This window comes from Neophocaena asiaeorientalis, unplaced genomic scaffold (genome assembly GCF_003031525.2).
Source record: "Neophocaena asiaeorientalis asiaeorientalis breed wild unplaced genomic scaffold, Neophocaena_asiaeorientalis_V1.1 scaffold191, whole genome shotgun sequence".
NCBI lineage: Eukaryota > Metazoa > Chordata > Mammalia > Artiodactyla > Phocoenidae > Neophocaena > Neophocaena asiaeorientalis.
The window spans coordinates 6,062,776-6,206,954 of record NW_020175105.1 but is presented as its reverse complement, the minus strand read 5'-3'; the positions used below and the strand labels follow the sequence as shown (position 1 = coordinate 6,206,954).

General features: G+C 44.0%; 2 protein-coding genes and 1 pseudogene across 5 annotated transcripts in view; 1 reads left to right on the top strand and 2 right to left on the bottom strand.

Moving 5' to 3' along the window:
• VOPP1 (VOPP1 WW domain binding protein) overlaps window positions 1-57,372 on the top strand; it is a 109,021-nt gene extending 51,649 nt beyond the window's left edge. Inside the window, exons 2-5 of one of the 3 annotated variants that reach the window (XM_024764366.1) lie at window positions 12,764-12,830; window positions 25,787-25,864; window positions 30,760-30,896; window positions 54,647-57,372. In XM_024764366.1, the coding sequence (XP_024620134.1) occupies window positions 12,811-12,830; window positions 25,787-25,864; window positions 30,760-30,896; window positions 54,647-54,837 (426 nt within the window). In that variant the 5' untranslated portion in view covers window positions 12,764-12,810 and the 3' untranslated portion in view covers window positions 54,838-57,372. Of the gene's footprint in view, window positions 1-2,791; window positions 2,829-12,763; window positions 12,831-25,786; window positions 25,865-30,759; window positions 30,897-54,646 lie in introns of those variants that run through there. The other 2 variants (XM_024764367.1, XM_024764365.1) reach the window with 2 other exon arrangements.
• A 12,489-nt stretch (window positions 57,373-69,861) lies between these two features.
• On the bottom strand, window positions 69,862-126,302 carry LANCL2 (LanC like glutathione S-transferase 2). 2 transcript variants are annotated; one of them, XM_024764347.1, is made up of 10 exons: window positions 126,084-126,217; window positions 116,700-116,749; window positions 108,396-108,513; window positions 90,507-90,714; window positions 89,481-89,628; window positions 87,990-88,136; window positions 84,915-85,097; window positions 75,589-75,765; window positions 72,526-72,598; window positions 69,862-70,179 (listed from the first exon to the last, which is right to left on the bottom strand). In XM_024764347.1, the coding sequence occupies exons 3-10, from the start codon at window positions 108,454-108,456 to the stop codon at window positions 70,064-70,066; spliced, it is 1,113 nt and encodes a 370-aa protein (XP_024620115.1). In that variant the 5' UTR covers window positions 108,457-108,513; window positions 116,700-116,749; window positions 126,084-126,217; the 3' UTR covers window positions 69,862-70,063. The 2 variants fall into 2 exon arrangements, with proteins under 2 accessions (XP_024620115.1, XP_024620114.1); XM_024764346.1 differs by lacking the exon at window positions 116,700-116,749 and having other exon boundaries at window positions 126,084-126,302.
• Window positions 126,303-143,796: 17,494 nt separating this feature from the next.
• LOC112412712 (mitochondrial intermembrane space import and assembly protein 40 pseudogene) lies at window positions 143,797-144,159 on the bottom strand (annotated as a pseudogene).
• Window positions 144,160-144,179: the final 20 nt, after the last annotated feature.

Below are 144,179 nucleotides of genomic sequence, written 5' to 3'. Positions count from 1 at the left end.
GCTTTTGGTGTCATGTCCAAAGTCATTGCCAAGACCAGTGTTGAGGAGTTTCAGTTTCTTCCCTACAGTTTCTTCTAGGAGTTTTAGATCCATTTCAAGTTAATTTTTGTGAGTGGTATAAGATAGGGGTTCAATTTCATTTTTCTGCATGTGTTTCTTCAGTTTTCCCAGAGCTATTTGTTAAAGAGACTATCTTTCCCCATTGGATACTTTTTGTGTTAAATATTAGCTGACCTTTTATGGTAGGGTTTATTTCTGGGCTTTTTATTCTGTTCCATTGGTTAGTGTGTCTATATTCATGTCAGTACCAAACTGTTTTATTACTGTAGCTTTGTTGTATAATCTGAAGTCAGGGAGTGTGATACCTCCAGCTTAGTTCTTTTCAGGGTTGCTTTGGCTATTCAAGGTCTTTTGTGATTCCATACAAATTTTAGGATTGTTTTTTCTATTTCTGTAAAAATGCCATTGGAATTTTGATAGGAATTCCAGTGATGCTCTAGATGACTTTATAATGGATCTCCTTTCATTCTCTTCTCCCATCAAGTTCTCACTTCTTTCTAAATTACTGAAAATTTTGTGTCACTCTCCTACTTAAAAACATCAGGAACAAAGTTCAAATCCTTAGCCAACTGTAAACAGGTTTCCATGATACTTGGCTGGTTTTATCTTCTTTATTGTGAGTCCCATGAAGGCAAGGCCCACAGCTTTATTTAAAAATTTTTCTTATTTGTCTTTTTTTTTAATTGATGTAAAGTTTATTTACAATGTTGTGTTAGTTTCAGGTGTACAGCAAAGTGACTCAGTTATATATATATATATATATATATAAAGAATATATATTCTTATCAGATTCTTTTCCATTATAGGTTATTACAAGGTATTGAATATAGTTCCCTGTACAACAGTAGGTCCTTGCTGTTTATCTATTTTATCTAGTAGTTGTGCCTGTTAATCCCAAACTTCTAATTTATCCTTCCCCCCTTCCCCCTTTGGTAGCCATAAGTTTGTTCTCTATGTCTGTGAGTATATTTCTGTTTTGTATTAATGAACTTATGTAAGTTCATTTGTATCATTTTTTAGATTCCACATATAAGTGATGTCATGTGATATATGTCTTTCTCTGTCTGGTTAACTTCAGCTTAGTATGATAATCTCTAGGTCCACCCATGTTGCTGCAAATGGCATTATTTCATTCTTTTAAAAAAATTTTTGTTGAAGTATAGTTGATTTACAATGTTGTGTTAATTTCTGCTATACAGCAAAGTGATTCAGTTATACATATATATATTCCTTTTCATATTCTTTTCCATTATGGTTTATCACAAGATATTGAATGTAGTTCCCTGTGCTATATGGTAGGACCTTGTTGTTTACCTATCCTGTATATTATAGCATGTGCTAATCCCAAACTCCCAACCCTTCCCTCCCCCACCCCTCCCCTTGGCAACCACAAGTCTGTTCTCTATGTCTGTTTCTGTTTTGTAGATATGCTCATTTGTGTTGTGTTTTAGATTCCACACATAAATGATATATGGTATTTGTCTTTCTCTTTCTGACTTATTTTGCTTAGTATGATAATCTCTAGGTCCATTCATGTTGCTGCAAATGGCATTATTTCATTCTTTTTTATGGCTGAGTAATAATTCATTGTATATATGTACCACATCTTCCTTATCCATTCATCTGGTGAGAGACATTTAGGTTGCTTCCATGTCTTAGCTACTGTACATACTGCTGCATTGAACACTGGGGTGCATGTTTGAATTAGAGCTTTTGTCTTTTCCAGATATATGCCCAGGAGTGAAATTGCAGGATCATATGGTAGCTCTATTTTTAGATTTTTAAGGAACCTCCACACTGTTCTCCATAGTGGCTGCACCAGTTTACATTTCCACCAACAGTGGAGGAGGGTTCCCTTTTCTCCACAACCTCTCCAGCATTTATTGTTTGTACACTTTCTGATGATGGCCATCTTGACTGGTGTGAGTTGGCACTTCATTGTAGTTTTAATTTGCATTTCTCTAATAATTAGCAATATTGAGCTTCTTTTCATGTCCCTATTAGGGCCCACAACTTTTAAATGAACTCTCAATGCCTAGGACAGTGCCTGGCACACAGGGGACATCCCTGAATGTTAAGTGGATTTGAGTGGATGCTTTTCCATCCAGTCACCACCACTGGTCAGCATTGGCTCTGCTGGTTCCTCTCAGGCATTTCCTTGTTCTCTGCTGGGCAGGGTCCTAAGTTCCTCCTTCCTAGTTGGCGCTGATATAGCATCTTAGAGAGTTTTCACACAGTGTTGTGTGTCCATTGAGGGCTTCTGAGATTGGGCCTTGATGTGTGCATCTGTTTGGCCTCAGTGTGTGGCATAGTACATGGCACAGTGCATGGCACTCGATGCTTGTCTTCACGTTTGCAGTTTGTTAACTACCAGCTTGTTTTGCCCTGATTTCATTTCCCATATTCTGGAACCTTGTACTTAAATAGATTTTTAAGTTTTCTGGGGTCCAGAAGATCAGGGGTCAAATATTTGCTCTATTACTTTTTTATGAAACTTACCACAAAAAAAGAAAATTACAGGCCAATATCACTGATGAAGGTAGGTGCAAAAATCCTTGACAAAATACAAGCATACTTAATCCAACAGTACATTCAAAGGATCATACACTGGGTTCAAGATGGCGGAGTAAAAGGACGTGCTCTCACTCCCTCTTGTAGCAACACCAGAATTACAACTAACTGCTGAACAGTCATCGACAGGAAGACACTGGAACTCAGCAAAAAGGATACCCCGCATCCAAAGACAAAGGAGTAGCCACAATGAGAAGGTAGGAGGGGCACAATCGCAGTAAAATCAAATCCCATAACTGCTGGGTGGGTGACTCACAGACTGGAGAACAATTACACCACAGAAGTCCACCCACTGGAGTGAAGGTTCTGAGCCCCACATCAGGCTTCCCAACCTGGGGGTCAGGCAATGGGAGGAGGAATTCCTAGAGAATCAGACTTTGAAGGCTAGTGGGATTTGATTGCAAGATTTCGACAGGACTGGGGGAAACAGATACTCCACACTTGGAGGGCACACACAAAGTAGTGTGTGCCTCGGGACCCAGGGGAAGGAGCATAGTCCTAGCCACAGCAATCAGAGAAGAAAAAGAAATAAAAGGAATCCAAATTGGAAAAGAAGAAGTAAAACTGTCACTGTTTGCAGATGACATGATACTATACATAGAGAGTCCTAAAGATGCCACCAGAAAATTACTAGAGCTAATCAATGAATTTGGTAAAGTTGCAGGATACAAAATTTATGCACAGAAATCTTTTGCATTCCTAAACACTAATGATGAAAAATCTAAAAGAGAAATTAAGGAAACACTCCCATTTACCATTGCAACAAAAAGAATAAAATACCTAGGAATAAACCTACCTAGGAAGACAAAAGACCTGTATGCAGAAAACTGTAAGACACTGTTGAAAGAAATTAAAGATGATACCAACAGATGGAGAGATATTCCATGTTCTTGGATTGGAAGAATCAACATTGTTAAAATGACTCTACTACCCAAAGCAATCTACAGATTCAATGCAATCCCTATCAAATTACCAATGGCATTTTTTTTTTATAGAACTAGAACAAAAAAATCTTAAAATTTGTATGGAGACGCAAAAGACCCCGAATAGCCAAATCAGTCTTGAGGGGAAAAAATGGAGTTGGAGGAATCAGACTCCCTGACTTCAGACTATACTACAAAGCTACAGCAATCAAGACAATATGGTACGGGCACAAAAACAGAAATATAGATCAATGGAACAGGATAGAAAGCCCAGAGATAAACCCACACACCTATGGTCAACTAATCTATACAAAGGAGGCAAGGATATACAATGGAGAAAAGACAGTCTCTTCAATAAGTGGTGCTGGGAAAACTGGACAGCTACGTGTAAAAGAATGAAATTAGAATACTCCCCAACACCATTCACAAAAATAAACTCAAAATGGATTAGAGACCTAAATGTAAGACCGGACACTATGAAACTCTTAGAGGAAAACATAGGAAGAACACTCTTTGACATAAATCATAGCAGGATCTTTTTTGATCCACCTCCTAGAGTAATGGAAATAAAAACAAAAATAAACAAATGGGACCTAATGAAACTTTAAAAGCTTTTGCAAAGCAAAGGAAACTACAAGGAAGACGAAAAGATAACCCTCAGAATGGGAAAAAATATTTGCAAATAAATCAGCGGACAAAGGATTAATCTCCAAAATATATAAACAGCTCATGGTGCTCAATATTAAAGAAACAAACAACCTAATCAAAACATGGGCAGAAGACCTAAATAGGCATTTCTCCAAAGAGGACATACAGATGGCCAAGAAGCACATGAAAAGCTGCTCAACATCACTAATTATTAGAGAAATGCAAATCAAAACTACAATGAAGTATCACCTCACACCAGTTAGAATGGGCATCATCAGAAAATCTACAAACAAGAAATGCTGGAGAGGGTGTGGAGAAAAGGGAACCCTCCTGCACTGTTGCTGATAATGTAAATTGGTGCAGCCACTGTGGAGAACAGCATGGAGGTTCTTTAAAAACTAAAAATAAAACTACAACATTATCCTGCAATCCTACGTCTGGGCATATACCCAGAAAAGATGACAACTCTAATTTAAAAGATACATGCACCGCAATGTTCGTTGCAGCGTTACTTACAATAGCTAAGACATGGAACCAACCTAAATGACCATCAACGGAAGAATGGATAAAGGAGATGTGGTATATATATATATATATATACACACGCCACATATATAATGCAATATTACTCAGCCATAAAAAAGAATGAAATTATGCCATTTGTGGCAACATGGATGGACCTGGAGATTATCATACTAAGTGAAGTAAGCCAGACAGAGAAAGACAGCTATCATGTGATTATCACTTATATGTGGAATCTAAAAAAAAGATACACATGAACTTATATACAAAACAGAAATAGACCCACAGACTTAGAAAACAAACTTATGGTTACCAAAGGGGGAAGGTAGGGGGAGGGATAAGTTAGGAGTTTGGGACTATCATACACACACTGCTATATATAAACTAGATAAACAACAGGGACCTACTTTATAGCACAGGCAACTCTACTCAATACTTTACAATAACCTATAAGGGAAAAGAATCTGAAAAAGAATATATTTATATATGTGTGTATATATATATGTGTGTGTGTGTGTGTGTGTGTGTGTATATATACACACACATATATGCATAACAATTACTTTGCTGTCCACCTGAAACACAACATTGTAAATCAACTATACTTCAATTAAAAAAAAAATACAGGTGAAATTTACATCACAGAATTAACCATTTTGAAGTGAACAGCGCGGTGGCATACAGTATAGTCAGAGTGTTGTGAGGTCACTACCTTTGTCCAGTTCCGGACGTTTCCATCACTGCTCCATCATTTCCTAGCCCCTTGACCTTCCTCAGTTAGCTTCTTCGTGAACTGTGAACATGAGTGTTGACCTTCTGGGTTGTAGTTCAGGGCCTGTGCATGGCCAGCACGGAAATCATACGCAGATGTATACACACCCAAGCGTAGCCTGCATCTGTGCTGTGTATGCACACAAGGTTGGTTCTTACACAAACCGACCTTGCCACTTGCCTCCACCCTTGAGGCGTGTTGGTGTCCTGACACACCCACGGGCTCAGTGTGCTGCTGGCAGAAGAGCTGCTTTTTACCGTCCGCTCCATTTAGCATGTGAAAACTCATCTCCCTGCTTTCCGTCAAGCTGGGGCAACGGAGTGCTTATATCCAAGGGGAGTCAGGAGCAGTGACTTAGATGTATTCTACTCTGTCCCAGCTTTCGTTGCTCAAGGATCGATTTGCTGCAGGCTAGATACCAGCCGCAGACCGATCACAACCTAGGCTAGAAGCACTTGCGCCTGTGTGTCGTTCCCGGAAGCCAACCCCATCGTGGTTTCTGTGGACATGGCACAGATGGTGGTGCAGGTAAAGGAGACTCGCTTACAGCCCAAGCTTGCCCTTGCTGGGGGCCCGGGCATCAAGGTCCAGCACTGTGGTTTGCATGGCACACCAGACCTGCCTCTGGACACACGTCCGGTGCCATGTGCTTACTGCTCGAGGAGCCGGATGCTACACCTCCCTCATTCACTCCCCCAATGCCTGTTGAGTGTCTGCCACATGCCGGCTGTTGGGGTCCGGTGGTGCAGGTCAGGGGTGGTGCTGTGCCCCAGGGAGCTGGGACACAATAATGTGTGACCAACCAGTTAATATTTTGAAGCACCTTTAACATTAAATTGAAAAATCATGAGTTATGACAGATCTCATTTAACAAATATATTCCTGGTATATTCTACCTTCCATTTCTTCTGGGCAAAGTGCTTTGTGTAAGATTCTCCTAGATAGATAATTCCTGAAAGATATGTTGACTCAAGATGGTATTTTTATTCTGTTTGAGGGTTTCCCCCTGTGGAAAAACATGTTACAAACAACACCTCTGTTTTGTGCTTATAACTTACCATGGAGCACACTGGGGAGAGAACGTGCAGGTCACACACTTGTTTGACAGATTTTACTCTTGCTTTTGAAATCTAATTTCATTTGACTCACCAAAAGTCCCAGAAGTAGACACTCCTTCTGCTTCCTTTGTCTGTCTTCATGTTCCTGAATTTCATTCTAGCATTGTAGTCATCAAGCTACTAGAGGCTAATTTTTTTAAAAGATAATTAGGTTTCCACTGTAGCTACCTGGACGTGTAAAATGACTCTCCCCTGATTGGTTTGTTGATCCAAACTGTATCTCTGTCTGCCCTCTCCCTTCATCAAGGTTTTTGATTTCTTTAATTTGTTCATTTATGGAATATGTATATGTACAAGCAAAATGTATTTTCATTTTTGAAGAAAAAGTCCCTTTGGAATCTGAACAGAGAAGCAACACATATTTCAACCCTCTTTCCTATGATTTTTTTCTTTCCATCTGTCCTTCACTACCTTTCTTTCCTATCTACAGGCTGAGCTTTCTGAACCCGTGTCCCCTGCATCGGCAGGCGGACTCTCAACCACTGCGCCACCAAGGAAGCCCTCAAAAGCTTTTAATTAAAATGTACCTTTTTTTGGTTTTTGGCTGTGTTGGGTCTTCATTGCTGTGCACGGGCTTTCTCTAGTTGCGGCGAGTGGGGGCTACTCTTCCTTGCGGTGCGTGGGCTTCTCATTGCAGTGGCTTCTCTTGTTGCAGAGCACAGGCTCTAGGCGTGCAGGCTTCAGTAGTTGCAGCATGGGGGCTCAGTAATTTTGGCTTACGGGCTCAGTAGTTGTGGTTCGCGGGCTGTAGAGTGCAGGCTTCAGTAGTTGTGGCTCGTGGGCTCAGTAGTTGTGGCTCATGGGTTCTAGAGTGCAGGCTTCAGTAGCTGTGGCTTGCAGGCTGTAGAGTGCAGGCTTCAGTAGTTGTGGCTCGTGGACTCAGTAGTTGCGGCTTGTGGGCTCAGTAGTTGCGGCTCATGGGCTCTAGAGCACAGGCTCAGTAATTGTGGCGCACAGGCTTAGTTGTTCCGCAGCATGTGGGATCTTCCCGGACCAGGGCTCAAACCCGTGTCCCCTGCATTGGCAGGCAGATTCCCTGCACCACCAGGGAAGTCCTAAAATGTACGTTTTTTGTGCTTTCGTTCTGGGCTTACTGGATACGTCCTCTTAGCAACGGTGTGATTTAAAAATAGCAGGGGGGTCACGTGGCCTCACCAGTCCCGTCCCTTTGCTTTCATTCTCGACTTGAGTTGTTCTTGGGCCAAGGACTTGCTCATTCAGCCCCTCTGTCTGCTGCAGGGGCGGGCGAGGTGAGCAGATGGGGACGGGCCTGCTGAGGAGTCCTTGCCGCTGGCCGTGCAGGGCTACACACGTCTGTAGGGCCTGGCTTCCTTCCTGTGTGTTCAGAGTCCAGAGGGCACTGCAGACCAAGGTGGCAGTTGTCAGGGAAGAGTCCCAGTGCAGTGTCACATCCTGGAGCACTTCGATGCCCTGGTGGCTGGCGGGAGCGCCTGTCCTGCTGGGAGGTGCACCCAGGGCTCCGCTCCTGCATGTGCAGGAGGGCAGGCACGGGGCACGGGGCTGGCTGTGCTTCAGCTGCTCTCGCCAGCAGACCCCTTGGCCTCTACGCCTTGGTTCTTGGGATCCCGTGGCTGTGGTCATGGTCACTGCCACATTCAGTTTCTGAGAGGGTAGATACTGCCCTGCGCGTCCCTAGCGTCTATAATCATCACTGATCTTTGCAGTTTCCTGGTGGCTTGGAGAGGGTCAGTGGGTCTGTGTCCAGAGGTGACCAGATGGGACCCCTGACTTTAGATATGGGCACTGCTGCCCCAGAGAGAGGCAGGAGGGCTGGGCGAACCCGTTTCACTGTGGGGTACGCTCCTGGTGATTCTGGGAGGGCCCTTCCGCTTGTCTCCAGTGTCCAGAGGGGCCCTGGTGGACCACCACGGCCACAGTCAACCCCCTTGTGGGCAGAGGGGGCCTCTCAGACCAGGAGCGGTGTCTCTCTGTCGATGAGAAATGTCACACTTTCTGCTGAGATCTGTAGCCCCGAGGCTCGCTTGCCCACAGCCGCCGTCCACGGAAGGATGTGAGTGTCCAAGGGCAGAGGTGGGAGGCAGAACCAGGTGGAAGGCGGAGGCTGCTGAGTCTGTGTCGGCCGCTTGGACTCGTGTGAGTCTCCAAGTATGGGGCCCAGGGACCTCAGGGCCTTCTCCGAAGTTCACGGTGGTGGAAGGACGTCAGTGCCCTGGCACACCCGCCAGCACTCACTGGGAGCCACCCATGCTTCCGTGTCTCCCTCAGACCAAGACAGAGCAGAGCGTGTCCCTGAGTTTTCCCAGACTGTAGCTGAGGTGGAGCCCTCCACGGCGGCGAGGAAATTGTCCAGGAATTAATCGTAATACAAAGACTAAGAATAATAACAGCTGACATTCATTGAGTGCTTACGGCACGCAGTGGACTTTTCTGAGCACGCTACGTGTATACTCTTCCGAGAGCTTTTGAGGGTGGCCCCTCTCTCCTCCCCTCCCTTCTTTTCCCTCCGTTTCAGCTGAGGGACCTGTGTCCTTCTCGTCCTTTGGTACCACGCTCCATCCTCGGACTTACTGTTGCTGAAATAAAACATCCATTGTTTCCTCCCTAGACTGGGGGTTCGTTGAGGGCACGAGTTCTATCTTCTGTGCTGACACACTGTCAGGCACATGGAAAGCACTCGGTACTCATTTAGTAACTCACACGTGGTGGCCTGGAGCAGGGTTGGGGAAGGAAAGAGTGACTCACTGTCATTCTTCAGTGATGGAAATTGTTTTAGGGACCTAATGTCAAGAGACCTCTAGCCCTGCTCTGCCATTAGGTTGCTCTGTGATCTCGATCAAATCTCCTAACCTTTCTGGGCCCCAACTTCCTGGGCTATATAATCTCCAAGGTCTTATACTGCTTAATTCTATGACACCCTCTGGCTGGCTGTGCGGAATAACTTAGAGCATAGAGAACAAACAGTGAACGACCAAGCAGGCTTGTGTGTTGTAGCAGAGACAAGGGTACAGATAAGAGATGGATTTTAGCGCATTAAGGGTCCAACCTTGCTTGCCAAGTACAAAGCAATCACCTAACATTTCCTTTCTAAGCAGTGAGTCATCTTTCTTCTGCAGGTCTTAGTATTGACACAACAGTGGGGAGGAGATGTTAATCACGCAGTCAGATGGTGGAATGGATCTGGGAGCCTGTGACCACTCCCTGCTCCAGACTGTGAGGTTCCTGAGACGTCTTATTAGGTGCTGAACTGGGCCTTCGTGGCAGTCAGGTACATGGATGCTTACTTAAACCGTGACTGTTTTCATTTGATTTTAAACAAGCCAGAGAAAGCTGGTGATTTAGATGTGCCTGTTTCCTGTTCTTTATGAATAGAATTGGATCTGGTAATTCCTTCCAGAAAATTGAGGGTAAGTTAGAAATGGGTTGGGTCTTCTTAACTAGACACCAGTGATTTAAAAACAAGATGAACCAGTGGCGCTCTGTAGAGCTGGCCAGTGGGAAAGGACCCAAAGTGGGTCCTTGATTTACCTATATTCTCCTGGAATACTAAGGAAACCTTAAGACCCTCCCTACCTAGTTTTACAAATGAGGTAATTGACCGCAGGAGATGCTAAGCACCCACCTGGGCCCACAGTGTCATCAGGGGTCTTATTGTCTGACTGGGTCACACCTCTGGCCGCCACGTGGATGGAACAGAGCTGCAGGGCATTTGGGTCCTGGGTGTTGTGTTTGCACACTTATTCTAGTTTCTGGTTCATCTCTAAGTACCACTGAAGGAGAGAATGTGGGGACGCTTGTCTTAATCATCTCCACTGAGGCTTGAGGGAATCCCCAACTGCCCAGCTCAAGGGAGAGAGTGAAAGGGAACAGATGGTTGGAAAGCACTTTGGTCAGACATATAAAAGGAAGATAGGATGCCTGAAACAGTGAGGACACACATCAGGGTCATGCACTGATGACCCTGGTGTGTGCTTTGTCGAGTACCTGTTACGTGCACACCACCGCTACGGGGGAGGGAGTGAGTGTGTACCAACCCTGGGAGTAGAGACACAGAGGCAGGCCTCAGGCCCACCTGCAGCTCTAGGAAGGGCGGTTCCTTCCAGCACTGCCCTCCCCTGGCTATCGATTTCGACCAGGCCATTCTCAGGCCCTGTGCCCAAGTTTCCCATTGCAGTGTTGAAGCTTCTTTCAAAGTACTCCCATTACCCTGGTTTATCGTGTCTTTCTTTCTGGGTTCATTTCTCGGCTGTGAATAATTAATGGTGTGAATGGGTGAAGTGTTTGCAGGTGTCAGATCAAGATCCCAGATTCAGGCTTTGCAGAGCCCGCACCCAGCTAGGAGGTTGGTGCCAAGGTCAGTTCAGGGGCCCTGCGACACAAGGTCGCCCCGAGCCGTAGCAGGCTGTGTTGTGACCTGGGCCCGGTGCCCTGCGCCCTCTGTGCCCAGCTCCCCAGCAGCTTGGGGAGCCTGAGGTGTGTGCAGGGTGGGGCAGGGGAGGGGAGGCTTCAGCTGGTGAAGCAGCTGAGCACAGCCTTTGGAAGCAGCCTGGGGAGGGGGAGGTGTCTGGTCTGGGGACAGATACTCTAAAGAAGAATTTTTCTCCTCCCTCACTCCTTGTGTCGGGCTTCTCACTGAAGACTGCTGGTGTAAGTTGGGGGCATTTTCGTGTCCTTAGAACAGAGAGAAAGGTTTCGCCGTCATCCCCCTTTCGGATCGCTAGACTCCTGTTGTGGTCTGAATATTTGTGTCCCCCCAAAATTCACATGTGGAGTCCTAACCCCCAAAGGTGGTAGTATTAGGAAGTAAGGACTTTGGGAGGAGCTGAGGTCCTGAGGGTGGAGCCTTTGTAAATGGGATTCGTGCTCTTGTAAAAGAGCCTCCAGAGGGCTCCCTTGCGCCATCCACCACGTGAGGACACAGACTGTGAACCAGAAGGGGGCCCTCACCAAAACACGACCGTGAGCTTGATCTTGGACCTCCCAGCCCCCAGAACTGTGAGAAGTAAATTTATGTTGTTTGTAAGCCGGTGGTATTTTGTTACAGCAGCCGGAACAGACTAAGACAGCCTCTAAAATGTCATGTTTCTCTATATATTCTGTAACTGGATTTTTTCCCCTTAACTATAGATTATAAATCTGCTTCTAAATCAGTATACACAGCCACCTCATTGCTTTTCTTAATGACAGAGTGTTCCCTGGGGAGGTACCATAGTTCATTTACACATTCCGTTATAATCATTGTACATTCAGGTAGTGCCACTTTTGTTTTGTTTTTACCACTGAAGGTCTGCATATCCTTACCTGTTGTTCCAGAATTTGAGACAGTGATCATAAACAAATTTTTTAATAATTGGTAGGAATGGATTTGGACAACACGAGGCTTTTAAAATTCTTTTTAGAATTCCATTTAGTAGGATGTGCTAAAACACATATTAACGTTTGTGTTTGAGGCATATTAACGTTTTCAGGAGTTTATCTGAGGAGACATCAATTCACATTGGGCAGTGACGAGCATTCCACCGCCAGAAGCCAGGGGCGAGGTGTTTATAGAGAATCAAACAAGGAAGTGATTTGATTGGCTACAGTTTAAGAGATTGCCTAGTCTGGGAAAGTCCTGTTGGCTGTTGGTCATTGGTTTCCTTCCCAATGTGAGGCATTCACACTCCACTCTGCCTTAGGTTTCAGTTTGCTTCCAAAGGCAACGCACCTGTCAGAGCCCCCTCAGGCTAACGGCCTTCTTGTTTGAGAACTTTAACAGATGTTTTGTGTATTTCAGTGCAGATTTCTGCTGGTAATGTTATATAGCACGTGGTTACATATCTTATACTTCACGAGTCCAGACAGTTCTCAGTCTCCACATATCTGGTCCCCGGAGCTTGGAGAAAGGATTCTGATACGTCCCCGTACTCGCTAAACATCTTCCTACACGTACTAGAACTCATTTTGTTGTGAGATGGATTTGCAGAAATAGAATTGCTGAAGCAAAGGTTATGCTTGTCTCGTATTTTAATAAATGCTGTTAGTTTCCCAAACGTTGTCATGATATAATCGGCCATCAGGGTGTGAGAGCGGCTGCTTTCGACCGTCCTCAGCACCACCGCGTGTAACACCGTAATCAGAGGACGCTTTGTACTCTGGGTTCTTGTTAGTTATGTGTTGTCTCATCCTAGGGAGTCTCTTCCTGCTGCGACATCACTTCCGCTGAAGGCAAACACATATGATGTGCCGGGAACCACGGTAGGCACCTGGGCTATACATAGAGGAATGAGATAGGATTGCTCTTGAGCTCATGGTCTGGTGGCGGATCTATAGATGCCTTTAACAGTGAACAAATATTGTACGTGGTCAGAGCTGGAGACCCAGCAAAGGGAGGATCCTGGCCTGGCGGGGAGGACGAGGGGATGGTGCTGAGAAAGACCTCACAGAGCTGATCTTTGACGGCTGACGAGCAGTTTCAGAGGCTCTAGTGAGAGTGTATTTGGGGCAGCACAAGGCTGGAGTGTAGGCTGCCCTGCCTACGGCAGGGGCTGAGATGAATAAGGACGGGGAGGGGCCTTGAATGTCCTTCTGAGCAGCTGAGACTTCCTTCTGCACAAAGCAAGGTGACAGCGCCAGCTTGGCCTCTCAGAAGGCTGCTGGCACAGCACTGGGCTGGGAGGTGGAGACTGGAGCTAAGGAGGTTGCTGTGTAGTAAGGGCACAGTGTGGAGGGTCTCTTTCAGTGAAGATGGGCTGAGAGACCAGTCAGTGGGCTCCAGTGTCTCTCAGAAGCATCAGTGTGGGGCTGAAGAGTGGTCTCTGCTTGGCAGACAGTGAGAGAGGGTGCAGAGAACGGGTTCAGCGAGGGGTTTCGCAGAAGGGGGAGAGGGGGGCGGTGAGTTGAAGTTCTTGCAGAGCATCCAGGCAGTGGGGCTTTGCTTCTGCAGCTCAGGAGGGTCCACGGACAGAATGTAGATTTGAGAGTTCTGAGCAGGTAAGGAAAGTTAAACCAACTCAAGTAAAAGTCAAGCTGAGAAAGTCAGCCGGGTGTCAGCCTGAATCCAGGTTTCTAGATTTTTGAGCTAACGGGGACTGGAATCTGTCTGCTTTCCAGAGCTCATGGCCACACTCATCATGCCATTTATGTTTGCCTTACTTGTGTTATTTCACTGAAATGAAACCTAGTGTCAGGTTTCAATTCTATAAGACCACAGGAGGACTTCTGTTTTTCATGTTCAGTATTACCTCACTGACCAGCGTTTATTTTTTAACCTAAGGCTTAATCAACCCAAGCTATAGAAGGATAAGTTTCTTGTTTTCCAGGTTAGAGTTGAATAGAACTGATATTAAATGATCATCAATTTACTGAAAGGAGGAAGAGGAGAAACCTCTACCCCAGAAACACAAGGGCAGGGTTTCAAAATCTGGAGCCAGCCAAGGTCAGCAGTCATGGGAAAGTGTCTAGGCCATCTTTCCTCGTCCGCTCACTCAGCTCCGGGGGCAGCTGGACTTGGAGGCAGCAGCTTTTCAAGGGTTAAAATGGCAAGGAAATGAGCACTTTCTAACCCATTTGGTCTTTTAATTTTAGGGCTTATAGTAACCACTTATAATACTTTCTCCGTGGAAGAAGTAGAGTGGAATTTCCCTATGTAAATCCCATAAGTACAAGCAATTTAGGTTTATTCCAGTTTGAGATGTTTTCTGGTAAAAGATGTGTCTCTGGAGGAATGACTCCCAGGGCACCTGTCCTCCCAACCCCCAAAGGCTCAAGGTCAGTTCTCATCAGAGCCACTGTGGTCCCCTCTTTAGAGCCCATAGATGTGTGACTTTGCCATGAAGTGTTAAAAGGTCATCAAACTCTATCTGTTTCCACAGACGGGCACATCCCCGCCTGTCAGGGAAATCAGGTCAGACTGGAAGGAAAATATTCTGACATAAGAATTGTCAGCTGAGGTTGACAGAAAGAACCGTCAATTCATCCTCAGATCTGTGAAGTTTTTGACTTGACAGCCAGACACGTATAAGGTCTAAAAACCTGTGATTGGAGAGATGAAAGTTCTTTTTTTAAAAAAATTTTATTTATTTAATATATTTATTTTTGGCTGCGTTGGGTCTTTGTGGCTGCGCGCCGGCTTTCTCTAGTTGCGGTGAGTGGGGGCTACTCTTCGTTGTGGTGCGTGGGCTTCTCATTGCAGTGGCTTCTCTTGCTGTGGAGCACGGGCTCTAGGTGCATGGGCTTCAGTAGTTGTGGCACGTGGGCTCAGTAGTTGTGGCTCACGGGCTCTAGAGCACAGGCTCGGTAGTTGTGGCGTATGGGCTTAGTTGCTCCGCGGCATGTGGGATCTTCCTGGGCCAGGGCTCGAACCCGTGTCCCCTGCACTGGCAGGCGGATTCTTAACCACTGTGCCACCAGGGAAGCCCGAAAGTTCTTTTGAAATGACTTTTTCTCACAGATATTCAATATTGAAACTTATGAGAATATGTCTATTACCTCTTGTGTGATGATGGTGTCACGGGTTTGTGTGTGTCCAAACTCGACATACTGTACCTATTAAATACGTACAGTTCTTTGTATATCGATTATACATCAGTAGAACTGTTTTTTAAAAAAAACGATCAGGAAAGCCAAAACAGCGTCTCCTCCCCTGCTATGTTCCTGCCGGGTGCCCCGAGAGGAAACACCGACAGGCGGGTGGTTCTCCGTCCCGGCTGTGTCCTAGACTCACCTGAGGAGCGATTACCAACCCACAGGCAGAGGCGTGTCTTAAAGCTGCCCAGTAATTGGGATGTGAGCCAGGGTCGAGAACCACTGCTTTCCAGAGTGCTCGTCACAGAGTGACCACCTGAAGCTGCAGGGGTTCCTCCCGGGCTGCCTCCTTTCCTGTTATACGCCCACAGGTGGAGGGTTCTGCTACTTCGTTCAAACGGAGAACTTTCCCATGGCAGGTTTGGGCCCTTAAGGAAAGGCTGGAGAGATGGTCTGCCATGTTAGGCCGTAATAAGGCTAAAAATAAATAAATACTGAAACATTAAATAATATTTTAAAAGCTTGTTATAGGAAGGTAGAATTGGTGGTGAGTAGTATATTTTAGGACGATAGACTCAATATTGGGAAAGAGGTGGCTGTGGCACATTGATATCCATCTGAACGGGAAGAGTGCTTCGGGGAATTAGTGGGAAACCCGAAATGTCATGAAGATCACAGAGACCTAGTTTAAGGAGGGAAGAGGCGGGAATTCCCAGGATGTCAGTACGCTAAGGAAGCAAGCAGCCTACTGGGGTGAGATTTTAACAGCGCACGTGCGAAAGATGAAAAGCGGGCTCATCACCCAGCGCAGAGTGGTAGGGAACCTCCGTGAAGGCTTCGGGAGAATCATCTAAAAGAGATTAGTAAAGGGGCCTTTTGTGATCATTTGGAACTAATTTGGGTTTGCCTGTTAATGTCCTGTGAGGTTGGGCTCATGTTTTCGATGGGACCGTGAGACGGGGAGATCTGTGGCTTGACAGTGTGCCCGAGGTGCATGAAGACATTTAATAGCAACTCACTCCGTATTTCAGCTGATAAGATAGAAAGTCTGGTCTAAACAAACAGGCCAGTTAGGTAGATTTGTGGCTAGTGTAATAGCCGTACCTATAAAAGTACAATTAGTAAAATACCACCATGGAAGGAAGGTCTTTAATGGAATTGACCATTGGCTTCATCATCACTATTTTATAATTGATTTGAATGAAAATGTGGAAGGCATGCTGTAGCAGTCACATTCTCAGGTTGTAGAGAGAGGGGTATCGCATCCAGCTCTTTCTTTTTCAAAGTTTTTTAAAAATTTTATTTATTTTGTTTATTTATTTTCGGCTGCATTGGGTCTTCGTTGCTGTGCACGGGCTCTCTCTAGTTGTGGCGAGCGGGGGCTGCTCTTCATTGCGGTGCGTGGCTTCTCTTGTGGCGGAGCACGGGCTCCAGGTGCGCAGGCTCTAGAGCGCAGGTTCAGTAGTTGTGGCGCGTGGGCTTAGTTGCTCCGCGGCATGTGGGATCTTCCTGGACCAGGGCTCGAACCTGTGTCCCCTGAATTGGCAGACAGATTCGTAACCACTGCGCCACCAGAGAAGCCCTCCATCTCTTTTCTTTTTCTTTACCTTTCCTTTCCTTCTTTCTCCCTCTCCCTCCCTCCTTTCCTTCCTTCCTCATTTTTTTTTTTTTTTTTTTTGCGGTATGCGGGCCTCTCACTGTTGTGGCCTCTCCCGTTGCGGAGCACAGGCTCCGGACGCGCAGGCTCAGCGGCCATGGCTCACGGGCCCAGCCACTCTGCGGCATGTGGGATCTTCCCGGACCAGGGCACGAACCCGCGTCCCCTGCGTCGACAGGCGGACTCTCAACCACTGTGCCACCAGGGAAGCCCCTTCCTTCCTCTTTTAAAATTAATATATAATTCAAATACCATAAGATTCACTTCTGCTTTCTTTATATCCAGGCAGTGAACTGATCTGTCCGAGACAGCTGATCAGAGGGCACCTGGTGGTGTTTGGGCCACGTGCCTGGGTGCATGTCCCCCCTCTCCTGCTGCAGGGCCCTCCCTTTCTGCCTACACTGCTGGCTGTCTCCTCTCTGACTTGCCATGCAGCTAGGCCAGGACTCTCTATGTGGAGTGACCTCTCATTCTCTTCCGTTGATTTGCTTACTCCAGGCAGCCTGTCAGACTTTGGGAAGATCTCGGATTCCGGATTATGGTTCAGGATGTGAAAAGATTCCACTTTCTGTTCAGGCCCAAGCCTTGTTCTGCACCTGACCTTACCGTGGGGCTGTCTGTGGACACTGCCGTGCTAAGTCATCACCATGTGATCATTGCAGAGAGGAGGAGTAGAATTGGCTGGATGTGTTCGGCACTCCTGGGTCCCAACAAAGCTTGATTCTTCATTTAAGTGACAGAAAGCTAGGAGTGCCTTGAGTGACAGAATGAGGATCCCATTCTGACTGGCTAAAATAATGAGCCAGATTCCACACGTTTAAATGTTGTAATGGATAACTGTAAGATCCTCTGTTTAGATCCCTAAGCCCTGTACCAGTCCAGGATGGGAAGATAAAACTTACTGACTCAGAAAAGCTTGGAAGTTTAGTTGACAGAAAGTTCCTTCTGACTCAGCTGTGTTATGGTTGCTAAAAATGTTAATACTGTCTAAGGCTGCAGTCGTGAGAGTGAATGGGCATTTTTCCTGAGCATGGGGAACCAAGATTTTACCCGAACTGGGCATGCTTTCCTGGAGGAGAGAAGGTTCCAGAAACATGAGAACCACTTCTGATGTTGAAGGACTGGCTCTTGCTGGAACGGCCATGGGAGGTGTGGGCAGCCTCTGGTGGGGTGGTCAAGAGGGAAGGTGAGTCAAGGATGTGCTGGGGGTGAGTTCCTCCCTACAAGGCAGGAGGGACAGAGCTCTTCAGGCTCTTAGGGGACACCTGCCAAGGGTGTCGTATGGCTGAGGGACTGGCCAACCTCGGCGCTGCCCCTGAATTTCACTTCCCTTTTGGAATTTTCTCTGACCTTGTGGGGCTGTGTTTAGTTTTTTCAAGGAGCCCAGTTTCTCACAGATTAATTGGAAATCTCTGATAACCTTGAATATACTTCCTGATTCTAACTCAGGAAGCCTTCTTTAAGCACCTGCCTTGGAAAAGGCAGATGACAATAAAAGCAGCGTAAGAAGCAGGTCCAGGTATCAAGATCCATACGGTATATAATTGAGGAGACCAGACCAACCATCAAGCTAAGAAACTGGGGATTGGACAGGAAAAAAAAAATGTCCTGGCTGATACATAGAAGGGAGAGCATGGTCCGCTGAGACTTAACCCAGAAGGTGCAGGAAGGATTGGCCTCGTGCATGAGATGGGGTTGATGGGAATTTACTTAGAACCCTGAAGTTTTCTGTTTCAGCCATGTCCCGTTCTTTAACACCAAAAAAAAAAAAAAAAAAAAAAAATCCATCCCCCATAAACTCCATCTCTAGGCTTCCACCCTGAAGACTCGACTCATAGTTTAGTTGCTCTACTAGATGCTGAGTTGATTTTCCATGAATCGGTTTAAATATAAGTGACCATTTTATGCCACATGAAAAACTCTACTTAGCAACAGTTGGCCATTTTTTTTAAGAGAGTTTGTAACTTTATTAACATTGGACACTCCCTGACTTGATGCGCTGTCTTTCTCTATTCCTGAGACTTATGTGACTCGAAGGCTAAGAATGGATGTGTGTGGTGGGCAGACCGCTCCCCTCCTGGGCAGTGCCGAGACGGCATGTGCTTACTTCTTAGGCTCCGCAAACTGCCAAAGGGGCCATCCTGTTATATTTGCATTTAATCTTAACTTGTGGCAGATATACTTCTAGACACAAGCATCGTCAGAACCACATCACCTTTCATATCCTGGGGGGGAAAGGCTACACACCCTGATTTTACCTGTGTGATGTACCCAATTACAAATTCACACCTGCTCAGAGTGGACCGTTCGTTTTCTTACCTTATCAGAAGTGTGTGTTTGGATCCTGGGATACGGTGGAGAATACTTGCTTGATAGGAAGCAACTCCAGGGACCCATTTCTGCTAATGTACATGCTCTTTTCACTCTTCTAAAGCAGGCGTGTGTGTTTCAGACTCCTAGACCTATAATTAGATATGTCCGGGAGTAGATTTAGTAGTTAAAAGCAATGTCCTTTCTACTGCAAGTTTGAGGGTCTGGCACACAGAGTAGAACGAGAAGGAAAATTCAGTTCTGTTGTCTCCATCCTGATTTGTTCTGCATGCAGCACAGTGAAGGTCACGGGCTTAGTCAGTCTTCAGCCATCCTTTGGAACACCAGTGCCATCTCAAGGCTTGGGCACTGGGAGCAATAGACCTGGTGTGTTGGATGATGACTTATTTAGTAGCTAGACTGCCTGCTAATGTTGGCTACTTTTAACATTCTTTTCAGAATTACAGCTGTTTGGAATGTCAGCAGGTGTGTGCTTAGGGCCCCAATTTACCAACAGGTTCATTGGAAGAAAGCAGCAGAGAGAAGGGGGGTGACAGTGTCACCCCACGGGTAACTGCGTGCCCCTTCGAGTGGTTGGCACTGCCCAGCATCCACATCGGGCGCCAGGCCAGGACTGCACATGGGCCACAAGTGTGCTTGGGGTGCATGGGTCTTCAGCTAAACAAGAGAGCGTAAAGGACACTCTGTTTTGAGAAAAGAAAGCGGATAACCAGTTGACAATGCACGTTTCTGCTGGTGTTCCAAATTTGGATCCAGAAAAGTGAGAGGTAGAGCACTTAGATATTGAATCTTGCCTGCGGGAAGTAATTTGAATTAGGAACTCAAAATCGATATACTTTCTTAAAAAATGTTTTTATTTTTTTCATTTTTTTATTGAAGTGTAGTTGACTTACAATGTGTCAGTTTCAGCAAAGTGATTCAGTTATACATATACATATTCTTTTTCATATTCTTTTCCATTGTGGTTTATTACAGGATATTGAATATAGTTCCCTGTGCTGTATGGTAGGACCTTGTTGTTTACATTTTGTACATAGTAGTTTGTATCTGCTAGTTTGTGTCCCTCCCTCACCCCCTTTCCCCTTCGGTAACCGTAAGTTTGTCTTCTATGTCTGTGAGTCTGTTTCTGTTTCATAAGTAAGTTCATCTGTGTCATATTTTAGATTCCACATATAAGTGATATCATATGATTTTTGTCTTTCTTTGTCTGACTTACTTCACTTAGTATCATCATCTCTAGGTCCTTCCGTGTCGCTGCAAATGGCATTGTTTCATTCTTTCTTATGGCTGAGTGTATTCCATTGTATAAAAATCAGCATACTTATAATCTTCATTCTTAGGCTGAGGTGCGTGTGTGTGTGTGTGTGTGTGTGTGTGTGTAATTCGAGACAGGAGGCTCTACATACGTTTAAAAGCTTGTGGAGATCCTTGTGTTGTGTGCTTCTTCTAACATGGGAACACTGTAGTATGCTGCAGGGGCTTAGGTTTCAAAGCAGCAAATGTTTCCTTATGAATATAACTCTGAAGGGACGTGTTTTAACAAATTAGGGTCCCACCCTTATGGCCTCATTTAGCCTTATTTACCTCTTTAAAGGTCCCATCTTTAGATACAGTCACACTGAGGGTAAGGGCTTCAACATGGGCATTTTGAGGAGACACAGTTCAGTCATGAAAACATCCCTCTGCATCACCAGTGTCTCCCATCACCTCCCAAAGCTTCTGAGCGTGGTCTCCAGAGTTTCCCACATACAAAAAAGAAAAGAGAAAAAAAAAAAAGAAAAGAAAAGAAAAGAAAACCTCACTAAATGTTTATCCCTGTATCTGCTTTCCTGTTTTATACCAAGTTCACAGTTGCCAGGCTGGAATGGACTCCAGGTGCCCTTCAGCCCTCACTGTACCCAGAGCTGGGCAGCTCTAATCATAGTCAGGGCCAAGCTACTCTCTGGGAAACATCTTGGTAGTAAAAGTGGTACAACAATGGGAGAGAAATTGTTCTGAGTTGGGAAGATCACAGTCTCTCTGCTCCTAAGCTGCAGATGTCTGCCATCCGCGTTCTCCATCCCCTGCAGCCACCTCCCGCCCTCATTGAGAGCTGTTGATAGTAGGCAGATGAGTGGGGGCATTCCCACCGGAGAGGGAACGAGAGTTGCATCTTCTAGAATTTGATCACTGCAGGTCATCTAGTAGAATTAGGAGCAAAAATGCAACAGCCGTCTGACCCAGTGTCACCCAGGCAGAAGTCATGGGGGACCAGAAAGAACCCTTAGCCCAGCACCACTGACAGCAGGAAGTGATCTGCTAGTCAGGGGACTTGGACCTGCAGCTGCCCAGAACCTACCAGGAGGATGAAAGAAGCCCATCTAGATACAACAGAAATTTGAGCCTGTCCGCTTTTGACCTGGGGCCTCCACAACAGTAGCTTTGAAGGAATACGTATATCTGTGTGGCTGTATGTGTGACCAAAACGTACGTTTCACAGAACACTTCTTTTGTGGGATTGCCCTCTGATTTTTAAAAAAAGATCTTTACCTTTGTAAAATACGTGTCACAACCCAATAACTTGATTTCATAATCATATCGTGACTAGTGGGTCACGATAGTTGAAAACACTGTTCTGTTGTATAATATTGTGGGAACTTTGGTAGTGCTTCCCAAATCAACACCATACTTTTACCCGATGTCACATCTTACTAAGCTAGTTCTGTCTTCATGCTTACGTTATCGTCTACTAATTGTAGAGCGTTCTTGGCATGGAATGGTGTAGGCGATTTGGCCAATATGCAGTTCCAAGTTAAAGGAAGAACCCCTTCAGGCATTATTAAAGCGTGGTTGCTGGGGCTTCCCTGGTGGTGCAGTGGTTGAGAGTCCGCCTGCCGATGCGGGGGACACGGGTTCGTGCCCCGGTCCGGGAAGATCCCATGTGCCGCGGAGCGGCTGGGCCCGTGAGCCATGGCCGGAGCCTGTGCTCCACAACGGGAGAGGCCACAACAGTGAGAGGCCTGCGTACCGCAAAAAAAAAAGTTGCTGAATTTCTGTCTGTGGCTCCATCCCAAGGACCTCCTGCCATTTACCCAAGGATTCTATGCTTCCTTCACATTGTCTGTTACCATGGTCTTGCTGAATTCCCATCTTTCCCTCCTGTTTCTTCTGGGCTTGGTTTGCTTTCTGGGAAACTTTAAATTCTGCCACATTAAACATCACCTTCCCCTCTACACCTTCTCACCCCCTTTCACTTTCGTAGGCATCCCTCCACTGCCCTTCTTAGTCCTCTCCAGTTGGTTTATTCGCATGAGCTAAATGGTTGTGGAGTCTTACACGGTCACCGTTCATGAGCACAGTCACGACACACCCTCGTGCTGATGTCCACAGCAGCTTGTTAAGCAGAGCCCTGGAAGAATAGGAATATCAAGTGGGATCTGAGAAAGTGGCCCTTTGGCGACAGAAGACTCAGTGTCACTGAAGAGGCAGTGTCTATGCAAAATGCCTTCCTGAAATACTGACCAAATCCTTTCTTGGCTTCAGCAGACAGTGACCTGGGCTGAGAGGAGGCGTGACATCCCTAGCGCCTTGTTTTCTGAGCTTATTTCAAACATGGGGTTGATAATGTTTACCTTGTGTGTTAAATGAGACAATTGTGAAGCACTGACCTGCCATCTAGAATGTAGGATGTGACCAAAGCCTATAACCTTCGTTCTCATTTGTATGAGTTCTCCATTGCTGAGTAATAAATCACTACAGACTAAGCAGATTGAAGCCACATGTATTTATTATCTTACAAGTCCTATAGATAACAAGTCTGGCACAGCACCGTTGGGTCCCTTGCTCCAGGTATCACAAAGCTGAAACCAAGAGGTGGCTGGGTTGTGCCCTCTTTTGGAGCTTAGGGTCCTCTTGTAAATTCGTTCAGGTTGATGGCAGAATTCCTGTCCTTGAGGTTGTAGGACTGAAGTCCCAGTTTCCTTGCTGACTGGCTGGGGGTTGCACCCAACTCTTGGAGATCACCCTTAGTCCTAGCTCTCTTCTTCAAGCCAGCAGGAGAGCCCCCGGTCTGCTACAGCCGTCTTACACAACATACCACCTTATGTAATGTTCCATAATCATGGGAGTGGCCATCCCATCATATTCACAGGACCCTCCACATTTAAGGGCAGGAGATCATGCAGGCCATGTACTCTGGGGGGGGCAGGAATCTGGGGGCCCTCTTTGAATTCTCTCTACCACATTATCACATTTATCATGAATCTAACATAGTTGCTAAGGACGCTTGTCTTTGCAAGTTCATGATCGGAAACAGTCCCATCTCTTTTTGTTTACAATTAATTGTCCGAACTCCACATAAGCTAAAAGGGAGAAGTCCACATCTCCCTTGAGCGCTCCCCCACTCCCTCTACACACATGCACACACACCCGCACACACCAAGGAGTTCCTGTGGACGGTGCTGTACGTGGTGTTAGCAGATGATGCGGTTCATGCACTGCTGGTCCAGCCCTGGCCTAGACGCCCTGACTGCCCTACGCCGGGCATTTCATTTTGTCTTCCACTCTGTACCTAGCCTTCCTCTCCACAATGCAGCTGGAGGGCCAGCGGACCAGCCACCCTGGAGCCAGCGCTCCTCTCCCCGCACTGAGGCCCTTGTGCTGGCCCACATCATAGCCAGGCTGGATCTCTGAGTGGTCATATGTCACCCTCTCAGTGAATCATCCCTGACACCTGGTCTTAAACTGTATCATCCACCACTCCCTCCCCCGAGCTATTGATCCGCCGGCTTCTGCTTTATTTTTCACCGCGGTGGGACTTACTGCCATCTAACCCAGTTCATGTTTTTCTTGCTTGTCGTTTGTCTCCCTCTTCTAGAAAGAAAGCTCCTCCATGGCAGGGACTTCTGTTTGGGTTTTCATTGCTCCACCCCCAGGACCCAGCACAGACCGAGTTCAGAGTGGCACTTCAGTGACTTTTTGTTAGATGCATGGGTTGTGGGAACCAGTAGTGTTTTGAAGCGCACACTTCAGTGCTCTGCTAGATCTTGGTTGGTTAAGTCAAGTTAAGCAGATTAGCTTGTGTCACCAGCTTATTGGAGCATCTCTTCAAAATCATGAGATATTCATAGACTGTGGGAGGAATGGGCGGGAAACGTCTGATCACGTGGAGAAGCGTGTGTGTGTGTGTGTGTGTGTGTGTGTGTGTGTGTGTGTGTGATGGCAGTGGTTCAGTGGGGGTCTCTCAGCTCAGTTTGTCCTTGAAAGGATAGAGGATTTAGCAGTGATTGGGTGCTGGGTGTTTAAAGACCTAGAGGTAAAGCCCTAGGAGCCAAAGAAGGAAAAGCAGCGCTGGAGCTCAGGTGTGCCGAGTTCCATTGTAACTCATAACTCTCCATCTTAACTAATGTTTTTGTTTGTTCGTTTGTTTGTTTTGTTTTGTTTTTGTTTTGCGGTACGTGGGCCTCTCACGGTTGTGGCCTCTCCCATTGCGGAGCACAGGCTCCGGACGCGCAGGCTCAGCGGCCACAGCTCACGGGCCCAGCCGCTCTGCGGCATGTGGGGTCTTCCCAGACCGGGGCACGAACCCGCGTCCCCTGCGTCAGCAGGCGGACTCTCAACCACTGCGCCACCAGGGAAACCCTTAACTAATGTTTTATAGGGAGTTATTTTCTACATATTTTTCTACATAAAACAAGTCAATTTGTACTGGAATTACCTGCAAATTGTGTCCAAGGTCTTGGATCAAATTGTGCATTTCTCCCAACTACTTCGTTTTTAAAAGAAAAAAATTGCCGGGAACCTAGATCACAATTCTGTGATCATTTAATATGATTGAGAAACAGGCTTGCCCACCCTCGCACACACCCAGTCCACTGCCACTTGGATTGAAATTGCTTTAGTGAAAGTGTCTCTGTGAAAACCAAAGTGCAGATGTTTTCACAGCTCCTCTCTTTTCATAAAGAAGGCGGGGCTGGAGAGGAGTGGGAATATTGAAGGAGGCCAAAATAACCACTTGGAGCCTGGCCCCTGGCTGCTCTGGACCTGCCCTCGGAGGGCGAGGGCCTTTCTCAGGGATCTTCTGGGGGAGGGAAGGTGCTGAGTGCTGTGAGTGTCAGCATCGCGGGGGCAGGACAGGTGTGAGGAGCCCTGGCCCTTGTCAGCAGTTCACACGAGGACGCTGGCCTTCAGACTTAAAACAACGCTGTAAGGAGCTCCTGCCCACCCACCCCTTTTGCTTATGGGGAAACTGAGGTTCACAGAGGTTTAATAACTTGCTAGAAGTCCTGCAGCTGGTAAGTGGCAAGACCAGGACTAAACCACCTGACTTGTCTAACTTCGTAACCTCTGCCCTCGACCTCGCTGGCCTTGTCGTTACAGATTCCCATCTTCTGACGGGGGTCAGCGCTGAGCAGGGTCTACAGCGCTCTGACGCTCCCCTCTGGTTTCATGCAGGTGTTTGGTCATCCAGTTACAGGGCTTCCCCGGAAGGAAACCACTGTGATTCTGCCCACAGGATATGTAGCAGACAGGTGCTTTGCATGACACTGTCCCTCTCAGCGCCTTCCGTTTGGGCCACCCGTTTGGACTACCACAGCTCCGCTAGTTTCCTAAAATGCAGTGGTGGCAGTTCTGTCCTTTGCACTGAAGTCTGCCTGGACCTCCCGACTGCTCTGGCCCTTCTTCCGCAGGATGCTGACGGCCTGTGCCCTCTCTCCCGCAGATGCCGCCCTTACGAGGACTGCTGTGGCTCCAGGTGCTGTGTGCGTGCCCTCTCCATACAGAGGCTCTGGTATTTTTGGTAGGTCACGACTCTTCCTGGTCTCATCTGCTCCCCCTGCCCTCCCCCAGGGCTCTGCCCGGTCAGTTTGTCGCAGCCAAGGTGACATCACCTCCCCCTGAGGCACCGTGGTCTCTGGGTGGCCTCAAGAAAGCAGGTACGTTGGGGCTGGCTTCATGTCAAGCACTTCTGCTCACGGAGTTTGGAGAAACTCGTCCCCATTTCCACAGACTTGTGGCTCGGAAAGAAGACTTACTCTTTTGGAAGCTGGACTGTACAGAAGCCTGGTCCTTCAGCGGCTCCTCCACCGATTTCTGAAACGGAGCTGAGGCCAGTTGTGTTAATCAGAGAATCAGCCCATCTCGTTATAAAGTTTCCACTGCCTGGAAATCTTCCGTATTCGCATTGTGTCAGCTGAGTCCTGACTTTCCAGACAGACAGCCCGCATCCTTGCCCATCTTCCAGCTCTACTGGGGGAAGTTGGAAAAGCTGTCTGGAGTCTGTAAGATTGGACCTTGGGAGAGAATGAGGGAGTAAAGCTGACAGAGTCCTAAAAGGATAGGATGCAGAGTTTCCACTAAGGAGAGGAACCTCCCGTGAGTGGCCAACCTCAGAGGAGGCCTGTTTGGAGGTTTGTCTGAAGATTCATTTGACTCTGTAGATAAGAGATAGGCTTCAGATGACAGAGATGGCAGAGTACGTGTGGGAAAGGATTTGCCTAAAACCAAAAGGGCATTTCCTGTGCCTGCCGCGCTCTCCTCTGCACCACTGCAGAGGTACAGTCTTCGAGGCAAACCCCGTGAGGGATTAGGACCCAGCTTTAAGGTTTAAGCTTCTTCATGGGTTTCAGGTTCTGACATTCCTGACGTCTAAAGACTTTAAGGCCTTTCCAGAGCGTGTGGTGGCAGACACTTGCATTTTTGGTGAGATTTTTGCCTTTGCCTCCTGACAGCTGTTCCTAATGTTTGATTAGGGAAGTCAGCAGGAAGTGGGTACTCCACCTGCCACGTTTTCTTTAATAGGAGACCCTCTTTTCGTTCTCACCATCACCACCTCCTTGATGGGGCTTTGGCCATTTGGGGGCTGGACTCACCTGTCACATCGGGCCCTGAACAGTGCCACCCTGGTGTTGGCTTCTCCCCACCTCCTAGTTGCTAGTGCCTCAAACTCTGTAATAGAAGGAGAACTTTTTTACCCTGAGATTTTCCACATGTTAACCCCTCTGTGTACCTATCAAGGTGGAAGGGACTGGTACCAAAGCTGGGGTGAGGAGGGCCGGGGGAGGGGGCATTTCAGAGCTTTGCCTGGCTTTACACACGCGCCCCCTCAGAACTTGCCTCTCCGGGGCCTTGTGGTCGAGGGTCCCGAAAGGGATCAGCCGTGCTTCAGGTTGGCTTGAAACACCAGACGAATGATGATGAGATTGTGGAAATGCTCCTTAAAAATAAGAAAACGTGTCAAAGTTTAGACATCACATGATTAGAAAGAAGGAAAAATGGAAAGTCCAGGAGAGCTCTGAGGGCCTGGCTGCTAGAGCAGCTTCTGTCGACCTTCCCTGGAAGCGTTCGTTCCCTGAGCTGGTAGCCGGTGCTTCTGAGCTGTTGGCCAGCGTCACTTGTCAGGGTCAGGGCACCTCAGCGAGCCAGTGGGTCCCTACACAGAGGCATCTCATGAGAGCCGTGGAAGGAGGGCAGGTCTCCAAGGTCGGGGTGCCAGATACCAGAAGGTTTGGTTGAGTTCTTTGAGTTGAGATTCTGATACCAGATAGCAGCTTCTAAACTGGGGATACAGCCAGAGAGCACCTTGAGATGCAAGTCTGAGGTGCCCCAGCTGAAGTCAGAGGACACAGGGTTTCCACTCCATGGGTTCCTTCTCTCAGTTATGTGTCTGGTATGGAGAAGGCCCCACGGCAGCCGGGCTCCTGAAACAGACAGATGTCTAGACACGTGGAGAGTTTTAGACCAGTGTTCTGGAAACAAAGCGTGCAGCCTCTGATGCCACAGACGTTGGGGAGAGAGCTGCACAGCTTCTGACCGGGCCTCAGAGAGGGCCTTCCCTGCGAAGGGCCCAGCACATTGCAGGGCAGGGACGTAGGCATGCCCCTGGTGAGGGGGTGATGGGGAGCTGGTGTGGGGGCAGCTTTGCAGGGCAGGCAGGAGGTTGGCAGGATGGAGCTGGGCATCGCACGTAAGGAGGGCGGCTCTCCAAGCTGGTCCCACTTGACTCTGGAGGAATTTGGGCTCCTTACCATAACACAAGAGGTTTTGGAGGAGAATGCTTTCAGAAGTCCCTGCCAGCTCTAAAATCTTAAGTAATCTTTAACCAGGATAGTCTAATGAAATCCCCAGGATCAGAAAAGGTGTAGAGTTGGAGAGCACACTGCAACAGAGTGCAGCCTGGCAGGTGAGTGCAGCCCTGCTGCCAGGGCTCCCGCGGGGCTGGGGGCTGGGGCAGGTCGGCCCTGGATCTGCAGGGGCTCTGCTGCTGCCTGGGGCCTGCATTGGGAGCTGAGAACTGCTGTTCCAAGTGCTGCGGGGCGGAGGCAGGAAGGGACTGGAAAAACGAATTGAAGAAACCGGATTACTTTTGATGACAGAAAAGGCACAAACTTCCTCTCTTGATCCCAGGGAAGCTCCCCAGACCCGCTTAGCAGTGGAAGAGAATGTCTAGGAAACAATCGTCCTGTAACTCACAGCACTTCCAAGAGCTGCTTTCTTACCGTGGCACGCCTTCCCTCACTGACACCCTGCTTCCTCCCGCTGTTCCCAGAAGCTCATTCCCCTGCACCCTTGTTAGTTTCTCTCAGACTACTGCTTCGGTAAGGAATGAGTCTGATGATTGCCCCCTAAGCCGGGAGTTGGTCTCCTGCCATGTGACTTTGTTCTTATTTGCTTGCACCTGTGTGCTCTCCAGCAGTCCACGGTGTGAGGTGTGTATCACTTTTATTTGTCTAGGAAGAAATATGTATTCCATTTGACGGTGTAACCAACATTTTGGCTTGTCTCATGGAAGAGACCAAGATCTCGTATGGCTTCTGCATTTCTAATCCAGAGAGCCTGGTCCCTTGGGAGTGAGCAGTAGTGTTACTGAGAAGGGAAACCCTCTTGTGCATTTAGCCTCCCTGTGCTTTACCTTTCTGCTCAGGTGTTTAGAGTTGGACCCAGGGTTGAACGTAAGATTATCATGGAGTCCAAATGAAGCTGTCCCCTTTGGATTCCAGCATCTGACTTCGGAGAGGGCCTTGTTTTGCACACCTTGGATTCCTCTAGCTCCCCAAGACTGCACCCCTCTGACCCCCCTCCCCATCTGCAGCTCACAGCTGTCCTCTCCGGGTCTGTCACCCACCCAGCTTTTCGTGTGGGAGCACCTGTGCTGTTCTTTCCACCCAGAAAGAAAGCTCCTTCCCTTCCCTTCAATTTGTCTCTTTCTTTCCATCATTCAGGCTCAGCTCAGATGTTGCTTTGAAGGAAAAGGAGCTTCCTCACTCTGACAGATGCCCTTGTTAACCCTCTTGTTGCATTGAATTGTACCCTCGAAATGATGAACACAGTTGTGTGTTATGTATATTTTACCCGCCACTCCCACCCCGAACCTATGTTGCATCCTTGCTTTTCTTAGCACTGTCAGAGTTGTAAATAAACACTTTTGTTAATTTGTTGTTTACTGTCCCCCTCCCCTATGAGAACTCAAGTTCAGTGAGGGGGAGACCCCACCTGTCTTATGCCCTGGAATGCACAGACTGGTGCTGGGATCATGGCAGGTGCTTAAAATTTTTGTTGAATGAATAATGAATTAGACGAGAGATCAGAAAGCCACAATTTCAGTCCTTTTCCTGAATCATTTCCTGTCTGGTGCCCCTGATCTTTGTTCGTGTTCAGCGTTCCAAGGTTGTCCGGTAAACGCTTACTGACTGACTAATGGACTTAATTTAACCCTTAACATTATGTTAATTATTCTTGAAGGCTTTATTGTCTCCTCTTTTCTTAAATTTCATTTGTGTGTGGACAGGTGCCTTTAGACCATGACATGGCCAGCTCTGCTGTGTGTGCATCCTTTACAAGAGTGTGTGTGCGTGTTGAGTGAGGTTCTGGAAGGTTCTGTGAGTCCCATCGTCATATCAGTTTAGAGATGGGCAAGTTTCTCAGTTATGTCTGTGTGGAACAGACAACTCGGCCCTTCTCAGAATGACTCCCCCTGTTTCTAGAAAAACGGGTATAGTGCAAATGTGAGGTGGGAAGAGTCATTCATTCATTCATTATTTACTGAATGCCAGTGATACATCTGAGAATTCTTAGATGATTTGGACAAAGGTCCGATCCTTAGCCGTCCGCTCTGTGTCCGTTAGACTGTAGGGTCATGGTAGAAGGTTCAGCCATACTTAGAACCTAGAGATTGAAAAACAGCCTGTTTATTGACTGTGAGCCTTTTCTCTATTCCTATAGTTTCTCTATAATTAAGAAGTGCTCTAGGAAGGGCACTTAAAAAATATTTTTTATGGATGTTCATATAATAATGGAGAGAAAACTGCTAGAAAGGATCATGTGTTTACTCTTCTTGCTTTGACAGTAAAGAAAAATGGGGGAAAGAGACAGTGAAGACCAGCAGTAGTGTTCAAACTGGATTGAAAAGGCATCTCCCGTTTTGACTAAAATATCGAGTTGAGGTCAGGAAGGTAATTGCACCAGCCCTTTGAAGCCAACGGCCATTTGGAGCTTTTGAAGCAGAAAGCTCACTTCGAGAGCTTCTCAGCATGAGTGGCCTCCATCCAGGGCCACCCAGAGCTCTGCAAGCCAGCTGTCTCCCTGGTGTGCTCCACCGGGCCCGTCCCGGGGGAAGGTGGTCGGGGAGGACCAGCCAGGGAGCCCTGCCGTCTGCCCGGGCCTCTGCCTGGGGCCTCACCCTGTGCTCTCGCCCAGGTTCCTCCTGATGATGGGCGTGCTCTTCTGCTGTGGAGCCGGCTTCTTCATCCGGAGGCGCATGTACCCCCCGCCGCTGATCGAGGAGCCGGCGTTCAACGTGTCCTACACCAGGCAGCCCCCGAACCCCACTCCAGGTCAGCCAAGCCCTCTGTCCTTGTCTCTCCTCCTTTCAGTTTACATGTTCTCTGCCACGGAATATGCTGGAAGAAAAAATTCAGGCCATGTTCATTCATTTAAGTTCTGATGATCAACCTTACTGTGCATTTGTGCTGATAATAAGTGCAATGTCTGCTGTGTTGTGTGTCTGTCACCTCTTGTTCTTACCTAATTCTTGGGGCATCTTTTATGCATGTGTATGCAGCACGTTATTTGCTCTTTTTTTCCTAAACATTATTTCATGTGTACATTTTTATGTAGAAACTGTACTGTCCGTGACATTCTTAACGCTTCTGGACTAAATATTAATCGTGTTACTAAATGGTGGTTTGCTTAGATAGTCTGTCCTCGCTGATCATTTGTTTTCTTTTGTTTTGCTTTTCATTCGTTCATTCAATAAGCGTTTGCTGTGCGTTCATGAGTATTGTACTTATTAATTGTGCTGCTGTAGACATGTCTGCACAAGTTACATTTGGCCTATGTACGGAACAGTACCCAGAGTGGTGCCCCAGGGTCAGAAAGAATTCGTGGTTTCCTAATTCTTATAAAACACTGCTTTAACTACCTAAACCTCAGACATACTGTGCTGGGTGAATTCAAGTTTCCCTCGGGACACGGGCCCGTTCCTTGTTTTGAAATTACATGTGAGATGTTTCCCTTCCCTTTGGGGGCAGGGGGCGCCAGGGACTCTGCAGGGCTGGGGAGGCACTGCTCCTTGAGCTCCTGTCTTTGGGCCCGTGTGGTGGGCCAGTGGCCGCGTGGCTCCCTGCGTGCCACCTGCCCCGTCAGGCTTCCCACCTCCAGAGTGTGGGCGGGCTCCCTCTATTCATCACACGCCATAGGGAGACAGTCGGACATCTAGAGTTCTGTTCCAGTTTTTACAGAGTTCCGGTTCTGTAAGATAAGTCCTAAGATCTGCTGTACAGCGTGGGACCTATAGTTAGTAACACTGTGTCATATACACACGCCTTTGCTGAGTGGAGGTCTTATGTTGTGTCATCACAAATTCAGAGGGCAGCAGGAAATGCTTGGAGGTGATGGATAGGTTTATGGCATATATTGTGGTGATGGCTTCACGGTGTATATGGATTTCTGAACTCATCAAGTTGTAGACGTTACATATGTTCACCTTTTTGTATGTCGATCACACCTCAAAGAAAAAAGAAAGAAGTTGGGGGATTGAGTGTGGGAAGAGCTCTCTCTCATCTGCCCTTTAGACACAGAGATGCTGAGATGGGCATTTGCTGGTCTGGTTTTTATAGTTTTATTCCACCAAACACTCCACCGGGTTTTCTTTTATTATTTTTTAAAACGTTGCTAAAAATCTGAATATGTGTTTTCCACAACAGTTCCGAGGTTGCTGTAGCTTAAACTTTCTCTCAGGGTTAGTACCACTTTTCATGCATAAGTGGATTTTTATTCTTTCATATTTGGAAAGATTTGAATAGCTTCAAATCTATGCTCCAGCATAGGGCAAAGTGAAAATTTTCAGTTAAAATGGGAGGCCAAACCTAGATTTTATCTGGCTTAGTCTGAGTTGTCAGTCCTTTGATTTTTTTTTTTTTTCAAGAAGCAGACAGTAGATCAGAGAAATGGGTAAAAGACTAATGAATTTCCTTTTCCTTCTGTCTTCATGACATGGATTTTTAGTGGCCCGTGTGGCCACAGATGCAAGGTGCCACGTGTGCTTGGCCCACAGCGTCAGGCCTGGGCTGGGACCCAGGAGCTGAGCTGCCTGCACACGGCGGCCTCTTTTCTTTCTTTCTTTCTTTTTTTTTTTTTTTTTGCGGTACGCGGGCCTCTCACTGTTGTGGCCTCTCCCGTTGCGGAGCACAGGCTCCAGACACACAGGCTCAGTGAATGACATATCAATGAAAAATTAATACAAAAACATATGCAATGTAAGTGAACTGACATTTAAAGGTAAATTCATAGCCTTATTCTTTGTTACAAGTTTAAAATAAGAAGGTGAATTAGCTGACCTCTCCTTGAAAGAGGTTCAGAAATTAATAAACTCACAGAAAGCAGTAAGAAGTACATAATAAAAAATAAAAATTAATTATAGGAAAAAGAAAAATTGATTTGCAGATCTAAAAGTTAGTGCTTGGTGAAAGGCAATAAAAGTAAATGATATTGCTAATATAGATCCAGAAAAAACTATAATTGGAAAAGATACATGCACCCCTATGTTCACAGCAGCAGTATTTGCAATAGCCAAGACATGGAAGCAACCTAAATGTCGATCGACAGATAAGTGGCTAAGGAAGATGTGGTATATATACACAATGGAATATTACTCAGCCATAAAAAGAATGAAATGATGCCATTTGCAGCAACATGGGTGGACTTATCATATTAAGTGAAGTAAGTCAGAAAGAGAAAGACAAATACCATATGATATCACTTACATGTAGACTCTAAAATATGACACAAGTGAACTTCTCTACAAAACAGAAACAGGCTCACAGCCATAAAGAACAGACTTGTGGTTTCCAAGGGGGAAAGGGGTGGGAGAGGGATGGAGTGGGCGTTTGGGATTTCCAGATGCAAACTATTATGTATAGAATAGATAAACAACAAGATCCTACTGTAGAGCACAGGGAACTATATTCAATATCCTGTAATAAACCATAATGGAAAAGAATATAAAAAAGAATATATATATATATGTCACTTTGCTGTACAGCAGAAATTAACACAACGTTGTAAATCAACTGTACTTCAATAAAGTAAATTTTAAATAAAGTAAATGACATTGCCAGTCCCATCCCTGATAAATCTAATTCGTAAAGCTGGATAAAGAAAAAGTAAAATCATAAATTGAAACATTACATATCCAGAGGAGATTAAAAATTACAAAGAAGTACTCGTGAAATGGAAAATTTTGGTCAGATAGGAAAGTGTACATTACCAAAGATTCATTAGAATATTGAAAATTTCAGTGGTCCACAAAGCAAGCAAGAGTTTGAGGATGTTTTCAAAGAGTTAGCTCTCAGAATGGCTCCAAATTCATATGGTATCTTTGAAACTTTTAAGAAACAGTTCATGTCAATGCTTACGAATTCCTACAAGTATAGAAAGTTATGGAAATTACCTAATTTGTTTTGTAAAGCTAGTGTAACTTGTAAAACTAGTATAACCAAAATAAAATTATATTGGATCATGTTTAATGATCATAAATACAAAAATCTTGGGAAACTGAATTAAACAATGTGTCAGAGAAGTAAACTACCATGTCCAAAGAGAGCAAGCTGTTAACATTGCAAGTTATATCAAAAAGCCATGATTGGCAGCAAATTCTGGGAAGAAGGTGGAGTCAGAAGCACCAGGATTCTTTCCCCTCACCTAGACAAAAACTGTCCTGGCAGAATCTATCTGATGTAACTGTTTTGGAACTCTGAAATCTGTTGAAGGCTTGTAACTTCCAGGGGAAAGCTTGGAGGGTAAATTGCAGCTAATTTTGGTCAGTATCCGCTCTGGACACAGTAGCAGCTAACTGTCCCTCACCCTAGAGGCCACATGGCAGGCAGCTGTGCACAGGATTCTGGGGCAGCCTGCAGGAGACAGGGGGCAAAAAGGACCCTGTCCTCCAGATATTGGGGATCTGTGCTCTGATTGCTGTTTACTGCTTCTGAGGAAAGAGGAGGCAGCCACTGTTGTTGCACCTCCCCCTCCAGCTGAAGTGATCTCCAGGGGATTTAAATGTCTGGTGCCCTTCCCCATACCCCTTTATTTTTCACTTTTTCCCCTCTCGGGAGCCAGGCATTAAAGACTAGAACATTCAAAACAACTGTGTATACGGAAAAAATTAGTAAGTGACTGCACATCCCCAGTGAAAGGCTCAGAAAAGACTTGAGAAGACCTGAAGTTTACACCTCAGGCTTTTCTTCTGCACAGAGTCAGCCTACAATAACAGCAACAAAAACCCAAAACAATAAGCAGAAACAAAAACGAGAAAATAGCAAACACCGGGGAAGGGAGAGAATCTGATTTCCAGACTTATCACATTATTCGATTCAAATGTCCAGTGATCAAAAAACCATAGGAAGAAACAGGAAAATGTGGTTCATCCAAAGGAAAAAAAAAATCAAACCAACAGACTGTCCCTGGAAAAGACCTACAGCACATCTGCTAGACAAATCTTTTTTTTTAATTAATTAATTTATTTTTGGCTGCGTTGGGTCCCTGTTTCTGCGCATGGGCCCTCTCCAGTTGCGGTGAGCAGGGGCCACTCCTCATCGCGGTGCACAGGCCTCTCACTATCGCGGCCTCTCTTGTTGCAGAGCACAGGCTCCAGATGTGCAGGCTCAGCAGCCATGGCTCACGGGCCCAGCTGCTCCGCAGCATGTGGGATCTTCCCGGACCGGGGCACGAACCCGCATCCCCTGCATCGGCAGGCGGACTCCCAACCACTGCACCACCAGGGAAGCCTTAGACAAATCTTTTGAAGCAACTGTCTTAAAGATGCTCAGAGAACGAAAGTAAGATGTGGAGAGAATCAAAACAAAAACAAAAAAATGTGTCTGCAAAATAGAAATATCAATAGAAAGACAGAAACCCTAAAAAGATATGAACAAAAAATTCTGGAGCTGAAAAGTACAATAACCAAAATGAAAAATTCACTACATGATTCAAAGGCAGATTTGAGTAGACAGAAGAAAGGATCAGCAAACTTGAAGATAAGACAATGGAAATTATGTAGTCTGAGGAACAGAAAGAAACAAGATTGAAGAAAAGTGAACAGAGCCTCAGACCTGGGGGACTTCATCAAGCAGATCAGCTTAGGCATCGTGGGGTGGGAGTCTCAGAAGGAGAAAAGAGATAAAAGGAGCATTATTTAAAGAAATAACGGCCAAAAACTTCCAAAATCTGATGGAAGACATGAATATAAACAACCACTCCAAGTAAGAGGAACTCAGAGACCCACACCAAGACACATAATCAACTTTCAAAAGCCAAGCACAAAGAGAAAAGCTTGAAAGTAGCAGGAAGAAGCAAGTCATCACAAACAAGGGATCCTTGATACGATTATGAGCAGATTTCTCATCAGAAGTTATGGAGGCCAGAAGGCTGTGGGACAATACATTCAAATAAAAGAATAAAAACTGTCAACCAAGAATCCTGTATCTGGCAAAAGTGTCCTTCAAAATTGAGGGAGGACTTAAGACTTCCCCAGATAAATCAAAGCAAGGGAGTTCATGACCACTAGACCTTGCCCTTCAAGAAATGCTCAAGGGAGACCTGCAAGTGAAATGAAAGGGCACTAGACAGGTATTCGAAGCTGTATGGAGAAATGAAGATCTCAGTAAAGGTAAATACCTGGGCAATTATAAAGCCAGTATTATTGTAGCAGTGGTTTGTACTTTACTTTTTGTTTTCTACATGATTTAATAGACTATTATGTTTAAAGAAAAAAATAGTTATTAGGACAAAAGCTAGTATTACTATAATGTTGATTGTAACTCCAAATCTTCTTTTCTACATAATTTAAGAGACTAATACATTTAAAAGAATTATTAGTTTATGTTTTGGAGAGCACACAACATATGAAGATGTGATTTTGTGACAGCAACCACTGAAAAGGGTGGGGACAGAAAAAATGAGCAGTTTTTGTATGTTATTGATGTTAAGCTGGTATAAATTCAAATTACAGTGAGCCCTCTGTATCCACGGGTTCTGCATACATGGATTCAACCAACGGTCGATCAAAAATATTTTTTAACAATTTCAGAACGTTCCAAAATGCAAAACTTGAATTTGACACATGCTGGCAACTATTTACATAGCAGTTACATGGTGTTAGGTATTATAAGTAATCTAGAGATGACTTAAAGTAAACAGGAGGATGTGCATAGGTTATATGCAAATACTATATAATTTTCTATAAAGGACTTTGAGCATCCACAGACGTTCATGTCTTCAGGGGGTCCTGGAACTGATGGATGACTGAACAGTGTCTAACAGTAGGATGTTAACCACAAAGAAACAGCTATAGAATACACAAAAAGAAATGAGAAAGGAATTAAACATTGCTTTCAAAAGCTCCACTAAACATAAAACATTGCACTTCAAAAAAGCCACTAAAAACATAAGTCAATAATGCAGAAAATGAGGGCCCAGAAAGCTATAAAGCATATAGAAAACAAATAGCACAATGACAGAAGTAAATCCCTCCTTATTGGTAAATACTTCAAATGTAAATGGATTAAACTCTCCAGTCGAAAGACAGAGATTGGCAGAATGGATAAACACGTGATCCAAACACAGATCTTCCTCGGCTTATGATAGGGTCCTGGAAACCCATCTTATTGTTTTTGTTTTATTTATTTATTTATTTATTTATATCATCGGCCACGTTGGGTCTTTGTTGCTGCACGCGGGCTTTCTCTAGTTGTGGTGAGCGGGGGATACTCTTCGTTGTGGTGCACGGGCTTCTCACTGCGGTGGCTTCTCGTTGCGGAGCAGGGGCTCTAGGCGCTCGGGCTTTAGTAGTTGTGGTGCATGGGCTCAGTAGCTGTGACTTGCAGGCTCTGTGGTTGTGGCGCACAGGCTTAGTTGCTCCGCAACATGTGGGATCTTCCTGGACCAGGGCTCGAACCCATGTCCCTTGCATTGGCAGGCAGATTCTTAACCACTGCACCACCAGGGAATTCCCCCGGAAACCCATCTTAAATTGAAAATATAGTAAGTTGAAAATGCATTTAATACACTTAACCTATTGAACACCATAGCTTAGCCTAGTTATCTTAAATGTGCTCAGAAAACTTACATTACCCTACAGTTGGGCAAAGTCATCTAACACAAAGCCTATTTAATAATGAAGTGTGAATATCTCATGTAATTTATTGAATACTGTACAGAAAGTGAAAAACAGAATGGTTGTCTGGGTACAGAATGGTTGTGAGTGAACCGGCTCTTTACCCTTGTGATCACATGGCTGACTGGGAGCTGTGGTTAGCTGCCACTGTCCACAATCATGAGAGAGGATCTTATCACATATCACTAGCCCAGGAAAAGATCAAAATTCCAAGTATGGTTTCTACTGAATTTGTATCATTCACTGCATCGTACATTTCAGACCCCAAAACACAAACAGGTTGAAAATGAAAGGAAGGAAAATATATTCCTTATCTTTAAATAGTAACCAAAAGAGAGCTGGGTAGCTATATATATATTTTTTTTTCCCTTAGGAAGAAAAATACAAGGCATAAATTACTAAAATCAGAAATGAAAGTAGGACATTACTACCAATTCTACAGAAATAAAAATGATTATACGAGAGAACAATTGTACAGCAAAAAAATTGGGTTAATTAGATAGGACAAATTTCTAGAAACATAAAACCTACCAAGACTAAATCATGAAGAAATAGAAAGTCTGAATAGACCTATAACTAGTAAGGAGACTGAATCAGTCATCAGAAAACTCCAAACAAAGTAAAGCCTTGGACCTAATGGCTTCAGTGGTGAATTTTACCAAATATTTGAATAAGAACTAATATCAATCCTTCTCACACTTTCCCCCCAAATTGAAGAGGTAGGAACATTTCTTAACTCATTCTGTGAGGCCAGCATTATCCTGATACCAAAGCCAGACAAAGACACTACAAAAAAAAAAAAAAAATTACAGGCCAATGTCCTTGATCAACATTGATGTAAAAATCCTCAACAAAGTAGTAGCAAACATTTCCTGTAATGTAAGGTTGGTTCAACATATAAAAATTGGTTGGAGTAATACATCCTGTCAACATAATGAAGGAAAGAAATGATTTTATCAATTGATGCAGAAAAAATGACAAAATGGAACACCCTTTCATGATCAAAACACTCAATAAACTAGGAATAGAAACTACCTCATAAAACTACCTCATAAAATCCATATATGAAAAACTCACAGCTTACATCATACCTGATGGTGAAAGACTGAAAATTTTTTCTCAAAGATCAGGAGCAAGGCAAGGGATACCTGCTTCTACCATTTCTCTTCAACATAGTGCTGGAAATTCTTGCCAAAGGAATAAATCAAGAAAAATAAAGACATCAAAATTAGAGAGAAAGAAGTCAAATTGTCTCTCTTTGCAGCTAATATGATCTTGTGTGTAGTAAAACATACGGATTCTAGAAAACAAAACTGTTAGAAATGATAAATGAATTCAGCAAAGTAGCAGGACACAAAGTCAACACACAAGAATCAGTTAAGTTTCTATACACGAACAATGTGAGAAGGAAATTACCCAAAAAACTCCATTAGTAATAACATCAAGGAGAAGAAAATAATTAGGAATTAATTAACCAAGAAGGTGAAAGTCTTGTACAGTGAAAACTATAAAACATTGCCTGAAGAAATTTTAAAAGATATAAATAAATGGAAACAGATTTTATGTTCATTGATTGTAAGACAGTATTGTTAAAATGTCAGTACCACCCGATATGATCTACAGATTCAATGCAAATCCAATTAAAATCCCAGTGATTTTTTTCCAGGTAGGAAAAACCCATCCTAAAATTAATATGGAATCTCAGAGGACCCCAAATAGCCGAAACAGTCTTGAAAAAGAAGAAAAAATTGGAGGACTCACACTTCCTGATTTCAAAATTTACTACATAGCTACATTAATCAAAACAGTCTGGTGAGGGCATAAAGGCAGACATATAGACCAACAGAATAGAATAGAGAACCCAACAGTAAACCCTCACATGTATGGTCAAATGTTTTTTGACAAGGGTACCAAGACCACTCCATGGGGAAAGGACAGTCTTTTCCAACAAATGGTGCTGGGAAAACTGAATATCCACATGCAAAAGAATCAAGTTGGACCCTTACCTAACACCATATACAAAAATTAACTCAAAGTGGATCAAGGTCCTAAATGTAAGACTTAAAACAATAAAACTCTTAGAAGAAAACAAGGACAAAGTGTCTGAACATTAGCGTCAGCAGTGATTTCTTGGATGTGATACCAAAGGTGTGGGTAATAAAATAAAAAAACAGGCAAATTGGACTTCATGAAAAATTTTTTAAATTGTGCATTAAAGGACACTATGAATAGAGTTAAAAGGCTACCTCCACAACAGGAGAAAATATTTGCAAATCATATATTTGATAAGCAATTAATATCCAGATTAAATATAGAACTCCTAAAATTCAACAATGAAAAAATAAAACAACCCTATTCAAAAATGGGCAAAGGAATTGAATGCTCATTTCTCCAGAGAAGATACGAATGGTTAGCAAGTACATGAAAAGATGCTCACTAATCATTAGGGAAATACAAATCAAAACTACAAGATAGGGACTTCCCTAGTGGGGCAGTGGTTAAGAATCCGCCTGCCGATGCCGGGGACACGTGTTCGAGCCCTGGTCCAGGATGATCCCACGTACCACGCAGCAACAAAGCCTGTGCACCACAACTACTGAGGCTGTGCTCTGGAGCCTGGGAGCCACAACTACGGAAGGCCACGTGCCTGGAGCCCACGCTTTGCAACAAGAGAAGCCACCACAATGAGAAGCCCACGCACCATGGCGAAGAGTATCCCTTGCTCGCCACAGCTAGAGAAAGCCCATGAGCAGCAACAAAGACCCAATGCAGCCAAAAAAAAAAAAAACTACAAGATACCACCTCACACCCATTAAGATAGCTACTATCAAAAAGCAGAAAACAAGTGTTGGCAAGGATGTGGAGAAATTGGAACCTTTTGCACTGCTGGTGGGAATGTAAAATAGTACAACCACTGTGGAAACAGTATGCAGGTTCCTCAAAAAATTAAAAATAGAATTACCATACAATCCAGCAATTCCACTTCTGGGTACATACCCAGAGAAATTGAAAGCAGAATCTCGAAGGGATATTTGTACACCCATGTTCATAGCAGCATTATTCCCAATTACTAAACTGTGGAAGCACCCAAGTGTCCATCAACTGATGAATGGATAAGCAAATACACACAATGGAATATTATTCAGCCTTAAAAAGGAAGGAATTCTGATATGCTACAACATGGATGAATTTTGAAGATATTATTCTAAGTGCAATAAGCCAATCACAAGACTAATACTGTATGATTCCACTTATATGTGGCACTTAGAGTAGTCAGAATCATAAAGACAGAAAATGTAATGGTGGTTGTCTAGGGCTTGAGGGAGTGGATTTTGGGGAAGTTACTATTTAATGGATGTAGATTTTCAGTTTTACAAGATGAAGAGAGTTATGGGGATGTATCTTGGTGATGGTTGCACAACAATGTGAGTGTATTTAATGCCACTGAATCGTATACTTAAAAATGGTTAAGATGGTAAATTTTATGTTATGTGTATTTTACAATAACAAAAAGGCAACGAAAAATGCAACAAGTACCTCAGTGGATGCTGAAAAGGCTGTCGATAAAATTTAATATACATTCCTCACCAAAACTCTTTCAAAACTAATAAGGTAGTTTTAACTAGTAATGTAAGTAGCAATGTAAGTCTTTTTCTTAATATAATAAAGACTTAGAGTATGTGTTCCTTGAGCATCCTTGAAGGCAAGGATCAAGTCCTCAATGATATACTAATAAACTATCAGAAAGAGAAATTAAGAAAACAGCCCCATTTATGATTGCCTCAAAAAGAATAAAATACCTTGGAATAAATTTAACCAAGGAAGTGAAAGACCTGTACACTACAAGCTATAAGATGCTGATGAAAGAAATTGAAGAAGACACAAATAAAGGGAACAATACTCCATGTTTATGTACTGGAAGAATTAATGTTGTTAAAATGTCCATACTACCCAAAGCAATCTACAGGTTCATTGCAGTCCCTATCAAAATTCCAATGGCATTTTTTCACAGAACTAGAGCAAATAATTCTAAAATTTGTATAGAAACACAAAAGATCCCAAATAGCCAAAACAATCTTGAGAAAGAAGAAAAAAGCTGGACGTATCACGTGCCCTGGTTTTAAACTATACTACAAAGCTACAGTAGTCAAAACAGACACATAGGTGAATGGAACAGAGTAGAGAGCCCAGAAATATACCCACACATATATGCACAATTAAATTATGACAAAGAACATACAATTGAGAAAGGATAATCTTTTGCAATAAATGCAGTTGGGAAAACTGGACAGCCACATGCAAAAGACCCCTGTTTTACACCGTATACAAAAATTAGCTCAAATTTTATTAAAGACTTGAATATAAGAGGAAACCATAAGACTCCTAGAAGAAAACATAGGTGGTAACCTCATTGACATCTATCTTAGTGACGTTTTTGTGGATCTAAATTCAAAGGCAAGAGAAACAAAATCAAAAATCAACAAATGGGACAACATCAAACTAAAAAGCTTCTGCACAGTGAAGGAAACTATCATCAAAACAAAAAGACAACCTGCTGAATGGGAGAAGATATTTGCAAATCATATATCCAATATGGGGTTAATATCCAAAATATACAAAGAACTCATACACCCAACAACAAAAAACAAATCTGATTAAAAGTTGGCAGATCTCAACAGACATTTTTCCAATCCATAAGACTCCTAGAAGAAAACATAGGTGGTAACCTCATTGACATCTATCTTAGTGACGTTTTTGTGGATCTAAATTCAAAGGCAAGAGAAACAAAATCAAAAATCAACAAATGGGACAACATCAAACTAAAAAGCTTCTGCACAGTGAAGGAAACTATCATCAAAACAAAAAGACAACCTGCTGAATGGGAGAAGATATTTGCAAATCATATATCCAATATGGGGTTAATATCCAAAATATACAAAGAACTCATACACCCAACAACAAAAAACAAATCTGATTAAAAGTTGGCAGATCTCAACAGACATTTTTCCAAAGAAGACATACAGATGGCCAATAGGCACATGAAAAAATGTTAGCGGGGGCTTCCCTGGTGGGCGCAATGGTTGGGAGTCCGCCTGCCGATGCAGGGGACGTGGGTTTGTGCCCCGGTCCGGGAGGATCCCACATGCCGCAGAGCGGCTGGGCCCGTGAGCCATGGCCACTGGGCCTGCGCGTCTGGAGCCTGTGCTCCGCAACGGGAGAGGCCACAGCGGTGAGGGCCCCGCGTACCGCAAGAAAAAAAAATGTTAGCCATCATTAATTATTAGGGAAATGCAAATCAAAACCACAGTGAGATATCACCTTACACCTGTTACAGTGGCTATTATTGAAAAGACAAAAAATAACTAATGTTGGAGAGGATGGGGAGAGAAGGGAGCCCTCGTGCACTGTTGATCGGAATGTAAATTGGTGCAGCCACTATTGAAAACGGTATGGAGATTTCGCAAAAAATTAATAATAGAACTATCATATGACCCAGCTATTTCACCTCTGGGTTTTTATCCAAAGAACATGAAAACCCTAAATCAAAGATTATGCACCCCTATGTTCACTGCAGCATTATTTACAATAGCCAAGACATGGACACAACCTAAGTGCCCATCAGTGGATGAATGAAGAAAGATGTGGTATATATACACAATGAAATACAACTCAGCCATAAAAAAGAATTAAATCCTGCCATTCGTAACAACATAGGAAGACCTTGAAGATATTATGCTTTTTGAAATAAGTCAGATGAAGAAAGACAAAAACTGTATGATTTCACTCATATGTAAAATCTAATAAAACAAAACAAATGAACAAACAAAATAAAACAAAAGCCAAATCATAGATACAGAGAACAGATTAGTGATTTCCAGAGGGGAAGCAGTGTGGGCAAAATGGGTGAAGGGGCCAAGTGTATGGTGATGGATGGAAACGACTTATGGTGAGTGCTTTGTGGTGTAGAAAACAGGGAGCGGTGAAAGTGCTGTTTTGCTTGAACCTAAAATGTCCATCACCTGATCTCAGGTTTGAGTCATTTGTTTATAACCAATAAACATTCTCTAGGTTTGTTTTAATTTTTGAAAAGATCAGTGAGTATCTCAGTAGATGCTGAAAAGGCTGTTGACAAAGTTCAATATACATTTCTTATCAAAACTCAAAAGTAGTAATGTAAACTGTAGTACGTCTAGAAACGTAAGGCTCTTTCTTAATACAACAGAGACTTAGAGTGTGTTTGGGGTCCTCGGAGGTGAGGACCAAGTCCTCAATGATACACGCTAAGCCCAGTGTTACCAGCAATGACGTTATTTTAATGTATATTTTAAAAATTATTTATTTATTTATTTGGCTGTGCTGGGTCTTAGTTGCAGCATGCATGACCTCTAGTTGCTGCATGTGGGATTTAGCTCCCTGACCAAGGATCAAACCCAGACCCCCTGCATTGGGAGCACGGAGTCTTAGCCCGTGGACCACCAAGGAAGTCCCAGTGGGAATGTTTAGTAATTTTCTAATGAATTCACTTTGTACTGTAGACCTGCTGCCAACAACATACTTAGTGTAACAGTAAAAGTAATAAAATTAGGATATTTAGTATCAATATTTAACACTGTTCTAGAAATTCTTGGCTTAAGTATTAACATGAAAATATTTAATCATTAGGAAGGAGAAACAAAACTCTCTTTGTAAACAGTGTATCGTTATATTCCTAAAAAAAATTCCTGGAGGATGAACTGAAAAAGTATTTTTAGTAGCTGAGACAATTAGCAACATGAATAGATGCAACATAAAACAAAATTAAACCAGAAGGCTTAGAGGAAAGGGGGCAAGTTATGAAGGGGGGACACTTGTCTATTGGTCATGAGAATGTGCTCTGCAAGAATTAGCTCAGGTGTTTTGGCTGCAAGTAACACACACCCTAATTCAGCCAGCCTAAAATTATTTTTGAGAGTAATCTCTTGTGACAAAAAATCACAAAGACGGAGGCTCCTGGTTTACCTTCATGCTTAGCAGCCTGCTGGAGCTCAGGCCGGTCCCCCCGCTGCCATCTGTCCTCACTGCTGCCTCTACACATCCTGGGATGCAGGACGGACCCTTCGGGGCTTACAGATCCGGCAATGTCCAGTGGGAGAAGATCCCTGGGCAAGTTACATAATATCTTTGGCCATCAGCTTTTGAATCTATAAATTGGGAATAAATAATATATACCTCATAGTATTACTATAGGGCTTAAATACGGGTTTCCTTTCTCACTTTCTACAGTGTGGTACTGTGTCAGTCAGGCCATCTGAATGCTCTCCCCAAAGCCCAGTCAGTTCTGACTTATCTCGGAGTTTCATTTTCTCTCACTCATGTTTCAATCTCTGTTTCAGTTTTGCAAATCATTCGCTTTGACAGAGAATAAGATTGGAGGCCTTTCTCTGGCCCATTTGCTTTGTTTCTGAATCTTCTTTAACCCCCCATGCATATACTTAAAAGGTTCTTTCTTTGGTTCAGAGTCTGTACCAAGCTTCAGCTCTGTTGGGCTTTATTTTACCTGATTCCATTCTGCGTTTGTTTCTGAGGATATTCCCACTTTCAAATTTGTTGTGTAGGATCAGTCATATTGGCTTGGTTTGGGACCTTTTTTTTTTTTTTTGTGGTACGTGGGCCTCTCACTGTTGTGGCCTCTCCCGTTGCGGAGCACAGTCTCCGGACACGCAGGCCCAGTGGCCATGGCTCACGGGCCCAGCCTCTCCGCGGCATGTGGGATCTTCCTGGACCGGGGCACGAACCCGTGTCCCCTGCGTTGGCAGGCGGACTCTCAACCACTGCGCCACCAGGGAAGCCCTGGGACCTTTGAAATTTTTCTTATCACCCTGCTTATTTGCGATTATGGAGTTGAAATAATAATTTTATTATTTAAAAAAAATTTTTATTGGAGTATAGTTGATTTACAATGTTGTGTTAGTTTCAAGTGTACAGTAAAGTTAATTAGTTATACATATACATATATCCACCTGTTTTAGGTTCTTTTCCCATATAGGCCATTACAGAGTACTGAGTAGAGTTCCCTGTGCTATACAGCAGGTCCTTATTAGTTATCTATTTTATATATGGTAGTGTGTACATGTCAATCCCAATCTCCCAATTTATCCCTCCCACCCTTACCCCCTGGTAACCATAAGTTGGTTTTCTACATCTGTAACTCTATTTCTATTTTGTACATAAGCCCATTTGTACCCCTTTTTTAGATTCCACATATAAGCGATATCATATGATATTTGTCTTTCTCTGTCTGAATTACTTCACTCAGTATGACAGTCCCTGGGCCCATCCATGTTGCTACAAATGGCATTATTTCATTCTTTTTTTATGGTTGAGTAATATTCCATCGTATACATGTACCACTGCTTCTTTATCCATTCCTCTGTTGATGGACATTTAGGTTGCTTCCATATCCTGGCTGTTGTAAATAGTGCTGCAGTGAACATTGGGGTGCATGTGTCTTTTCGAATTATGGTTTTCTCTGGGTACATGCCCAGGAGTGGGATTGCTGGGTCATAATGGTAGTTTTATTTTTAGTTTTTTAAGGAACCTTCGTACTGTTCTCCATAGTGGCTGCACCAACTTACATTCCCACCAACAGTGTAGGAGGGTTCCCTTTTCTCCACACCCTCTCCAGCATTTCTTGTTTGTAGATTTTTTGATGATGGTCATTCTGACTGGTGTGAGGTGATACCTCATTGTAGTTTTGATTTGCATTTTTCTAATAATTAGTGACGTTGAGCATCTTTTCACGTGCTTTTTGGTCACCTGTGTATCTTCTTTGGAGAAATGTCTATTTAGATCTTCCACCCATTTTTTGATTGAGTTGTTGGTTTTTTTGATATTGAGCTGCATGAGCTGTTTGTATATTTTAGAGGTCAATCCCTTGTCGGTTGCTTCGTTTGCAAATATTTTCTCCCATTCTGAAGGTTGTCTTTTCATTTTGATTATGATTTCCTTTGCTGTGCAAGAGCTTTTAAGTTTAATTAGATCCCATTTGTTTATTTTTGTTTTTATTTTCATTACTCTAGGAGGTGGATTGAAAAAGATCTTGCTTCGATTTATGTCAAAGAGTGTTCTGCCTATGTTTTCCTATAAGAGTTGTATCGTATCCAGCCTTACATTTCGATCTTTCATCCACTTGGAGTTTATTTTTGTGTATGGTGTGAAAGTATGTTTTAATTTCATTCTTTTCCATGTAGCTATCCAGTTTTCCCAGAACCACTTATTGAGGAGACTGTCTTCTCTCCATTGTATATTCTTGCCTCCTTTGTCGTAGATTAATTGACCATAGGTGTGTGGGTTTATTTCTGGACTTTCTGTCCTGTTCCATTGATTGACTATGATTTTAAAATGCTTTGGACTCCAGAGTCTTTTGCCATTCGATCATGTGTAGATCTGGGGGGACATTTTTGAAATGATCTCTCTCAAGTCTGTGGCACATACCCGTTCTTGCCTGGCCTCCCCTGTCTGTGGTTCTCACACATACGATGGTGTCTTCTTCCCTCCACCTCCCTGAGTGAGTCAGAACTGAGTCTGTCTCCTCTCCGTTTCTCTTCTCTGTGGGAGCTTGAATGCCCAGCCAGGTCAGTGTCTTGTCAAGGGTTCTGCTTTAGCCAAATGAGCCAAGCGTATTGAATGTCTGGGACCCCCTCGTCCTCTGTGCCAGCTGGTGCCCCATCTAGCCCGGGTAACCGTCACACTCACCACGAGGGTACAGGCTCCGTTCCTATTGCCTGTGCCCTCAACCAGTCTCTCTAGCAAGTTCCATCCCTGTGTTTGTTCACCTCAGGGTCTATGTTCTTGACAAGTACCTAATTTATCCACCTCCCATCTGTTCTATTTCTTTAATATTCTAAGGTGCTCAGATGTTTTGATCCCATCCTTCCAGTTCCCAGCAATATCCATGAGTTGTGACCGTTAACATAAAAATAACAATTAAATTGGACCCCTTTGCCACTGTTTCTCGTTACCCTCTGGTGTGAGTGACCACACTGCGTGAATATCCCAGACACGCCTGCAGCACACCTCTGGTACAAAGATCACAGCCCCAGACCCCCCATCACTTGTGATAGGGAGTTGGGGGTCATCCCTTCAGATGCTTCTGTCCTCGAGGGCAACGGGTGGGGTTGGTGCAGGCTTGCTGGGCTGGGGCAGCCAGTTCTGCGCGTCACATGAGGAAGAGGCCTGTCTCAGGAAGCTGCCATGTGTGTCCGGCATGGTGTGGCAGAGGCAAAGTCCAGACCAGAACCACTATTCGTCCCTTCTTCCATTGCGCATCTCACATATGGATTCAATGTCTGCTGCAATGCCAGGGGCTGCTCTGGGCTCCGAGGTTCCCAGGTGAGTGGAATCCTCTCCTCAAGTGCAGAGACTCAAAGTATTCTACTGCAGTGCGGTGCCGACATGCAGGTTTTGTTCTGGGTGCCAAGAGGACAGGGTACCTAATCCAGCTAGGATCGGGGTGGGAGTCAGTGAGCTGTGATTCTGATTTGAGACTTGAAAGATAACTGGGAATTGACCCGATGAGAGGCCGGGGAGCAGTGGTGTGAAGATGGGGAAGGACGTCCCAGGAGGAGTGGTCTGCATGTTGGATGCCCAGGAGCTGCTCTCTGACGAGGGTGAGGGAGAGGTGGGCAGGGTGCAAGCAATTGGGTTGTCGTTGGGAGGTAAAGAATGAGGCAGGATGGTGAAATGAGACTTCGAAACAGGTAAGAACCTGATGACGGAGGGCTTTTTATCTCTCGTACGGGAACTCGGCTTACTGTCCTGTGAGTGAATTGGTGGCTGTGGTGACACAGAGGGGAACGAATACAGGACATTCGAGTCACAGGTGGAGGGGTGAGCTCTGTGTCTGCTGGAATGTGTTTGAGAAACCTGCCTGAACCTTGAGAAGCAGCCTGGCTGGAGGAGGTGGGTGTAGCGCCTGGGCTCTGATTAAACCGTGAGAACACAGGCAGCGTGTGGAGGAAGAGAACACCGGAGCCAGCTCTGAGCTGGGCTGATTGTAAAGGCGCGGGGAACGGATGGAGTCAGACAGCAGGGCCCTGGGACCCGGCGGACCCACTGCTGGCAGACCACTCGGTCTTTCTCAGGTGGCCATCGGCTGTCCTGCGTTCCCACTCCATTCTCTGCGGCCAGCCAGGTTCTTCTGCATCCCAAGAAAAGGTTGGCCTAGCTTATCTCCTCATGACTTACTGGCCGGTGAGCTTGGCCGAGTGGCGGCAGGGTCGTCGTTAAGAAAGCTTGGCGGCCAGGCCCTCCTTTGGCAGATGGTATCTTTGAAACTTTGAAGAAACAGTTCACGTCAATGCTTATGAATTACTACAAGTATAGAAAATCTACCTAATTTGTTTTGTAAAGCTAGTATAACGTGTAAACCTAGTGTAACCAAAGTAAAGTTATATTGGATCATGTTTAATGATCATAAGTACAAAAATCTTGGGCAACTGAATTAAACAGTGTGTCCGCTCGGGGGGGGGCGCCTGTCAGTCAACACATCTCTGCTGAATCTAGGGCTCCCCCTCAAATCGCACAAAGACTCTCAAGGGGGAAGAGACGATGGCTGCAGGGGGTGGAATAACTTCAAGTCTCTGGAGAAGGAGGCTGTGGCCGGGTTAAGAGCGCAGCCCAGGGCGGGTGGTGGAGCCCGGGGAGCCTGGGCCGTGACAGCCCTCAGCCAAGCCCTTGGTCCTGGGATGGCGCCCAGAATGTAGGTCCCTCACGTCACCAGCCTTCTCTGGGTTTGCCCGTCCCTCTTTAGCTGGAACTTCTTCCCCCGTTTCCTCACCCCGTTATGAGACACACGTCACAGTGGAAAGAGCCTGGGCTTGCCAGTACACTACTGGGTTCAAATTCCAGTGCCTCCATATAGCAGCTGTGTGACCTTGGGAAGTTTTGTCTCGCTGAGCCTCCGTGTCTTCAGGAAAGTGGATGCAATGCCGATACCCTTGCTGTCCCCACCGCGCCCTCTGCATAGGGTAGAGATGCAATGCAGATGAGGGAACAGCGGGGCAGCGGTGTGGCTGCAGCTGTTTTGCCCACTTCTCCTGGTCCTTTCCTCTCTATCTCCTGGAGAAACAGTCTTCCTCTAACTCCAGCTTCTTCACAGACACTCTGTCTTTTCTTTCTCTAACTAAACCATCCACCGTAAGCCTTCAGAACTGAAGGGCAAGTTCTCTTCTCCCACATTCCGCCCCCGCTAAGTCAGGGAGATGGTGCAGGTGTCCCCTTGTCTCCTGGCCATCACTTCTGTACCCTTACAGTCCCGGCTACTTTGAATCCCATGCCAGTTGGCTGTGCCGCTCTTTGTCACCATTTTGCTACTGTCTGTGAGCATCTCTTCTTTGAGGACTTTGGAATGTGTCTGCTCAAATCACCGACCCGCAGTGGCATGCAGTACAGAGGCTGCCTGTGTGAGCGCCGGGTCCTTCTTCCCACGCACGGAACTGTGGGTCCCTGTGTGCTGCTTCTCTCTGCCCAATTGACAGGACGTGCTGGGTGCCCTCCTGTGTACCAGGCTCTTTGCTAGACAGTGGCGTTCAAATGTTGAAGCAGGCTTATAAGGTCCCTGCCATCATTGAGCTTATATTCTCTGTAGAAATCCTCTCTTTCCTGTATTTCTGCCCCTACCTCTATAAACGCACTCAAGCATTTCCCATCCTTAAAAATACTTCTGCCGTAAGAATATACAGTGGGGAAAACACAGTCTCTTCGGTAAGTGGTGCTGGGAAAACTAGACAGCTACATGTAAAAGAATGAAATTAGAATATTTTCTCATACCATATACAAAAATAAACTCAAAATGGATTAAAGACCTAAACGTAAGCCCTGAAACATAAAACTCCTAGGAGACAACATAAAGCAGAACACTCTTTGACATAAGTCATAGCAATATTTTTTTTGGATCTGTCTCCTAAGGCAAAGGAAACAAAAGCAAAAATAAACAAATGGGACTACATCAAACTAAAAAGCTTTTAACAGGGAAGGAAACCATCGTCAAAACAAAAAGGGAACCTTCTGAATGGGAGAAAAGATTTGCAAATCATATGTAAGGGGTTAATATCCAAAATATATAAAGAACTCATGCAACTCAACAACAAAAAACCAAACAACCTGATTAAAAAATGGGCAGAAGACCTGAATAGACATATTTCCAGAGAAGATATCCAGGTGGCCAATAGGTACGTGAAAGGACGCTCAGCATCACTGATCACCGGGGAAATGCAAATCAGAGTCACACCGAGATATCACCTCACACCTGTCAGAATGGCCAACATCAACAAGTTAGCAAGGATGTGGAGAAAAGGGAACCCTGTGCACTGTTGGTGGGAATATAAGTTGGTGCAGCCACTGTGGAAAACAGCATGGAGGTTCCTCAAAAAACTAAAAATAGAACTAATAGAAATAAAATGATCCTGCAGTTCTACTCCTGGGTAAAACATCCAAAGAAAATGAAAACACTGATTTGAAAAGTACATGTCACCCAGTACTCTTAGCAGCTCTATGTACAGTAGCCAAAATATGGAAGTAAACTAAGTGTCCATCAACAGATGAATGGATAAGAAGACCTGGTGTATATATGTGTGTATATATATATATATATATATATATACTGCATCACACACACACACACACACACACACACACAATGGACTGTTACTCAGCCATAAAAAAGAATAAAATTTTGCCATGTATAACAATGTGGATGGACCTGGAGGGTATTATGCTAAGTGAAGTAAGTCAGACAGAGAAAGACAGATACTGTCTGTTATCACTTATATGTGGGATCTAAAAAATACAACGAATGAATATAACAACACAGAAGCAGACTCACAGACATAGAGAGCAAACTAGTGGTTACCAGTGGGGAGAGGGAAGGATGGAGGGGCAAGATAGGGGTAGGAGGTTAAGAGGTACAAACTGCTATGTCTAAAATAATAAACAAGGATATATTGTACAACCCAGGGAAATATAGCCATTATTTTGTAATAACTTTAAATGGAGTATAATCTATAAAAATTTAGAATCACTGTGTTGTACACCTGAAACTAATATAATCTTGTAAATCAACTGTACCTTAATTTAAAGCAGTTTTTTTCTGTTTTGTTTTGTTTTGTTTTGGCTCTGTTGGGTCTTTGTTGCTGCATGTGGGCTTTCTCTAGTTGTGGTGAGCCGGGGCTACTCTTCATTGCAGTGCACGGGCTTCTCATTGCGGTGGCTTCTCTTGTGGAGCACAGGCTCTAGGCACATGCGCTTCAGTAGTTGTGGCACGCGGGCTCAGTCGTTGTGGCTCACGGGCTCTAGAGTGCAGGCTCAGTAGTTGTGGCTCACGAGTTCTAGAGCACAGGCTCAGTAGTTGTGGCTTGCGAGCTCTAGAGGGCAGGCTCAGTAGTTGTGGCTCGCGAGCTCTAGAGGGCAGGCTCAGTAGTTGTGGCGCACGGGCTTAGTTGCTCTGCGGCATGTGGGATCCTCCTGGACCAGGGATTGAACCCGTGTCTCCTGCATTGGCAGGCGGATTCTTAACCGCTGCGCCACCAGGGAAGTCCCTTAAAGCAGTTTTTTAAATAAAAAAAAAAAACAAAAACACGTCTGCCCTTGTCGTGCATCCCTTTAGCCACCACCTCTCCCCTCTGGTCTTCACCCCTTACCCTGGAGCAGCTGTTTGCCCCGGCAGCTGGGCTCCTGTGCCAGCCATGGTGCTGAAACTGTTGGCCAGAAATCCCAAATGTCCTGTGGGCTGAGAAGGCGCGGTGCTGCCCTGTCCCCTCCCGAACCCCGCTCGGTGACACAGCTCCCGCCTCACTGCTTCACTCTTTGCTCGCATTCTCCTTTCAGTCTTTGCCGCCGCCTACGCCTCCTGTGTTTCTCCTCGTTTGAGTGCTGGCCTTGTCTGCGCTGCTCTCCCAGCCGTCCTCTGTCCCTTCTACACACTCCTCCTGGGAGGTTTCGGCCAAGGCCACGTCTGTGCTGCCACTTCCACAAAGAAGGCCCCCAGAGCTGCCTGGGCTCCTGCGGGCCCTGCCCTTTTCCTCTGTCCCCTCTCTCGCCTGGTGAGCCCCTTATCAACGCCAGAAGCCGGGCCTTTCCGACGCAGGCCTCTCCTCCCGACACGCTCCACACTGAGCTGGTCCCGGGTCCTTGGATACACCTCCAGAGCCCCTCTCTCATTCTCTCCTCCCCATTTCTTCTCTCATATTCAGAGGCTTCCATTGTGTCTTTCCCGGACTATTACATTAGCCTCTTTTTATTCATCTTTAACTTTTTATTTGTATAAAATATAAAGGGATTCAGAGATAAATAAAATATAATCTCTGCCCTTGAGAAGCACACGGTCCTGGCTGGTCACGGGCTTGTATACAAACATGTCTTGTAAACGAGCGCGTCTCCTGGCAGCAGGCAAGATGCACCAGTAGAAGCAGGTGCCGTCTGTTGGGCCACACAGGTGTGAGATGAGGCAGGAGCTGATTAAGGTGCCACCCGTGGCTGACTGCTGTCCTCCCGACACCCTTGAGTGCATCTCTGGCCAGGTGTTTCTGTCCTGTACGCTCTCCTTCAGCACACTTGTAGATTTCCAAGACATCCTGCACACCTTGGTGGGCATCTTTCCGGGAATCTGACCTTTATTCAGTTAAACTGTGGCAGAGGAAGGTTTGCACAAAAAAAGACCCTAAACGATACACACACAGAGACGACCTCTCTGTGCCCGAGTGTCTCCTGGGTTGAATGAGGCCTAGCCCAGCCCACATAAAACCCGGAGCCCACAGTTTCTCTTCTCGATTCTTTAATTGTTTAGTCAGTATCCTGTCATGTTGTCAACATGATCAGAAAAAGCAGATCAAAGGAATAGGCTCCAAAGCAGCAGCTCAGGTATTTCTACTGTTAAAATAGAAAAAGAGAGGGCTTCCCTGGTGGCGCCGTGGTTGAGAGTCCGCCTGCCGATGCAGGGGACGCGGGTTCGTGCCCCGGTCCGGGAAGATCCCACGTGCCGTGGAGCGGCTGGGCCCGTGAGCCATGGCCGCTGAGCCTGTGCGTCCGGAGCTTGTGCTCCGCAACGGGAGAGGCCACAGCAGTGAGAGGCCTGCGTACCGCAAAAAAAAAAAAAAAAAAGAAAAAGAGAGTTAGGGCTAGATTTTGGGCAGGGTGACCAGTATATTCCCTCTTGTCACCGTCTATGCTCTCTGGACCCCCGTGCCCTGCACCCTGGCCCGCAGCAGGGCTCAGCCTGCATCCTACAGTCTCCCTGAGACAAGAGCATCCTTCTCCTGCAGCATCCAGGGCAGGGAGAGAGTCCACAGACATGTCAGCCCACCCCGCTGGCATCCGCCCCGTAGGTCGTCGCCTTATCTGGGAATTGGGCTCACCTGGATGACAGGTAATCTGCCCTGATTAAACGTTAATCCAGCAGGTGGGAGTGGAGCTGGTACTTCAGCAAACTGTTCTCAAAAAGTGCGTGGAGGTGCCGGTGATGATTCTGGCCGAGATTCGGGAACACAGGGTCCTCTTTTCAGTTCTCTCTGAGTTGACTTACCTTTCTACGCCCAGGCTTTTTAGGCTCTAAGGGACACTCGGCCCTCTCTGTCGGTAATTTTTGGGTGCACCTCCCCAAGGTCTTGGCAGAGCTGCCCTGGTGTGTCACTCGGCTGCGGCTTGGTCCCTGCCACACCTGATCCCGCTGACCTCCCTCCATCACTTAGACACCCTCTTGGGTTGTGGTGCTTTCTGGCTGTCTGCATCCAGTAGAGGAGAAGCTCCAGGAGGCGGGGGCTGGCATGTCCCCTTTGCTCGTCACCTGATCCCAGGTGCCCTGCTGTGTCTGGGCCCTGGCTGTGATGGGCTGTGGGTTTTTTCTGCTGTGCTCACATCTGCTTGCCTGTCTTTCAGGAGCCCAGCAGCTGGGGCTGCCGTTTTACACCGACCCTGGAGGACCAGGGATGAACCCTGCTGGGAACCCTGTGGCGATGGCTTTCCAGGTCCAACCCAACTCACCCCAGGGAAGCATGGCCTACCCACCGCCCCCTTCCTACTGCAACACGCCACCGCCCCCATATGAACAGGTGGTGAAGGCCAAGTAGCCGGGGGAGGCTGTCACCCGCCCTCCCTGGCGCCCCATCACTGTTCACCTCCAGGAATGGTCTTCTGAGCCACTAAGGGCAAATTCCTTTCTGATATCTTCAAAGCAAGCACAGCTTCCTTTCAAGTTTTCCTTGGAGGACCAGTATTTGAATTCACCCCGTGTCTCCTCTGTTGCTTCTGTTTCCAATGTCATCTGTGCTCTGGCCGAGTGGAGAGTCCCGAGGGTTGACCCCCAAGGGTGGCGCATCCAGACCCTCAGGGGAGAGACCCCGGCAGAAGGTGAGGCAGGGCGCGTGCAGGTGAGTACGCGTGAACGCGAGGAGGGGCCCAGGGCGCCCGGAAGGCCCCACACACGGCAGGCGGCCCGTCTGAAACGAGGCACCACAGGGCCAGCTGTGTGAGCCCCTTGCCCATCAGTCTTCCTCTTCCAAAGGCTCTCAGAGAAAACAGGCGTTGGTGGCGCAGCCTCGGAGCCCCGTCTTCTCCATCCCCTTCCTGAAGACCAGAGCTGCCCTCTGCACAGCCAGGGCTGGGAGAGCCCTGGGCACGGCTTGCACCTCAAGGAGATGGGGATCTAGAATCAGGCCAAGTTGCTGTCTATAGTTACCTGAAAGTCACTAAGGAACGTTATTTAAATTCATGGGAAATTGCCCCCTGCCTCCAACCGGACATTGCATTTGATGAGCTCTTGGTCTGACTTGGGGAAAAGAGTGTTCGAGCCCTTTTCAGTGTGTCCTGTGGAAGATGGCGTGGAGTCCTGTCCTGAGGTCAGACTCGGAGTCTTTCCTGGACATCGGCAGCTCTCTGGCCTGTGATCACGGCCAGACAGCTCTGCGCCGTCCCCTGAGGTCGCTCTGACGGTGCGTTGTGATGGACACTTTCAAAGCAGACAGGCGCATCCGGCTGGGAAGCCACGTCAGCCTCTGGAGAGAGGTGTCCTAGCAGGGCGCAGTCAGTGGCTCGAGCCTGGGTTGGGCAGGCCTGGGCCCTGGCTGGTTGGCCTCAGCAGGTGTGCGCCGGGCTCCGAACGGGAGGAGCTTGCTAAGAAAGAGACGGGAACGCAAGACCCCAGGACTGCAGAGCGATCTCTTCAGAAAGGACTGAAAGGCTTCACTGATGATGAATTCATCAAAATTAGAATAAAGAAGATCTGGTTGGAAACGCAAAGCCTGGCTCAGAAACCTCTCTGGCCCTGGGATCACAGGTAGTCCTGGGGTTGTCAGGAGGCCGGGGTCCTGTTCTTCTGCATAGTGAGTAATGCCCACGGTCGCGTATTTAAACCCTGAGTGAGACCTGACAGGTCACGTGTAGGAAGGGCAAAGCCGCATAGCCGAGACATGTAGGTCCCTGTATATGTAGTGGTGGGGTGGAGTGCATTTTTTTTTTATTTTGTGGTACACGGGCCTCTCACTGCTGTGGCCTCTCCCGTTGCGGAGCACAGGCTCCGGACACGCAGGCTCAGCGGCCATGGCTCACGGGCCCAGCCGGTCCGCGGCATGTGGGATCTTCCGGGACCGGGGCACGAACCCATGTCCCCTGCATCGGCAGGCGGACTCCCAACCATTGCGCCACCAGGGAAGCCCAGAGTGCTTATTTTTGAAATGAACTCAACAGAGCCTCTTGAGGAGTTGTCACTCATTGAACCTGAGCGTCAGGACATCTCACCGAGTGGATACTGAGGGTTTTCATTCCCTAGCCCTAGTCTCCGTGTCCCTGCTCTACTGGGACACGTCTGTGGCGTAGGAGTGAGGAATCAGGATGGGGCCACACTGACTTACCTTTTCTAAGGGTGGGGAATCTGGGAGCCTCCCCGGGAATTCCACAGGACGCTCCTGGAGCCAGGTGAACCCCTTGGAAACAGTCTGTGAACACGGATGCTGCTGCCGGTGTCTTTGACCACCGAGTGTGACCTCCGAACTCCTGTGCCCAACTTAGTACCTCCCCGCACTCAAGTCCTTGATTCGAATGAGACAACGAAGCGCAACATTTGCTGTTTACAACCCAGGACAGCTGCATGGGTCCAGAAGGTCCTCTTCCTCCAGGTCATTTGTTTTGCATCTTCAGGTCCAGTTTCTCCCGAGTTGGATTGGGTGCAGCTGAGTAGCCACCCAAATGTCCGTGACGAAATGTTGTTTATCTTTTTGATAGCAAATGATCTTGAGACAGTGATTTACGTAGCACTCACCAATTTTATATTCATGTTTGTGTGAGATAAATTTTGTTTTCCCTTGAACCAGGGTGAGAACCCACTACCGTGGGCACTGACACTGTGTGTGGAAATTCCACTCGCAGTGACATTTCCTGCCCATTCTGTTTCCCCCCGTGCTGTCGGTGGACAGTGCCCACCGCTTGGAGCCGGTCCAGTTCCTGGTGTGTGAAGTTCCACAGAGTTCCGTAGCAGGTGTGGCCAGGAGGAGCTGGGAGCAGATCCGTGCGTGCTTTTCCTCTTGTAACACTTGGCTTATTTCTCTTTTCTGTACTTTTGATAGGGTCATGTTTCCTATGTATGCAAAATAAAAATAAATTTGGGTGTGTGCTTTGACTCTTTTGCTGGGGAGTGGGAAAGAGGGGAGAGACGAAGTTTCTAAAGAAGGATGCACAGTGGGCACTCAGTTCAGCTGGGTGGGGTGGATGGAGTGCGTGAGGAATGCACCCAGTCTCAGGAGAACTGGAAATTAGATGCTATCCAAGAAGATAAGGAACTTTTGTTTCACCAACACATTTAAAATATCTAGCTAAGGAAAAAATTCTCAGAATAGGAAGACAGAAGCATTAATTATGTGGACTCACAGCTAATACTGATATTAATTATCTGGGGGCCTGAGTGTACTTTGCATAGGTAGGGGAGCCTTGATTTTAAAAATCCAACTCTAGGGCTTCCCTGGTGGCCCAGTGGTTAAGAATCCGCCTGCCAATGCAGGGTACACGGGTTCGAGCCCTGGCCCGGGAAGATCCCACATGCCGCGGAGCTACTAAGCCCGTGTGCCACAACTGCTGAGCCCACGTGCTGCAACTACTGAAGCCTGTGCACCTAGAGCCCATGCTTCACAACAAAGAGAAGCCACCGCAATGAGAAGCCCGCGCACCACAAAGAAGAGTAGCCCCCGCTCGCCACAACTAGAGAAAGCCCGCGTGCAACAACGAAGACCCAATGCAGCCAAAAATAAATAAATAATTTAAAAAAAGAAAGAATCCAACTCTATTTGGTCAGAAACTGTATTTCTCTCACAGATCTATAGCTGCTACAGTTAGGCTGTATTTTAGATGAATCACCAACTGAGATAATGTTTATCAAAAAGTGTCTTATAATTTACTATATTAAAACAGGACAGGAAACAAGGTAGAAGAGGCCAGCCTGCCTGCTGGTGGGGAACGCAGAGCTGATTTAGACGCCTCACCGGACAACCCGCTGGTCCTCAGCTTCCCCCAGTGACACGGGAGCAGGTCATTTACACATCAAAGGTCATGACTGGAGATGGTAAACAGTACTCACTCTTGTCTGTCCCTCCCAAATTTCACTGAACTCCAAGAAGTCCATAATAGTTATCAAGGCAAAAAAGTGCAAGATCAGAAATTGTAATTTCTGAAATAGAAGGTGAGTTGCTCTCAAGCAAGGGTAGGGAGGGAAAGGCGGTAGTTGGCTTCTTCACGCCTGTCATGGTCAGGAGGAAGTTAGCAGCGTGCCCCCGTGTGGGTGCAGAAGAGATGCGGATACGGGTGGCAGAAGTTGTGTCCTCTCGCCAGAGCCCCGTCCCCCAAAACCTGCTACCCACTCGTGCCCTTGAATGAGTTTCTCCCCTCAGAGGTGACGAGGTTGTACTCACAGGCTGCTAGGACCTTTCTCACCGGAGTCTAGGGCTGGGCCCTAGGATGCAGGTGCAGGAGTTGGATGGGTGGAGGGGTGGGGGGGCAGAAAGAAGGTGACAGGATCCACCGAGGGCAGAGTCTGGTGGGCGGGAGGCCTCCAGTCTCCAGGTCCCCGGGCAGGCAGTCCCGCTCTCCACGCCCCTTCTCTGCGCTCCCCTGGGGAGATGCGAAGCCCGGTCCCTCCCTCCAGGCGGCCGAGCGGGGAGGGTCCGTGTGTCTCGTCCTCAAGTACCCAAAGGTCCCAGTGCCCGGCACGTGTGGTTCGGTTCTGGGGAGCCCTGGGAAGGCACGTCCGCGCCTAGCTCAGGCCGGTGCCCGGCCAGCCGAGTCCCCCAGAGCCTGGGGAGGACGCTCTGGGCGCGCTGACCTTGGAGACCAGCTCCCTCTGCCCACCTTCTGCGCTTGCTCTCGCCGGCCGTCCTCGTCGCCCTGTGTTGTGGTGAGGGCCCTGGCTTAGCGCTCGCGGTGGAGCCGGGTGGGCACGGAGAGACCATACGCGCACATGGACGGGCGTTCCGGACGCCCTGCCTCGGAGTCGCCCTGACGACTGGGGGCACGGGACGTCCTGGTGTCCCCGTTTCCCCATCTGGAAAGTGGGGCTACGGAGGCGCCCAGGGTGTGGTGCGAGTTGGACAGCCAGCGACGCACGCGACACCCCGCGATGAGCCCGGGACCGGGGACCGCGGCTTCTGCGCCCAGATCGCCCGCCCAGAGAGGGGACGGGAGACTGGGCCCCGCCCCGCCCCGAGCCAGGCTGGGGCGCGGCACCTGCGCGAAGCGGGTGGGGCGGCCCCGGGGAGGCTCCAGGAGGGGACCCTGCTTAGCCCTTCTTGGCAAAGTCCCTGCTGATACTTTTTTACTCAAAACCCAACCCGTGCCTTTATTTTTAATCTAAAATGTAGACCGTACAGGAAAGCACAAAGCAAAAGGTAAACAGAAATCACCTGCGACCCCAGTATCCCGAGACTGCGGCTGGGCGTGTTTCCGTCGCTTTCTAGGTCCCTCGCTCTGACGACACAGGTGCACCGCGGGATCCTTCGTAGCCCACTTTCCTCTAGCATTTTTCCTGGCATTTAAATAGTCTCCTGCTTCTTCCCTGCAATGATTAAACAGCGCCCCACCACACGGCTGCGCCGCAGGTGATTTAACCCACACACTCCGATCTAATTTGGGGGTCGCTCCATTTTATTTTTCATTTTTAAACAGCAAAGTATTCTACACACCCAGAAAAATGAGTGTAACTTTTGCCTAAGGCGTATGGTGGATGCCGGCCGGACGCTCGGGAGCGAGCGGCGAGGGGCCGGGCCGGTGGTGTGGTGAGGACGCAGGGGACCCGAGTCGCCCTGAACTCCCGCCGGGCCCCGAGGCGCTCCCTCCCGCGCCAGCCCGGACCCCGGGCCGTGGACGCCTAGTCCCGGATGACTGTGCGGGCCGAAAACCCCCAGGACGGTGGCTGCCGTGGAAAACCAGGCTTTCTGGTGACGCCTCTCAGTTTGCTGGCGTAACTGCGGATGCTGCAGAGCAGATGTACTCACGTGAACACGCAAGCCACTCAGGACGCAGGACGGAGGCGCCCCGCGCAGCGGCTCCACTGCGCCGCCTACCACCGCCTGCCTTTCTTCCTAATTTTACCACATATATGTTTTGTTTCACTTTTCGGTATTAATGTATTTCTCCAACTTGCTTCTTTTGCAAAAATTGTTGCTCATTTTCCCCTATTATGGACAATGCTGTGCTGAGCGAGCCTGTGACCATTTTAAATGTTCATCCACATTTATTTCCTCAGAATAAAACCTGAGGCTTAAATTGCTGGCTCGAAGCATCTGTACATTTTCCCGGGCTTTCGGCAAATATTCCCACTGGGAAGATTGTACTGACGTGTCCCACCAGGCTTGGCAGGCACTGAGTATGAGCCACGGTCCATGCATAGCTGCCAACTTGAGCAGGGGCCGGAAGCCCCATTTTTGTTCAGTTTGTATCATTTATTACATGAATCTCTCACCAACTGTGAGAAGCACCTTCTCGAGAGGTGTGTGGTTGGCAAGACCAAGGCTGGAAAGACCAAGCTCTCATGGAAGAGAGAAGGTTGGGGAGAAAACATGAAATATGGCATATATTAAATAAATATATTTATGAAATATTTATGATATAGAAACATAGCACTGAATATATACGGCATTAAGTATATAGATACATGAAATGTAGCTTTAAGTATATATTACGAGTGGAGTAAGTAAGACTTCTGTAAGCTGTCCACCCCCAGATACCAGCGGCACTCTTCTCCTCAATGTCCTTCCTCAGCTTATTATTCGGGTGGCAGCATCACGGTCTGGGGCAGCCTCTCCCCTGTTCTTTGAGGACACACACAACCTACCCCTTGAAGTGTGTGAACCAGCCCAGACCTGGCAACCCGAGTCCTCATTTTCATTCTTCAGTGAGCACACCGCACTCATCGTGGGCTCCGGAGTCGAGGCATCTCTGCCGCTTAAACTCACTGGTTAGCCCCCCGTGAGGGGTTCTGCACTCTGAGCCTCAGCTTCCTCAACCGAACCGTGAGGACAGGAACACCTCCATGTTGTTTGGTTTAATCCAACCCCCATTCCCTTCCCTGTTTCTTCTGTAGAAGCCAGAAGAGCCACACATTTTCTTTGCAACGGGCCCAGTCTTGGCCAATGATAGATACTACAGAAGTCTACTCTGGGCCTCTGGGAAAGATTTCACTTTTGTCATGAATGAGACTGGAGTTGCTGGCACCGCCACATGCAGGTTCACCCTGCTTTCAACACTGATGTGATATCTGGAGCTGCAGCAGCTACCTTGTGACCATGATGGAAAGGCCAAGATGATCACAGAGATACCAGCTTTCATAGGGTTGAACCAATTCTAGGTTTATTACCTGAAACAATAAATTCCTGTGAATCAGAGATTTTCTGTAAGTAACCTTCCTTGTGGGGTGGTTGTGAGAAGTAATTTTTTTAAGGACTAAATACAGTACCTAACACTGATACTCAACAAAAGGTATTTTGTGATTTTTTTAGTAGTGTGATCTCAGTTGCCACAGGGTATTTTCAACTCTGATACATGAATGGCCAGGAGTAAGAAGATGCTTGTCGAAGGTGATTCTCTGCTTCCAATCAGCATCAGTGACCTTGGGCAAGTCTTGAACCTCTATGGGCCTCAGTTTCCTTAGCTGCTTATAAAATAATCAAACTTCCCTCTCAGCTCTAAAATTCTTTGATTTTATTTTCTTTTCCCTAGAAATCTTTCCATCACAGGATGTAGCATCCCGACTGACGACCACAGAAGGATGTGGAGGGCGTGTGATATTCCTAGTGCAGTTTACAAGTCCCTCAGGACACCCTGGGACTCCCAACCAGGCCTCTGCATGTGATGCAGTACGGAGTACAAAATACCACCTAAGAAACAGTCCTGCCAAAAATGTCCAACCAGGATATAACCACATCTGGAGCAGTGTTGTCTGACAGACATTTTTATGATGATGGAAATACTTGCACTGTCCAGTACAGTAGCCACGGGCTAAATGTGGATATTGGGCACTTGAAATGAGGCTAGGATACATATAGTTGATTCACCTTGTTTTACAGCAGAAACTAACACAACATTGTAAAGCAATTATAGTCCAACAGATGTTAAAAAAAAAAAAAGAAATGAGGCTAGGGAGATGCAGGGACTGGATTTTAAAATTTAACTTAATCTTCATGAAACTAATTTACATTCAGATACTCATCGGTGGCTAGTGGTTACCATACTGGACAGTGTAGCTCCAGAGTCCAAACTGAACCTCCAAGTTTCAGGAAGTGGGGAGATGGCAGGACAAGTTTCCGTGGGGAAAGAATCAGACAAACTCATGGGGGAGATTTATAAGACAACAGTCCTGGTGTCTTCAGAAAGTTGATATCGTTAAAAACAAAACAAAAAAGCAGGTGAGTGTCCTAGGTTATGAAAAGATTAACAAAATAGGAAGCAGGAACCTAGATTGGATGCTGACGGAAAACAACAACAATACAGACTTAAAGCCCTCCTGACTCGGTCGGGGCACCGGACGTGGCCTGGACGCAGCGTGTTACAGGATCATTGTTAGTTTTCTCAGCTGTGACACTGGTACTGATTACGCAGCACATTATTATAATAATAATTTTATTTTTGGCTGCGTTGGGTCTTCATTGCTGCGCGTGGGCTTTTCTCTGACTGCGGCGAGCGGGGGCTGCTCATTGTTGCAGCGCGCGGGCTTCTCATGGCGGTGGCCTCTCTTGTTGCGGAGCACAGGCCCTAGAGCACAGAGGTTTCAGTGGTTGCAGCACGCGGGCTCAGTAGTTGTGGCTCACGGGCTCTAGAGTGCAGGCTCAGTAGTTGTGGCACACGGGCTTAGTTGCTCTGCAGCGTGTGGGATCTTCCCGGACCAGGGATTGAACCTGTATCCCCTGCATTGGCACGCGGATTCTTAACCACTGAGCCGCCAGGGAAGTCCCTACATCATGTTTTTTAAAAGCTCCCATTGGATCACATTGGTTTACAAACATGCTGTTATTTAAAAAAAAAAAAAGTTTTTTCTTGATCTTATTTCTCTTACCAACTATGGCCCCATTTCTTTCCTCTCTTTTGCAACCAAACTCCCTTTAGCGTTGTCTGTCCTGCTCACCAATTCACCAAGGACCTCCAGGCTGCTGGATGCAATGGCCAACTCCTAGCATTTCTCTCACTTATCAGGATCGGCTGAAGCAGCTGGTCACTCCTCTGCACACGTAAAATTTCCTCACTGGCCTCCAGGAAAACAGACCTCTACCCAATGAGGTAGAGGTCTTCTTCTCATCCTCCTTTGCTGGAGCAAACTCCTCCCGATTCTTGGTGTTATGTGGCCAAGGCTCTGCCTTAGCTCCTTCCTTCCCTATTCCCTTTCCCCGCACTTTCTGGGTGAGCTCTCTCAGCTCACAGCTGTAAATAATCAATATGCAAATGACTCCAAAGTGACAGTTCCCTCCCAGATTTCTCTCCAAACTCCAGCCGTCCCGGTCACCTCAGACTCCACATGCCCGGACCCCCGACTGGCCTCTTCCACATCTCAGCTGCTGGCGACGCCCCTTCCAAGGCTAACTCTGCTCTCTCGTGCTCTGCACTGGCCGTCAGGAATCCTACTGGCTCTAGGACACAGCAAGAGGCCGACCATTCTCGCCAAGCCCACATCATCTCTCTCCTGGACCAGCCTTCTGGTTTCCCTACGTCCACCAGGCATTCTCTCAGGATGTCCCCTTCGATGCATAAATCAGATAACGTCCTTCCTTTGCTCAAACCCTCCAGTGGCTCTGTACTTCACCCAGAGCAAAAGCCAAACTCCTCCGAATGGCCTTCCAGGCCCGGGCCTTCCTTCCTCCCCGCCCCCTCCCCCGCGTGGCCATTCACTCCACTCTTGAACAGGGCACGGCCTTTGTCAGGTGCTCTTTCCACAGATACTCATCTGGCCAACTCCTTTAATTTCTTCAAGTCTTGGCTCAAATGTCACCGTCTCTAGTCTTACTCTGACCATCCTGTTTAAAACAGTAATTTGTGTTCTCTCCACCATCAGTCCCTCTTATTTTGTTTTACTCTATCTTTTTTCCATATTATTTATTACCTTATAGGAGAAAATTTATTTAGCCTTATTGCTTGTCTCTCGCTGCTACACAAACTCTACAAGATAAAACTTTTTGACTGTTTTGATCACTGATGGATTCCAAGTGCCCAGAATAATGTGTGGCATTGAATAAGCCCTTCATGACTATGTGTTGAGTAAATTAACATCCTCAAAGAGATAAAATATTGCAACAAGAAGAGGATATACACAAAAGATACCCTGAGAACAAGAAAAACTCCTGGAACTAAACACACAATGGAAGGATTTGAAAATAAAGTTGAAATCTCTTGGAAAGGAAAGCAAAAAGGTGGAGGGGAAAAAAACATTAAGAAATAATTCAAGAAAATTTCCTAGAATTGAAACACACGAGTTCCCAGATTGGAAGGGCCTACCAAGAACCCAGGACTACATCGACAGATGAATGGATAAAGAAGATGTGGCACACAGATACAGTGGAATCTTACTCAGCCATAAAAAGAAACGAAATTGAGTTATTTGTGGTGAGGTGGATGGACCTAGAGTCTGTCATACAGAGTGAAGTAAGTCAGAAAGAGAAAAGCAAATACCGTATTCTAACACATATGTATGGAATCTAAAAAAAAAAAGTTCTGAAGAACCTAGGGGCAGGACAGGAATAAAGATGCAGACATAGAGAATGGACTTGAGGACACGGGGAGCGGGAAGGGTAAGCTGGGACGAAGCCAGAGAGTGGCATGGACATATATACACTACCAAATATAAAATAGATAGCTAGTGGGAAGCAGCCACATAGCACAGAGAGATCAGCTCGGTGCTTTGTGACCACCTAGAGGGGTGGGGTAGGGAGGGTGGGAGGGAGACGCAAGAGGGAGGAGATATGGGGATGATGTATATGTATAGCTGATTCACTTTGTTATACAGCAGAAACTAACACACCATTGTAAAGCAATTATACTCCAATAAAGATGTTAAAGAAAAAAAAAAAAACCCCAGGACTAGGCTCATCATCGTGACAGAGAAAAAACTGTACAATTTGCAAAGTGCTCACATCAAAACACAACATCTGAGCACAAGGAAACAATCGCTGCGGCTCTGAGGTTCTCGGAGGTAACACTGGAAGCTAGAAGTCAGTATGATGCCTCGAAAATTCAGGAGGAAAGTGGCTTCCAGTGCAGAATTCTCTAAACAATCTCTGATTCAAGTGTCAGGGCAGAACAATGACGCCCTTCAGGCAGGCAAGTTCTCAGAACTTTCAGCTCAGCTGCAGGGAGCATGGCCCTTCCTGCTACCGGAGAGCCTCTGGAGGCAGCACCGTCCTGTTCGTTACCCCCCTTTTAGTTCCCAGCAGCCAAGCATAAAGCGCTGGATAACCCTGTGGCCTCTCTGACGAAACGGTTTGAAAAGCTGGCTTCCTCAGTTCGTGGGACCGTGGGAGACATCTGTATGATTATGGGTGGATATGTGATTATGCTGCTTGCTACATGTTTTATTCCCTTGCGAACAATACTTTAAGGAGGGCGTAAGGTCCCTGTTAACATGTGACCAGCACTGCATCTGATGATGATCTTATGAAAGCCACAAGGATCTACCTGGTGCAGAAGCGGGAAGACCTCCAGGGGCATTAAACAAAAAAACAAAGATCAGGCTGGAGGACGGAGCACCCAGCCTCTCTGAACTTTTAGATTTTGTGTAAGCCTGAAACTGTGGCTTGGTTCCTCCTTGCCCCCGTGGCAGACTCTTCCCCTTGAAGGACCCTGGTGCGGCTGGGCACACACACGCCCATGCCCACGATGGCCGAAAGCTCGGGGATGCTAGGCAGAGCAGTGGTGCGCGATGGTGGCGTGCCCTGGGATTTTGGAGCTGGGCAGACCTGGGTTTTCATTTCATTACTCAGGAGAGTGAGCCCGTTTCTTCACACACAAGCACTACACGCACACCTTCAACTCCCCCATCACAGAGCACTTCCACGTGCTAGATGCTTTCTCCATTTGTTATTCCACTAACCAAATAAGGTTGGTTAGTCCAAATAAGGTCCTGATTACACAGAGAGACTCTAGGAAACGGCTGATCCAAATTCACACAGGCTGCTCCAGCCTCTGCGCTGGATGCCCACTCCACAGGCTCCTTGACGACGGGGGCCAGCCGCAGCCTCACGCCAGAGGTCACGGCGCCGCGAGGCTGAACCGGTCACACTTCGCCGCGGTGCCCTCCCGCCATTGGCAGAAGTGCACGCCCGGAGGCCCGCCGCCGCGCCCGCGCTGCGGAGGAGCTGTCCGAGGTGCTGACACAGGCGGGCCGGCCCTGAGCCTGAGCGGGGCTGCGCCCTTCCGCAGGCGTCCGTCGCGGGGCCGGGCGAGCTGCAGGAGGGTGGCTGTCGCCGTCACTCTCAGCACAGAGCACAAGGCCTGGCATGCTGGGTGGAGGACTTGAGCAAACTGGAGAGGGAAATGGGGGCAGGGGCGCGTTGTGAGGCCGACTGGACGCGTCATAGCCTCCGTCACCCAGCGACCCCACCCCAGGGAGCAGGGGCCGTGGAGGAGCCTGCGGCCTTCCTCTGATCAGGAGAAGCGACGACGCAGCACAGCCTTCCAGGCCACCGGCCAGTTTGACAGAAGGCTGACAGGTGCTGGGGGTGACCGTCTGGTTGGAATGGACACCTGGCTCTCCTCCAGAAAACATGATGTGGAAAAACAGAGACCTGAAAGGAAGGGGCCCTTGAAGCTTAGCAGAGAGACTGGGAAGGAGTAAAGACAGTCTGTAAAAACGTTTGGGGGACCTGGACCTCACGCCTGGGTCCTGCTTTTGTGAATTTAGCAAATGAGTAATAGCGGTTGAGAACTGCCTTACGAAGTTAAGAGTATGGAATTGCACTGAATGGTTCGAGGGACCCAGGAGGGCAGGAGCACAGATGACAGGGCCTCTCCGGGGTTTCAATTTCTCACCTTCCGTGTTGGGCACGTAGGGGAAGAGGTACTGAGTACAAGTCAGAAGTATGGCCACTGGCAAGAACTGTCGGGTCGGAAGCCTGACTGTCCCTCACTCGGGCTGTGACCCTGGTCAAGGCCATCAGCTTTCTCATTTGTAAGACAGTGATGAGAAAAGTGCCCACCGCCATGCACGCCGTGACCCCAGCCGTGCCGGGGCCATTCACGGTGACTGTGAGTGTAAAGGCCTGTCACATGGGCAGGCTCAAGACAGGCTTCTCTTGGTACTGCCCAGGGCTCGGAGGCCCTTGGGATAGAGAGAGAAAGCCGTCATTCTAGTGAAGCACCTAGGACGCCATAACGTGAGCAACGGCCACGTTTTCCACGAGGAAGGCCATCTTCAGAACAGTGGCCAAGGCTTCCAACCGTCGCTCTCAAAGGCAGAGGTGAGAAGAGACGAAGACCCCGCAAGTGTCACAACAAAACCATGTTTTTACTAAGTACCGAAACAGGGAACCCCACACAGTTTCTGTGGACATCAACGTTTTCTCTTTCTTATTTTAAAATGGCATTGTGCGTACACATTATTTTACACACTTAGACACATCTTGGATACACAAACTAAGAAATCACCGTGAGCTGCTCTGAGGTCCGAAATTGCACTCATCACAACCACTACACCAGCTCTGGGACTCCTCTGTCCCGCTGCCTCTGGGGACTGAGAGCTGGACCTGGCACCGTGCAGCCACCCGTGTTGCGCCCCAGGAAGCGGGTTACTGTGGAGTCACAGACTGCGTCTCTGTTGACATCTGGTGGGCCAGCGGGAGGGGTCAATCCAGCTGGCTTCTAAAAAAACCCTGCAAATACAATCTCCTCCGTTTACCTCACAAGCGCTCCATCTTCCCTCAGTGTGCAAGGCAGAAACAAGCCGAACATACAAGGCATCGTGACGCCCAGGTGTCACGAAGTGTCACCCTCACTGCTTCCGGTCAGGAGACACGTGGCCAGGACCAGGGCCTCCACGCGCTGCCCCCTCTTGCTGAGGGGGGTGAACCCTGTGCAGCCCCACTGGCCCCCCGAGAAATGAGGCGGCTTGGGTAAAACTCCGTGCCGAAGCCCCGCGAGGTGGCAGCAGTGCAGCTGGGCTGAGCTGCGACACCAGGGGAGCTCTTCGGACAAACAGCCCCTCGGCTCACTCACGTCCCGCCTGCAGGCCCCGGGGACGCACATGAGCAGGCCCGGGAAGACGGTTACAACACAACCGTGAGGATTTATACCCATGGAAGTCATCATCCTAACTTGAACAGTCGTGACGGAGACTCATGAGGCGTCATTTAGAAACCGAAGGGCACGTGTTCGGGAGTCGGCCCCACCGCCAAGGCTCAGCAGGGTCCTGAGGACTGCACAGAATTACACACGTGTGAAGGGATCTGTCTTCTACATGGACACTCTCTCACCTTTATGAAAGGAGTGGAAACGAGGCTGATAAACATCTGACAGTCCCTTGTAGATAAGGACCAGACCGTCAGAGAGACCTATCTTGTCTTTTATGAACTGGCCTTAGCTCATGAGAAGTCTGTACAAAGTCCTAGACCACTCATACCATGACAGCAAAACTCTTCTAAAAACATGTACAAGGTAAAATTACTGAGGGTATGCTAAGCCAAATTAATGCCCAGTTTTAAAATAAAAACTGTCAGACAGACAGAATCGTAATTTTCTTGGGTAGGAGACTGTTTTCCATATGCATAAATGCAGACTAGTACTTTATGCCTAATACGTTTCATCAAAGGTGAGACTTTTATCACCCAAATCGTAGACAGAAATAAGGACTAAATTCATTCCAAATTTGTATTTGGACGACTTAGCAAACTTTGGAGTGAGTTCAGCTGGAGGGACATGGAAGAGACGCATATCCTTCCGCTCATCGTGCGTCTGGGATTGTGCCCGCTGTGCTTGTAACACTGTTGCAACACCGACAGAACTGAGATGCAGCCTACTCTACTAACACACACTGAGTCTAGACTGGCCAACCCCCAGTCACGGCTACATGATTTACAATGTGGCCACGAAAACGGCTCCCTCGAGTGGCCCTGGTGTCGTGAGTCCACCCCCCAGGGCACGAGCTGCCCTGGATTGCGAGCAGGGTCCGGAACTTCACACGAAGAGCCTGAGAATGGGAGCCCCAGCAGAGCTGCAATGCACCCCCTCTGGCTTCTTAAAAACACTGAGGTGAGCACGAAACACAAAGAGGGAGCATTCTACCTGGTGGAAAGGCTCACCACCCCCTACTCCAGCAAACTCCCTCTACCTGTTCTATTTTTTTTCATTTCTGGAGTGGTCTTTCTCTCGTGCTGATCTGAAAGGTACCCACAGAAAATGCTGGAAAGTCTTATGACTGGGACATCACTGCGGAGAATCTTCTGTTACATAGGAGAGACACCACCTGCCTATTTCCTGTTTGTCAGTACAGAAAACACCCCACTTTAAATATTATGTACAGAGAAGAGGCTGCCGCGTGCCCTCATGCACAGCCAGCTCGGGCTCATGGACAGAGAAGGGCTTCCGTTTAGAACAACCTACACCTACAGACAGCAAACACCAAGAGACATGCACACACTACAGAGAACTGGACACGAGGAATTCATATTGTACACCAGTGAGGGGACACTGTTACAGAACGCTGATGGGATGGTCTGTCATCACATTCTGACACAGGGTTCTGGGAGGGTGCCTGCTTCTCCTTTTTCTCCCTCTTTCAGGATTCACACTTGGTTCTGTGTCAGGCACTAAGCAACCCGGTGGCTTCTGGTCCAGTTGGATCTCTCAGTCGTCTTTTTGCACCTTTGTATCCTTCTGTGGAGAGCCGAGTTCAAATGCTGGAAACCGTGATGCCTCTGGGGCCAGGATGTCGGAGAGGAAGTGAACAGTGCCAGCCATACCTGCAACGCAAAACGCGGTCCTTCGTGAGAAAGGGTGCGTGGCGGGGTCCAGAACCGAGTGACCTCTGATGGCTGCCTTTACTGGGGCTGTAAGGATGTGGGAAAGGTGGGGAGGACTTTGAAAATAACTTCACACGCACAAAAAGGAAATCTTCACATCAGCACCCAGCAGGTAATATCAGTTTTCTTCATTCTCTTAATTTTAAAAATTGGTTTCTGAGCTTTAATCTTGTATCTTGACACTTTGAGATGATTTCACAGAAGTGCTAACAAAAAGGTTAAGCGCGCTGCTACGGTGATATTCCAACATATAAACGTCCTCTCAGAGCCTTTACGTTCTTATTCCAAACGGAAGGTTGCATTTTGGGTTTCAAAAATGTTATTTTAAAACGAACTTTACTTGCTTGGTCAAAATCCCCACCGCCAATCACTGCAGTAACTCAGCAGCCTACCCGAAGGATCCCTTGGCAGGAGGGAGCTCCTCCACAAAGGGTCCTGGGCGCTGTGGGCCCTTCCAGCCTAGTGGCCTCCACACCGACACTCACCCATCCAACGAGAACCTAGTCAGTGTCTCCTGCCAGGCACTTGTGAGGCACAGGGGCCCAGAAGAATGCAAGAGCTTCCCAGCCTCTCGGGAGGGTACATTCCAAGCTTTTTCACCCGCTGGGGCTTTGAATTTGCCATGATCAACTTGAATTTATGAACCTGAATCAACTCCATTTAGAGTTCAGGTATTAACTGTGTTATATCTGATACAAATACACCTCATTTTTATGACCCAAAAGACGAAAATTTTTATTCTGAGAAACATTTTTTCGTTAGTTTCTTTGAATATTAAAAAGATCTTATTCTGCAAAAGATAATGACAAATGCTCTAATTTTTGCTGGTTTATCTATTATATAATTAAAATCTCAGTAGCAGAAATAAAACAGGGCATTAGCACGACAGACAGTTCAGACATCAAGAAGATAACGAAGGACTGCCACCAAAGCTTTTTATGCACAGAAATTTAACCCCTCAGGTGAACTGGAGCAATATCTTGAAAATACAAACTACTAAAACTCACTGAATATGAAACAGATAACTTGAACAGCCTTGTAACCTATTAAACAAACTGAATTTGTAAACTTCAAACTCCCGGAAAAGAAATCTCTTGGCTAGGAAGGTTTCGCTGAAGAATGCTACCAAACATTTAAATGAGAATTCTTCCACCAATTAATATACAATCTATTACAGAAAACAGAGAAGGTACTTCTCACAGTTTATTAGGCCAGTATTACCCAGATAGCAAAACCAGACAAACACAGTATAAGAAAGGAAAACTACAGGCCAATATTCTTCATGAATATAGACACAAAAATCACCGACAACAATTAGCAAATATGATTCTGCAATACATAAAAAGAACTGTACACCATGGCCAAGTAAGGGTTATTCCCGAGATGCAAGGTTGGCTTAATATCTGAAAATCAACCAATGTGATCCACACTGCTGGGGGCCCGAAGAAGAAAAACCGCGTGATCTTATCAACCGATGCAAGAAAGGCACCTGACAAAATGCAACACCCATCTACTTTCTGATGTTTTAAAAAGTATTCATTTATTCCTTCTGAAATTTATTTTGGAATTACTATAAAAGGTATCTTGACACTTTAAGATGATTTCTAAAGTAATTAAAAAGTCACCATCCATTTATCGTAACACCATTAACGTTTGCCCTCTGGTTTCTGTGGCCTATGTTCCAAATTACCATTACACACACACACACACACACTAAACAAAGAATATCTGAGTCTCTGTAGGACTTCCACTTTGTTTTCCCGAATTAATGCTATGTATCGTGTGTGCCTGGAGCAGACTCGCAATGTGTCTGCTGGTTTCTTTCATTGCTCTTGTTTTTCAGAACTGTCTTCAATATTCTCATTATTTTTTCCAACTACTAATACTTGTATTTACTAATACTTTAAAATTACTAATATTAATTATTTGTACTTCTTTACATGACTTAATACATTTAAGTAACTAACCAGGTCTGCTGTGAACAGATCAATACTCCACGCACATTACCGATGAAACGCACAGGAGTAAACGTTACTTTCTTCCATTACTGAGCAGCAGACAGCCTATGCCTATCCGGGTCACAAAAGATCTAAAACTACTTGGAGGAAGTTCACACACAAAACAGGCAAGGTAAAGAGGCTCAATAGAATTTTCTGCAATGAACGACTCTGCTCACGGTATTTACCAGCTGTGCAGCGATTTAAGATCAACTGTGATGGTGCAGAGTCAGGAGAACCAAATGCACACACCCACATACTTAAACCCGGAGCTTTCCCTCACTCTTACCTTCAAAGAGAGAATAGGGTCTGTCAGGAATGCGGCAACCATGTGTTCCATATTCTAGGCACCATTCTGCAAACTAGGGAGAAAGACATTTCTTTTTAAGCGTGGGGATTTCACTTGGTGAAAATGGAACGCCTAAGACACTGCAGTGCATTCACCAAGAATCAAAGAAAGCAGACTCCCAGGCAACAGAGTGGTCAGGAGTGTTAGCTCGGAGGGACTCGGCACCACCTCTTCTGAGCAGGTGAGTCCTGGCAAGCTCTGTCACCTGCCTAGGCCTGTTTCCTCCTCCGTAGGGGGGGAATTTACCTAGGAAGGTTGTTGGGAAGGCTGAAGTAAGAAATCTCACAACCCAACAACCTCCGGTCTTTTCTAAGCACCGCCTCCTGCCCCTGCAGGCGCTCCGTCCAGATTAAAACACTGGCTCTGAAACCGCTCGCCTGGCTGCGCTCTCTGGGCTCACCGCCAGCCCCTCTGCTGAACACGCAGCCCTCCCTCCCTTCTCTCCCCACTGCTCCCCGGCCGGCCCACCCACTGCCCACTGCCCACCCTGCTCATCTTGAAAACTCATCCCTTAGCTTTATCAGCAATTTCCTCTGAGCTCCCCGACCCCTTCTTCTTAAACCTCTTCAATGGATTTTTATAACATTATAATAAATTTCCCTTCTTTGCTTAAGGTAACTTATTTTTTGTCATATGTATATAAAGAATCATAAATTCAGCACATATACCATAAAACTTTCTACCCTCCAAATCTGCTCACTCTTCTAGCTTGTTTGATGCACCACCATCTATCTGGTTTCCTTAGAGATCAGAGAGACATTCATACATTTCTGTCTTCTCCACATTAAAAAAAACCCACTGAATTCTGTGGGCTCAGCTCAATATCTGGTTTTTTTTTAGTGTCTATCAAGAGGAATTTATTTTTTTAACATCTTTATTGGAGTATACTTGCTTTACACTGGTGTGTTACTTTCCACTTTATAACAAAGTGAATCAGCTGTATCAATACCTTAAGTATTTCTGAATCTCTCCTCTTTAGTATCACAGCCAACCCTTGGGTTTATAACTCAACATTTCTTGCATTAATTATTAAACAACAATTTGGAGAAACCCAAATTGTTTACCTCTACCTCATCCATTCCACCGTGGTCACGGCGATCCTTCTGAGAGGAGTCTGGACATGAATCACAAACCTTTGGGAAGCCCCGCCTGCAGATGAGAACCACCCAGGAGCTGGCACCTGGGGGCCTGGGCTCCCACAGAACCGGGCCCAGGGTGGGGTCCAGGCACTTTTTTTTTTTTTTTTTTTTGTGGTACACAGGCCTCTCACTGCTGTGTTCTCTCCCATTGCGGAGCACAGGCTCCAGATGCGCAGGCTCAGCGGCCATGGCTCCCGGGCCCAGCCGCTCCGTGGCATGTGGGATCTTCCTGGGCCGGGGCACGAACCCGCGTCCCCTGCATCGGCAGGCGGACTCTCAACCACTGCGCCACCAGGGAAGCCCCAGGCACTCTTTTAAAGCTCCAGTGATTCTAAGGTGTAACCAAGGCTCAGATCTACTGACTAAGGGGAAGGACCAGCTTTCTTTGGCCTCGGCCCCTCTGACTTCACCCCTCGGCCTTGCACCCTCCCATGCTGAGCGCTCGGGGTCAGGCTTCACTGTGCCGTACCTGCCTCTGCGGCTCTGCAGGGGCTCTTCTCCTACTGGGGTGCACTTCGCCTCCCCATGCCCAGCCTTCCTGGCCCACCTGAAAAGCTCCACATCTTTAGAAAACTAGCTGTGCCTCAGCCCCCATGAAGCCTTCCCCAATCCCCATATTTTCTTACCCATCTGCTACTGTGACTGCCGTCCAACCGAACTGCCCCTCGCCTCACTGACCCCAGCTCCTGCCCTGCTCTGCTCTGGCCAAGGGAACGCTGCGGGCCCCAGGGTGCTCACCCCGCCAGCTTCCTTGGCTGGCGGCACCACTCCCACCCGCTTGCTCACGCTCCAGCTCTGCTCTGGGTCTCAGCCTACATGGCACCCCTGATGCCCGGGTCAGGCACCTGCCCTCTGCATCCCCACAATACCCTGCGTGGCCTCTGTTGAGTGTGGGCACCACGACCGCGTGCGTGTCTCGGGGCACCAGGTCGGAGGGCTCTGTTCCATCTGGTGTGAGAAAAGGCTTCAGAACAGTAATAAATATACAGAATAGGCCACCCGAATGCCTCTATCAAGGGTCACTGGACATTTTGGTGCATTTTCTTCCAATCTTTTTTTCTGTGTTCCTGTAACTTTATTTTGTGAAGTGTGTATAGTAATAAAAACACCAGCAAACATTTACTGAGTCTTGTTTTGTGCGTCCATTTTCGCACATCCGATGCGTATTTATTAAGCCTGTCCTTGGTGCCGGCGCTGCCCTAGGTACTGGGTAGGGTTGGGACGTTGACGAGGAAGATCACGCAGCTCGTGGTCTAGGGTGCGGCACACTCAGGAACAAGCAGAAGCGCACGGTGAGTGCCCTGGTGGCTCTATCACCGGGGAGACCTCAGAGGTCGTCTCCACCAGGCAGATTTTGGGGAAGTCCCAGGAACGCTGCTCCCCGTGGAGAGCATGGGACAAGGCGGGGGAGAGGCAGTCAGGGGCCGAGGCGCACGGGGCTCTCCACTTCGGGGCTGTGGGTGCCGCTCATGGGCAGTGGGAAACCACTGGAGGATTTTAAGCAGGGGCAACTACCGACGACCTGCCCATTACCTCAATTAATTCTTCCTGGAACAAATTTAGGAGGCGGGTAGTATTTTTACAGATGAGGAAACTGAGGCTTGAAGAAGGGGCGCCCCAAAGTCATGAAGCTAATAAATGCACAGGAGGGCATCCTAACAGGTCATGGGACTCCAGAATGCATTTCCACCCCTTAGTCCCATTGTACAGATGGAACGGCCAAGGCACGTGGCCGCCAGGGACAAGGCTCTGCAGAAGAAACCACAGAGCTGGGAGAAACACGTCTGAAGGAGGAGAGAGCTGTATTTGGGCTCTGTGTGTGCCCTGGAGGGTTCAGAAGTGGTTTGGATAGAGATGTCCTTACCTTGCAAGCGCGGTAGAGGTACTTCTTATCCCGCGTGAGGTGGTAAAGGGAAAGGAAAGAGTAGCCGTTCCCAGCGGTCCCATGGCAGATCCCATAGCCCTTCCGCAGCAAACCTCGCTGCCAAATCACATCGCTGCACTCCATGGCATCCTTCAAGTACTTCTCCTCCTTAAACACCTGGGCAATGAGAAACAAAGCAGTGTTAAACAGACATCTTATGCAATGAGTTAGTGAAATATTTCCCCTTTCTGTTTAGAAAACTGCACGGCGTTCAGAAACCTGAAATGACGGGTAAACCAAGCGCAGAGGCAGCAGCCCTGCACCAGGTACCGTGCCTCCTGGGACCTGTAGGCTGCAGCTGTGACACTCCTACTCGTGCAGAGGGCAGTCGAGGATCCCGCACTGTCCCGTCATGCAGGTCAGGAACACTCCACGTCCTAGGTTAGCCACACATCCACCGCACCCGACGAGCTGTCATAAATCTTCACAAGGAACCCCGCAAAGTGTGTCCTCAGCCCCAGCGGCAGGCGGCACCATCTCCACGCAATGGTTTATGGGGACGGAGGGACAAACGTGCTCGGTGGAGGCCAGTGCGCCAGCATGAGGAAGCTTTCGCCCCCCCAGATTCCCCTTGACACTCCTCTGTCTCCTCTCATTTCATTTATTTTCTTTCCCTGGTCCTCTCCTCTGAATCCGTTATTAGCAGTCTCCCCTGCTTATTAGCTCATTCCATTCTAGTGCAAATGCGCTTTGGACCATGGATTAGAGGCAAAGGCTCATTGGAGAAGAGCTCCTTGGGGCGGCAAAGGGGACCCTCCTTGTGACTGCTGAGCGGTGACTCCTGGGCACCCGCCGAGGAGGCTCTGAGGTGCAGGAAAACCCAAGTGCCTGAACTGCGACCAGCGCCTGCCGTGGCCAGCAGGGGATGGAGGCAGATCCGCATGCAGTCACCGCTCCAGGTGCAGGGCCTCGCCAGGGGCAGGAGCAGGCTTCTCGGTCATAAAAGCAGCTGAGACGTGGACTCTGGGGCCCCTGAGTGTCAACCTCAGCTCCGTCACCTTTTAACTGTGACCGAGGACAAGGCGCCTCTTACGTCTTAATGTACTATAAAAAGATACCCTTTCTTCATCTCAGCGGCTTGTTGTATTAAAATGAAATAACACACAAGAAGCTCTCAGAACACTGCCTGGCACACGGTCAGTGCTACTTCCGAGCTGTCACTGACCACCATCCTTTCTGTGTTATGCCGCCAGCACAGACATGTCATCCTCGCATTTGCATCTTAAGCCTCTTAAAATGAATTATAAAAGGAACCTAGTTCCCATCCTGAAAAAGATTAGGTCAAAGCTGACAGGTGAAAGGACACTGTTTTGGAGGCTCTGTCATAACATCACACTGAGAGTAAGGCCAGTCCTAAAGAAAACCTGACTGGCTCCTTTCTGATGGCCACCCAGGGGTACGTGAAATCAATCAGACTTCTTTCCCGTTGTCCCTGTCCCCCTGGTGAGACTGAAGCTGCTAGAGGCACCCCACACAGCGAGCTTTACCTTCCTTCCCCGGCGCATGCCCGCAGCACGCCCACCACGCCCACTACCGTCACACACTGATGCTCCACGTGAGGAGCTACTCTGAATAGCGGGACACTTGAGGGGCTTCCCTGGTGGCGCAGTGGTTTACAATCCGCCTGCCAATGCAGGAAACGTGGGTTCGAGCCCTGGTCCAGGAAGATCCCACATGCCGCGGAGCAGCTAAGCCCGAGCGCCACAACTACTGAGCCTGTGCTATAGAGCCCACGACACAACTACTGAGCCCATGAGCCACAACTACTGAGCCCGCGAGCCACAACTACTGAGACTGCGCTCTAGAGCCCGCGAGCCACAACTACTGAGCCTGCGCTCTAGAGCCCGCGAGCCACAACTACTGAGCCTGTGCTCTAGAGCCCGTGAGCTGCAACTACTGAGCCCACGTGCCACAACTACTAAGCCTGCACTCTAGAGCCTGTGCTCCACAACGAGAGAAGCCACCGCAATGAGAAGCCCACACACTGCAACAAAGAGTAGCCCCCGCTCGCCTCAACTAGAGAAAGCCCACGTGCAGCAACGAAGACCCAATGCAGCCATAAATAAACAAACAAATAAATAAATATTCCTTTAAAAAAAAAATAGTGGGACATGTGAAAATTTAATGCACACTGAAGCTCCCAGATTTATCTTCTCTACATTGTAGCCATTATAACTTGGCCAGAAAATCTATTTACTGATCCACATTCTCTCTCTCAAATCGTAAATTTCCCTGGGAAATGCCATGACACAAAGTTCGAAGAGACAGTGCGATGCAGAGGAAGACGTAAGAGATCTGGAGTCGGAAGACACGGCTGGACTCCCTCTTCCACTACAACTGACCGAGTAACTTTGGGTGAGTCATCATAACTCCTCTGACTCTGTCTGCTCATATTAGAAAATGAACTGATAGCTGAGATGACCAAATGTTGAAAACAGAGACAAGCATTTGGGGCAGTTATTAAAAATCTTTAAGGATGAAAAAGAAACTAAACACATCATCAATGAATGGTTTGGAAATCTCAGAGAAACATTACTATAAAAAGAAATAGATATTCAGGAACTGAAAAAACACCAATAGATGAAATTAAAAACTTATTGAGTAAGGCTTAATAGAGAAGAACTCATTAGTGAATATGAAGCTCAATAAATAGAAATTATACAATCTGAATTACAGAAAAGAAATTAAAAACAAAAGCCTCAGAGACCTGTTGGAAAGTAAAGGCCTAACGTTTACCAAATGTAGTGGAAGACATACAAGTTCAAGAAGCTTAAAGGCTCTCAAGCAGGATAAACACAAACAGATACACATGGGTACATGATAAAAATATTGAAAACCAAAAAGAGGAAATCCCAAAAGCTTCCAGAGAAAACACAGACTGCTTATAAGAGAACAATATAAAGAATGACTAACATCCTAAAAACAGTGAAGGCCAGAAGACAGTGGAGCAGTATCTTTAAAGAACTGAAAGGAATAAAAAAAACTGTCAGCCGAGATATTCAGCAAAAATATCTTCAAAGAATGAAGGTGAAATTTACAATAGCCAAGACATGGAAGTAACCTAAATGTCCACAGACAGATGAATGGATAAAGGTGTGGTACATACATACAATGGAATATTACTCAGCCATAAAAAAATAAGAAAATAATGCCACTTGCAGCAACATGGATGGACCTAGACATTATCACACTAAGTGAAGCTAGAAAGAGAAAGACGAATGCCACATGACATCACTTATATGTGGAACCTAAAATATGACACAAATGAACTTACCTATGAAACAGAAACATACTCACAGACATAGAAAACAAACTTATGGTTACCAAAGGGGAAAGGGGGGAGAGATAAATTAGGAGTTTGGGATTAACAGATACACACTACTATATATAAAATAGATAAACAACACGGTCCTACTGTATAGCACAGGGAACTACAGTCAATATCTTGTAATAATCTATAAGGGAAAAGAATCTGAAAAAGGATATATATAATATCTCTGAATCACTCTGCTGTACACCTGAAACCAATGCAACATTGTAAATCAACTATATTTCAATAAAAAAATAAAATAAGAGAGTGAAGAGTACCACAGCCCACTGAGACCACACACTGTTTCACATCTAACCCTTTGTAGAGTGAACCTAGATCTTCTGCACCACAGTGGACTAGAACACACCCTGTCCCTTCCTCAGACCTGGTCACCGAGACCTCTCCTCGGTATAACCCTGTTGTGGATTGCATGGTATGAAGTAGAATTCAGAATTTTTTAATAGCTGGTGTAATTTTCCATTGAGCTATAAGATTCTGACCTTACTCCCTCTGCCTCTTAAGCTTTTCCAAGGGAAAACTGGGTTGATTTTTTTCTCTTATGGCTTAATACATGACTACATGCAACAGCCTTTGGGATGCAGATCATTATTTGTCTTACTGCCACGGTGTTTACCATTTCTTCATAAACACTGTGAATAACAATGTCTGCTCCAAAGAAATGAAGGGTTTTTTCCCTTCCTTCTTAATGCTTTCATCTTTTTATCCAATATGTCCTTTATCTTCTTTAAGATGATTTCAACTACTAAAATTAAAGCCTTCAAGAAAAATATCAAAACAGGAAAAATGAGCTCATATTCAGTGAAACTGGATTGGTAAGAGGGTCTGGACTTGCCAAGAAACAAACATGACAGGAAGTCAATAACGCTACTTAACATTTTTTTTTTTTATTCTCATAAGTAGAAGTGACGTTTCAGCTGATTCGTTTACAAGACCTCTTCCAGTAACAATACTCAATTTATTAGGAGATTAAACTTACAATATTTTAGTAGTTAATTAAAAAACTAATTCCTAAGAGGCATTTCCACTGTAGGTCTTGGAGAGAAGGAATCCTTCACAATTTTCCACTTCAATTTTTTTTTTACATCTTCCATTTAGACTTAGTAGCCAATCTGATGGGGCAGCAGAATTGAGTTTTCTTAAGTACAGGGTAATATTCACCTCTCTCATTGCTTCTGCTTATTATTAGGCATTCCTAAAGTGCAAGGGAATTTCTGAATCAGTTATTACAAAACCCCTGTTCTCTGCAGTTTTTGGGATAATAAAGAAACGTCCACAGAACTGATCTAGATGTTCACAGTAAGGATAGCATTCTTCACAAACCACCACAGGATGTGGAAGGAAGATTGAAGCACCACCCCCAGAGGGACTGTTTCAGATTTTGCCCATGGAAATCACCATTGTAGGAACAACCAGGAAGTAACCAAAACTTTCACCCATATTAGGAAAAGTTCCCTGGTATGTAAAGCAGATGTACTAGTAATCCCAAAATGTCAAGCTCACCTTGAAAACTATAAAGCAATTCGGTACAAACTGCACCAGTGCCACAGGAATATGTAACAGTAGGAATTCTACTGTTAGAATTGTATCAGTTCATTCCGATGTCAAGAACCACACATCGTCATCACACAAAACTGCAAGAAATTTTCTTCAAATAGAGGAAGATACAGAATCCTCGTTATCACAGATTCCACAACGATCTACAAGCTAGAGGCTGTTTGCCAGACATGCATTCCTTGCAAGAATCATCTCTTTGACAATGGACCATCCTCTAAGTGATCTGCTGAAGCAATGAAAGCCAGGCCAAAGGAGTTCCGACTGGTGCATTCAAGTGGGTGGCGTCGGGCAGAACATGGTGTCCATATGGCACTCGCCACCCGAGGCAGAGCCGGAGGCACGGGACTGTTTAGCAAGGAGTTGGGATCCAAATGCATGCATTACAACTAACATATACCATCCTTTATTTTCCATTAAGAAAAAAAAAAAATGAATGAAAGTGAAATAAAGACAAATTTAAGATAAGTGATAAATCTGTTGTCACCAAACCTGGACTATAGGAAATGCTAAAGGAAGTTCTCTGGGCTGAAGGAAATGATACTTGATAGAAATCTGGACCTTCAAGAAGGAATGAAGAGCACTGAAAAGAGGAAATATACAAATACATATCAAAGACCATCTTCTTTGCTTGTCTTAATTTCTTTAACATACATAGGACTATTTAAAAAGCAAAAATTATAAAACTATACCGGGGGTTTATAACATTTGTTGATACATCTTGACAGATGTAATAAAGACGTACAGAACTGCTGTCAGGAGAACTAGGCACTTACTGTCTCCTTAACATTTTATATGAAGTGTACAGTGTTAATTCTAAGCAGGCTGTGAAAAGTTAAGGATATATATTGAGCAACCACTAAAAAAAAGCTCAAATAGGTGTAGTTAAAAGAGTCAACAGAGAAATTAAGATGGAATTCCAGAAAATATTCAGTTACTCTCTCCTACCTCCCTAAAAAGGCAAGAAAGAAAACAGAGGAGGAAAAGAGAGTTCCAAGATGTAGCCAACAGAAACCATATGGAAAAATGGCAGAGCTAAATCCAACCACATAAATAATTACATTAACTATATAGGAACTTAACATTCCAAATTAAAGGCTGAGGTTGTTAGGCTGCATTGCTAGACAACACCCAACTATGAAGACACACACTTTAAATATAAAGACATCAAAAACTATAAAACATTGCTGACATAAATGAAAGAAAATGTAAAAAGTGGAGAGATATACCATATTTGGGCATAAGGACACTCAATATTGGTATCAATTCTACCAAAACTGTTCTACAGATTGAATGCAATCTCAGTCATAATCCCACTAGGCCTCTTTTGCTGACAAACTGATTTCTAAAACTTACATGGGAATGCAAAGGATCTAGAATATTTAAAGCAATTTTGAAAAAGAAGAACAAAGCTGAAGTCTTAAATTACCTGATGTCAAAACTTAGAGTAAAGCTAAAGTAATCCAAACAGCACGGTATCACAGTGACAGATAAAGAAGCCAAAGAAACAGAACAGAGAGCCCAGAAATAAACCTACACTTACTAGGTCATCTGACTTTTGAACTAGTGCCTCTACGGGTACCAAATCAATCAATGGGGAAATCAAATGATGTGGGAACAATCAGATACTCCTATGGTTAAAAAAAAGTTCTTCACTCCTTGCTTCACATAATATAATATACAAAACTTAACTTGAGACAGTTCTCAACGTAAAATCTAAATCCACGAAGCATGTAGGAGAATACTATCTGTATAACCTGGGAGTAAGTAAAATTTCTCAGACAAGATACAGAAAGTAGTTGCCATTACAAAAAACACACTGATAAGGCAGATTTTACCAGAATTTAAAACTCTATTCATTAGAATGCCATAAAGAACATGATCAGGCCAACTACAGACTGGGAGAAATTATTTCCAAAACGTATCTGACAAAAGGACTTACAACCAGAACGTAGGAAGAAGTTTTATGACCCCATAATAAAAGAAAAACAATAAATACATAAAACAGTGTGGGTAAAAGGTATGAACAGACACTCAGCAAAGATACACAGTTGACCCTTGAACAACATGGGGGTTGGGGTGCCGGCCCCCACCTTGTTGAAAACCCTCGCGTAACTTTACAATGGGCTCTCTCTGTATGCCATTCTGCATCCCCGTATTCACCACACTGCATACCGTGTGGTACCACAGTACTGTATTTACTGAAAAAATCCATGTATAAGTGGCCCCACGCAGTTCAAACCCATGTTGTTCAAGGGTCAACTGTACAAACAACCCAGGAGCACAAGCAAAATTGCTCGACATCATTAACCATCAGGAAGGCACAAATTAAAGCCACAATGAAACACCCACCGGAATAAAATCAAGATGCCTTTCAACACCAAGTGTTAGCAGAGATGCGGAGCGACTGGAACTGTTTACACTGCAGATGGAATGTAAACCGGTACAGCCCTTTGAGAAAAGGTCTGGCAGTGTCTTATGAAACTAAAAAAGCTACCTTCTGATCAAGCAATTCTACTCCTAGTTATTAGCCCCAAAGAAATGCAAACATATGCCTACAAAAAAGATCTGTACAAGAATGTTCACTATAGCTCATTCACAATAGCAAAAAACTAGAAACAACTGAAAAACAAAGGCATAAACTGTGGTACGTTCATAAATGATGCTTCATGTTAGGAAGGTACCAGAATCTTGAGGAAGAAGGAAAGAAAACATAGCTTGAAAATAATCTCTCCAGGTGATCCTGATATACACCACCTAGAAAGACATTCCATGTTAGAAATAATCAACTTACAAATGAGCTTTTGGAAAATAATTCATATGAAAACATTTTCTGATGGACAGTGAAGAGTCGACCGTGAGGACGCATTCTGACCCAGGTCTACATTGGGAATTTCAGAGCAGGCTTGTGGGTGCAGGAGGCGAAGGTATGGTTGTTTCACACATCTGGCCCAGAATCAAAGGATTACTTTGATATCACTTTGGTATGACTTGCCTAGTTTTCCTGGGCAACATATTTACTTTTCCAAATATAATTTTATTTGACCAACGCTAGCATTTGTTTATTAGTGGCTGAGTCCACACAAACTGCTAAAGCCCTAGGGCCTAAATGTGTGGTTAGAAGGTGGTAGGATTTGTTACCGTAAACTGTAATTTACTGTCAGATAATGAAGAACTGATCGTAACTATTCATCAGAATGGAGTCCAGCTATGAGGTCCACAAACGTAATTGTTAGGAAATCATTTGCAAGTAACAAAATTCCTAATACAGCACAGAAATATTGTTAAAAATCTTGACATTTTTTCCAAGACCATCTACAATACTACATAACTGCGAATAACACATGTTCATACCAAGAAGAGTATACCCTACGTGAAATGTGATTAGCATCTATAGGAAGGGAAGACAAACTTAGTGTGAATCTGGACTCAAATTATAGTTTTATTTGTGAAAGATATTAATATTTTTTAAAATACTTGAACACCTTATGCCTTCCTAAGCGCTCCTGAAGGACTGATGAAAGGTTAATTCCCCACAATTTTTCTAAATAATTTATTACAGTTAATGACAAAAGGAAAATAAAATTGATTCAGGGACCAGTTCTTCTGGAATTTCCAGGTAGACATGTGAATTCTGCTCCAGTAAGCCTATTTCTGCAAAACTAAGAGACCTTGCCAAAACACTAAGATTAATCACTGTGGTTCCATCTGTATACTCTGGTACATAAGCAACAATCTCCAACATCAACTATTACAAACAAAGATGCATTAAAAGAAAAACAAAATTGCAGAAGAAGAATTGTTTGCTTTCAACTTACATGATAATTCTAAGTCCAGGGGAGAAATCAACAGTATTCTTAACACTGTGCCCAGATAGATCTACAGAGTCTACTACAATTCATCAGTAAAGGTACTGCCTAATTTCCAATAATACCTCATATGTGTAAAAATTTGAACGCCACATCGATCTTTTGTAAATAATTTTATAATAATTTAAAACTCAAATTTAAAAGCTCCTGAATCATCATCACCCGGCAATAAAGGCTTATTCAAGCAAGGAAATCAAATGATGTGAAGGCAAATAAAAAGCATTTTGGTTATAATACTGCCTCCTGCCTTACTGGATATTCACACTTACGTCATCTAGGTTTTCTTTTACACATGAATATAATCCCTGGTAAAACACACACATATACTTACAACTCTGATTATAGTGGCGATGAACAGTGAAATAAAAAGACTTTCTGTTTACTAGTAAAAATATTAACTCTAAAATGCTTTTAGTTTGCAAGCAAATGTGCCTACCAAAACCAAACTGAAAACTTGGCGGTGGAAACCGTGTCTGTGCACATCGGGTGCTAAGGACACGCCCTGCAGCACTGACCTTGTACGCCTGCATGAGCGTGTGGATGACACCGGGGGCCCCGTGACACCAGTGCACCAGTCGGTCTGTCTCATTGCTTAGGGATGACGGATAATTCCCAGATCGGAATCTTTTGTGGCGCATATAGTCAATACTAGGTTTCACCATTTCTGTCAAGGTTTCTTGGTCCACTTTTGCTGCTGGCTTTTAAACAAACAAAAATAAAACATTTCATTTATGTTTCCATAAGCTTTTTTTTTCTTTTTCTTTAAACCTCTGCATTGTGGCTAATATAGTTAAGCATCGATTACCCAGAATACTGAGGAACACATAAAATTAGAATTAATCCACTTCTCTGGTTACTTAAGGCCTGGGCAGACCTTTGCATCAACCCTTTCCAATGCTGTGCATGAAACTGATGGCCATCCCCTGGGGAATTCCCTCTTGCTCGGGGGAGGCAACTGACTGGATGAGGCCCACCCACAAGCGGAGAGCAAACTGCTTTACTACAAGTCCACCTGTTTAAATGTAAGTATCACCCAAACTCCCTCACAGACACACCCAGAATAATGTTTGACCAAATAGCCGGGCAATGGCAGCCCAGCCAAGTGAACACATACAATTAACCACCACAGACAGCTAGCCACCTTTTTTAATGGGGACTTCCATATACCTATACCTACACATCTTTTATCTGAGCTGTTTCTCCAAAAGAGAGACTTCACTCCCCCAGGTGAGGTGGTGGTCGTGTTGCTGGCTGGGGCGGGTAAAGGTGCTGGTGCAAGGCTGGCTGTGGCAGCAGGGAGGTCTCCCGCTGACCGTGTGGACAGTCACCAAGCCCCACTTTCAGGTCTGTGCTCCACTTCCACTCTCCTCTCCACCTGCTTTTCTGGAGTCAGAAGAACCGGTTTGACTGCTCCAGACCACGTACCTCACCCTGCACAGTGATCTCACTGCACAGGTCCAGCTGGGCCGCACAAGGATTTCCCAAGAAGCTCCCCTGCAGCCCAGACCTCACTCCCGCCTGATCACACGTGTGGCGCCGACACCGAGGGCGCCGCAAGCTCCCGAGTGCAGGGTCCTGCAGGACACCTGGCTGGCTTCTTGCTGGCACCCTCCTCCTCAAGCACCTTGTGCGGGCATCCCCGTCCCGTCGGGTCCCCTGCCGTTCCTTCGTTCCTTCGTCCGTTCTCAGTCCACTTGTCGCACGGGGCTCCAGAAGTCTCCGAGTCTCATCAGAGAAGCTGGGTGTCTGTTTTCTGTTTTCCTTGAGGTTTTGAAATGATTTTTCCGGAGGAGAACTGTGCTTTTATTCTTCATCGTGAGAGCGGAGTTCCCTTTAAGTGATATTTTGAAAGTTCTTGTGTATGTCGTTCTGACAGCTGTCCAGATGAAACCACACATGGAGCCCCCGCACAGCTAGGCCGGCACCGCTGGGGAGCGGCGTGTGCGGCTGGCCTCGTGAGCCCAGCTCTGGCACGCCGCTGCTATCCACCAGGAGAACGCTGACACCAGTTTCTAAATAGGATCCTCACGAAAGAGTGTTTCCACGTTCTTCACTTTAAAAGCAGATGAGCTGTAAATTTTATGATTCCTGATTCTCTCAAAGAACCCGCCAGCATCTAGCAAAATTAAACTGAACACCTAAATCTAAATTATTTTCTATTGGTGTGATTCTCATATGATTATGTTTCCCTTAAAGGTATGATCACTTTTAAAACAGGGTTCAAAAGCCACTTAAAACCTTTTTCTGGGAAAACAGAGAAAAACGGACAATCTACCAACTGTCTAGAACAACACTGCCATTTTAAAATGAGACATGGAATTGATTATTTTGGAAACATGTCTGCACCTAGATTCACAAATTGGAATACATACGTGTTTTACTTTCTACAAGGATAACCAAGGACACCTACTAATCACCAGAGAAGGGAGTTCTAGTCCTGCGCAGACAGGAATCTCCTGTTTGCCCTTAGTGAGGGGCAGCACGATGCAACATGTAAAAATAAAACAGGAATTTGTAAGTGAAAATTTAAAGCAGGAATACACGGGCTTTTAGTTAAAAAGATCTAAACTCTAATCCATGCTCCTTGACTTACTAGCGTTGCAATTTTGAATAAATTTATGAAGTACTCTGTTATGGGTGTAGTAGAATAAATAAAGGCTTAATTGGGGGAAAAACCAAACAAACAAGAGGCACAGCCGGACCTTGTTTTGCTGTTCTTTGCTTTACTGTGCTGCACTTGCGGTTTTTGAAAATTGAAGGCTTGCAGCACCATTTTCCCAATAGCATTCGCTCATTTTGTATCTCTGAAACATTTTGGTAATTCTCACAATATTTCGAACTTTTTCATTGTTATGTCTGTAATGGTGATCTGTGATCTTTGATCTTACTATTGCAAAAAGATTACAACTCACTGAAGGCTCAGATGATGGTGAAGCGTTTTTTAGCAACAGAATATTTTGAATTTCAGGTAAGTACACTTTTTTAGACAATGCTATTGCACGCTTAACAGACCACAGCGTAGCCTTGCTTCACTGCGACGTTGTGCTTTATTGCAGCAGCCTGGGACTGAACGCGCAGCGTCGCCGAGGTCTGCCTGCAGGCTGCATACAGAGCGGAAGAGGGACCCACAGGCCATAAGGCTGGAAGCAGGTTGAAGCAATATTTGGGGTGAGGTCTTTGACTGCCTGACGCAAGAGTCAGTATTGAATTCAGCAGATGCCAGGGATGATTCAGAGACAAAATCATAACCGCAGCAATAAACTAGTTAAATTTTGAACACAACTGATAGGAAGTCTCTGCCCTAGTCTGCATTCTGGAAGCCCTCTCTGCTCCCCGAAGGTTTTCCCCTATTAAAAGAGCAGGAGGACATGGACAGAAAGAAAGTGTGGGCCACAGACAACTAATCCAACACGTAACTGCACACAGAATTTGCTCTCAGGAGGCCACTGCTTGGGGATCCATGGTTCAAAGCAGGATCCTTATTTCATTTCAGCCTGCTTGGTTTGTAGTAAAATTTCAGTACACATTTCCGATTTGATCTAGAATTTTATAATACGGTCACTGCACTAGCATTTCAGAGTTTCACTCACCTGCATTAACATGTAGTAGATTCCGGCCATGCCATGCGCTGCTCCAACATACTGCTTCCTGTGCCACTGATACAACAGGGGACAGCGCTCAGCCTTCTTTTCTTCCCTTGACAAAGCCTTGCCCGATTCAATAATAGCATCGACTACCTACAGACATAATGAGATAGCGTAAGTCTAAAACACTTACATGTAATCTGTTTTAGTCTAATTAACAATAACATGTCTTTATATAGATTACTTATTCTAAAAATCTTTAAGCAGTTAGTAGCCAACACTGTTATCTTTATTTTATAAATACATACAGGCAGAGAGAAACCAGAAGACAATCTCAGAGTAGAAAAAGATACTAAGAAGTAGAACCAAGAGATCAAAAGGTCTTTCCATGAACAGTTTACTAGAACCTGGACAAACTTCCAATAAAAACTATCCTAGACTTAGTTGCTTTGTAGCTTCAATGTTTTCCCCCAAACACTGGCAAGTACAGTCGGCCCTCCATATTTGCTGCGGGTTTCACACCCATGGGTTCACCAACCTCAGGTCAAAAATACTGGTAAAAAAACATTCCAGAAAGTTCCAAGAAGCAAAACTTGAATTTGCTGCACGTGCACAACCTTTTACCCAGCATTTGCATGGTGTTAGGTATTCTAAGTAACCTAGAGATGATTTAAAGTACATGGGACGATGTGTACAATTTATATGCAAATACTATACCACTTTATACAAGGGACTTCAGCATCCCGGCGTTCTAGTATCCAAGGGGGGTCCTGGAACCAATCCCTAACAGGTACTAAAGGATAACTGTACATCTTCCAAGGCTGGAGGAACTGGCTTTATTTACGAAAGGCTAAGGAAGTGGGGTCTGTTGCAGGATTTTAGAATGACTATGCGGCAAAGACAGTAATTGTTTCCTCATATCCTCTCTCCCCTCACACTTTTGGTAACAGTGCCCCAAGTTTTAGCGAGGCATCTGGCCTCAGAGATACAAACAGCTGGACACGGTCATCTGACTGAGTTCTGGAAGTGGGATGGGAGCAGAAGTGAGGTGGGCAACTTCTAGTTCTCAGGCTTGAAAAGGAAGCTGCTCGTCTCCCACTTCCTCACCGCCCCCTGGGCTGGGGGTGCTCAGCAAGCTGTGGTCGTGCACATAAGGGCACGGTCCTAGGATAAGGCAGAACAAGACAGAAGCTGGTGCCTAGCCATATTCGCCTGGTTTGCCTACCAGTTCTGATACCTCCTGAAAGAGAAATAAACATTCTATCTTCCTGACGCTGCTGTTTGATTCTAGTAAAGACAGCTAAATTAATACAGACCTAAAGTTTTTTTAAAAACATCCCTGGAAGAGAAAAAAGGAGCAATTTATTAATTTTATGAGTGGCCTTGGGAAGTTACTCCTACCTAGAAGCAGAGTCCAGCCACTACCGCAAGTTTCTGCTAGCAGACAGGCTGCGTGGCAGACAGGAGAGGACGCCCCGGGGCGGGACCCCACAGTACCTCTTTGACAGCTGACCCACACACGGCGCCCGGCCCCATCTCCGTGCTCACGTAGAGTAAGGCGTACAGATAGCCTGCCCGGCCCTGAAGCAGCTCGTCGGGAAGGTCTGAATCTCGGCAGACGATGGCTCTCTGGAGCTGCAAAAGTCTACCCAACAAGAAACATCCTGCTTTCCCAGAGAGAGAATGTCTAACATACCTCTTCCTGAAACTGCAAGGAACCCTGTCACTTTAGGAACCATCTGTTACTATTTTTAATTTAAAACTTATTTTTAAAAATACCAAAAAAGAGGGAAAACAACGAAAACTTCCCCACTACAAAACCAAACAAAAACTTCTCGCTCAGATATCATCAACACGAATGATAAAACACCTTGCTGTTCAAAAGTTCTACATTTATATCTAAAATGTATAGGATACATGCACATAAGAGAAGATATTCTAAACCATATACGAGAAGACACTCAATTCTGTAATCCAGAATTACAAGAAAGTGATTTCAAATTTTAACAAAAATGTTACTAAAATGTAGCCAATGCTTGAAAATTAGCTTGAGTCACCCCATCTTTAACAAACATTAACCGACCAGCACCTGCCAGACACTCCACCAGACCATGGCCATGAGCTCTGATTTCTGCTGCTTCAGAAGAGAATATAAACCAAAAGGTACCATAAAAGCTTACATTCTCTAATTGTTTCCTAACAATTGAACCTAAAAATAACTGAGTTATTATAGAGAATCTAAGGCATATAAGGTAATTTTCATGCATTGAAGGCAACCAAAAATTATTTAGGAAAAAACATGTTTATTCCTCCCTCAAATTAAGGCAAACGCATGCTTGGATAGAAAGGTAGCATACAATCCCACCATTACGCTCAAGATTAAACTACAAACTCTTGGCTTATTGGAGAGAACTGTCTGCAAGAGCAGGTGAATTAAAAGATAAATTCTTTTTCGTTTTTTGAGTTTCTTTCTACATCAAGACTGAGAATTTGGAGAAAATACTTCCAGTTGTAAAAACTCACTTTGTGATGCATTCCTGGGACTCGTAATCACTTCTGAGTTTATGATATACCACAGCTCCAACGGCCAAGGGCCCAGCATCTCCACAGAGGAAAGTGACCCTCCGGCCATTCAGATTCCGAAGTGTTCTCTTTACGTAATCCAGGGATCTGAGCAGATAGGTCTGGTCGCATGTGACCCGATACAACTGCAGGTACAAAAGGGCTATGCCTGGAACAATCACCACCACCCCCCCGCAAAAGAAAAGCATTATTGTCTTTCCTTTTTACTGTCAGGACATTATTTCATGATTACGTGAAAAACCTACATAAAGCCTACGTTTCTGAAGGAGTAACATCAAACAAATTACACGATATGTTTCTTAAAAATGGGGAAAAAAAAGAACCCAGTGTAGAAAAAATTGCAAGCAAGTTAAAATGTTGCTAACTGTTCTGACACAATGATTCACTACCTCCTAGATAAGGGAAATACAAGACTTCCCACTCATTCCTCTTTAATTTTCATTCGTTTCCAGGTTGTACTTATTCTCCTTTGTATTATAAGCTAATCTGGATCCTTTTCTTCTTACTTCTCATATAATAATGTCCTCCTATCTTATGCCAAATTACATGATTGCTTTTCTGAGTTTTATACCATCTTCTTTCTAATTTATCTATTTCTCACAATTTTTCAATTTTCTTTAGTGAACAACCAACCAGTGAGTCAACTCACCGTTTACAGAACAGCTACATGACGCAGATTAAGGTAGTGAATTCCAAAGACATAGCTTATCACCTATCCAAACTTCCGACTTTAGATTAAAGAACAGAGCTGGTTACTCAAGGGAACCAGAGAGGGGTCTTTTTCTGAAAATCTATGGAGGATGACCTATATGACTTCTAAAAGAAGCATGCTATTATTCCTGGGCTCAAGAAGTCAATGTGACAGATAAGTAATAAAGGAATCTGTATAAATATATACCTAATAAAGTATACTGTAGGAAAAAATACTTAAAGAAATGATATGATGGTGAAAAGGCAAAAAAATCTATTAATGTTTGAATTGAGGTTCTCTAATATTCTGTTCTTTGTCTGATACCCTACTCTCACTTTTAATACTTTTCATTTTGCTTTTCAAATTTCTCTAAATAGGTAGCTGCTTCTTTAATTCTCCTATTCAGGGTATCCTACTTGCCTTTCAAAATAATTCTTAACACCTACATATATTTTTTGAGAAGTCCTTTTGTCATTATCCATTTTTTCTTTTAAAGACATTAAGTCAAACAGATATAAAAGTAGCATATTTGTAAGCCCTGAAAAAAATCCCTCCATATGAATTGCTTATGACCTCCTTGAGTGTCTTCTGTATTCAAATAATTGAAATGATAAACATATAGAAAACAAGTTAGAAGTTAAATACCTACAAATTTCAAACATAATAATCACTATAAAAGGCTTACAAGTACTTCATGATTGACTCGGAAACCCCTAAAAATAGGATGATGATCTGGTCAACCTGTGAACCTAAAAACCTATGGTTATACACATTCAAAGCTTAAGTATTTTAAAGTAAATGATGATGGATAAAGTATAAAAAAAAAAGTCATCATGACATTCTGCCCCTGAATACTTCAGTATGAAAATCTAAAATATATGAACCTTTTCTTACAAGCCAAAACAGCATCATAACTATCAAAATTAATACTTAGTGAGACTGAGCTGTGTTTTTTCTTTTTGGTAGATCTTTATATCAGTTTTGGTACCAGTATTAACCTTGCTTCATAAAACAATGGGACGCATTCCTTATTCTCCTATTCTCTAAAACACTGTAAGAGGAGCACTGAGATTTCCTGTTCTTTAAAAAAAATTGTCTCTTTTTATTGTTTCTTTTTCCCATTTTATTGAGGTATAATTGACAAAACTGTATATATTAAAGTGTACAACAGGATGATTTGACATACAGTGTGGAAATATTACCACAATCAGGTTAACACATAGATCACACACAGTTATCATTTTGTGTGTGTGTGTGTGTATGAGAATGCTTAAAATCTACTCTCTTAGCAGATTACAAGTAAACAAGTATACAGTACACTGTGTGTATGTATAAAAATGCTTAAAATCTACTCTCTTAGCAGATTACAAGTATACAAATTACAAGTATACAATATAGTCCCAGGTTGTACATTAGATCTATAGAACTGGTATATCTTATAACTGAAGGCTTATGCCCTTTGACCACCATTTCCCCAACCACACAACCCCTGGTAATCACCATTCTATTGTTTGAGTTTGACATTTTGTTTGTTTGTTTTAGAATTAATATGTATGTGAGATCATACAGTTTGTGCCCTTCTCTGTCAGGCTTTTCACTTAGCATAATACCCCCGAGGACCATCCATATTGTCAAAAATGACAGGATTTCACTTTTTCTTGTGGCTGAACATTCCACTCATAGACAGCATAACATTCCATTAGATATAGTTAGAGAGATCAATCAATCGATCACAACTTTTTTCTCCATTCAAGGATGGATGGATATTAGTTGTTCCCATATCTTGGCTATTGTTAGTAATGCTGCTATAAACATGGGGGTGCAGATGTCTCTTTGAGATACTGACTTCCCCAGAAGTGAGACTGCTGGATTATATGGTTCTATTTTTAGTTTTCTGAGGAACCTCCATACTGTTTTGCATAGTGGCTGCACCAATTTATGTTCCCACCATATACTAGGGTCCCCTCTTCTCCACACCCTCACCAACACTTGTTCTCTCGTCTTCTTGACAAAAGCCTTCCTAATAGGTGTGAGGTGACATCTGTGGTTTTGATTTCCACTTTGCTGATAACTAGTGACATTGAACACTTTTTCATATATGTGCCAGCCATATGTATGTCTTCTTTGGAAAAATGTCCACTCAGGTCCTTTGCCCATATTTTAATTGATTATTTATTTTTTGCTATTGCGTTATGTAAGTTCCCAATATACTTTGGATACTAACCTCTTAGCAGATATATGGCTTGCAAACATTTTCTCCTGTTCTATAAAGCTTCCTTTTCATTTCAACTGTTTCCCTTGCAGTGCAGAAACTTTTTAGCTTGACCTACTCCCGCTTGCTTATTTTTTTATTTTATTGCCTGTGCCGTTGGTGTCATATCCAAAAAGTCATTGTGAAGACCCAAGGAGTTTTCCTTTGTTTTCTTCTAGGAGCTTCATGGTTTCAGGCCTTACATATTTAAGTCTTTAATCCATTTTGAGTTAATTTTTGAGAGTGGTCTAAGATAGGGATCCAGTTTGATTCTTTTGCACGTGGCAATCTAGTTTTCACCATTTATTGAAGAGGCAATTTTCCCCACTGTGTGTTCTTGGTTTCTTTGTCAAGAATTAATGAACCATTTATGCATGGATTTCCTCCTGGGCTCTCTACTCTGTTCCATTGGTCTCTGTGTCTGTTTTTATGCCAGTGACATATTGCTTTGATTACTACACCTTTATAATATACTTTAAAATCAGGAAGTGTAATGCCACCAGCTTTACTCTTCTTTCTCAAGATTGCTTTGGCTATTCTCGGTCTTTTGTAATTCTATATGAATTGTAGGACTGATTTCCAATTCCTCTGAAAAATACCATTAGAATTTTGATAAAGACCGTATTAAACCTATAGATCACTTTGGGTACTATGGATATCTTAACAACATTAATGCTTCCAATCCAAGAACAAAGAATATTTTTCCATTTATTTGCAGCTGCTTCAATTCCTTTCATCAATGTCTTATAATTTTCAGTATACAGGTCTTTTACCTCTTTGATTAAATGTATTCCTAAGTATTGTTCTTTCACGCTATTGTAAACAGAATTGTTTTCTTAGTTTCTCTCTTCAATAGTTTGTTGTTAATGTACAGAAAAAACTGATTTTTGTATATTGATTTTATATACTGCAACTTTGTTGAATTTATCAGTTCTAACAAATTTTTTTTGGTGGATCTTCAGGGTTCTTTACATATAAGATTATGTCATCTGCAAGCAGAAGCAATTTTACTTCTTCTGATTTGGATGCTATCTATCTATCTATTTATTTATTTGGGGGCAGGCCTTAATTGCTCCCCCCTAGAATTTTCAGTACTATGTTAAATGGAAGTGGCAAGATTGAGCGTCCTTGTCTTGTTCTAGATCTTAGAGGAAACACTGAGCATTGTTAGCTGAGTACGAGTATCCTTGAGTATGACGATAGCTGTGGGCTTATCATATATTGCTTTTGTGATGTTGAGGTACATTCTTTCTGTACCAAATTTGAGAGTTTTTATTATGAAAGTATGTTGAGTATTATCAAATGCTTTTTCTGAATCTATTGAGATGATCATGATTTTTATCCTCCATTCTGTAAATGTTGTGTATCATATTTATTGACTTGTGTATGTTGAAACATCCTAGCATCCCTGGGATAAAACCCACTGATCATGCGTATTCTTTTAATGTGCTCTTGAATTGTGTTTGTTAGTATTTTGTTGAGGATTTTTGTATCTGTGGTTCATCAGAGATACTGACCTTTAGTTTTCTTCTTTCCTTCAGCTTTTTTGGAACAGTGTGAGAGGGACTGGTATTAATTCTTTAAATGTCTGACAGAATTCACCAGTAAAATCATCAGGTCCTAGGCTTTTGTTGGGAGGCTTTTGATTACTGATTCCATCTCTTTACTCATTATTGGTCTGTTTAGATTTTCTGTTTCTTTATGATTTGGTTTTGGTAGGCTGTATGTTTCTAGGAGCTGATCCATTTCTTCTGGGTTATCCAATTTGCTGGCTTATAATTGTTCACTGTAGTGTTTTATGATCCTTCGTATTTCTGTGGTATCAAGTATAATGTCTTCTCTTTTATTTCAGATTTTATTTACTTGGATCTTCTCTCTTGTTTTCTCAGCTAGGCTTGATAAATTGCCTATTTTGTTTATTTACTGAAAAACCAACTCTTAGTTTCACTGATCTTTTCCACTGCTTTCTGGTTTCTATTTCACTTATTTCTGTTCTGATCTTTCTTATCTCCTTTCTGCTATCTTTGGGTTTAGTTTGTTCTTGTTTTTCTAGTTCCCTGAGGTGTAAAGTTAGGTTCTTTGAGACCTTTCTTTTCTCTTAATGTAGTTGCTTACTGCAAGGTACTTCCCTCTTAGAACTGCTTCTGCTACATCCTGTTAAGTTTTAATATGCTGTGCTCTCATTGTCATTTGTTTCAAGATATGTTTTGCTATTCCTTTGATTATTCTTTGACCCACTGGTTGTTCAGGAGCTTTCTGTTTTAATATCCACATAGTTATGAATTTTCCAGTTTTCCTACTATTACTGATTTCTAGTTTCTTACCACTGTGGCTGGAAAAGATACTTGATATAACTTCTATCTTCTTAAATTCGTTGAGACTTGTTCTGAGTTGTAACACATGATCATCTTGAGGAACGTTCTGTATGCACTTGAGAAGAATGTGTTCTGCTGCTACTGAATGCAATATTCTGTATACGTCTGTTAGATCCATTTGGTCTAACGTATAGCTCAATTCTAATGTTTCCTATTGATAATGTAGATGACCTGTCTGATGTTGGAAGAGGGATCTTGAAATCCCCTATTACTGTTGCATTGTTGTATATTTTCCCCTTCAGAACTGTTAGTATTCGCTATATTTTTAGGTGTGTATATATTTACAACAGTTATATTCTCTTGATGAACTGACTCCTTTATCATTGTATAATGACCTTCTTTGCTTCTTGTTAAAATTTTGGAAGTTAAAGTCTATTTGTTCTGACATAAGTATACCTACTCCTGCTCTACTTTGGTTTCTAGTTGCATGGAATATAATTTCCCATCTCTTCACTTTCAGCCTATGTTCATAAAGCTGATATGAGTCTCTTGTAAGCAGCACACAGTTTTTCTTATCCATTCAACCACTCTGTCTTTGATTTGAGAATTTAAGCCATTTAGATTTAAAGTACTTACGGATAATGTAAGGACTTACGAATGCTATCTTATTATTTTTCTGGCTGTTCCGTAGTTCCTTTCTTGCTCTCTAGCTGTCTTCTCTTGCAATTTGACGATCTTCTCTATTGGTATGCTTCAATTCCTTTCTTTTTTTTTTAACAATTGCTTGTATATCTACTACAGGTTTTTGCTTTGTAGTTACTATGAGATTTACATAAAACATCTTACAACGTTCTATTTTAAGCTAGTACAAAAACTCTCCTCCCCTCTCCCAACATCTTATGTTTCTGACATCACAAATTTACATATTTTATGTTGTATACCCAGTAAAAAATTATTATTGTAGCTATAGTTAATTTTAATACTTCTGTTAAAACTTTTGTAGTAAAATTAAACACTACATGACCATATTACATTACTATAGTATTTGGATTTGACTACATACTTATAACAGTATGTTTTATATTTTCATGTTACTAATTAGCATCCTTTTGTTTCAGCTTGAAGAACTCATTTCAACATTTCTTGTGAGGCAGGTTTACTTGTGATGAACTCCCTCAGCTTTTGTGTGCTTGTGAAAGTATTTCTCCTTCATTTCTGAAGGACAGCGTGCCAGGTATATAGTATTTTTGGTTGGCATTTTTTTTTAAGTACCTAGAATACATCAATCCACTTTCTCCTCGCCTGTAAAGTCTCTGCTGAGAAATCTTCTGATAGCTTTCTTGGGGTTCCTTTGTACGTAAGTAGATTTTTATTTCCTGCTTTGGAAATTCTCTGTCTTTGGTTTTAGACAGTTTTATTATAACGTGTCTCAGTAAAGTCCTCTTTGGGATGAGTCTGTATGGGAAATTATGGACATCATTAACTCTCTCCCCAGATTTGGACAATTGTCAGCCATTATTTCTTTAAATAAACTTTCTGCCCCTTTCTCCCTGTTTTTCCTTCTGTGACGCCTATAATGCATTAATTGCTTTACTTGATTATGTCCCTTAATTCATGTAGGCTTTCTTTACTTTTATTCATTCTTTTTACATTTTTCTGCTGACTGGTTAATTACAAATGACCTGCCTTCAAGTTCACAGATTTCTTTTCTTGTTGATTCATTCTGCTGCTGCTCTCTACTGCACTTTGCGTGTCATTCATTTATCTTCTTCAGCTCTATACTTCGCTCTTGGTTCTCTCTCTTAAACTTGTTTTGTTTATGTATGGTTTTCCTGACTTCATTAATACGTCCCCTGCACTGGGAGGCGGATTCTTAACGAGTGGACCACCAGGGAAGTCCTCTAATTTGAATTCTTTATCAGGCACACCATAAACCTCCATTTCTTTGGGGGTGGTTACTGGCAAATTATTTTATTATAAAATTATCAATTATTAGTGCTGTTATATTTCCTTGATCTTTCATTTTCCTTGAAGTCTTGTGTTGCTGTCTTAGCATTTGAAGACACAGTCACCTCCTCCAGTCTTTACTGACAGCCTTCAGGAATGAAATGTCTTCTGTCAGCCTTATTACAGATTCTCAGGCTTTCTCAGGCCTTCTCTATGGATATGCCTGCTCCACACTTTTTGTTCCCTGTTAGGGGAGAATTCTTAAGACTGTATGCCTTTTCCTGATTCCACAAAGCCAGGCTGAGTGCTGACAGTCTCCTGCTTGCTTTCCTAGGGCAGTGAGGGATGCTCAAGTGTCTATGCCTTCTCCCAATTCTGCAGGGTTGGGCCAGCTTTCTGCCCATGCTCGCTAACTGTCCACTAAGGTTTGCACACACTGCCCTCAAGGGCTCACACAGCTATGGGGTGGATCAGTGTGTGGGTGAGGAATGCAGAACGTTGGAGGTAACCACGGGCTAACTGGGGGATCCACTGGTGAGGTGTCCCCAGTGGCACACAGGCAGGCTTCCAGATGGAGTCCTCAAAGTGGCTAGTGGACCTGCATCCCTTGTTGAATTCTGAGCCCTGGTTGCTATGCTCTCAGCCCTTCCTTGCCCCTTGGTCATGAAGATCTCCTCTGTATTCTGAAAGGGATGAGAAAGAAGTGGGTATCCTTTGTAGCTTCCCACATAGCTGGGGAAGCCGGGCACTCATTCACATGTTCTCACTTTCCCCTGTAGGAGAAACCTCAGGCTGAATGTGTCTCTTGGCACTAAGCTGTGCCACCTTGGGGATGGGGTGACACAGGTGAAGTGAAAATTTTCCTCTTACCCTTTTCAATGTGTCTCCCAATGGTATTGTGTAACTCCTCCACTGGACTCTTGGATCCCAGAAAGGTACTCTCATCTGTGTATAATTATCAAAATCAGTGTTCTTTGGGGAGAAAGACAGTAGAAAACTCCTATTCCACCATTTTACTGTTGTCACTCCTAAGGATTTCCTGTCCTTTGGTAAAGGTTTGGTATAATTTCCCAGTGAAATTTTTGGGTAAATATTTGACAACATTCTCAAATTTTTATTTGGAATTTTGTCTGTTTACATGTCCTATGTCTTCTAGGGTCAGGTTTGGTAGATTATGTATTCACAGAGAATTATCCATTTCAAGTTACATTGTGAAATAAATTTTTGTGAAGTGAAAAGTAGTCATGTGATTTCTAAAATCTCCTCTATTTATTTATTTATTTGGCTGCGTCGGGTCTTAGTTGCAGCATGTGGGATCTTCAATGTGGCATGCGGAAACTTTCGGTGTGGTGCGCGGGCTTCTAAGTTGTGACGCTAGGGCTCTAGAGCACGTGGGCTCTCTACTTGAGGCATGAGGGCTCCAGAGTGCGCAGGCTCAGCAGTCGTTGTGTGTGGGCTCTCTAGCTGTGGTGCACGAGCTCTAGAGCACACGGGCTCAGGAGTTGCAGCACATGGGCTTAGTTACCCTGCGACACATGGGATCTTAGTTCCCCAACCTGGGATTGAACCTGTGTCCCCTGCATTGGAAGGCAGATTCTTAACCAATGGACCACCAGGGAAGTCCCTAAAATTTCCTCTGTTTTAAGGCTTCCCGATTTCATTTATGTTTTTGTGCCCTTCTTCCCCATCTGCAAACTTCTGTTCCTAATTAATGTCACTATAAAATTATGCCCATTTCCTCAATCATATCTTGGCTAGCCCTCTAATACAGGAATCAGCAATTTTTTTCCCATAAAGGCCAGATAATCATCTTTAGGTTAGGCTTCAAGGGCCACATTTAGTCTCTGTCAGGTTTTCTTTTATTTCAAACTTCTTAAGAATGTAAATAAAAACGCTTCTTGGTTCAAGGCCTGTGAACAAACAGGCTGTATCCCAGACTTGGCCCATGAGCCACTGTTTGTCAACTACTACACTAGTAGAGTCCTCTGGAATGCTCTTGATAAAAATATTTCCTAGGTTCCTGTTATGCCTTTTGTTATATTTCATATGCCTGGAGGGCAGTAACCTAGCTGGATTTAACATCTTATCTTCATATTTTCATTCCTTGAATATCTTGTAGGATGCCAGTGAACTTCTTTTTTAAAAAATATTTATTTATTTGGCTGTGCCGGGTCTTAGCTGCAGCACATGGGATCATAGTTGCGGCATGCAGGATCTAGTTCCCTGACCAGGGATCGAACCCAGGCCCCCTGTATTGGGAACGTGGATACTTAACCACTGGACCACCAGGGAAGCCCCTGCTGGTGAACTTCTGAATGTGGCCACTTAGAGGTTTGATACCAATGTGATTTTCTCCCTGTTGATATTTCTGTCACATACCTCCCTCCTCAACTACTGACATCCCACACCACAGTGGTACATTTATTACAACTGATGAAATGATACTGACACATCATTTTCACCAAAAGCCCATAGTTTTTATTACGGTACACTCGTGGTGGTGTACATTCTGTGGGTCTGGACAAATGTATAATGAGATGTATCCACTACTGTACAATGATCCAGAGCAGTTTCACTGTCCTGAATATCCTCTGTGCTCTACCTATTCATCTGTCCTTCACCCTCTAGCTCACTGAAAACACTAACCATTTTTATTGTCTTCACAGTTATATAGTCTCCAGAATATCATATAGTTGGAATCACATAGTATGTAGCCTTTACAGAATGTCTTCTTTCAATTAGAAATATACAATTTAAAATTTTAATTAATTAATTAATTTTTTGGCTGCGTTGGGTCTTCGTTGCTGTGTGTGGGCTTTCTCTAGTTGCCGTGAGTGGGGGCTACTCTTTGTTGCAGTGCGTGGGCTTCTCATTGTGGTAGCTTCTCTTGCTGTGGAGCACGGGCTCTAGGCACGCAGGCTTCAGTAGTTGTGGCACGCAGGCTCAGCAGCTGTGGACCGTGGGCTCTAGAGCACAGGGTCAGTAGTTGTGGCACACGGGCTTAGTTGCTCCGCAGCATGTGGGATCTTCCCGGACCAGGGCTCGAACCCGTGTCCCCTGCACTGGCAGGCGGATTCTTAACCACTGCGCCACCAGGGAAGCTCAGAAATATACATTAACGTTTACTCCATGTCTTTTTGTGGCACACTTCCTTCTAAGTCTGTATAGTGTTTCCTTGTTTGGATGCACCATTTATTTACTCATTCACCCACTGAAGGACATCTTGGTTACTTCAAACTTTTGGCAATTATGAATACAGTTGCTATAAACATTCATGTGCAGGTTTTTTGGTGGGCCTAAGTTTTCAGTTCATTTGGGTAAAAAAGAGCACAATTGCTGGCACATATGGTAAGTGTATGCTTAGTTGTGTTAAAAACTTCTGAACTGTCTTCCAGTGTGTCTATTTTGCATTTCCACCAGCGGTAAACGAGAGTTCTGGTTGTTCCACGTTGTCACCCGCATTTGGTACTGTCAGTGTTTTGAATTTTGGCAATTCTGTAATGACATAAGACGTTGAACACATTCTTATACACTTACTTGCCATCTGTATATCTTTTCTGGTGAGGTGTCTGCTCATGCATTCTGCCTATTCTGTAATAAGGTTGTTCATTTCTTATTGTTGAGTTTTAAGAGTTCTTTGTTTACGCTGGGTAAAAGTCCATTATCAGGTATGTCTTTTGCAATTATTTTTTCCTTGTCAGTGGCTTGTCTCATTCTCTTTTGCAGGTAGTTTTGAATTTTAAAGAAGCCCAGATTATCATTTACAGGGATACCTCGTTTCACTGTGCTTCACTTCATTGCACTTCCCAGATGTTGTGTTTTTTGCAAATTGTAGTTTTGTGGCAACTATGAATTGAGCAAGTCTGTCAGAGTCATTTTTCCAATAGGATTTGCTCACTTTGTGTCTCTGTGTCACATTTTGGCAATTCTCACAATATTTCAAACCCTCAACCAGCAAAAAAGACTGACTCACTGAATGCTTAGATGATGGTTAGCATTTTTTAGCAATATTTTTAAATTAACATATGTACATTGTTCTTGTTGGACATGGTACTACTGCACAATGTACTGTAAACATAACTTCTATATGCACCGAGAAACAAAAAATTCACATGACTCACTTTACTGCGATACTCGCTTTATTGTGGCAGTCTGGAACTGAACCCACAATATCCCCAAGGTATGCCTATATTTCTTTCACAGATCACATCTTTGGTGTTGTATCTAAAAAGTCAGTGCCATACCAAAGGCCACCTATGTCTTTTCCTGTGTTATCTTCTAGGACTTTTATAGTCTTGAATTTTATGTTTAGGTCTATGATCCATTTTGAGCTAATTCTTTTGAAAGGTATCTAGATTCATTTGTTGCATGTGGATGCCCAGTTGCTCTAGGACCATTTGTTGAAATGACCATCTTCACTACACTGCATTGCCTTTGCTCCTTTGTCAAATATCAGTAGCTATATTTATGTGGGTCTGTATCTGGGCTCTCTATTCTGTTCTATTCTTTCACCAGTACTACACTGGTTTGGTTATTGTAGCTTGTAAGTCTTATAGTCTTATAATAAGTCTTATAAAGTCAGATAGCATCATGTCGCCAACTTTGTTCTTTTCCTTCAATATTGAGTGGGATATTCTGGGTCTCTTTCTTCTCCATACAAACTTTAGAATCAGTTTACTGATATCCACAAAATAACCTGTTGGAATTTTGATTGGCACTGCATTGAATCTATAGATCAAGTTGGGAAGAATTGACATCTTGACAATATTGAGTCTTCCTATCCAAGAATATGGAATATCTCTCTTTAGTTCCCCTTTGATATCTTTCATAAGAGTTTTGTAGTTTACCTCACATAGATTTTGCATATATTTTGTTAGACTTATACCTAAGTATTTTGGGGGGATGCTAACGTAAACAGTACTGTGTTTTCTACTTCAAATTTCACTTATTCATTGCTGGTATATAATGAAGCAACTGACTTTTGTATATTTACCTCATATCCTGCAACCCTGCTATCACTGTTTATTAGTTCCAGGAGATTACTTTTTGTTGATTCTTTCTGATTTTCTACATAGAACAGCATGTGATCTGCAAAGGTAGTTTTATTTCTTCCTTCCCCATCCATACACCTTTTATTTCCTTTTCTTGTCTCATTACATTAGCTAGGACTTCAAATATGATGCTGAGAGCAGTGGTGAGAGGGAACATCCTTACCTTGTTGCTGATCTTAGCAGGAAAGCTCTGACTGTTTTACCATTAAATACAACGTACGCTTTTTTCTGGATGTTCTTAACCAAGTTGAAGATGTTCCCATCTATTCATAGTTTGCTGAGAATTTTTAATCATGAATAGCCACTGGATTTTGTCAAATGCTTTTTCTGCATCTATTTATATGATGTGATTTTTTTCTTGTTTAATCCCACTCCACTTTCAAATATTACTGTACCATGTCATGGGTAGAGCAAAGTATCTTATAATAATAAAATATTCCTAATTCCTTCCTCCTACCTCTTGTATCTTGCTGTCATTCATTTTACTTATACATAACATGTACATATAAACATATATATATATGCATACATATAAACATATACTTAAGCATATGTAATTGAACACATTATTGCTATTTTGAACACACATTTTGATCCGTTAGACCATCTGAGAATAAGAAAAATAAAAGTTTTTATTTAGCCTTCACTTATTCATACTCTGAAGTTCTTCCCTTTTTTAACATAGATCCAAGTATCTAACCAATACCATTTTCCTTCTCAGAAGGATCTGGCTTACCATTTCTTGAAAATCAAGTCTAATGGCAACAAATTCCCTTGATTTTTGTTTGAGAAAGCTTTTATTTCTCCTTCACTTTTAAGGATAATTTTGCAGGGTACAAAATTCTAGGATTTAAAATTTTTTTTTAAACTCTCAATACTTTAAGTATTTCACTCCATTCTATCTCGCTTACATTGTTGCTGAACAGAAGTCTGGTGTAATTCTGATCCTTGCTTTTCTATAATAGGGCAGTTTTTTTGTGTTCTTTCAAGATTTAAAAAAAAATTTTTATTATAATATAGGTGATTCACAACGTTGTGTTAGTTTCAGTTGTACAGCAAAGTGAATCAGTTATACATATATCCACTCTTTTTTAGATTCTTCTCCCATATAGGCCATTACAGAGTATTAAGTAGAGTTCCCTGTGCTATGCAATACATCCTTATCAGTTATCTGTTTTATACATAGTAGTGTGTATATGTCAACCCCAATCTCCCAATTTATCCCTCCCTCCCCCCTTTCCCCTCTGGTAACCATAAATTTGTTTTCTACATCTATGATTCTATTTGTTTTCTAAGTAAGTTCACTTGTACCCGTTCTTTTTAGATTCCACATATAAGTAATAAGATATTTGTCTTTCTCTGTCTGAATTACTTCACTCAGTATGACAATCTCTAGGTCCATCCATGTTGCTGCAAAAGGCATTATTTCATTCTTTTTTATGGCTGAGTAATATTCCATCATATATATGTACCACATCCTCTTCATCCATTCCTCTGTCAATGGACACTTAGGTTGCTTCCATGTCCTGTCTATTGTAAACAGTGCTGCAATGAACACTGGGGAGCATGTATCTCTTACAAGATTTTTTATCTTTGGTTTTATGAAGTTTGGATACTATATGCCTAGATGCAGGTTTTTTGGTTTTTTGTTCTTTGTTTTTGGCATTTATCCTCTTTGGTATTCTCTGAGCTTCCTGGACCTGTGGTTTAGTGTATACTAATTTGGAAAAATTCCTGGTCATTATTGCTTCAAATATTGTTTCTGATTCTTTCTGTTTCTTTTCCTTCTGGTATTACCATTTCACAAGTGTTGAACCTTTTGTCGTTGTTCCCTAGTTCTTGGATACTGGTTTTGGGGGTTTTTTTTTCAGCTTTTTTTCAGTTTTAGAAGTTTCTACTGCCATATCCTCAAGCTCAGTGATTCTTTCCCTAGCTGTGTCTCGTCTACTAAATGAGCCCATCAAAGGAATTCTTCGTTTGTTATAGCTTATTTGATTTCTAGCATTTATGTTCAATTTCTTCTTAGGATTTACATCGCTCTGTTTACATCATCCATGGGTTCTTGCGTGTTGTCTACTTTTTTCATTAAATCCTTAGCATATCATCATAGTATTTAAAAATTCCTGGTTTGATAATTCCAACATTCCCGCCATATCTCATTCTGGTTCTGATGTTTGTTTAGTCTCCTCAAACTGGTTTGTTTTTGCCTTTCAGTATGTCTTGTAATTTTTTTATTGAAAGGTGGACATAATGTACTGGGTAAAAGAAACTGCAACAAATAGTCCTCTAGTAATGGAGTGGGGGAGTGGAAGCGTTCTATGGTCCTATGACCAGGTCTCAGTGTTTTGATGAACATGTGCCCCTGGACCATGAACTCCACCAGTGCTTCTGTGTCTTCTTCCCCTTAGGTTGGACAGAATGGCTAGAGGGAGCTGGAGTTGGCTACTACCCTTCCTCCAGGTAGGTTAGTTTCTGATAAAACTCCAGTAGGCGAGGCTCTGGTAAAACAGTTTCTCCTGAAGGCTGGCCTTGTTAAGAACAGAATGCTCTAGCATATTTCAGAATGGTTCCTTTTCCCCTCGCCCAACCAGAGGCATGAGAGGATTTTTCTCCAATATTCACACTGAGGACCTGGGATAACTCCAAAGTTAACCTCACAAAAGTGTGGGTGCCTCCCTATGATTGGGTCCTCCTAGAGTTTTTTAACTCTCATATTTGCCCACACTGAGCTTCTAGCAATTAATCAATTACAGTTTGGGCTCCTGTGGAGATCTCTCCTTGTAGGTCTCTTCTCCAGTAAATTGTGATTTTCTGAATCTCCCTGTCTATTGCTATTTTTGGTGTAGCCGTTTGTCATGTAACCCCACTTCTCTGATGGATCTTAGAAAAGTTATTGATTTTTCAGTTAGTTCAGCTTTTAACTTTTTAGGACAAAGTGGTGACTTCTAAACTCCTTACACATCAGACCAGAAACTGGAAGTTTTTCTCCAGTTTGATTTTTTTCCTTTTACGGTATTGCTGTGTTTTCTGTGGTGCCAGTTCTTTCTTCAACTCCTTGCAATTTGGTCCTCATTTCTGAAGTGATTTTGCCTTTTCCTTTAATTTCTTTCCTTAGTTCTGTCAATTCTTATTTCACATCACCTTTCTGTCTTGCCATCTCTTCTCTGAGTTACTTTATTTCTGCATTGTAACTATATTGCATAATTAACTTACAAAATTAATGTTGAAAGTACTGCCCTTTTTCTCCATCTTGTAGTAGAATTTTCCTGGTGTGTTTTCTTCTGCTGACAAAATCTGATTTTCTTTTTCCTAATATTATGTAAATAATTGTAAATTTTTTTTCTTAAATTCAAAACAGATAGATTTTTCTGGATCAACTATTAACAGGAAGAGGAAAATGGTTAGGGTAGTTGTAATCTGAAAGGCATCCTCTTCTTAGTAAGTGATGAACAGTTTAGTTAATAAATGATGACTTTTGGTAGCCAGATTTCCTTTGAGTCTCATATTCTTTCTTGTTTGAGGAGGGCCCCTATCATTGCTGTTTCTCTCCTTACCTACACCATTAGCCAGTGCCACCAGGAATGCAGCTTCTGCTTTGTAAGTTAATCCCCTCTTTTTCAGAATAGCGCTTTTATAGAAAGTCTAAAATAAAACCTGTTCCCTGTATACCTAAACACCTTTTTTCTCTGCTTTGTCCAGCATTACTTGCCCACTTTGCACTTAGATACGCCCTCAAAAGATCCCCCTCAGGGTGTGTCTCACTCCTTCTGGGAATAATTACTCGTTAATTGGGAAAGTGGGGAATGGAGGGACAGATTTTGCCAGCTCTGGATCCTCTGTCTTTCTTCACTGGCTCTGCCACTGTGACTTTCCATAGTTACTCTGGATGCTATTTGTTTTTCACCCCTTATTATTTGTGTATATTCTCTATCTCACTTTTTGCTAAAGGGATAAATTTGGGGTGCTTCATTTATTCTCATATTGTACAGTTTAAGGAGAAAAGACAGGGAGGTAGGGGTGTAAGTGGATTCCACACAGTTACATGAACCCCAAAGTCCTAAATATTATTTGAAATCATTCAAACCAAATACTTCCATGATGACTCTCTCAGTGATTCCAAAAAATGACAACAACCGGGGATTTTTAAGAAATAGTGATTCTTAGAATCCTCCCCCCAGAGTTCCTGATGTAACTGTCCTGGGGTGGAGGCTGATAGTCTTTGTTTATTATAAAGCTCTCTGGATAATTCTGATGCATAGCCAATTTGGGACCTAACAATCATGGAGTTAAAACCCCTTTTCAACAAGAAGAAATGCTTTAAGTAAAAGACTTTATAGGGGGAAAACTGTGCTACTAATAACTGTTTTTTCTTTCAAGATAACCTTATTCTCTGTATTTTACTTCAAGTTAGCCAAAACTATTTACTTTTACATTTAGGGGACTTCCCTGGTGGTCTGGTGGCTAAGACTCTGCGCTCCCAATGCAGGGAGTCCGGGTTCGGCCCCTGGTCAGGGAACTAGATCCCACATGCCACAACTAAGAGTTCACATGCTGCAACTAAAGATCCCGCATGCTGCAACAAAGGTTCCGCGTGCTGCAACTAAGACCCAACACAGCCAAATAAATAAATAAATATATTTTTTTAATTACATTTAGGATAAGTTTCTTTGGCTCTGTAAGAGAACTAGCTCCATGTCTGTTTGGGTATAAAAGTTTGAAAAAGTCAATTCTAATGTTACTATGTACTACTGTATTGATAACAGGCAAATAATAAATAAAGCATCGCATAAATGAGTACAAATATAAACACAAATAATAAAAAAGATCAGGGCCATCAAGTCTGAGCGTGCACTGCAAAGACAAGTGCCAGCTCTTGGTGACTCCAACATGTACACTCGTGCCCATACTGCTCACTGACTAAACTATAAAAACTTAGCAAGAAAAGGCTATAACGATAGCAATGCTCATACTGCAGTCTAATCCCTCAGAACAAGGTCTGTCTCATTTCTTTTATATTCCCTAAACAGCTACGACAATATTATGGCTACATGGTAAAATAATAAAAAGAATATAAAGATTAGTTAAGGCAAATTCATTTTGAAATTAAGTTTTTTGACGTGAAATGTATTACTGGTTGCTTGTTTAATTATTATCAGAATCAAAATCAAAATCTTTATGTGTACAAATGATGTAAATGAGTACAAAAAGTAGGTTAAATCGTTCATACGTATCGGGCCAGAGAAATCACACAAACATATCTTGTTGCAAAGATCAAAGACCCAAAAGCAAACAAAAAAGCTGATCTTAACACATTTTCAAAAACAGCCATAAATTAGGTCAGATAATTAATGTTACAAAAATATGACATACAAACTCATATGCCATTCAAACTTCAGGCAGAAAAAATTTCTTTAGAAATAAAATTACAAAGCATCTCATCAATGAAGATAGCTCAAGACTTCTTTTAAAAGGTATAAACCTTTGACTTTTAAAAGAAAAAGAATTCAGATCCAAGGCTTACATATCATAATCCAAAAATAAAACATATCAATTACTTATATCCCAGAGGCTTACCTGTCCAACCAGTATAAGCAGAGCAATCATGTGGATCCGCTGTCTTCAGCCCTTCTTCCATTTGCTGTAGAAGATCTTTGATTTTGGTCTGGATCCGCCTTGTGAAATTATTAATAATCTGAGAACCAAAAGAAGACATAAAATTAAATGGTACAAGAATAGGACAATGTTGTAGTAACTACCAGTCTAAGTTGTAAAAACAGACAGAAATTATATTACCTGGCCCATTTCAATGTTTCATTGGTTGGGGGGAGTCTACCTTGGTTTTACAAGGTAAGTTTTAAAATGAGAGAATGCCCTATATGGACTCTAAGTCATAAGTATTGTATAACCACAAAAAAAAGTTGCAGAAATCAAAGGAAAAAACTAAAAAACAAAAAAAAGAGGAAAGAGATGTATCTGACTACATAAACATTTTAACTTCTTTAAGTTAAAAAACATGAGATGGTTTAAAAGTCAATGACAAGGGGAAATATGTGCAATGTAAAATATTATAAATAAAACTATATAACAATACGGAAATACACTTCAAATTATCAACGCACCTTATCAAAAGAAAAACGTCAAACGGCAGGCGCAGGCAAAAGTGTTCCGTCACTTAGCAATTAATGAAACGCAAGTAAGTACAAATACTATGGCTTACCTATCAGATTAACAAATAATAGAAAAATTTTAAATGTTAACTCCCAAGGCTGCCAGGAGCTAAGATAACAGGTATTCTTATTCACTGCTGGTGATCTTTCTCAAGGGAAATTTATCAGTATTCTTAAACATGTAGTTGACAGCGTTGTCCAGATTTTTCTGCCTTTGATGATTTTTGAAGACTCCAGTTGTTACATCAATTGCTGAGGTGTATTAAAATCTCCAGTTGTGACTGTGAAATTGTCTGTTTCTCCCTTTAATTCTGCTTTTTTTTCTTTAGTGTACTTGTAGTTCTGTTATTTGGCAAAGACAAACCTAGGAATGCTAGATCTTCCTGACAGATTTTATCATAAAGAAACATCCCTCTGTGGGACTACAGGGAAAATATTTTCATGTTACTGGACAGTTAGGGTTTTCAGGCCAAATTTTACTGAAACTTGGGATTCTGGACTAAAAGCAACCTTAGGAATTAAGTTACAATAGTATACATTGTAAAAGCCCCGGAGAGGTTTTACTTAACCCCGGAGGGCTGTGTGTACATTTCAAAGAGGATGAGAAGCTAGAGCAGGGAAACCCTTCCCAGTCATAGAACTGAAGACAAACGGGCCAGTCTTTTCACAGAGAGTTATTTATATTCCAAAGACTTTGATATTTCCAATGAAACTCTCTCAAAAAGGGAAGGAGAGACAGTTGTCTCCTTCCCTCGTATAAAAAGCAGAGAAAACTTGTTTTTCTTCATTCTTTGCCTACAATACAGACTTTGTGTACGTAGGACATTTGACCTGGCTTTCACTGCCAGAGAGGTAAGACGTGAGACTGAGGGATCCACTCACTGGTCATTTTCTGTCTAGTAAATAAGAAATCTCTGATCCAGAAACCTCTTGTGTACATTCAGGACAAAATTAATAAGTATAAATATTGAAAACCTAAACCAGGGTAATATCAACATCATGGCAGTACAACACATCCCTTGTTTTTGTTTTCCCCAACGGAAGTGCCTTCGTGTGAGTTGTGGAATGCAGCACCATACACCAAGGGACACACAGCAAAGCTAGCCCACTAGAGAACTAGGTAATAAGCAGAGAGACTTCAGTACCAGCTGTGAAACCTACAGGAGACTGAATCGGTTCCAGCCCCTCAGCTACAGTCTGGGAGTGCAGGCAGAACAGTGACTCAGGCAGCCACCTTCGGATGAGATAGCCCGTGTGGAAGTCCAGATTTCCCGAGGAGAAGTACCAACATGCCATTGGAGGAAAAAGAAAAAAAGGAGTTTGGGTCCACTCAAGTGGGTAAGAGTAACAGCTTGTCTCTGCGGCATCACCTAATGTTCAGGTATAGCATATGGCTAAATAGATGGCCCGTTATTTCTCCATCTGGGGAAAGGGAGAGCCACTGAGTGACTGCCTGGTTTCTAAATCTGGGCAGGACTCTGATGAAGAGACCTATTTCTCTCATTTCTCATAATGCATCCAGAGCATTACAGAGGGAGTCCAGGCCTGGGGAGAGGGAGCAAGTCAGAGAGCAGCATATAAGATTCCCAGGGCATTAAAGGAATGTAGCTCCTGCTGGTCCAGGAACATGAAAAATCAAGAAGACATGACATCACCAAAAGATCACAATAATCTTCCAGTGACCAAACGTAACGACGCGAAAATCTAATATTTACACAACGAAGAATTCAAAATAGCTGTTTTAAGGAAACTCAATGAGCTATAAAACACAGAAAGACAATACAATGAAATAAAAAAAACAGTATGTGACAAAAATGAGAAATTTAACATAGAAATCACTGAAAAATAAACAAATAGAATTGTGGAGCTTAAGAATTTAATGAATGAAATGAAAAATGCAATAGAGAGCATCAAAAGCTGGCAGATCAAATAGAAGACAGAATCAACGATATAGATAGGAACTTAGAAAGAACCCAGTCTGAAGAGAAAAAAGAAAAAAGAATAAAAAAGAGTGAAGAAAGCCTACATGATCTATGAGACATCCTCAAAAAACCAACAGCCAAATCATTAGAGTTCCAGAAGGAAAAGTGAGGGAGAAAGGGGGCAGAAAACTTATTTAAAGAAATAATGGCTGAGAACTTTCCAAACCTGGGAAGAGATTTGCACATCAAGTTCATGAAGTTAATAAACAGATTACCCCATTACTTCAACCCAAATTGTCCTTCTCCAAAACATACTGTAATAAACCTATCAAAAATCAAACACAAAAAGAGAAACCTAAAGACAGCAAGAGAAAAAGAAGACTGTAACCTACAAAGGAACGTCCAATGGGACATCAGTGAATTTCTCAGCAGAAATCTTACAGGCCAGGAGAACGTGGGATGATATACTCAAAGTGATAAAACAAAAAATAAAAAAATAAAAAATACTCCATTTGGGGACTCCATGTGGGGACTTCCCTGGTGGTCCAGTGGTTAAGACTCTGCGCTTCCACTGCAGGGGGCACGGGTTCAATCCTTGATCGCGGAACTAAGATCCTGCATGCTGTGCGGCGTGGCCAAAAATTTAAAAAAAAACAGAAACAAAACCAAAAAACTCCCTGTGGCAAAGTTATCCTTCCGGAATGAAGGAGAAATAAAGACTTCCCCAGACAAAGGCTGAGGTAATTCATCATCACTAGATCTGTCTAACAAGGTATGCTGAAGGAAGTTCTTCAAGCTGAAATGAGAGGAGGCTAACTAGTAATGTGAAACATAAAAAATACACTGATCAAGATAAATATAAAATCAAATTCAGAACGCTGCAATATGATGGTGTGTTAACACTTAACACTAGTATAAAGATTAGAACTGGAGTATCAAAAGTAACTACAGCTACTATAATTTGCTGATGAACATACAATATGGAAAGAGGCAAACTGTGACATAAAAAACCATAAAAGGTGGAAGAGTAAAAGGGTAGGTGTTTCGTATGAGATTAAAATTAAGCTGTTATCAGAGTAAAATAGACTGTTATAGCTATAAAATGTTTTATGTATCTCATGAAAATCACAGAGCAAAAAATCTGAGTAGACTCCCAAAAGATAAAGACGAGGGAGTCAGAAGCATACAATGGTGGGAAATCACCAATTCACAAAGGAATCCAGCAAGAGTCAAAGAGGAACAAGAAAACTACAAAACAGCCAGAAAGCAATTAAAAAGATGGCACTAGTAAGTCCTTACATATCCATAATCACTATAAATCTAAGTAGACTGAACTTCTAATCAAAAGGCAAAGAATGGCTGGATGAATAAAAAACAAGACCCAACTATATGCTGCCTACAAAAGACTCACTTCAGCTTTAAGAACACACATAGCTCAAAGTGAAAGGATGGAAAAAGACATTCCACAAAGTGGAAACCAAAAGAAAGCAGGGGTAGCTGTATTTATACCAGACAAAATGACCTTAAGTAAAAAACAGTCACATGAAACAAAGGTCATTATATAAAGATAAAGGGGTCAACTCCTCTGAAGAAGACATTAACAATCGGAAATACATATGCACTCAACACCAGAGCAACTAAATATATTAAGCAAATAATACCAGAGCTAAAGGGAGAAACAGACAACAATACAACAATAATAGAGGACTTTGATACCACACCGTCAGCAATGGGTAGGTCATCCAGTCAGAAAATCACTAAGGAAACACTGGACTTGAACCATACGTTAGACCAAATGAACCCAACAGACATATATAAGACGTTCAATCCAACAACAGAGTATACATTCTTCTCAAGTACACACAGAATATTCTTAAGGATAGATCATATGACAGGGCACAGAACAGGTCTTAACCAAATTTAGAAGACTGAAATCATACCAAGTATCTTTACTGACACTGGTATAAAAATGGAAATCAACAACAAGAGGAAACTGGAAAATCCACATATATGAGGAAATTGAACAACATACTCCCGGACAACCAATGAGGCAAAGAAATCAAAAGGGAAATCAAACAATATCTTGAAACAAATGAAAACAGAAACACAACATTACCAAAACTATAGGATGCTGCAAAAGCAGTTCTAAGAGGGAAGTTTATAGTGATAAATACCTACAGTAAGGAAAAAGAAAGGTCTTAAAGAAATAAATAACCTAGCTTTATACCTCAAGGAACTAGAAAAAGAATAAACCAAGCTCAAATTAGCAGAAAAAAGGAAATAAGGATCACAGCAAAAATACATGAAATAGAAACTAGAGAAATAATAGAAAAGATTAACAAAACTAAGAGCTGTTTTTAATTAGTTAATTTATTTTTAATATTCATTTATTTATTTGGCTGCACCAGGTCTTAGTTGCGACATGCAGGATCTTCATTGCAGCATACGGGATCTTTAGTTGCGGCATGCGGGCTCTTTTAGTTGCAGCATGCAGGATCTAGTTCCCCGACCAGGAATTGAACCTGGGCCCCTGCATTGGGAGCATGGAGTCTTAACCACTGGACCACCAGGGAAGTCCCTAAGAGCTGTTTTCTAAGAAGCTTTTTTTTAAAAATTGACAAACCCTTTAGCTAAACTAAGAAAAAGAGAACACTCAATAAATAAAAACAGAAACTAAAGAAGAGATATTACAAGTGATACCACAGAAATACAGCTGACCCTTGCACAGCACAGATCTGAAATGCACAGGTCCACTTATATGCAGATACTTTTCAGTAGTAAATACTACAGTGCTACATGGTCCACGGTTGGTTGAATTCAGGGATGTGGAAGACTCGAGAATATGAAGGGCTGACTGTAAGTTATATGCAGATTAACCCATATGCGAACAAAACGGATAACCTAGAAAACATGGATAATTTCCTAGAAACATACAACTAACCAAGGCCAAATCAGAAAGAGTGGCCCAGTGGTGGTCCCTGGTGGTCCAGTGGCTAAGACTCTGTGCTCCCAATGCAGGGGGCCCAGGTTCGATCCCTGGTCGAGGAACTAGATCCCACATTCATGCCGCAACTAGGAGTTCGCATGCTGCAACTAAAGGTCCCACGTGCCACAACTAAGACCCAGCTCAGCCAAATAAATAAATAAATATCTTTAAAAAGGAATAAATAGAAAGTATGAGTAAACTAATAATGTATAAGGAGACTGAATCAATAATACAAAACCTCCCAAAAAAGAAAACCCCAGACAATATGGTTTCACTGGTGAATTCTATGAAACATTTAAAGAATAATTAGCACCAACCTTTTCCAAACTTTTTCAAAAAATTGAAGAGGGAACACTCCCAAATACAAGACCAGCATTACCCTGATACCAAACCCAGATAAGGACACTATGTGAAACAAAAACTACACACCAATATCCCTGATGAACACGGATGCAAAAATTCTCAACGAGATATTAGCAAAATGAATTCAAAAATACACTAAAAGGATCTTACACCATGATCAAGTGGGAGTTTTCCCTGGGATACAAAGATGGTTCAATATATGCAAATCAATAAGTGTGACACATCACATTAATAGAACAAGAGATAAAAATCATATGATCCCCTCAAAAGATGCAGAAAAAGCATTTGACAAAATACAACATCCTTTCACGATAAAACTCTCAGCAAACTGGGAATAGAAGGAGAACACCTTAACATAACAAAGGCCATATACTTACTATATGGTTATAGCTAACTTCATACTCAATGGTGAAAGGTTGAAAGCTTCTCCCCTACGATCAGGACCAAAACGAGGGTGCCACTCTAAGCACTCTTGTTCAACACAGTACTGGAAATCCTGGCTAGAGCAATCAGGCAAGATAAAGAAATAAAAGGCATCCAAATCGGAAAGGAAAAAGTAAAACCGTTTATATTTACTGATATGATCTTATATACAGAAAACCCTAAAGACTCAACCAAAAAACTGATAGAACTAACCAATAAATTCAGTAAAGTTGAAGGATATAAAATCAATATATAGAAATCAGTTGTTTCTATTCACTAACAACAAACTATCCAGAGAAGGAAAGAAAAGTCTCATCACAATAGCATCAAAAACAACAAAATACTTAGGAACACATTTTACCAAAGAGGTGAAAGAGCTGTACTCTGAAAACTGTAAGACTCCGATGAAAGAAAGTGAAGAGATAAACAAATGGAAAGATATCCTGTTTTCATGGGTCAGAAAAATTAACATGTACTGCTGTTATGTGTCAAAGAGGATAGATGTCTGATTCTCCATCCAACTGTTTAATAACTTTTTGACTCCAAGTTAGTAATGTAAGCCTCCTGTGTCTTGACCTTTGGTTTCCACCATTAATCAAAGAGATACAGAATAATTTTCATGAGAAGGAAAAAAACTAGAGTACTACCACTTCATTACCTGGTGTGGCAGAACCCATAAGGTAGTAACTAGCCCACACTTACTGCAGGACACCCTCCTTCCTTATCAGAATCCTGATTAGATTCACAGCAGCCATGCATCCAACCCCAGAAGAGCTACTTGCTTTCCCAGACTGCCTTATGACCAGGGGCAGCCATATGACACAGTTCTAACCAGTGAGATGTAAGTGCAAGTCTTCTAAGGGCTCTTGGAAGGTTCTCATTTTTCTTCATAAAAGAGAAAGATACAGCTGGTACTCCCTTCTTTTTACTCCCTTCGTCCTACTGTAAAATTGGACAAGAAATCTGGGACTAGAGCAGCCATCTTATACTATAGCACAAAAAATATGAGACAAAGACCAACATAACTGCAGAAATCCTGAAATGAATCAACACCAAGAGTTGCCTACTTCTAGACTTCCTGTTATACAGGAAAAATAATCTAACTGAGATACTTCCAAGTTGAGTCTTCTGTTTATTGTAGCTGAATGCAGGCCTAACACATTCATGTACAGTTTTAGCTCTGGCATGATAACTTTATTCCAAAGCATATGCTTTATTCCTCACAAATGATACTGGAGTATAGTTCTAAGGCTTACGATTACTCACTCTAATTCCTTTTAATACTTGACAAAATTCCATTGTGAAAATAATTTCTCTGCCTTCGCTTTAAGGTATCTTTTCTAGTCCCTAATTTTCTAACTCTCTGTCATCAAAGAGATTTCTTATTTGTTGATGTTGGAACCAAAGTCTCAAGAACAAAGAAAAAAATTTATTATGCTGTAATTCTATTTGGAGAAATTTTAACTGGTTAATCTCATTTAATAATGGTATTATTATAAAGATAATTAATAATTATTGAGCACTTTACCATATGCCTAGCACTAAGTGCTCTATGTGACATTTCAATTAATCTTCACATTACTGAATGATTCTGTTTCTTAGGTGAGAAACCTGAGGCCAGCCCAAGGTCACATGAGACAACAAGAGACTGAGATTTTGGGGCTGTAGCTAGACTGTCTAATTCGAAAGTTCCTGGGCCTCCCTATGCCGAGTCCTTGTTGTGAAAATCTTTGCTTGATTCTCTATTTACAGTCTACCTTTAGATTTTTGAAAGGCTTACTACAGCTTTCACTCAATCACACCATGTGAATACAATACACATCTTCCACAAAGCACAGAAACAGAACGAGTAGCTAAAGAATTTGGGAGGTTTTTCTCTGACTCAAAGATTAACTTTTAGTAATTGCACTGCAATTAGAAAGAAAATATTCTTTTCCTACATACTAGGCAATTTTCCCAAACAAGGATGCCCCAAAGTGCTATAAAGCAAAACGATGTTGGTATTTCTAATACTTACATGTTTTTCTGTATTTTGTTAATGAAAGCTGTGTTTGAGGAAATACAACCCTAAAATACAAAAATACAGAAATCATAAAAGAGATTGATCATTAACTTTAAAATTCATGATCTTAACTTCAAATAGAGAGTGGAAACTCTCAAAATAGGTGTTTAACATGCACAAATAAATAACTCCTAAAGCAAAAGGTAATGCTTGGAACAGGTATTTGTGAACCAAACTTCTGAGTTTGAATAATGCATCAGGACAGCTTGTGAATAATATCATTTATTATACTCCTCACATAGGTGGGCACTTGTGACACTCTATCTAATTCAATCCTGATAACCCTATAACAACATTATCTTCCCTGTGTTATAGACAAAGAAATTAAAGCTAACAATGACTTGTCTACATTTTTAAAGATAATAAAAATAGCTTTTTAACCCACATTTTGTGTATGTGAGATACACAGATTATACACTCCAGAATATGTGCAAATATATAGACACCAGTAATTACAAGTATATGTATACACAGGCACATATATATACATCAGCAAGTAATTCTTTCATAGGAAAGGTTTTAACAAATCTTTTTAATCCAGGGCACAAGTTGAGGAAAGTATATTTTGTAATCTCAGATCTCCCAGGGGAAGATGCTCTGTGACAGTTTACACATATGAAGTAGGTGGGCCTGGTTTTCTAACACTTTATTTTCAAACAAAAATGCATAAGCAAAAGTACCCCAATCATTATCTCAAACTGAATTACTAAAGGAGAAAAGGGGAAAAAAGTTGTATGTTTTGACAGTAAAGAATTAGATGGTGGGGATTCCCTGGTGGCACAGTGGTTGTGAGTCCGCCTGCCGATGCAGGGGACACGAGTTCGTGCCCCGGTCTGGGAAGATCCCACATGCCGCGGAGCGGCTAGGCCCGTGAGCCATGGCCGCTGAGCCTGCGCATCCAGAGCCTGTGCTCCGCAATGGGAGAGGCCACAGCAGTGAGAGGCCCGTGTACCGCAAAAAAAAAAAAAAAAAAAGAATTAGATGGTGGGGGAACATCTACCCTCATTAGCAGTATTTTCAATAAACAGAAGAAGGATCATTACCTATACTGAATGTGTGTCAAGGAAATGCTGTTTGTTTAGATGTTGAAAATAGTTCATTCTTTTAAAAATAGGTGTATATTTACATAATCAGGTCTGTTTCTGTTTTTCTTGTTTCAAACTCAGTAACACTATTAATAGAAAATATTCTAGACCACATATCCTAAACACACACATCTGTCCAATTCTGATGTACTTACTTTGTGTCATAAAAATTAATTGATAATCTGCTGTGTATACTCTCTAGGGGATATATATATCATAACCACAAAAGAAGTTTGTAATTACCATAAAGAACCAAGGACAGCTGCTTAGTAATGGTATAATAAACTGATTACAAGGGCTCAAAGCATACACAATTATAGTTATAAGGTTAATAGGACTTTGTGGTCAAATTATATTTATTTTTGGAAAGCTCTCGGTGAAAAACTAGGTTTCATTTTTGATTAAACAATTGTTGCACGGTATTAGCTAAAATCTAGGGAAGAGAAACATTTTCCGAAAAGGAAACTCAGTTTGTTATATTCAATTCTATTCAAGTAAAATTTGCTCAAACCTATTCTGGCCCTAGCAGACTCCTAGGTGGCCACCCTACAGAATATAGGCCTCACCTGGGACACCCATGAAGTATATTACACAGTCTTATATTAGGTTAGAAGATTGTCCAGAGGACCTAAGTCATGACTCATATAACATTCTAGATACAGAGAGATTTAAAAATGATGCTAATAAATAATATATAAAAATGATTCTAATAAAAAAAGTTTTTTATTTCAGTACATTTATTCATTCAACATTCACTGAGTATCTATTCTGTCCTAGCTCAGTATCAAGTGTGGAGATCGTTTTTAAAATAATAATAATAATTCAAGCATAGGTAAGAAAAAATTCCTGTCTCAAAGAGTCAAGTGGGGAAGAGAAACAAAAATGAATCAGTCAGCCCTCACTAACCACGGATTAAACCTTCAGAGCTCCTGTTTGGGGGTTCAAGAATAAGCATGGGAATCTGAAGACCTATGTCATGATATACAACAATTTTCAATTTTGCTGAGGCCCCAATAAAAAGAGCATGAGTTGACAGAACTGTGGGCAGAGAGTTTAGCTGACTTTCCAACATCCAATAATCCTTTTTCACCTTCCCCACCATCAGCAGGCGTGTTAGTGTCCCCACTGCAGAGACGTGAGTGAGGAAAGTATGGTACGGAATTTAGAAATCTGAGAACATATCCACATGAATACTGCATGTTTGCCTGTATTTTCCTCAGAAGGAAAAGGCAGAAGAATAAGCATTTCTCTAAGAAGGAAAAAGTAAGAGATATGCAATATTTTTTTATATGCCACTAAAGATATAAACCTTTAAGCAATTTTTCATTATCACATTGTATGTTATAGTGACAAAAAATAGGATACATAATAATGCTAATAGCTATCATTAACTGAACTCTTAAACTACTTACCTATATATTAGTAATTATGTGTAACAAGGTACTAATTGTATCAGTATCAGGCACCCTTTTGACTGCTCTAAATGTATTAACTTAAACGCCGTAACAACCTAATGAGGAATGGGTTACTCTACAACTATATTATTATCAACTTTCAACCAATATATTAAGAACTTCAATTACCTTTTCAACTTAACCCTTTACTACAAGCTGATGAGATAAATGCTATTATCCTATGTTAATGGGCATTGTTCTAAGTGTTTAAATGCATTAACAGTCATAACCTATTAGGAAGGTACTATCATTGCCCAAATTACTTGCCCAAAGGCTATAGCTAAAGAGTGGCAGAAAAGTAGGAGTCAAACCCAGGTGTATCCAATTTCTCACCTGCTCTATACTCCACATGTTATTCCCAACCGATGGGAAATGCTGATTTGCAATATTTTTGTAGTCTCCCCTACATAATCTTCCCCTTATGCTTTTACGACAATATCTTTCCATATCAGGAATTGAAAACTGGCTGAAGGTTAAAATTAAAAGAAAATTCAACAAGCTGTAGAGCAGTGCTCCTCCCATATAATGGGCATATGGACTGTCTGGCCTGGGAATTTGGTTAAACGCAGGTTCTGGTTCTTTAGGTGTAGGGTGGAAGCCGCATCTTCTAACAAGCATTCAGGAAAGGCTAATGTTTTGGGTCCACAAATCTCAGTTTGAGGAGAAAGGCTGTAGAGTACATTCCCTCCCTCACCCCCATTTTAGCTCATCTGAACAAAAGAAAAATTATTGGGTTGGCCAAAAAGTTCGTTTGGGGTTTTCCGTAAGATGTTACCAAAAAACCCAAACGAACTTTTTGGCCAACCCAATGTATTTTCTGGGCAACTGAAAAGTGCTATTTCCTTATGCTTCCATGATATATTATGACATTCAACAAATTTTGAAGTGAAAAGCAAAAATACAGAAAATTAAGTGAAAAAGTATAAAATGAAGAATTTCCAACAGCTCAAGATAATGTCAAGTTATAGATTCCAAGTAAAAATTCTCTTTATCTTCATTTTTGTATGGAAAAAGTTTTAAAATCCTTAGGACCCATCAAGTCCTTCAGAACTGGCTCCAATCTACCTTTTCAGCCCGTTACCACCCAATATTCTTCACGCTCCCTCCTCTGCAGTCAGATTCTACTCCCTGCCTTTCCCTTCACGCAGCGCTCCCCCTTAGCCTGGCAAAGTCCCACTGTTAGATTCATTAGCAGAAGCCACTGGACTGAGGTGGCTCCAAAGCCCTGGCAGTGTAGTAAGCAAACCAAAACCTGAGCCCGTAGATGCCTCAAGGTTATGAAATCAAAACACCAAGGACAACCAACGACAAACAGCTAGGCTTTAAGCTATAGCCAATCAAGAATGTCCTTGCTTTGCTTCCACACTTCTTCTACAGAGCTGACCCTTAAAGAATACAGGTTTGTTGAACTGCTTGGGTCCACCCGCATGGGGATTTTTTTCAACAGTGAATACTACAGTACCACACAATCCCTAGTTGGTTGAATCCACGGATAAGGAACCACAGATATGGAAGAAATTCAGTACAGAGGAATGACCTATGCAGAATTAAGTTATGGGGACATTCGACTGTTCGGAGGATCAGTGCCCCAACCCCCTCACTGTTCCCCTGGCTCGTCGGGAAAATGCTCCTAACCACTTCCAGCTTGGTGCTGCCTGATTCAAATCCATTTGTGCTCACTAAACTCTTAACATTTGTAATATGCCTCAGTTTACCTTTTGACAGTTCCGCTGTCAGAAGAGGAAATCGAAGGAGACCCTTGACAGCCCCCAGGAGGTGCCCTCATTAAAACAGGCCAAGTTTAATGAGATGACTTATTTTGCAAACAAATTAGCCTTACTTTGATTATCTTTAATAGAAATGAGGGTGATTGTAGAGAAAAAAAATTATGTTTCAGTAGAAAATTGTAACACAACCATGTGCATATCAGATTTTAGTCCTGTTCATTGTCTTTGAGGTTTGCTATATACCTGTAAACTGGACTGGATCCTGAATTCTTCTAGCTTCTTCAAATACCTGGCTATGACTCTCCAAACTATCAATAATATTTCCAGTTTTCTCCCACCTTTCTGATCTGGAATCACTAAGAACAAAGATTGCCCTTGAACTTCCTTGAAGGGCCCCCTCCTCAAACCCAGATGGAAGCCAAATTTCAGGACCCTGAACCTTAGATCCACATCCCTCAACTAAAAAGGGCTCCTCCAGACTCTTGGAACTGCACACCAGGTGAAGATCTGAAGTGAAATTGACCAGGGAGGTTCCTCCCCAGAAGCAGATGGCATCTCCCAAGATCGCAGAACAAGATCTTCATCTCCAATATAAAAGCCTTCATTCCTTTCGCCACTTCACTACTTGCTTTTTCTCTCTGCTAATGCACAAGAAGACAATGCTCCTTAGCTCTGGCCACTATCACTGAATCTACTGCCAAGGCCATAGCTGCACAACAAGAGTCACTAGGCTTTCTTGCTAAGGTGGTTCTAGATAATAGAACTGCTTAGATCACTTACTGGCTAAACAAGGAGTGTGCACCAAAGCAAATACTTCCTGCTGTACCTGGATCAACCCCTCTGATATTTTAGCAAATGTAAGAAATTAGCGAATAAGCTACTTGGCTAAAACAGGTTGATATCCCTTCAGGTATATTCTTTGATTTATTTGATACCAACTGGTTTCGTTCATGGGGGCCCTGGTTTAGGATTAGCCTTCAGTCTCTGTGTTATCGTCCTCATAGTCGCCATCAGTCTCCCTGGTGGGCTACATTCTCTCAACTGTCTTAAACGCACGTTCACAGCCATCAGCAGTACATCAGGTGGTCTCACTGCTCTTGGAGAAACAGAAACAAGTGAACAAAGAGATGAACAGCAAAAACAATTCTTCCATGGACCTGACACCACAACCTCTGAGTTTCACAATGAGACAAGAGCAACTTAACTCTGATGGTGACCGAGGGTGGCGCTTATACACCATTCGAGACCAATCTCTCATGTATGAGAGCGTGACCAAAAGGGGTATTGTTAGATTAACTAAACAAGGAGACCGTTAGGCTGAGGTGGCTCTACTGCCTTGGCAGCCTCTGTAAGCAAACTAAAACCTAAGCCTGTAAATGCCTCAAGGTTACAAAAGCAAAACCTAAGGACAACCAATCACAAAGAGCCAACTGGGCTTTAAGCTATAGCAACTGGATTCCTGACCCTCAGAAACTATGTGAGATAATGTTTATTAAATTATTACGTTTGGGGATCATTTCTTACATAGCAATAGATGGATAGTAACGGTGGCTTCTCCCTTGAGTGCCCTCTTAGCCCCAGGAATGGGGCTGCTCCTCATATCGTCTATTCCTATATTCTCTAGAGTTCTCTTTACTTCTTATGAGGCAACCTCTCGTTACTCCCATCTCTTTATGCTTAGGAATAATTCTTTATATGAAACTTTCCCTACCAAATCACTGTGTGGTTTCTGTCTCCTGAGTGCGTCCCTGACGATACAGCAGAGAAACCTGACGCTGCTCATCGGAGAAGCACTGAGAAACGCTGGTGTACATCAACCATGATTCAGCTCCTGAAGTTCACGGCCACAAGGAAATCAAGCAAAAAGAAGAAGGGAAGAAATGGCTATTAGAGAAGCAGCCAACAGTGCTGACTTTAGATACCTTCCGAATTTAAAGAACAAAAACAAAAAAAGCTACTACTACACTGGTTCACTGCTTTTCATAGTATCTGGACCGATGTTGTCAAAATGTTACAAAAGCCTACTTACAGAAACGTAATTCAGTGAAGCAATAAAGTTACTGTGTTGGTAGATTTTACGTAATCTTTTCTCACTAACAGCACACAGCATCATGATAAAATTATTCCTCAATGACTAATTTACAAATTACATTCTGTATTAATTTCCTAGGGTGCCGAAACAAATTGAGTGGCTTAAAACAACAGAAGTTTATAGTCTCACAGTTCTCGAGGCCATAAGTCCAAAATCAAGGGTTGGCAGGGCCATGTTCCCTCTGAGACTCTGGGCAGAATCCTTCCTTGCCTCTTCTAGTTTCTGGTGTTTGCTAGCAATCTCTGACATTCCTTGGCTCACAAATGCATCACTCTAATCTCTGCCTCCATCATTCCATGGCCATTTTCTCTCTCCCTGTGTGTCTCTGTCTCTCTTCTAAGGACACTAGTTTATATTAAGAGCCTACCTTACTCCAGCATGACCTTACTTTAATTACATCTAACATAACCTTATTCCCAAGAGTCACATTCTGACATTCCACAGGTCAGGACTTCATCTTTTGGGGAGACACAATTCAACTCATAACACCCTCATTTTCATGAAACTTCATGTCTATCAAAACAAATGCATAGTTTGACAACTTCTATTTTAATTACATTCCTAATATTCTGAGAATTAAAGATGTAATAATCACAATCTATCAATACAGAAGGCAGGGGAACTTAATTCATGTTCATTTTATTTTACTACTTCCCTAAATCTAAGCATTCTCTTACCTTAAGTGGGGTCTGGCTGCTTGCTGCTCTAAAACCAATACTCTAGAGGCAAGGCTGGTGGAAATGAAAGTTTGCTTTATTTTGGACGCTGGCAAACCAAGGGAGGGGAGAGGGGGTACTCGTGTCCAAAGGCTGACACCCCCCGCCCCCAAGGATGACCAGTGGGTAAGAGCTTTTAAAGGCGAGTTTCTGGAGTGTGTAAGTGGAAGCAGGGGGCTACGTGCAGAACAGCACAGTCAGCTCTGACAGGCGTCTCGAAATTGGTCATGTGGTGGTCTGATCAACATCATCTTGTTTTAAGAACACTTAGTTTTCGGTTCCAGGGTCGGTTTGCTCCGATTTCTTTGAGGCCAGTTCTCAGAATTGTGGCAGCTGATGTCATGGCTACAGTCTGGTCATCATGTAGTTCACTTCTTCCACCTGGTGGGGCTTTCCATCTCTATAAAACAGCTCAAAGGACATGGCCCAGAATACTATCTACAGCCTTTGAGGAGGAAAAAAAGGTCCTTCACTTTGCTTCATGACTAAACTACTATTATTTTGTCCTGTTTGATTGCTTTCCTTTGCTTCTGCATTTTCTCACTTCTCTAATTCAACTTATTTGGCTGCAGTTTTTCTACAGACGAAAGGTGGGCTGAGGACATGGGCGGGGGGCGGCCGTGTGGACCACAGGGTCCTGCTCCATTTCATGTCCACCTTTCAAAATCAGAATCCCTCTCTCCCTTTAATGTGGTCTCATTTTCATGTTCAAGAACATGAAAAAACTCTTCCCTTTTCCTTTAGTATATAACAACAACCACTGGCATGGGTCCCCCACCCTGACTTATTTTAATTGTTTAATTGCATGGAGATATCACAAGCCCCATTAGTTATTTGTGGCTTAATTTTCTTTTACATAAGCCCGTTTGGTATGTAGTTGACGTCAACATTATGTTTACTGGATATAAAAGGTTAAAAAGAAAAACATGTAATTTCAGAACCAGTGTTTAACTCCTTCTCTGAGGTAGAAAATGAAACTCAACTGTTCTCACCTCTTTACTGTTCTCAGGGACTCAAAGAGTGGTTCCTTTCACTTATCTTTAAACTGCAGTAGCCTCCTTACTCTAAAGATAATATTGAGACAGCAACTGACAATATGTGTGAATGACAGATTTTTCAAATGTTTGCCAGAGACTTATTTTTACTACAAAGGATTTAAACACCAAGTCACAAACAAAACAGAAATGTATGTGAAAACATAAGAAATCCAGAGAAAAATCAGTGCTGACATATGAATTCTAAACCACGAGCACCGACTTTTCCAGGGGAAGACTGAGGATGCATTTATTGGGGGGCTTACCAGGCACCACGTAAGGCAGTTTGACAGACCACTTGATATACTTTAATTCAATCACTAACATCCCTGTGCGTTAGGAATTGTTCTCCAGATTTGAATTACATACAAGAAGAACGAGTTTAGAGAAGTCACTTGCCTAAGATTCCATGTTCAGACCAATAATAGCTCTTTCAAAATTGCCTTCATTGGGGTGAACTAACGCCTTTTCAAACACAAAACACATGGGGAGCCAGGGAGGTAAAGTGGGAGTTGTAACAGAGATCAGTGGAAACACAGGAACCTAACCGGTGAACGCGCGGCTTTACCAAAACGAGAACAGCTGTGCCGATTTTCACGTAATCCTTCCTGTCCACCTTCCCCCTACCGAGTTAGCTTGTTCACACGTATTCCACTGCCGACTCCTGGGCGCACATACCAGACCCATTACAGTGACACTACTGTGTAGAAACAAGGCCTTTTGGTTGCTGTTCCCAAGCCGTACATTCCAAGGACAGGGGACCGGAGGCCAGGGCAGACGATAACCTCGGCCCCAGGGAAAGTGCCAACAGGCGGTCAGCGGGTACGCTCTACAGCTCTGGGGGCGGGCCCTCGATGATAAACAAATCTGCACCTCAACAGACCCCGGAGACCTGGCCCGCACTTCCGAGAGCCCCGAAAGAGCCTATTTCAAAGGCACGAGGGGCCAGGAGGCGCCTACCAGGAGGAAAGCGGCTAACAACGCAGAGCTCCACAGCCTTCCAGGGCCACATCGCCCGGGAAGGACCGAAGCTCGGCGCCCGCGCGCTGGGAGCTCGCCAGCCCCGGACCGCCCAGCGGCGGAACCCAGAGCCTTGACCCAGGAACAGCGCGCGGCGCGGGTGGGCGACTTCCGCGCGGCGAGGGGGCGGCGGGTGGACGCTACCACCGCCGGCGCTCCCCTCCCCCAACGCCTGGCGCGGCCCGAGTCCGGCCGCCGGTCGCCGACTCACCTTCCCATCGCTGTGGAAGGGGAGGCCGAGCTCGTCGGGAGTGAGCTGGGGGCGAGCACGTGGCGGCTCCTCGGCCGGCACGGCGGCGGCGGCCTCGTAGTCCGGGAAGGGGTTGGGGAACGCCCGCTCTTCCATATCCGCGTCCCCGCCCAACTGCAACTTAAACCTCCGGGACATGGTCTCGCCCATGTCGGCCGCGCGCCCTGCCCTCCGCGGGGCCGCGCGGTACGGCGAGCGAGCGGGGACAAGCCTCCTCCGAGGCGCTCGGGCCCGGCCGCGGGCGGGTCTCAGGCAAGCCCTAAGGAAGGCGGCGGGCGCCCCGCCCCGGCCCGGCTCTAGACGGGCCCTCGGGGAGGCTGCGGCGGTTCGCAGTCACCGGAGCGCCGCGGTAGCGGGGTTCCCTCCGAGGAGTAGGCTCCGGCCAGCGGCGCCGCAAGGGCAGCGTCTCCGGGGAGGGCGCTGTCCCTCCCAGTCATCCCGCCGTCGGGGGGGAGGGGGGTCTGGAGGAGGAGCCACCGCCTTCTTTTTTTTCCTTTTAGGTTTTAAGTCCCTTTGTTTTGAATAAACGGGTATCTTTGGTAGCAGCATGTAATGTGAAAGCATCCTTAATCACCTAAATATTTCATCGACCGCCCCCCCCAGGCTCGTCCAATATTAGTTTAATTGCCCAGGAGCATAACATGGATAATAATAAAAGGACACAAGCAAGTACATCTGCGTTTATGTAATCACAACATAGTTAGCAGCCTTTATTGGTTCTCTTTGTTCTTCTTGTTGTTTCTTTAATTATTTGAAACTAAATAGATGTAATGATTTCTCCGCCTTGAGGGAAATATATTATTCCTTTTTTTTTTTTTTCCATTTAAACATTGAATGCCAGATGGTACTAGGTGATGACAAAAGATAGTTTCTACCCTCGGGATTCCAAGTTAGTGGGTGAGAAAAGTAAGCATAGCTTAGCATGATGTGGGTACTTTTCTGAAACCAAGCAAGGTATACATTAATATGTCAAAAAGTGACATGATAGAGGAAAACAGTACCAAGCCCTGGAAAGGCTCCATCCTCCTGCCTCTGTGGCCTGGCTTCCCACTCCTGTCTGTCCTGTTGTCTCCCCCAACTGTACGAGGATGCACATGTGAAACAGCCCCTACCTATAGGATGACCATAGGAAATTCCACTGTTGGAAAAAATCATTATAAAGGGGTTAGCATAAATATATATCCTTAGAGTTCAAGGAAACAGAACTGATATAACGGAATGCCCTGAGGGGCCCGCTCCACTCTTCTGCTTCATTCGTTTGTCCCGGGGTCCATCTTTCTCCCACCCTCAGTCAAGGACATTTTCTAACTGCTCCTGAATTCTGATACCTTTACCATATAGGAAATTCAGTCCCCTTGTTAGGTAGTTAGTCAGACATTAGCAGCAAGGAGGTGACAGTGGCGAGAAAGACAAGGAAAAATCGAGTCACACACCCAGCCTTCTGGGGACTCTCCCCTGACTCCCCCAGAACGGGTGAAACTATGGTCGTGTGGTGAGCAACTTATCCTGATAAAGAGAGGCACAGTGATACGAGGGGGACTTCCCTGGGCTGCCCATGCCCAGACCACACAGGCATATAACCTACAGTGAACCCGAACTCATTATACCATAATTATAATAAAATCTACAGGTAGTTTTGCCCCCCGCCCCCGCAGTGGGCGTTTCTCCCTTTGCTTCGATGAACTTTGCTTTGGGCTTCCTTCACTTCGCTGAAACAGCCCGCTCACTCTTTCTCTCTCTCCCTCTCTGAGAGTGTACCTACTTTGCTTTGTGCTTAAGCTTAACGTGGTAGTTTGCAATTCTTTGCTTACTATCGTGAACCGATATTGCTGCTCCGGGCCTTCCGTTGACCTCCTCGGTTGAAGCTACTTCGTTACCACGCAAGTCCACACGGTGACACCCTAACCACTGAGGCTGACCTGTCTTAGGAGCCATCCCTCTCCCACCTCAGGGACTTTACTACACAGAATAACCCACAGCAGACGTTTCCCAAAGCCTGCGTTGTGTAGACCCTAACACCGCAGGTAGGTGCAGCAGAAGCAACCACTGCTGGCTTTATGTTAAGCCTGGTGACCTTTGATCTCTCTCCACCCCTGTTGACTGAAAAAAAAAAAGCACAACCTAAAAGTTGAGAATTATGTTTTATTCGGTGGCCTTACTGAGGACTATAGCCTGGGATGGCAAGTTGAGAATTATGTTTTATTCGGTGGCCTTACTGAGGACTATAGCCTGGGATGGCAGCCCCTCAGATAGCTCTGAGGAACTGTTCCAAAGAGGTAACCGAGGGGCTAGCATATATAGGAGTTTGCTGAAAAAAACAAAACAAAACAAACCCTGTTGTTGAATATGAAAAGATTACTGCTAATCACACACACACACAAAAACCCCAGACATCGCAAATTAATGATTTTAGGCTCATTGACAGTATTCCATTGGTTGGCATCTTAACTGTCTGGGGCCAGTATCCTGCTTTTCTCCATCCTGAATCCCCTCAGCGTGCACCATTGGGAATGGCTGCACTGGCTGAGGGCTTGACGGTCAGAACATTCCTCGTTTACTGAAATGGCAGGGCAACATTGTGTCCACAACCTGGTGCGAGGTAAAGGCAGGTTTTCTAATTCTTCTTAAAATCTTGGGCATAACCATGGACAAATGTTGGCAAGTACACAAACTTGTCCTAAGGACAACCGGTATGTTCAGAGACCGAAATAGCTAAACCCAGTTTAAGGAATTGGCAAATTTTCCTAAACGCTGTCCGATCTGCCGGTTCCTGCCCTCAGTGGAGATTTCACTTACTGATTACATTATTTTTCAAGAAGTGACTGTCTCCGTTCTTCACCTTCTTGTCTCCAAGAGGCTTTTTAATGCAGGAGGTATGGGGATCCGTTCTGCCCTTTCAAACCTCAGGACCATCCTCCTCTGGTGTACACTCTTTAGTAGTACAAAGATTCGACCAGTGCCTTGAATTACAACATTTTAATTATTTTAGGCCAAACCAAATTCTTTGACAGGGAGGGCATCCTCCCCAACCCTTCTATGTAAGTGAGATGGACAGTACAAGGATTAGCTAAACGCCCATCCGAAACAAATCCCGGGAGTGGTAAGGACAATTTGCAATTGACCTGTCCTTTCTCTCAAAGGAATCTAACTGGGAGAGGGGCGCCTCTGTGTTCCCTGGCTGAAACCTAGGGCGCCACTCAAGGTTGGGAACTCTGAAAGGGCCCAGGGAGTGAGACTTCTCCCCGTCACAGCAGGTTTTCCGGAGGGAGTGCAGAGGGCTGCATGGCTGAGAAACTTCCAGATGGCATGCCTGTTGGCAGGGGGTCAGGGGAAGGAACATTTGTTGATGACACATGCAGGCCTGAGGCTTTGTTTGTTTTTGATTTATTAAGTGTTTTTCTTTCTATTATATTTATCCTTCACGTTTGTCATCTGACAGGCTTTAGATTTGCCCATGTTCCTCAGCTACCCGTGAGTCCTCTGGTCCCATTGCCAGAGCTGCCCAGGCTTTCATTAAGAAGGCTTTTCCTTTGGATGGTACAAGGGGAAGTCCCAGCAGGCAGACCAGCAAACTCCCTTTGTCTTTCACTGCATTCCTCTCTGAGATTTCCCTACACTTTGTCCATCCATCAGGGTCCAAGTTGTTAGCTAGTTGGGGAAAGAAACAAGCCCAGGGTATGTATAGGGGAGGGGTTTGCTTTATCCCCTTTCTCTGTTGATACATAAGATGGTTCCTTCCAGCTGCAGTCCGTATACAGGACCTATGTATGCTCTACAGCCCTGATTTAAGACAAATTTGATCCCTTAAGCTGGCAGTTCTCAAAGTGTGATCAGAGACCCTTTAGGGTGGCTAAGAAGCCAACACTAGTTTTTGGTGTTTTGATTTTGAGAATAATTTAATATGTTAACTTTAACATAAACTATTATATCTTAATGTCATTATTTTAAATGTGAAGAAACAGATCCTTACAAGACCAAAATAACACACAGCCCATAAGATGGGTTTCTCCCTTTTCCTTTTTTTAAAATTTAAACAGGGCTTCCCTGGTGGCGCAGTGGTTGAGAGTCCGCCTGCTGATGCAGGGGACACGGGTTCATGCCCCGGTCCAGGAAGATCCCACATGCATGGCCGCTGAGCCTGCGCGTCTGGAGCCTGTGCTCCGCAAGGGGAGAGGCCACAACAGTGAGAGGCCTGCGTACCGTAAAAAAAAAAAAAAAAAAAAAAATTTAAACAAATGTTCACCAGGCCAGTTCAACAAGTAAGGCAAATAATGTGGATATGAAGGCTGCAGTTCACAATATACCACATCTAGAACCTAGGGAGGTGCATGAGACAGAAGGGGTAGTCATTCTAATTAGACAATCAAGTAACATCATGACAAATGGATTTGCAGCATCAAAACTCTTCATTTAGATTTCTTATCTCTTAGTGATCAGAGGTCCCACGTTGTCTCCAGTCTTTATGATACCGACCAAGGCTCGTGGCCTTCCCCAAACAATAGAAATTGACTAGAGGCCGGTCAAGGCTTTATTGGGGCCCCTGCTGCAGCAGGAGGGAGAACAAGTAACAGGTTTCCCTGCTTGCTTCCGGAGGGGTTGGGGAGTGGGGGGCTCTGAGGTGCAAGCTGTTTCCTTACATGGGGTGAGGGCAGGGGTGTATCCAGGGGTCGGGCCAGAGGGGCGGCTTAGGTTGTTTGCTCACCCCTTAGGTGGTGTCGAGTGCAGGGGGCACGTGCAGTGCCCTGCTTTTGCTCCTGACACCCTGTTTTTGCTGCCAGCTCTTCAGAAGTGGCAGTTGGGCTTTTTCTGGTCTTTTGTATCTTTTGTCCAGACTTTGCCCCAACTGCACGTGCACACAGTTGTTTTTAGTCCCATATAGTTTCTTTGTATCCTGTTGCTCTAGGAGCCGATTGTCCAGGTGCAAGCACGGCAGCCCTGCAGCAGAGGGTCCCGGGTCCCAGCCTGTCTCATCTTTGTTGTGTTTTGTGTGAAATCCGTTACAGAATGGAAACCTTTGGGACCTCCAACAATGGCAGGAGTACAGATCAGGGCTGTTTTTCTGGATATGAAAGGCTGCAATGATCTCTAACATAAAATCTTTTGTAAGCTAGATAACCAACGGCAGCTGTCCCAGCAGCAACGGTAACTGGTGCTCTGGTAGTCAGACATGTCACTCATACACGTGCACAGGACACAGAGCACGAGTGGGCCTGCGCAGACAGCTGGAGTCATGTGCGAGAGGAGTACCCGTGAACTACCGTCTCTCATGAGTGTACCGTGGGGTTTTCCAGAGGCAATATGATACGTGATGTCATAGCGGATTAAGTAGAGAAGCAGCCAGGTGAAAAGATTTGCAAAAATATAAAACAATGCCCCTTTTCTCATGCATGTTTTTTTTTTAACATCTTTATTGGAGTACAATTGCTTTACCATGGTGTGTTAGTTTCTGCTTTATAACAGTGAATCAGCTATACATATACCTATATCCCCATATCTGTTATTTTGGTTTTGAAAATAGTTATCTTTCATAAAAATATGTTTATGTTAATCCGTAGCATGTAGTTTACGTTAATATGTTGACAAATGAATAAATATTAAAATGTTTTCAGTTTGAATTTCTAATTTGGTACGTATTGCTAGATATTGCTCATACAGAAATTATTTTGGGTCCTCAATAAATTGTAAAGGTGTAAAGGGATTCTGAGGCCGGACATTTGAGCACCACTGCCTTCAGCAAGCTGTTGCATCAGGCACATTTCACTTCGGGGACATGATTCAAAGCAGTACAATGTGTAGGTAAGCACTGCAAAGAGCTGCACCCTCACCTGCTCGTGTTTGCCACTTCCTGTAGTCTTTTTTACTAGGTCTCCCTATGACACTAATGTATTTTGATGTCATTTGTATAATTTCTTGCTTTGTGGAACTCAATTTGTGATGGGAAAATTATGATCAAAGAAAGGCTAGGTGTCAATTCAAACATGTAAAAGGAGAGTTAGGAGATCCTGTCCCAAATTGCATGTGTAGTCATGGATGTATCAATAGATTTAAAGCTTGTGCCAAAATCTAAAACGTAAGCTGGATGTTAGTGCTTCCATGATAGCTGTAGAAACCAGAAACAATTTAGATTGTAACCAATGTTGGGTTTTGCAAGCATTTGCAGGAAGAAGTGGTGGTGGATTGGAGGGCATCTTTCTCTGCTCCTGTCCCTGTGGCAGCTCTCAGCACCGGTCCTCTGTGGCAGTGCCCCTGGGTGCTGAGCACAGGGCCACTGCTCTCGTGGGGATGCTTCAGCGGCTCTCACCAGAGGAGGGCGTGTCGATCTTTAAAAATCTTTGAGTCAAAATGGGCAATTTCATGCTCTCTTTCTACATCAGATCAAAATCTATCATGACTGCCCAAAATGTCCAATTTGATTTCTAGATCTCTGCAGGAATCTGTGGGACGATTTAAGTTGTTCTAGACTAACAGATAGATAAGAAGGCAAGGGTGAACCCAGCAGTCGGTTAGATCACAGAAAAGGCTAAGAAGGAGCAGACAGCACTGAAGTGGCCACAGGCTCTCAGCACGAGCTCATCTGGAATGCCCCGAAGTATGAGACAGAAAGGTTGACTCAGGTCAGCCGTCTCTGAGAAGGTCTGGGGACACGCAGTCAGCCCTGGCACAGTCCTATTTGCAAGGAATGTGTCTGCCTTTACCCTCTGAGGGCCAGGTGCAACCATCGGGCCCAGGAACAAAGCCTCAGTTGCAGACGTGGTGGGATTCTGGGAACAATGCGGGGCAGGGGCTCATCCCCAGCTCAACCCGGATTGGTCCTCAGAAAAGAGAATGTCATCATTTCCCGCCCTCCCACAGGAAATGATGAATTTATTACATAAGGATGTTATTTGTACATTTAAATGAGCAATACTGAGGAATGAACTTCTAATTTAGCAATACAACGTAGTTTTATATTATGTCAGTTCTACAGAATTTTATATTTCCTGTAAATACAAACTGTACATCTGTTCCAAAATTTATTGCCTAGATGTTACATTGTAGGGGTTCAAGTAAAAAATGAAATGAAGGGATACGTTAATAATTTAACTGAAACTGAAAACAGGTAAACTATAAGTAATTTAGACTGCGTTTGAGACATGGTTCTTACTAACTGCACCTAGCATATAACAGTTTACTAAACATGCAGTTATTTGACTTTTTAAAAATAAGAATTAGACATACATCTATATCACGATCTATAGAATTCTCTACTGACAGAACTGATTTCAAGTTTTTCTCATGCTGTAATGATTAAATTTTTCTTCCTGGCACTCAAGTACAAGGATAATCTCTATTCCCACGAGAGTTTTTGAATCAAATCTATCTATATATCTATATCTTTGAACTGCTCTCTGAGCAAAACTGGGAGGACCCATGCCTCTGCATTTTGATTAATAACAGTGCTCTACAAAACACTGGAAGGAAGAATGGGCTTCATGGATAACTGTGCACTACCCCTTCCTTCCTCCAGACCAGGCACAGCCCATGAGGGAGGCAAAGGCAACGTGGTGCCCTGTGAAGCAGATGCAGTGCCGGAGGAGCAGACTCCCCCTAGAACATAGGAGACGCACTATAAAGATTCCCATAAATATTTGGTGGCGGGGTGTGGTTTGCAGGTAATGAGCCAGTGAACTGTGACTTCCAACTGTTCATGAGAAGTTCTTCATAAGCTAGGGGAACCTGGCCTACCTGGTGCACAGAGCAGTTGCAGAGATAAGTTCTTTCCAGGAAAAAATACAGGATTTTTCGGTAACGAGTACTACAAGATACCTTTTCTACTCAGGTGGCTGCTCTGTCTCCATCTAGCTAATTATTTCCTTAGCTCTTCTCCATGCAAAGAAATAGGCGTCTCCTAATGCAAACTGGACTTCATTTGGGACAGCCCTCCCATTCATAAGGAAAGAGCTGGCTTACTAGCTAGCTACCCGATCTCCTTAGCAGATAATGGCATGGAAAGACCCCCCTCCTACTCTACATATTGTGCTATATAAACTGTCCAGAATAGGCTAATCTATAAAGACAGAAAATAGATGAGTGGTTTCCTGGGGCTGAGGGGAGAGGGGATTAGGAAGTGATGGTTAGGAGATACGGAGGGGTTTTTTTGCGGTGATGAAAACGGTCTAAAATTGATTGTGGTGATACAATCAATTGCAAAACTCTGTGATATACTAAAACCATTGAATCATACACTTCCAGTGAGTGAATTATATGCTGTATGAATTATACCTCAATAAAGCTGTTACACACGAAAAACAGTTGAGGCACCGATAGCCAATACGCAGGCAGAAGAGTGCCATGATCCAACTCTCCACCAACACAGGTGAGTGGCAGGACGGAGCTCACCTGCACCAGGTGAGGTGGAGAAACTCAAGACACCTAGGCTGTATGTTGGGACACAGATTTATTATTGATTATTGGCCAAAAAAAGGCTTTGGGAGTGACATTACATGGCATCACTCAAATGTGCTCTGATATGGTCCCCATGAGAATTAGTATGGTCACCAGAGGAAGAAAGAGAAGGATAAAGAGAAAAGGAGAGAGATGGCATAATACACCCTAGGCCCTTCCTTGGAATTTTCCAAGTTCCTTTCCTCTGCCCAGGATTCTTGAAGACTGGCTGTGCCTTCTGGGTGGGGTGCCCCAGACCCTGGCGGGACGTACAAGGGTCCGTTCCCATTTCTTTTCTTCAGAGCACTCGCTCCCTACAGGGTACAAACCAGATGCCCCAGAAGCTCTGGGACTTGTGCCTCTGGAGACTCCCTAGGGTCCCCCTGGCTGGACCCAGGTTCTAGGAGAGTGGTCTGGAGAATGATTAGGCCTCAGAATGGGGCTGATACACTGACTCGAGGTGATTCAAATTGTCTGTGTAAATAATGGCCCTGCAAAACATTATTTGCCTTGGGCCCTATACACCCTCCTGTATGTATTTGTCAACGAAAACTCAATTCATCATCAAGCTAAGAAGGAAAAATTGAGAATTTTGAAATTGAGGATTATAACCTGGGAACCGTTCCACCTGTTAGAAGTTGAAGGCCCAGTCAAACACATTTTCAAGACAAAGGATCGTACATAAAAATGACATACTTATATTTTACATAAAATTCACCAAAGACACACTAGTCCAGGTAATCATGGTCAAAGTGAGCAGCAGGTCACTATGACCCCCTACAGACCTGGGAAAGAACACTAACCTTTTAAGACGTTCCATTGCTAGCATCAGAAGAAAGGAAAACAATTGATCTTTACCATGGAGCAGGCGCTCCCACTTTTGAGGAGGTCTGGTTAATGTATAACGCAGATACACACTGCACCTTAAAGGGGGAGGGAGGAGGCCCAAACAGAGAGAATTTTATGCTTACATTTTCTTGTCTTGCCTTAAAATGTAAATTTTATCTCATCACCTCCCCCAACTTCAGAAATAATGTTAGTAGAGAAGAAGGAACACCATGGTCACCCCTGTGACTGTCACAGTCAATTGCATGGTCAACTCTTCTTCAAAAGGGGGTCAAGAATACACAAGGGTACAACATGGGGAATACAGCCAATAGTTTTTTTTTTGTTGTTTTGTTTTTTTTTTTGCGGTACGCGGGCCTCTTACTGCTGTGGCCTCTCCCGTTGCGGAGCACAGGCTCCGGACGTGCAGGCTCAGCGGCCATGGCTCACGGGCCCAGCCGCTCCGCGGCACGTGGGAGCCTCCCAGACCAGGGCACGAACCCGTGTCCCCTGCGTCGGCAGGCGGACTCTCAACCACTGCGCCACCAGGGAAGCCCTACAGCCGATATTTTTAAATAACGTAAATGGAGTATAACCTTTAAAAATTGTGAATCACTATAAAATATTGTACATCAACTACACTTCAACGAAAAGAGAAAGAAAATAAAATACGAGAAACAAAAAGAATACACAGGGATATACGACTTCTCTTCCAGAAATGGTGATGGGAAGACTGGGTATCTATAACCAAAAGAATGAAATTGGACCCTTATAAACCTGTTGACTGAAAAAAATGCACAAGCTAAAAGTTGAGAATTATGTTTTATTTGGTGGACAAAACTGAGGGTTTAAGCTCGGGACACAGCCTCTCAGATGGCTCTGAGGGACTGCCCCGAAGAGGTAAGGGGGAAACCGGGATACACAGGAGTTTTTGCAACAAAGACCAGGTAGTCAGGACATCAAAAGATTACTGTTAATGAAAGAAAACCAGACATCTTAAGTTAAGGAAGTTAGTGCTTTTCTATGTGTGGGAAGATGCCAGAGTCTGGGCTCACTGAAAGCATCCCTTTGATCTGCACCTCAGCTATCTGGGGCCAGTGTCGTGTGCTTTCTCATCCTGAGTTTCTTCGGGGTGCAAGTCCGGGGGTGGCTGCAGTGGCTGACTACTTGATGGTAGGCATCCGGTTTCTACCCTGAGTTCCCTTAGGGCTCACCACAGGGTGGGCTGTAATGTGATGGCTTGATTTGATCCTTTGTTTACTGATATGGGAGGGAACTTTGTTTTTCATTGATATACCATACACAGAAATCTACTCAAAATGGATTTAAGACTTAAACATAAGACCCCAAACTGTAAAACTCCTCAGAGAAAACATAGGGGAAAAACTTCGTGACATTGATCTTGACAGTGATTTCACAAAGATGACACCAAGAGCACAAACAACAAAAACAAAAATAAACAAGCAGGGCTACATTGAACTAAAAAGCTTCTGCACAGCAAAGGAAAAAATCACTAGAGTGAAAAGGCAACCTAAGGGTTGGGAGAAAATATTTGCAAACCATATATCTGATAAGGAGTTAATCTACAAAATGAACAAGGAACTCCTACAGCACAACAGTAAAACAAACAAAAACAAAAACCAACCAAACAAAAAAAAAACCAACTCAATTTAAAAGTGGGGCTTGAATAAAATAGTCAAATACAGAGAATTGAAAAGAAGAATGGTGGCTACCAGAGACTGGAGAGAGAGAGAAATGGGTATAAAGTTTCAGTGACCCAAGATGAATAAGCTCTCGAGATCTGTTGTACCACATTGTACCGATACTCTACAGTAATCTATTGTACACTTTAAAATTTGTTAAGAGGGTAGATCTCATGTTAAGTGTTTTTTCCACAGTAAAATAAAAACAACAGCAAACAGACAAAAAAAGATATATGGTTCAGTTACATGTCCTATCATTTGTGTTATTATAGATATATGTCATGTATGTACGTCATAAACATCCAAACACAGTGTTAATCTTTCTTTTAAAGAAATTAATAGAATAAAAAAAGAACTTCAAACTGTTTCCCCTGCAGTGAACAGCAGCTGAAATAGCTAACCGTTCTTTTAGTTTTCAGCTGTTCCTTTTTGCTGGGACCATTGAAGTCTCCCTGTGATGGAGCACGACCCTATGGGGCCTTCCCGGGACAGACCCCTCCCCCATATCCTCTGCTTTAGCTCCTCTCTGAAGTACCTAGATAATAGTATCTGATGCACGTTCCCTGAGTTGCTTTACAGATGTGATAAAAACCTACCAAATGGAAGACGTTAATTACTAGATGGCCATGAGCACAGAGCCCCCAGGTCTCCTAGAGCCTGAGGATTGATAATGTGAACCCCTGTGACACCACCCTGTTACCTCACCGTGAACCAATCAGAGCTGATCGCTTACCCTGCGACCCCTTCCTCACCTGGCTTTTAAAAGTGCTTTACTGAAACCCATTGGGGAGCTCGGGGTTTTTGAGCTCTAGCTGTCCCGGACTACTACGTGTGTGGCACCTTACAATAAAGGTTGCACTTTCCTTCACCGTAACCCAGTGTCAGGAGACTGGCTTTACTGGGCAAGGCTGAGCAGACCCAAGTTTGGTTTGGTAACATCCCCACGCATGTGTAGTTTAGCAGATCAGCCAAGAATCTGGGCAGAGTTTACAGTCAGACTTTGGGGTTTAGCCACTCTGCGTCTCCTTCCCTTCCAGGATTTCTTCCCAAACATTCCATCTGCTCTGCCGGTCCCAAATTTTGTCACCTGACACTTCAAGCCGCCTTGAGCAGCCTATGGCCTGGGGAGCTCTCCAGGTTGCTTCAGGCCAACAGCTGCATAATCACAAATCTTGCCCACTAGGCCCCCTGACTTTCAAGGACTGACTCCACTCCAGTTTCTGCCTGCTTTTGGTCCTGCTCAAGTATATACACCCTGTGGCCTTCTTAAAAATTTTTATTGGAGTCTAGTTGATTTACAATGTGCGTTCGTTTCAGGTGTACAGCAAAGTGAATCAGTTATACATATACACATATCCACTCTTGCTTAGATTCTTTTCCCGTGTAGGCCATTACAGAGTATCGAGTAGGGTTCCCATGCTATTCAGCAGGTTCTGATTACTTACCTATTTTATATATAGTAGTGTGTATATATCAATCCCAGTCTCCCAGTTTATCCCTCCCCATCCTTATCCCCTGGTAACCATAGGTTGTTTTCTACATCTGTGACTCTACTTCTGTTCTGTAAATAAGTTCATTTTTTCCCTTTTTTTTAGATTCCATATATGTGATACCACATGGTATTTGTCTTCCTGTGTCTGACTTACTTCACTCAGTAGGACAATCTCTAGGTCCATCCATGTTGCTGCAAATGGCATTATTTTGTTCTTTTTTATGGCTGAGTAATATTCCATTGTGTATATGTCCCATATCCTCTTTATCCATTTCTCTGTTGATGGACCACACTGTTGTCTTTTTAACTCTTTATTATTATTTTTTTTTTTTGCGGTACGCGGGCCTCTCACTGCCGCGGCCTCTCCCGTTGTGGAGCACAGGCTCTGGACGCGCAGGCTCAGCGGCCATGGCTCATGGGCCCAGCTGCTCCGCGGCATGTGGGATCTTCCCGGACTGGGGCATGAACCCGTGCCCCCTGCGTCGGCAGGCGGACTCTCAACCACTGTGCCACCAGGGAAGCCCCTAACTCTTTTTTTTTTTTTTCAGGTTTTATCAGTGTTATCTGCGGGAGGATTTGACCTCCTGCAGATAGTTTGGTGAAATCGTTTCCCCGTTATAGAAGCCAGAACTCCTGTATATATTTTATGTTTTTCTTTAGCAATAAATCATGAATGTTTACCTCTGTCCTTAAATATCTCCTATAACATGATTTTATTGGCTGCATAGTGTCCCACTGTATGACCTATCAGAACTTATTTTATCACATCATTATGAGAGGTTTAGTTGTTTCTGTTTGTTTTTATGAGTAACGAATAATAAGATATTAATGGCCACTGGCCATTCACCAAAGCTGAAAGCAGCTCTTTTGCCCCTTTCCTGTTTTCCCATTTCTGTTCCCTTCTAACCTTGAAAGAACCTAATTAACCTGTTGATTCTTTTCCTAGATAAGAAGTAAGAATGAAGAATTAAGTAAAGAATGACTAGCTCTCTACCCTCAAGAGACCCTCTTAGTAATGCTGCAGGCAGAGCACACAGACAAGATAACATATGAAGAGAGAGTCAGCCAGTCTGCACACAATGGAGAAGGATGCAGAACCCAACCTCCCGCCTCGATGATTCACTGAGATTCTTGCCCTCATTCTGTCCCCTCAAAAATTATAATGGCTGAGCAGAATCTTTGGAGTTGGCCTTGGGACATGAGCCCACCTTCTCCCCAGATTGCCAGCTTTTCTGATTAAAGCACCTTTCCTTCCTATTGACACATGCCTCTCGACTATTGGCTTTTGAGTGGCAAGCTGCTGAACTTGAGTTCAGTAACAAGGTGATCATGTGACAGTACACGGCACTGCCCAGCTTTGGGTGGCGCCACTCACACTGTATTGTGTCTGAGACATCCGTAGGAACACATCTTAGAATACACATAGTTCTGTAGAGCTGTGCTGTGCTGGGGCCATGTCTAGGAGCCCAGGGACGCTGTCAGGGAGAAGGAGGATATGAAGCGCTAGAGAATCCCAAAGAAACTATGAGTTGTTACTTTTGGCTGTGTTGGGTCTTCCTTGCTACGTGCGGGCTTTCTCTAGTTGCAGCGAGCAAGGGCACGGGCTTCTCATTGCAGTGTTTTCTCTTTGTTGCGGAGCACAGGCTCTAGGTGTGCGGGCTTCAGTAGTTGTGGCACGTGGGCTCTAGAGTGCAGGCTCAATAGTTGTGGCACACAGGCTTAGTTGCTCCGCAGCATGTGGGATCTTCCCGGACTAGGGCTTGAACCTGTGTCCCCTGCATTGGCAGGTGGATTCTTAACCACTGTGCCACCAGGGAGGTCCCACATTTACTTTTCTTTATATTCCTTTCTAGGGTTAGGGTAACATCTTGACTGAAATTTAAATATAGGGCTATAAAATAGAGCAATAAAATACTTTCTATTGGAAAGAAAGAAAGAAAAAGAAAGAAGTAAGAAAGGAAGGAAGAAAGGGAAAGAGAAAGAAAGAAGAAAGGAAGGAAGGAAGAAAGGAGAAGGAAGGAGGGAGCAAGGGGAAAGAGCAAGAAGGAAAAAAGAGAAAAGAAGGGTGGAGGGTGGAGTGAGGGGGAGGAAATACTTTGCGTGGCTTCTCAAATCAAAGCTCCTTCTGGGGGAAGCCAGTTGTGGTCCCATAAGCAAAATGCTTGATGTGTTGTCTTTTCAAATGATCATTGATATAATATCCCTACAAGTGACTACATTTTAGACTGTTAATTCTTACTACATACACAGTTTTAGGTCTTTTATCTCTCCATCTGTCAGGGAAAGAATTGGCAAGGGTAGGGGTGACTCATCTTGGTTATGTCTTCTAGTCCTGTATTATTTCTCTGGCAATATGAATATCATGGAATTCTACCTGATTGGGCAAAAAATCTCTCTATGTTCTTTTCTTATTATTTTTAGTAAATTATATCTACCCAGAATTCATATCACTAGTGGAGGCTTCAGTTCTTAAAAAGAATTGATTAACTAAGATTGGTTCCATCTGTACTTGGTCCTGTTGAATATAACATTCACCCTCCTCCTAGCACCAGGTTAATACAGATAGTGAGAAAGTCCAATAGAACCCATCCAGATTAATAAGGAAAGATGCAAAAGAAAAGTTATAGATTGGCTATCATGGATCTCACTAATGTAAAGTTTATTGTTACCACCACCAATACAATCAGATGTAACCTTATTAAGAGGGAAACAGAAGGAGATTTCACATACACAGAAGAGAAGGTAGTGTGACCCAGGAAGCAGAGACTGAGTGATGTGGCCCCTAGCCCAGGAATGCCGGCCGCCACCAGAAGCTGGGAAAGGCAAGGGATGGATCTCTCTTATAAGACAGAAAAAGTGCAGCTCTGCTGACACCTTGACTAAGGCTCAGTGATACTATCTTTGGACTTCTGGCTCCAGAAACATGAGAGAATAAATTTCTATTGTAAGCCACTGTGTTTGTGCTAATTTGTTACAGCAGTTCAGGAAAGGAATACACCATGCAATGGAATGCTATATAGCAATAAAAATAAATGAATGGCTTCACACACAACTTGGATGCATCTCAAAAACATGACACTGAACCAAAGAAGCCAGAGTCAAAAGACAACCCACTGTATAAGTTCCATTTAGGTAAAGTTTAAAACAGTCAGAACTCATCTCTGTTGTTAGAAGTCAGGACAGTGGTTGCCTGTGTGGAGGGGACATTGACAGCGAGGGGCATGAGGGGTGCCTGTGGCTTCAGTGATGTTCAGTCTTTACATCTAGGGTTGTGTTCAATTTTGTGATGGTTCATTGAGCTGTAATCTTATAATTTAATTTTAATAATTGATTACAATTTAATTATAATTAAAGCACTTTCTATATGCGTGTTTCACTTAAAAATTTATTTTAAAAAACTAAATGAAATCTGGTCCAGTGGCATCTGATGTGCCTTCCCCACCATCGTCTCTATAGAGACTGTGGCTCAGGGGCTGGGATGGGAGTGTAGCTGCACCTGCTCTTTAATCCCCTCTCCCTTCTGGACCTACCTTGGCTTGGATTGTTTCAATCTGACGCTGGTGGCTTCTCTGCTATGCCATTCTCTGTGTAGACAGTGTGTGTGTTTGATTTGGGAGGGGGCAGCGTTCAGCTTCACCCTGACCTACCCTTTATCACAGAGTATTCCCTCAAAAGGGGGCAACTGTGTGTCCCGTTAGCCGCACCAACAGTCCAGGTCTATAGCATCTGTTCAGGGCAGGGCTTGCTATCTCTTGTCCTGTGCCTGGGTGACCCGAGGGCTCCTGTCTCCCCCAGCATCTAAGCTCCACACTGGAATGCCTTATCCCCCCTTCATGTCTCCAAGAGCTTCAGAGATCTGGGCTGGGTGGAGGAGTAACTCCCTTTGGTTCTCTGGCACATCCCGCAGTGGGTCCATCTCATCTTGCTGGCATGGGGGGCATCTACGGGGGAGAGAGAGGCCAATCTTTTTTTTCTTTTTTTAAATCAGGTTTTTCTTTTTTTATTTTAATTGATGAATTAATTTATTTATTTTTGGCTGTGTTGGGTCTTCGTCTCTGTGCGAGGGCTTTCTCTAGTTGTGGTGAGCGGGGGCCACTCTTCATCGCGGTGCGCGGGCCTCTCACTATCGCGGCCTCTCTTGTTGCGGAGCACAGGCTCCAGACGCGCAGGCTCAGTAGTTGTGGCGCACGGGCCCTAGTTGCTCCGTGGCATGTGGGATCCTCCCAGACCAGGGCTCGAACCCATGTCCCCTGCATCAGCAGGCGGACTCTCAACCACTGTGCCACCAGGGAAGCCCAGGTTTTTCTTTTAATTGACACCGTTTCCTCTCTCGGGTGCTACTTTGGTAATGATTAGGTCCCCACCTCTCAAGAACATTGCATCTGAACAGGCTGAGACAGAGCCAGTGTGAACAAAGACCCCAAACCAGGGCTTTCGGAATAAAAAGAACAGGAAAAAACAGCCTTTCTCTTCACTTACAAAGGGAGTCCCTCAGAGGGTCCAAAGCTCTGTTTTCCAAACGTAGAAAACCTGGAGCTCAATGCAACTGGAAACCAAAATATATCAGAAAAGAAGCAGAGGGCTTCCCTGGTGGCGCAGTGGTTGAGAGTCCGCCTGCCGATGCAGGGGACACGGGTTTGTGCCCCGGTCCGGGGGAATCCCACATGCCGCGGAGCAGCTAGGCCCGTGAGCCATGGCCGCTGAGCCTGCGCGTCCGGAGCCTGTGCTCCGCAACGGGAGAGGCCGCGACAGTGAGAGGCCCGCGTACCGCAAAAAAAAAAAAAGAAAAAAAGAAAAGAAGCAGAGTGCTTCATCATATACTCAAGGTCTGATCATCCCGTCTCTTCTATAAGGAATGGCCCTACTCCAACATTTTGAAAGGAAGATGTTTGTCTCTATTTCACTTTCCAAGTAGGTATAAAATCTACTGAAAGGGATACAATGGATCAGAATAGATCAGCTCACGCACAAGAGACACCCCCAGATAAAGATTTTTGCTTCCTGAGATTATTCAGCACATCATTTCAAAGAGAATTCAAAAGGCGCAGCTACGTTCGCTGATAGGTTATGTGAGACACACATACATACAACCCATTTTTCAGTGTATATGTCAAGGGGCCAAGACCCCTGATCAGCTCAGTAAGTTAGCTTGTACATTACAGCGCTCAGAACAACAGAGGGAAAGACAATTTCTCGGAGAGATTCATGCGCCCAGTGCCCCGCGCCTTCCTTAGCTGGACCCCTCCTCTTCTTTGGTTGCCATGGCCTCAGAGGCAGCCGATTCCTTTAATCGACCCGCTGGCTTCTCCTCCTCCTCCTGGGGATAGAGGTCCAGGTACTTCTGCATGCACTCCTGCATGGCCCGGACCTGGTCTACACAGTCCGACCCCTTGACATCCTCTGTGCTGCAGTGGAAGCAGGGAAAGGCCGCCCCCAAGGCACGGGCAGTTCCAGCTGATGCCTCCGTGGGGCAGGATCAGTCCGTGCTCCTCGTACGGATCATTGGGGTTGTCAGCCACCAGCTCTGAGTTTCATGGTCTTCTTTGGTCACAACTATGATTCGATCCTTCCCTTCCTGCCGGCAATAGGCCATGGTGCAGCCGGGCGCTCCGA

Excerpts from the sequence above, each read along its gene's own strand:
- LANCL2 (XM_024764346.1), bottom strand. The coding sequence starts at position 126,272 with ATGGGCGAGACCATGTCCCGGAGGTTTAAGTTGCAGTTGGGCGGGGAC. Across the intron at positions 88,137-89,480 it reads GTGGGTCAGCTGTCAAAGAG|GTAGTCGATGCTATTATTGA; the intron begins GTACTGTGGGGT and ends TTATGTCTGTAG. Across the intron at positions 70,180-72,525 it reads ACCCTATTCTCTCTTTGAAG|GTATGGCTGGCACTGTTCAC; the intron begins GTAAGAGTGAGG and ends TTTGCGTTGCAG.